Source organism: Telopea speciosissima, chromosome 9, assembly GCF_018873765.1.
Source record: "Telopea speciosissima isolate NSW1024214 ecotype Mountain lineage chromosome 9, Tspe_v1, whole genome shotgun sequence".
NCBI lineage: Eukaryota > Viridiplantae > Streptophyta > Magnoliopsida > Proteales > Proteaceae > Telopea > Telopea speciosissima.
In genome coordinates, this window is record NC_057924.1 from 59,837,650 (window position 1) to 59,981,828 (window position 144,179).

General features: G+C 37.2%; 5 protein-coding genes across 11 annotated transcripts; 3 read left to right on the plus strand and 2 right to left on the minus strand.

The window, feature by feature from the left end:
* Window positions 1-5,729: 5,729 nt before the first annotated feature.
* LOC122640739 (glutathionyl-hydroquinone reductase YqjG-like) lies at window positions 5,730-8,267 on the plus strand. The gene is made up of 6 exons (XM_043833983.1): window positions 5,730-5,832; window positions 6,569-6,793; window positions 6,884-7,060; window positions 7,163-7,387; window positions 7,492-7,620; window positions 7,857-8,267. The coding sequence occupies exons 1-6, from the start codon at window positions 5,758-5,760 to the stop codon at window positions 8,088-8,090; spliced, it is 1,065 nt and encodes a 354-aa protein (XP_043689918.1). The 5' UTR covers window positions 5,730-5,757; the 3' UTR covers window positions 8,091-8,267.
* Window positions 8,268-44,893: 36,626 nt separating this feature from the next.
* Window positions 44,894-65,982, plus strand: LOC122639899 (protein NARROW LEAF 1-like). Of its 2 annotated transcripts, none has more exons than XM_043832933.1 (6): window positions 44,894-45,456; window positions 48,619-49,122; window positions 49,519-49,662; window positions 62,925-63,165; window positions 64,584-65,084; window positions 65,191-65,982. In XM_043832933.1, exons 2-6 carry the CDS (start codon window positions 48,631-48,633, stop codon window positions 65,631-65,633), a joined length of 1,821 nt encoding a protein of 606 aa, XP_043688868.1. In that variant the 5' UTR covers window positions 44,894-45,456; window positions 48,619-48,630; the 3' UTR covers window positions 65,634-65,982. The 2 variants fall into 2 exon arrangements, with proteins under 2 accessions (XP_043688868.1, XP_043688866.1); XM_043832931.1 differs by having other exon boundaries at window positions 44,894-45,425.
* An 11,725-nt stretch (window positions 65,983-77,707) lies between these two features.
* LOC122640046 (60S ribosomal protein L10a) lies at window positions 77,708-85,316 on the minus strand. 3 transcript variants are annotated; one of them, XM_043833147.1, is made up of 6 exons: window positions 85,277-85,316; window positions 84,856-84,886; window positions 83,417-83,636; window positions 79,501-79,666; window positions 78,860-79,065; window positions 77,708-77,940 (listed from the first exon to the last, which is right to left on the minus strand). In XM_043833147.1, the coding sequence occupies exons 2-6, from the start codon at window positions 84,858-84,860 to the stop codon at window positions 77,887-77,889; spliced, it is 651 nt and encodes a 216-aa protein (XP_043689082.1). In that variant the 5' UTR covers window positions 84,861-84,886; window positions 85,277-85,316; the 3' UTR covers window positions 77,708-77,886. The 3 variants fall into 3 exon arrangements, with proteins under 3 accessions (XP_043689082.1, XP_043689083.1, XP_043689084.1); XM_043833148.1 differs by lacking the exon at window positions 85,277-85,316 and adding an exon at window positions 85,234-85,270; XM_043833149.1 differs by lacking the exon at window positions 85,277-85,316 and adding an exon at window positions 85,148-85,157.
* Window positions 84,082-95,681, minus strand: LOC122640045 (disease resistance protein RFL1-like). Of its 4 annotated transcripts, XR_006329618.1 has the most exons (3): window positions 93,573-94,218; window positions 93,043-93,196; window positions 84,082-84,092 (listed from the first exon to the last, which is right to left on the minus strand). XR_006329618.1 is itself a non-coding variant. In XM_043833145.1 (2 exons), the coding sequence occupies exon 2, from the start codon at window positions 94,125-94,127 to the stop codon at window positions 93,189-93,191; it is 939 nt and encodes a 312-aa protein (XP_043689080.1). In that variant the 5' UTR covers window positions 94,128-94,135; window positions 95,609-95,681; the 3' UTR covers window positions 92,117-93,188. The 4 variants fall into 4 exon arrangements, 2 of the variants coding, with proteins under 2 accessions (XP_043689080.1, XP_043689081.1); XR_006329617.1 differs by having other exon boundaries at window positions 93,043-94,218; XM_043833145.1 differs by lacking the exon at window positions 84,082-84,092 and adding an exon at window positions 95,609-95,681 and having other exon boundaries at window positions 92,117-94,135.
* A 3,060-nt stretch (window positions 95,682-98,741) lies between these two features.
* Window positions 98,742-99,245, plus strand: LOC122639210 (protein ANTAGONIST OF LIKE HETEROCHROMATIN PROTEIN 1-like). The gene has a single exon (XM_043832030.1). The coding sequence runs from the start codon at window positions 98,742-98,744 to the stop codon at window positions 99,243-99,245; it is 504 nt and encodes a 167-aa protein (XP_043687965.1).
* Window positions 99,246-144,179: the final 44,934 nt, after the last annotated feature.

Sequence of the window (144,179 nt, forward strand, 5' to 3'; positions counted from 1 at the left end):
CTCTTGTTTGTTGGGAAACAGCTTCTCCGCAAAGCGGGGGTTAAGGCTACATACATTATTACCCTCCCTAGACCCCACAAGGGCAGAAACCACATGCACTGTGTGGTATAATTCTTGTTGGTCCTAATATAGATTTTTTTTCCCTACTCCACACGATCGAAACAGATTCTCTACTTACAATATAATGTATTTCTTTTTGTAATTCTTTGCGTGCGAAAGGTTTTTTTTTTATTTTTTTGTTACTTATTATTAAAGACAGTAAGAAGAGGTCTTGACACGCCAAAACTGTAATAAACCTTACCTTTGCTCATTTTTTTTTGGTTACTACCTTTGCTCTCTCATTGGTGGGCAGTGGTGATTTCATTTTTAAAAGTTGATGGTTTGGTAGTACCACACTACCACCCAGACTGTTGTACACCTCTTAAAGGAGCACTGATAATTTCTACTTATGAAGGGCTTAGGTGCATTGTTTAAGATGCTGTTGGCCCCTCCTACATTTTCCTATCATAATGGTTAAACTATAATCAATGGATTGGAATTAGCTGAATCAGCCAATATGAGTGAGAATCCTAAGCTTTCCAAACTTGTGGTATGAGAGAATGCTTCTTTCAGCTAACCACTTGAGCCTTGATGTGTTTGAGAGGGTAGAACAACTATGAGAGAAAAGCTTCCTTCAGGATATCACAATAATTATTGCTTGATTGCTTACAGATGCTAGAATATTTCAGATTTCAATTCGTCAACATTTGTCATGCTTATTGTCATATGAATCAAGTTGCTGATCACTTTCTTACATTACATGGAGTTCATAATATGCGATGAGCCAATATCTATCATGATGTTACTTCTTGACCTCGAAGTTGAAGGATGTGAAAGTACCAGCTTATAGAAGAGATCCTATTCAAGTAAGGTCCTCTCATGTTTTTATGGGGGTAAAAGTGGGTCTGGTGCTACTTCTTGATGAATAATATATTATGTTTCACACCATAGTTCCATTCCTGAAAATAGGTTACTTTTGGATCATGACAGTATCGATCATCAGTGATGGATTTAATTGGCTATAATTGGTATCTGTATGTGATAGAGAAGACCTCACATTCCATTGGTCAAGTTTTAACTTAAACAAGCAATGAGAAATATGAACTTGCCTTGACAGTGAATCTGAAGTGAACAAAATTACTAGTAAAATGGAATTATTTTATAATATTATGAAGGTAAAACTTTATACACATTTCTATGCAATTTTCTATGCTTGTTTCAGTCTGAGATTTGATCAGTAAGATGTATATGAGGCCTTCCATCACTTGGACCAATGCATTGTGACACGATCTAAAGTTAGGGGCATATTTGGCTAAGCATAACAGGTTTTTGCTAAGTAATGTGGGAGAAAGAACGCTACCTGGTCGTGTGCAGTGCGTGGCCCCTCCGACCAAATACAGGTCGTGTGAAATGACCGATGTGCTCCCATGGAAAGGCAGAAGTCCTTGGGGATGCGATGGTCTTTTTGTGTGGCCCTATGTCTGGGTGCAGGGGCTGTGCATCGCACGCAATTAGTTATCGTTCTTTACCTTATTATGTTTATAGGCTTTTAGAAGCCAACTTTTGAGAGGTAATAAAGCTTCACCAATGAGAAATAATAGTCCGAGCCTGACCAAACCCATCCTGAGCCTGGCTAGAGCTGGGCTGGGGATAAACAAGGGTTGTGCTGGGTTTGATATTTGCATGGCTCTGGCTAGGCCTGAGTTGAGGCCTTGAGCTGAGCCCGACCCAAAAGAAGGAAAAGCGGGAAGGCTCTACAACTTATTAGGTCGCTTCGATTGTGATAGCCTTTGATTGTTCATGTGCGAGAAGGAAATCGATTGAATCAGAGATTCATCGTTGCTAAGTCGGGGGATTACTTTGTTTTTCAATTGACACATGTTTGCTACTTTTCATCTCAGGCCACGTCTTCTATTGAGGATAAAAAACTAAAAATATATTAAGAAACAAGCGTTTTTACAATATTCCTAGTTCCGTTATGTATAGCCTGGGAGGCAATACCTTCTAAATATGTGGATATATTATCATCAGGACAAAAAATAAACTTTTTTTTTTTTTGGGGGTAAGAAGAAGACTATTTATTAATAAAACGTGTCCAACACATGGCATCCAAGTTACAAACATCAGACAACCACGGAATGGAAATGGGCCAAGATGTCTTACACGTCAAGGACACAGCCCTCCTAGCCAGGGAGTCAACCACGTTGTTATTCTCCCTGGGAATGTGGTGGAAAGAACATGAGAGGAAGAAGGTAGTGAGGTGTAGTATATCTTTCACAATATTAACCAAAGATATGTGCTCTACCGCGTGGGCGTTGCGAAAGATAGTCTATCACTCCATTACTATCAGACTCCACCATTAAATAGTCAATTACCTCCTCAATGGCTTGCAGCATTCCTGAGCGGATGGAAATGGCCTCACCTTGGAGCACCGAGATAAAGTGTTGTGGCTCAGAAACTGCTGCAATTGGCATGCCTTGTGAATTTCTAATGACGAAACCAATTCCTCCTTTTCCTTTGATCTGAGACACGTCAGAATTGAGCTTGAACCACTACTGAGGCGGGGGGGACCAAGGAGGGCTATTGTCCAAGTCAGCTCTGCTCCTAGATTCAACATGGGGTTGATGAGATGGGGAGTGTGTCGTGGCACTGATAAACTCTCTGAAGTTAGATTCAGCCCTCTGAATGACTTGTATAGGCGTCCAGATAGCTCCCCCAAAAACCATTTCGTTTCGCCCCAGCCATATGTTCTAGCAAATAAAAGAAGCCTGGCTAGAAACCTCCTTCCCGATAGGTTTAGCAGACTTAATCAACTGATCCCAGGAATCTATCATTTGAGGTAAAAGCGAGACTGAAGATGGAGGAGTATAGGACAGGTTTGATCCAAACCACACGGCCTTTGCAAAGGAGCATTCCGATAGATTCCACTTGCTCTCCACATCTTGGACAGAGGGGATCCATCTGAATTTGCCTCCGTATGAGCCCTTCTGCTGTTGCAAGTCCTCCCGCACAGGCATGCCAAAGGAAGTTTTTTTTCTTGGGGAGGGTCTGACAATTCCATATAGTGTTCCACACCTTACAGGGGATGCTTCTATTGCTGCTATTGGAGGAGGAGGCCGCTCTGGTAGTTACCTTCTTAGCTTCTTCGAGATTTAACAGATGATGGTACCCCGTTTTAACAGAGTATACTCCATTTCTAGCTGCTCCCCATGTCTGGAAATCCGGCCTATCAAACAAGCTCAAATGGATGCTCTTAATCGCCCTGTTGTCTTTGTCAATGAGTTCCTCCACACATACTCCAGAGTTCACTGAGAAGTGAGGATATTGTAGTTTAAAGTTACAGGTTGAAGGTAGCCATTGATCTTCTCATATCCTGACTGTAGTACCTGATCCAATTATCCAAAGCAAGCCTGATTTAAGCACTTTTAGTCCCTCACAAATACTTCTCCAGGCCCATGAAGGATTGGAACCGACTCTTGCTTGAAGAAAATCTGAGTGAGAGAAGTAGAGTTGCTTGAACAGAGTAGCCCAATGAGACTGTGGATCAGTCCAAAGCTTCCAAGCTAGTTTACCGAGAAGCGCTGAGTTGTGGCGCTTGGGATCCCGAAAGCCCAAACCCCCATTCTGTTTGGACTTGCACATCCTCTCCCATGATATCCAGTTGATGTGAATCCCCTCGTTGTTTCCTCCCCAGTAGAATTGGCTAGCTGCTTTTCTGATTATATCATGGTGTTTGGTGGGTAACTTAAAATGGGATCCCGCATAGTTATATTCATGGAGAGGGCCACCGATTTGAGAAGATTTTCCTTGCCAGCTGGGGAAAGAAGTCTCTGTTTCCACCCCTGCATTTTCTTGGTTGTGCAGTCATTAATCTCCCTAAAGAGATCCAATTTAGCTGCTCCAAACTGGGAAGGCAATCCAAGGTATTTCTTGGGAGCTGGCCCATAAGGGATGTTCAAATTTTGCGAGAACCAAGAAGACCATTCCATGGAATATTACTATTGTCTGGATTAATTAAACTAAAGTGAGTTTCTTTAAGGTGCATCACACTTCTACTGAATTGTGTCCTACTCTTTGGGTTGTTTTTCATCCCTTCAAAAGACCAAAAAGCTCCACCTCTATTCTATCTGAGGTAGGGTAGCATCCTGCATCTGTTAACACATTTTGTATATCTATGAAAAAGCAAAAAGCCCATCCTGATCTACTTAAATTTGGGTTAGAAATGCCTGCACATGCTAAGACATGGCAATATATATGATAGATAAATTCTGAATATACTACAAGGAAACATTAGGCTGTAAGTTATCAGAAATAGAATTGATAGTGGGGGGATAAATATTCAAATCACATAACCATTTTGATACAGATCGCATAACTAAGTTAGGATCAGCCCTGGAAGATCCATGGATTACATTGTTCTGAACAATCCATATAAAATAACAAGTGATTATAAAAACAGAACAGAACCATTGAGAAGATTGTTTGTCCAACTCCTGGGATAGGAAGAGGGAAGTGCAAAGGTGTGAAGAGAGATCTCATTGACTCGTGCGATGATTAGATCCATAAACTCTGCTTCCCAGCTTTATGGTTCACGGAGGACGTGCTTTTGTTATCGTTCATCTTTAGAATTCCAGAACGTCTCGCCAGTGTCGGTCTCTGTTCTGCATGTTCTAAAGGGTTTTAGGCTTGCCCTTCATCTACATATTTTTAGATCGAACGGGAAGGAGATCTTTTTTTTTTCTACTAAATAGGGCCAATCAGGATCAATCAGGGTCGGGTTGGGCTTGGAAATACCTTGGTTGGGTTGAGGGTAAGGATGTAAATGGATAACCGAAATCCGAATCCAAATCCTCATCCGTATTCGTTTAGAGATATCCGGAAAAAATCCAAGTACTCCGATAAAAGTCCGTCCGAAAAAAAATCCGAATACTTAATAATAAAAAATTAAGTAAATAATGATTTTGAGGGTTTTTTTAAGATTCAACATGTTCTAGAATATGATGAAAAGAGAACCATGATCTAAGAGATATGAATTGAGAGTAAATTGTATTCGCTAGGGGGAGGAAGGTCCGGGTTACACAAGGCAGAGATGTAAACAGATGGACGAAAATCTGAATTCGATCTGCATCCGCCTCCGCATTCATTTATAGGTATTCGTATTTGACCAGGGAATATCCAAATCCGATCCATTTACATCCTTAGTTGAGGGTATGCTTGACCTTGATCGGACTGGGCTTGGGTTTAAGTTGAGGCTCTAGGATTGGGATAGGTTTTAAGGCAACCCGTCCCAAGCCGGCACGTTGACTACCCTAAGCCTTGCTAGTAAATGCTGGTGCTGATGCAAAATTGACCTCACTCATGCCTCACCCGAAACGGAATTTAGCTATTTCACAAAAGAAAACGTAACGTACAATAGGTCAGAGGGTGAGTGCCTGGCAACTCCAGCGCACGTGGGTTGCTCATACAGTCCATCTCTATCCCCGAAAGCATTGAAAATAATTTGTTTGTTTTTTGGTAAGGATTTGAAAAGAAATGAAAATGGAGAATTTTCTGAAGAAACAGAATAAGAAGTGAGAATCGACGTGGAAATTGAACCCAATGAGGTCATGTTTCAATATTTAAACCCAGTCCATTAATTAGGACAATAATGATTTAGAATGCCACAATTATTTATGATTTAGAATTGCTATAATTGGCCCAATATGCCTCTCCTCTTTTATGATCTCTGCCATCAAAACTCCCATAGCTTTTGGTCTGGAGAAGAGAAGTTCTTCGGTCAGATCTTTTTCCCAGGTAAACTGGTTCTTTCTCTCTCTGAACTTTGGGTATTGTTTGACTTTAGTTAATCGATGTAGTAAAGGTTTTCACCTCACCACCTCTGTTGCTGTTGTTGCTCTGTTCGACATATTATAGTGAAGTAGTTTTAGCGAAGAAGCATGTAATTTTGGGCATGGATCAAAATTGAATACAACTAACTCTGTTGCATTTAATTAGTTTTCGTTTTCTATCTGGTTTTGATTTGTTGTTTTTTTGCATTAATGTCGAGATAAATAAACCCTTTCATTGGGTTTCTCATTCTCTTCTTTAATGATTTTTCTCCCCTCTTTAGTGAAATGGGTTTGATTGAGCACATAATCAATTTCGTATTGGGTTTTGGGGAAGAAGAGAAATAGATGTGACACGATCATTAAGTTTGAGTCTTAGGATTAATTCTGAAAGATGCAATACAATTGTCAAATAGGCACGTTTTAAGAGTTTGAGCTTGAGACTTTGATTTGCCAAATAGTGTTCTGTTCTGGTTTCTTTTGATCTTTATGCTATTTTAATATTATGACGGACTCAAACTCAATGCTTTAATGGGTAGTTTGTTCCGAATCAGAAGCATGAATAAGTTGTTGCAATCACAAGTATGTAGGTAGTAACATATATTATTGATCTTTGTATTTCATTCTGAAGCTTTTCTTTTCTAGTTATTTTAGAAGTTGTTCCCTCAATCTGTTAGTACTGAATGTTAGTATTTATTGTTTAGAGTACTCTTCAAATGGCTCGTTCATCACTAGATGAGGTAACAGACACCGGTGCTTTCAACCGTAGTCCATCAACATTCCGCAATTTTATCTCGAAGGATTCATCCTCCCAATTTCCTGCTGAATCTGGGAGATACCATCTGTACATTTCATACGCTTGTCCCTGGGCATCAAGATGCTTTGCTTATGTAAATATTAAGGGACTTCAGAAAGCCATCAGTGTCACAGTAAGCCATAACTCAAATTATCTTCGCAAGTGTTGGAATCTTACTGTCGCTTACTGTCATACATTTGATATGCATCCATGTTTTGTATAGTCAGTCAAACCCAAATGGGCAAGAACAAAGGATACCGATGATCATATGGGATGGGTCTTTCCTTCTTCAAACACAGAAGAACAAGCCGCTGAACCTGACCTATTGAATGGGACAAGAAGTATCAGAGAACTTTATGAGCTTGCTAGTACAAACTATTCTGGAAAATACACTGTTCCTGTATGTATACAGTATACCCTTTGTTATTTTCTTTCCATGGTTTAGTTTCTGTACTTCTGTTGCAGTTGGTCAATTATTTTATTTGATTTTCCTGTCTAACAGGTTTTATGGGATAAGAAATTGAAAACAATTGTGAGCAATGAGAGTTCTGAGATACTCCGTATGCTGAATACTGAGTTCAATGATATAGCAGAGAATGCCAGTTTGGACCTCTATCCTCCTCACTTACAATCCCAAATTGATGAGATTAATGAATGGGTATATGATGGGATAAACAATGGTGTCTATAAGTGTGGGTTTGCTGTCAAGCAAGGTGCCTATGATGAGGTAACTCTTACTATAAAAAAGTATCTCAATATATTTTTCACTCAAAAGTCTTTAGTATATGTTGTCTTACTAACATCATGCATGTCTTTCTTCTAATTATGAAGGCTGTGGGAAAATTATACGAAGCTTTGGACAAATGTGAGGAGATACTCAGCAAGCAGCGTTATTTATGTGGGAATACACTTACTGAAGCTGACATTCGTTTGTTTGTCACTCTTATTAGATTTGATGAGGTACGAAGATTTGTTACCCAAGTTATACTCAAATGTTTGATTTGTGTAGCTATGTTTACCAGGTACACATACAGTGTATTAATTATTTAGGGGTCCAAGTGAACTTGCTTGATCAACCAAATCTTTTATTGATAGTATTGATGTTATTATGCTTGATTATGGTAAAAATTGCACTTTCGTGAATCATTCAGTAAGGCTGTTTTTGTATCTCACCATTCAAATTTTCTGTACAACAGGTTTACGTTGTTCACTTCAAATGCAACAAAAAGCAGCTACATGAATACCCAAATCTGTTCAATTACACCAAAGAGATTTTTCAAATTCCTGGCATGAGTGCCACTGTGAACATGGAGCACATCAAGCGACACTACTATGGAAGTCATCCTAGTATTAACCGATATGGTATAATTCCTGTTGGTCCTAATATAGATTATTCTACTCCAAATGATCGAGACAGATTCTCTACTTAAGTATATGTATTTTTTTGTTAATTATTTGAGTATGAACGGTTTGTTTTCTTTGTTATTTGCTAATAAAGACAGTAAGAAGGTTGGCTTGACACGCCAAATTGTAATAGATCTTATCTTTGCTCCCTTATGGTGAGCTGCAACCTTCTATTTACCACTACTCTGAGATTGTTTATTTCATTTGTAAGTGTTGATGGGTTGGTTGTGACATCCATAACTGTTATCCACCTCTTAAGGAGAACCCTGAACTGCTCCCAATTTATCTTGGTTTTTCTCTTTCGTTGCTTCATGGAGAATTTCCTTTTAATCTTTTTTTTTTTTTTAAGTACATCCCTCAGTGTTACTATCGCAAACTTCATTGTTTTTCACTTTACTGATGGGAAGGAACCTTTATATTTATCATTACACAGAGATTGTTGATTTCATTTTAACAGTTGATGGTTTAGGTTGTACCACCTTGAACTGCTGTCCACCCTTAAAGGAACACTGTGAACTGCTACTCATAATTAGGAGAATTTCTATTCTCTTTGATCTTTTTTCAGTACAGCACTAAGAGTTGTACTTTCACTAAGTTAATTTGTTTTCACGTTATTGACTTTTAATAAATACATTTATAGCAAGAATTTTCATGGTGAAAGAAATTTAATTATAGTTTGCAAACCTTGCAATTCATTACAAACAGGCAAACACTTCCCAGAGTCCAGTAATTCTAGCTTCCTAGCCACATTGACTGAATTATGTAAGTGTATTTTACTTGTGTAAGACTACCTTCAAAGGCATCTTTTATTTCAAGTACAATAGAGTTCCTCTCCCCATAATCCTAGCAGTTAGAAGAATGTAAGCATCGAATTGAAGATGGTTTTTTCAACTAGTCAGTGTACCTCTATTATGAATAGCCTGAATATTACAATTGTTCCCTCACTTGACACCTAATGGTGGGTCAAATTTTCACTCAGGAAATCAAGAGAACTCCTAATGCTTTGGCTGATAAAATGACAGTTCTATCTCTGTCTAAATTCCCATCCCCTGATCTACAACCATTAGAGCAGCTCTAATGCAAGCTCGTGACTTAGGGATCACTAATCTCCTTATTGAATCAGATAATAAAGACATTATTAGTTTCATTGAAGATCCAAAAAGTGTCCACCTCTTGATGTTGCAGCTGTCGTTGATGATGTTCTCGAGTTATGTTCTCTTTTTCTGTCTCTTTTTGTTCCACGGGCTATGAATTCAATTGCAGATGTTCTGGCAAAGAAGGCCCTAATTATCATGTATATGATAGATTGGCCGATCACCACTCCGTGGCTCAATGATCTTTGATTGTCTAAAGCCGCTGGCTGTACACATGTTTATCATCAGTAAATCTTCTTTGTACCAAAAAATAATAATAATAATCTACAACTATGATTGTAAAATAATCAATAGTCTAACTATTATAATGAGGGAGATTGACATGGATAGATAATGAAAAATATGTTTCAGAGGGCTTTCACCAATTTCTGTGACATAAATTGCCAAATCCTTGTATGACTGTAAATAGGAGGCAAATTATCAGGAAAACCTTTTATTGGCTTTCTGGATTCATAAGATCTATTGGTTTGATAAACTAAAAAAAAAAAAAACAATAAAATTGAATGAAAGGCAAAGAAGAAGTGTTTTTCCCTTCTTTTTTTTTCTTTTTTTTTTCCCCCCTTTTTGGCCTAACCTTTAGTGGAAAAACTTTATCAAAAAAGTAAGAAAGTATACTATTGATGAAAATAATTGTCTTCTTGTACAAAGTGTCACTAATTTTATTTATAATAAAGCTATTAAGTTTGTCAGGAGTTCAGGACCCGCATGTACAAGATGCTAACGTACAAGTAGTGAAGAAGTCTATATTAGTGTGCTTAAAAGGTCTTTCATTAGTGGATATGTACAGAACCAAAAGAGGGCTAGCAAGCACTACGATAAGCTAATTGAAAGTTCCAATTTGAATAAAATCAAAGAATTCCACTACAGCCACCTAATAAATCTTTGGTTCTGCTCAAGCATTAGTAAACAAGGAATTAATATTCCATGCTATCCAATAAATGGCTTACAAAATGGATTAAAGAATGTAAAGAGGAGGTTGAAGGCTTGGAACAAGTTAGCTTTTAGAAATATTTCCAGTATGAAACTTGTGGATTAAGAGACCAGCCAGGTCGACCAGGGAATGGTGGAGATGGAAGAAGAGGAAATGAGACAAGAGGGAAGAGTTGTTCGAAGCTTTTATTTTGCAGGCGCCGAGCACCTCTTCAGCTTCCGGTCGCAGATCAGGCTTGAGAGCCTCCTAATTGTGCCCGACGGACATAATTTTTTATTTTATTTATTTTAACTTAAGAAATTTATTTTCACTTTTACTTTGATTTTTAGTAAAGAAGTAGAATTGAGCGAGCAGTTAAGATCACAAGCGTAGAGACCTCATTCGATTGGTTTATTCATAAGAGAAAGAGGTTGTTAGTATTTTTCTTAGATCAATACATGCATGCAATGAAATGAGATCTTAAAGGGTATTTTAAAAAAATACTAGAACAATAAATAAATAAATAAAAAGTTAATGTGTCCATCAAGGCAGATACTAGAAGCTTCTTATGACGGCCCATAAGGTGTAGATTTCCTCTTGAATTTATCTTCTAGAGAATTTTTTTTCTTCCTAATGTCTGTAGATTTTTTTTTATAGGTAGTATCAAAATTTATTGAAAGGATGAAAATTACCATCACTAATAAATATAATGGTCAAAGTCATTTTTTACAAGATTACAAAGATAAACAGAAATTCTGACTTGTATACAATAAATTTTTACAAGATTATAAAGATAAACAGGCTATGAAGTCATCTGGTTTATTCATCTAACGCTGCAAGCACCAGTATAAGGTGACACTCAGTGTAGTTGAAAGAAAATCTTTGGGTCTTGCTTAAAAGATCAATCTATTTGGAGTTCTGACCCGCATGTTCAGTTTTGTTTTTCTCTTATATATAAGGCAAAACCCAGTGCACGAGGCTCTTGCTACTGCAAGGTCTGAGAAGGGCAAATGTATGCAATCTTATCCCCCGCTTTACAGGAGAGGCTTTTTTTCAAATTTTAAACCTGCAACCAATGGGCTGTTTTTTTTTTCTTTCTCATATATACGTTATAAAATATGAAATTACTGATTATTTTATTGATTTATTTTGTTTTTTAACCGTTTTGTGTATTTGATTCGGTTTTCTGTTTTGGTTGGTCTGGTTCAGTTTCAATTCCTATCAATTTCATAAAACCCCAAATTAAAACTAAAATGACAAAACCTCAAGGGGTTAGAACAGTTGGCTTGGAGGGGACATGAGACTCCGTCTCAGGAAGCGAGGTCTCGTGATCAAACCTTTGCCGCTGCATAATTTCTTGGGGCCACCCGCCTGAGGCTCACTAGGGCCCAGAAGCTCCCGGTTCCTACGTGGTGCGGGGGTCATGTACGAGCCCAGGGGGGATTTAGTCGGCCTAAAGTCGGATACCCCTCCTGTCTCCAAAAAAATAAACTAAAATGACAAGCATTTCAGTTCGTTTCGGGCTGAACTAACCAATTTTAACTAACCAATTTTGATCGATCCGACCAATTTGGGCTGGAAATCGACACCTCTGCTACCAATACGGATCAAAACCGTGGTATGAAATTTATGAACCACTTCTACACGAAGGGTTTCAAAATTAATTTATTATTTTTCACATTTTCCAAACCACAAGTGCATGGTGGTAGTGTGAAATTCAAAAGAAGGATTCCATTTGTAGTACTAATAGGAAGGGAAGCAAAAAAAGAGGAAAAGAAGGTCCGATTAACCGAATAGTCGAACAAGACACCAAGGCATAACTAGTAAAACAGAAGAGAAGAGGAATAAATAAGGTCACAAAATCAGGTACGGGCATACAAATAACACTAATTGTTGACCATCTGGATCATGGTTTGAAGTATCGGTATCGTATCATCTGTATCAGATGATATGTATTGGTTTTGCAAGTGATCGATCTTGATATTGTGCCGATACTACTGTATCCGTGACATAGTACGGACAAGGAGTAAATGATCCAAAAACCCATTGTTACAGAAAATTTGTCAGATACGGCCAATTCATACCGAAATTTATTTTCACTTTTACTTTGGTTTCTAGTAAAGAAGTAGAATTGAGCAAGCAGTTCAGGTCACAGACGTAGAGACCTCATTCGATCAGTTTATTCTTAAGAGAAAGACTGAAAGAGGTTGCTAGTATTTCTTAACATGCATACAATGGATGTTACAGGCAAGTTGAAGTAGGTTGTAGGTTGTCTCACCTACTTTACAAGCCTAAATATGTTTGACCGCACAAAGATGGGCAGCGCTAGTCTTTTCACACTGGGCTGTGTCTAGGCGCAAGTATACGCCCAGGCACAGCACTAGTTAGCGTTCTTTTCTTATAAATAAAAAATAAATAAATGGTTATTGAGCTTAATTATGATAAAATGTACAATGAATGAAAAACAAAATTCGTTGTTAACCAGTGAATCAGAATTCATTTTGGTTGAAATTGTGTGCACAAACAATTTATTGAGGTATAGGGCCAAGTTAAAGAGCTCACATCATTTTATTAAATCAGGCTTACTGATTGAGCTGAGAATTAGAACCCTAATCAGGGTTACAGTTACCGGAAATTTTTTTTTTCCCCCATACAATAGAAGAGGAGATGGAGGACTTCTCAATATTGCATAATATATCTACTTCAGGATTTCCCCAAAATAATATAAATCGATTAGGGGAATAATCTTCCAAATAGGTAACTTCTCCTTCATGGCCAATCCCAAGTTTCCAATTAATATAGGGTACTGCTAAGATGGCCGATACGAACTTCCAACAATTGAAGATGCAAGGCTGGCATGCATCACAACAATTATGTGTTTACTCCTCTAAGAGAATTCTTAGTCTCAAGGCCGTGGGACAGGGAAGTTAACTTGGTAGTGATTTGAGGCTCCCGTTTAAGGGAAAAAAAATATGGAAATTAAATTAGTAGTGATTTGAGGCTGCCCCGTTTTAAGGATAAAAATATGGAAGTTAAATTAGTAGTGACTTGAGGCTGCCCTTTCCAATTTTAGCTCAAGATCTCTCCAAAATTTATCTTTTTTGCAATTTTCTTAAATTGGGTATTGTCAATGCTTCCTAAGATTCCTATATAAACCAACCATCTCCCAAGCAGAGGAGACTCATCTATCAGATCTTCCCTTGAAGTTCTTCTTGAAACAATGGAATCCTCAAGTCACCTTGTATCAAAGATGTTAATAACTATTCTGATCGTTGTGTTACTGCATTCAAGCCATGCTCTTGTTGCTGAAGCAAGACCAGAACACATGGATTTAAAGAGCAAAACTCTCTCAGGTCAACACCCACAAGGAGGTGTTCGTATCCAACATGATGTTCCAGGTGGTCCGAGTCCAATTCATAATGGATTTGTGTTAGAGGACAATGAAGTCGAAGGACGTATCCTACATGATGTTCCAGCTGGTCCGAGTCCACTCTCAGGTACCCACAAGGAGGTGTTCGTATCCAACATGATGTTCCAGGTGGTCCGAGTCCAATTCATAATGGATTTGTGTTAGAGGACAATGAAGTCCAAGGACGTATCCTACATGATGTTCCAGCTGGTCCGAGTCCAATTCATAATAGATTTGTCCAAGGAGGTGTTCGTATCCAACATGATGTTCCAACTGGTCCGAGTCCAATTCATAATGGATTTGTCCAAGGAGGTGGTCGTATCCAACATGATGTTCCAACTGGTCCGAGTCCAATTCATAATGGATTTGTCCAAGGAGGTGGTCGTATCCAACATGATGTTCCAGCGGGTCCGAGTCCAATTCATAATGGATTTGTCCAAGGAGGTGTTCGTATCCAACATGATGTTCCAACTGGTCCGAGTCTAATTCATAATGGATTTGTCCAAGGAGGTGTTCGTGGTGTTCGTATCCAACATGATGTTCCAACTGGTCCGAGTCTAATTCATAATGGATTTGTCCAAGGAGGTGTTCGTGGTGTTCGTATCCAACATGATGTTCCAACTGGTCCGAGTCCAATTCATAATGGATTTGTCCAAGGAGGTGCTCGTCCGAGTCCAATTCATAATGGATTTGTCCAAGGAGGTGCTCGTATCCAACATGATGTTCCAGCTGGTCCGAGTCCAATTCATAATGGATTTGTCCAAGGAGGTGTTCGTATCCAACATGATGTTCCTGTTGGTCTGAGTCCAATTCATAAGGAAGTGTTTGGTTCGGTTGTTTTGAAGAATTAGATTCTAGTTCTGGATCAGGTTCTCTAAAATCAGGTTCTGTGGATTCGTAATTTTGAAATTTAATTGTTTGGTTATCCTGATTCTGTAACATGATTCTTCACAAATAACTGTTTGATTACCCTAATTCTTTGTCTTGATTCTTTCTGAAAGACTGTTTGGTTACCCTAAGTCTGTCAGGTGGATTCTTTTGAATCTATATGAATAACCGTTTGGTTACCTTAAGTCTGTGACTTGGATTTATCCTGAATCTATCTAAATAACTGTTTGGTTACCCTGTGTCTTGTAGTTAGATTCATCCTAAATCTACCATGTGTATAGTTGATCATGTGAAAAGGATATTGGTCACATCATTAATTCTCAAGTAATAAAAAAAAGAGACAAATTTCCATCTCCTGGTGGTGTCAGTTACTGATGGCCAGATGCTAAAATTCAAATCTCTCTGTTGCTCACTTTCTAGCTAATAGAGCTTCAAAGTTGAAACATAAAAAAAAATATGATCCTGTAGATCACTACAAACGCCCCAAATGTCCTATTTAACTAATTGGTTTCAATTTCTCAGTCAATAGCATTCACATGACAATTAAATTCAATTACATAATAAAATTCATTGCATGAAATTTTGTTTAACAGTTCCAAGGCATTCAAGGGTAGACATATTGATGCCCTTATCATCTTCTTTTCCCACTTCCCACACTTCTTTGCTTGTTCAGGACCTTTGCTTGTTCGGGAAATACAGTAAACCTAGAGACTGTAGAAGCAGGGAAGAACACATATTCTGGACTAGTGTTCTATATCGGGGGTGTCTTATGATCTCTTCTATCATTTCTATTTTGCTCTATACGTAACTCTAATTAAATTAGAGGTGGAGCATAACAGTACGTTAATAGCCTCTGCTTCTACAGTTCTATTTCCGGGATAACTTAATTAGAGTTCTATATCGGGGGTGTCTTATGATCTCTCAATTAAAGAGTCGAGAGTCGAGACTTGTTCCTGGCCGATCCCGTATCAGTGGATCTGAATCTACAGGGAAGAACACATATTCTGGACTGGATAACAGATCATACATTCAGTGCCCTCTCATCCACCACAAACTCCATATTCTACTTCTAAAATATCTATCATGGCATCTGTTACCTGTCACCTATGAATTGTGAGTACTAAGTTTCTAAAAGATACAGTTTGGAAATGCTCCTTGGAAGTGTTTTTTCGCCTCCCTGTGTTCCTAGTACCAACACTTGCCACTGCTGGAAATGCTCGGAAACGTTCAGAATCCTCCCACAATATTTGCTAACAGATATATGTTATCTAATGAATATATTGCGTGACTCCACTGTTCTTCAATATGGGATTAACAAGAGCAGTCATTGCACATCAGTTCAGAGAAGCTAATAACATTATCAGGAGGGTTATGGGCGGAGAGATTTATCTAATAATGTCATGATAAGTTTCAGATGCTTCAGTGTATTATTAGGTACTGAAATATCCTTTGGAGGGGTTACAAAAAAATTCAGAGGTATAAACTGGTAATTGTTGTTGAAAGAAGTCGAAAAAATAGATCCTTCATTTTTAAGGCATGGACGGTTTCACAACACTTATAAACCTCTGGCCTTATTTTTCCTCTGAACTCAGTTTCGATCAAATAGTACAAGAGATTAGTATCCAGTTCTTATATTACACTTTTCAACAATAACCAATCAAATAAAATACAAAGTGATGGGAGATGCATTGCTATCTTCACAATTCAACAAATGTTAGTGCTGGAAAAATTAAAAGACTCAGAACAGAGATGTAGGCCATAATTACATGAGATTCTCTAGCAAGGGAGGAATGGCTAATAGTCACTGTTTTGTTCCTCCCAAAGTAACAAAAATAAAACCGGGGTCATCAATTGCGTTCCATGACATGGTCGGGACAGTCAACTCTTGGGTCCCATCTCTGAGTGTGGGTTCTGACAGAACCCAAGTGTATGTGCATTGAAGACTATCCTGCAGAATACGGATGGAGAACAACCAATTAGGAGATTGTTAGGACATCAAAACAAGACAATGGATGGACTTCATATTTAGGCTTAATACAAAGAAATTAAAAATACAAGGTTCATCATACATCACCTCACACCATCTCTTATGCTGCAATAGTGAACTTCAAATATTGAATAAAGATGGGCAGGGGAAGTGTACTTTAGATATTGAATAAGCTCCTGAAAATGACAAGAAATGGCCTGAGTACAGAATGCACAACCTAAGTTCATAACAGACATTATTCAACAAAATATTAACAAGGAATAAACCAAGCAAAAGCAATGGCAATGACAATGCTCAATTTGTACTGCATGCATAAAAGAGAGAACCTTAGATCCTGCAATATAACCAACACATGACCCAAATGATTTTGTAAAAGTTCCCATCATGATATCCACATCTGCAGTATCCACTCTTAAGAGCTCACAAACACCTCGTCCTGTTTTCCCAACTGCTCCAATGCTATGGGCCTCATCCAAGTAGGTGATGGCCTGTGCAAAATAAAAGGAAAAAATAAGAATTGCAAACAAATAGATAGTAAGTGAAGATATGGAAGGAAGACAAGCATGAGCATGAAAAGCTTTCCCTTGTTACTATAAAGAATCACCAAGTCTGACAAAGGAGAATAGTCCTGCACACGAATGTACATATTTCACAACAAGGGATTAAAAATGACAATTGATATACAAAGCCAGTAAACTGATCAGAATGGAGCAGTAAACCTAGAGACTGTAGAAGCAGAGGTGGTGGAGCCTACTGAGGCTGGTGGACAGAAATGAGCCAAAACGTGATATGCTCCATTTTATTTTTTTCACCTCTCTCCTTTCATTATATTTGTGAAGTAAAGAGCAAGCCAGTAGAGTTATACTTTTAGGTATAAAGCCCCCTGAGGTATCAGTAGAGTTATACTTTTAGGTAAAATGGTGATGACTGTCTCACAAGAAGAACCACACTGGATAATTGTTTGCTCAATTAGGGGATAATCCAACTGTGAAAGACTTTCTGTTTTGCATTGCCCCCTTTTTAATCCGATCTCTCTCTTTACCTTGATTCTTCTTCTATCATTTTTTTTATTATCTGCTCTTTTTGATTGGTTTGTATTTAGTAAAGGTGTTAGTTGCAACTTGCAACTACTTGAGACTCACCCATCCATCCCCAACTACCCCCATCTGTTCTTCCCTTTTTTTTCGATCCTTTAATCTCCATAGATCTGTGTTGTTCTTCCTTAAAAATACAGAGATATGAGCCTTTGTATCTGTATCTAGATCTCTCATCTGTTTCAGATTTTCATGCTTCAAAAACCTGTTACAGATCTGATCCTTTCTTCCTTTCATTGCAGGATTGCATCTAACAGTACCCATTCTTTAATTTTCTTCTTTTTCTCTCCTTAGATATTCTTTATTTACCAAGAATTGTAGTAATAGAAACTGGTGGATTGATCACTGATGTTCTTTCTCATAGGCTTTAAGATCACAAGTGTTGGAAATTTTCTAATTTATGAAACAAAAGGAAGATACAGAGAGAGAGAGAAGAGAATAAGAAACTCACCTTACCAAATGCCCTAGTAGCAGGAAGATGTCTTAACCAAATGCCTTGCTCTTCACTGGCCACCTTAATCCACCTGGAAGAAAAACACAACAAAATTTATAATCAATAACTAGAAAACCTAAATCGGACAAAGAAACATAAATTTTTGAAAAAAAATATATACATCGGTGGTCTTAGCTAAGAGAAGAGAGAGAGAGAGAGAGTGAGACACAGCAGATAAGGACAGCAGAGAGCACGAGAGAACGAGAGAGAGCAGAGAGAACGAGAGAGAGAGAGAGAGAGAGAGATTGAGAAATAGCAGAGAGCAAGAGAGAGAGAGAGATAGCAGAGAGAAGATAGCAGAGAGCAGCGAGTAGAGAGTAGAGAGTAGAGAGCAGAGAGCATACCTCCTTCAGTCGTACGGTTCCTCTTCTCTCTCCTTCTTCCTCGACAGTTTCTGGTTTCTAGAGGTTGAAGGCGATCATTGGCTGAAAGTTGAAGATGATGGCGATCGAGTTTCTAGAGGTTGAATGCGACGGCGTGCTGGAGGTTGAAGGCTATGGTGATCGACTGAGTCTGCTTTCGCCTTGGAGGATCGCGATTTTAGAATTAGGGTATTGAAATTTGAGAAATAGGGTGCGAATCACCCAAAATTCCGATATATATATTGGGTACCTCAAAAGTCGATTTCTTTTTGGAATTCACCTCTTGAGGTGAATTCTTGTGGGACTCATTTTCACGTTGAAATGTAATTCTCGTGATTTCCGAAAATCCATCTCAAAAAACAACCAAACAGTCTTTGAGAGTAAGAATCTAGATTTTGTAGGCTCTATTTCTTGTGAATAACCGAACCAAACACTTCCTACTGGATTTGTGTTAGAGGACAATGAAGTCCAAGGAGGTGTCCGTATCCAACATGATGTTCCAGGAGGTCCGAATCCAATTAATAATTAATGAATTTGGGCCTTCGATTCCATCATCAGCTCCAAGCCCAATTCGTAATAAAAGGACTGGCCCTATTCAAACAGACCCAAATCCCCTGATGTAATGACCATCTTAATTACCAATTAGAAGAGCTGTATATCAAAAACTTAATGAATTAATACATTAATGACAAAAAAATATTTGCTATTTTGAATAAATAAAGCTATCACGTGTCTTATTTTCTTATTTTCTATTTAAACTTTACTAATCTTTTTTTTTTTTTACCTATTTATTTGTTTTTTGGTTACAAAATTTTCAAACTTTTGTCTTTAATTAGAAGATGTATTTTACTGATCATGAATCTGGTGATCAGAATTGATGGATATCTAAAGAAAAAACTCCATCAGCTTCAGATTTAGAGCACAATGGCTTGACTCCACCTCTCTGAGATATCAACAGGTTCAGATCTAGTACATAATGGTATAGGTCCACCTATTTTGAACAAGGTCTTGGATTGATTCTTTGAATAAGTCTTGGGCAAGGTTTGGTTTCTGAGTATCGTTTTTGTAATTTGTTTTAGCTGGGGTTGCTTTAGTATAAGCTTTTTGGATATTTGATGTAGAGGAGATTTTGAATGAGTTCTTGAGCCGGTTGGACCAGCAGAAGTCTACCCAGACACGAATTATATATCAAACGATTATCTCGTCGAGCTCTTTAGGGTCAACGCCTTTGGCGCTGTTGTATGCGTTTTTTGCCATTTTTGTGCGTTTCAAAGGCAAAATTGTCTGCCGAAGTTTTAAATTTTTAATTTTGAATTTGAATTGAATTTGGAACTTTTGTTTTCCTTGACATAGGATATAAAAGTTACATGATGTTTTATCATTAAATTCCATTAACCAAACAAATTGATTTAAGAAAGATGAGTAAGAATGTCATGAATCCAACTTATATGATTATGAATTAAAGTATGATTTGTATTCCTTTATATTACTTTGTTTCTCTCACTGGGCTAGCTGAGCTCATCCCCATTATTCATGATTTTTTTCAGAGCATACCCAAGTTAAGTGCCAATGCGCAGTGTACGTTTAGAGGCAAAGGCCTCTAAGTAAAAGTTGTGGAGGAGAGACGTGACAGTGAATGAACATGTACCTATTTACGAAAAGAAAAAGAAAAAAGAATGAACATGTACCTTTCTGTACATAGAAAAATAGCATGTAATAACTTTAATATCGTTCCTGTAAATTGTATTTTTGTTAAATACCACCAACATCTTATTTAATTATTTTAGATCTGCTAAAGTATGTATGTGATAGGCAAGACATCAACCGTGTATCAAATGGCGGTCTGTGAGGGCCAACCCCATACCTATTACCCTGGGCGTGACATTAATATAAGGATCCCAAAGAATCTCCACTGTAAAAGGATATTTCTCAATATTCAATCCTTTGGTATACAGTCTTATTTAAGGATGATTCCCCTTGGTTATTTACAGTAATAAGTGATGGCTCTCTTGAGAGTAGGGGTGCAAGTTTGGCCCTGTTGACCCAAACCCACCCTGGCCCGCCCTGAGCCCGAACAGGGCTTGGGCTAAGATATTTGGCCCTGAGTTAGGGTCGGATCGGGTTAGGGTTGAGGCCTCGGGCTAAGCTTGGCCCGACCTTGATTTAAGTTATACAATAAAATATATATTGATATAATATATGCATTATAAACTTTAAATGTCACTCACATTTTTTATATAACATATTATATATGAAGACAATAAGTGATATAATAATTTTTTATTATACTGTTATTTTATGTAAAATTAATAATGTTCTCCCTGGCCCTGTCCAGCCCAAGCATTTCTTTCCCCTTCCCCATGATCAGGGCAAATCAGGGTCAGCCCGGCCCGGCCCGACCTTGAGGGCAGGTCAGGGTCAGATTTTTCTGGTCCTGGGTCAGGGTCGGGTCGGGCCTGGGCCCAGCTAAGGGGACTTAGGATTGGACTAGGGTTCTATAAAGCCCGGCCCAACCCAACCCTGTTACAACTCTACTTGAGAGTTTCTCAAAATAATTTATTCCATTTGCTGTAGCTTTACTGGAATAAGCATTGCCAGCATATTCTTGTATAGAGCAATCTTCGATTGTAGGAAAGTTATCTTGGCAGTCCAGAACCCAGCCTCGATTGCGTGTCATTGCCTTATCATTGGTGGAGATCTTCTTGAGAAGGATCCCAAATAATCGATCTCTATTTGTTATTGAATCTTTATGATTGATCAATATATGATCTTCCGAATCCTCATTAAATTACTATAGTCAAAACGATTTCTTAATCAATCAGAAGATTTGTCCTTTCGATTGGACAGCTAGAATCCCTTATTAATTTGTGGGAATTTTCCTAAAGTGGGTATTCTCTATTGATTCCTAAAATTCTTATATAAACCAACCACCTGTCAAGCATAGGGGACTCATCGATCCAATCTTGTCTTGCAATTCTTCTTGAAGCAATGGAAGCCTCAAATAACCTTTTACCAGTGATGCTATTGTTTTTTATCGTTGTGTTACAGCATTCAAGCCATGCTCTTGTTGCTGAAGCAAGACCAGAACACATGGATTTAAGGAGCAAAACCCCCTCAGCTCAAGCCTCACAAGGAGGTGTTCATGTCCAACATGAAGTTCCAGCTGGTCCGAGTCCAATTAATAATGAATTTGTGTCAGAGGGCCATGTCAACCCAATTCATAATGAATTTGGGTCACAGAACCATGTCAACCGTTTGGTTCCACCATCAGCTCCAAGCCCAATAATCCACAATGGAAGGACTGGCCCTATTCAAACGGACAATGAAGTCTTAGGTGATCAAGACCAACAAGAAGGTGTTCGTATCCAACATGATGTTCCAGCTGGTCCAAGTCCAATTAATAATTAATGAATTTGGGTCACAGGACCATGTCAACCCTTTGGTTCGATCATCAGCTCCAAGCCCAATTCATAATGGAAGGACTGGCCCTATTCAACCAGACCCAAATTCCCTGATGTAATGACAAAAAATATTTGCTACTTTGAATAAATAAAACTATCAAATGTCTTATTTTCTTATTTTCTATTTAAACGTCACATATTTTTTTATCTATTTATTTGTTTTTTGGTTACAAAATTTTCAAACTTTTGTCTTTAATTTGAAGATGTATTTTACTGATCATGAATCTGGTGATCAGGATTCATGGATATCTAATGAAACTCCATCAGGTTCAGATTGAGAGCACAATGGCTTGACTCTAGCCACCTCCCTGAGATATCAACAGGTTCAGATCGAGTACATAATGGTATAGGTCCACCTATTTTTAATAAGGTCTTGGATTGATTCTTTAAACAAGTCTTGGGCAAGGTTTGGTTTCTGAGTATTGTTTTTGTAATTTGATTTAATTGGGTCTGCTTTAGTATAAGCTTTTTGGATATTTGATGTAGAGGAGATTTCGGATGAGTTCTTGTGCCGATTGGATCAACAGAAGTCTACCCAGACACGAATTATATATCAAACGAATATCTCGTCGAGCTCTTTAGGCTCAGCACCTTTGGTGCTGTTGTATACGTTTTTTGCCATTTTTGTTCGTTTCGAAGGTGAAATTGTCTGCCGAAGTTTTAAAATTTTAATTTTGAATTTGGAATTTTTGTTTTCTTCTTCTATAAGCAAGCCTCTCACGATAAGGGCTATGAATTCTTCATTGTATCCAATTACATTCTAAATAAAAGAAGTTTTCCGTTTTTCTCTACCTGTGAATTCAAGGTTCAAATGTGCTAGAATGATATCTAGCCCACCTATCTTCTATTGCGTCAATATTTGATTGGTGGTAGATGGTACAAATTTTTACATTTCTACTTTGATTTTAATAGGTATTTTTGGTAAGTTAGTAGGTAAGGAAAAAGAAGCTTGTAAGCTCTTTATATCATACAATTCATAGGAGATTTTCCACATCATCATCCTTCAATCTCATAAATAACAAGTTTTAACCTAGCCTAACTTTCTCACATGGAGATATAGAACATCGAGAAGAGTCTTTGAAAATTTGTATTTATTATTTGGTGAAAGATTCCTTTCACTGTGTGGGAAGGTTTCAACCATTATCCAAGGATCCTAAAACATCCCCTATTAGACATAGTTGATAATACCCTCCCCTGCTGCGCGATACCCTCTCCCGCATGCTCATCCAAAAGAGTTGGTCAAGGGATTCCATTTCACCGTCTCTTTGGGAAAACTCCGTCCTTATTATTTTGGTAAATGATTTAGAATGCACATTTGGTACCCATGAGTTCTACTCTTAATAATTCAATGGAAAAAGTTCATTACAAAGCAAGTCATGTGGTTAATATAGTATCTAATCAATAAGTTCACAATCCATCAAATGGTCAATGTGTCCATCAAGGCACATACTAGAAGCTTCTTAGGAAGGCCCATAAGATGTAGGTTTCCTCTTGAATTTATCTTCTAGAGAATTTTTTTTCTTCTTAATGTCTGTAGATTATTTTTTTTTTTTTTTTGATATGTAGTATCAAAATTTATTGAAAAGATGAAATCCAGTAATATATATAATGGTCAGAGTCATTTTTTACAAGATTACATAGATCGGAAATTCTGACTTGTATGCAATAAATTTTTACAAGATTATAAAGATAAACAGTTTGAATAAAATCAAAGAATGCCACTACAGCCACCTAGCCGGCCATTTAGTAAAAGGACCTTTCAGGTCACGATAGGGTGTGAGGTGCCCATCTTGCCATTCCCTTGTGTCAAAAGCAGTGTCCTTTAGAGAGACGCTCTATGTGGGAAAACTGCTGCTGAGTTTAATGAACAATTTCAGGTATGGTAGCTGTGTAATTCAGTTAGATTTAATTAATCTTTGGTTCTGCTCAAGCAATAGGTGACACTTAGTGCAGTAGAAAGGAACTCTTTGGGTCTTGCTTAAAAGATCTGTCTATTTTGAGTTTTGACCCGCATGTTCAGTTTTGTTTTCCTCTCACACGCTCAGTGCACGAGGCTCTTGCTACTACAAGGTCTGAGAAGGGCAAATGTATGCAGCCTTACCCCTGCTTACGAGAGGCCTAATTTTTCCAAGTTTTAAACCTTAAACCAACAGGCTATTTTTTTTTATTCTTATATAAACATTATAAAATATGAAAATACTGACTTTATTATTGATTTATTTTCCTTTTTGAGAAAAGGTTCTCTACTTGGTGGTGTTTCCTACGCCCTCTCACAGGGCACCGTGAGATGATGCCTTTGTCCTTGGGTAGATACCTAAAAATGCTCACCCATTGGCCCAGACGCTTGAATAGAGACCATGCGACCAAGTAAAGTTCTCTTGCCCTTTGTTTTTTTTACCGTTTTGTGTGTTTGATCTGGTTTTCAGTTTTGGTTGGTCTGGTTTGATTTCAGTTCCTATCAATTTCATAAAATCCTAAATTGAAACTAAAATGACAAGCGTTTCAGTTCGTTATTTTGATCAATCCAACCAATTTGGGCTGGAAATTGACACCTCTGTTACCAATTCGGATCAAACCCGTGGTATGAAATTTATGAACCATTTCTACACGAAGGGTTTCAAAATTAATTCTTTTTTTTTTCACATTTTCCGAACCACAAGTGTATGATGGTCGTGCGAAACTCATAAGAAGGATTCCATTTGTAGTGCTAATAGGAAAAAGGGAAGCAAAAAGAGAGGAAAAGAAGGTCCGATTAACCGAATAGTCAAACAAGATACCAAGGCATAACTAGTAAAACAGAAGAGGAGGAACAAATAAGGTCACAAAATCAGGTACTGGGCATACAATTAACACTAATTGTGTGGACCATCTGGTCATCTGGCTCATGGTTTGAGGTATTGGTATCGTACCACCTGTATCAAGTGATATGTACCGGTTTTGCAAGTGATCGATCTTGATATTATGCTGATATTGTATTAGTAATACAGTACTGACAAGGGGTAAATGGTAAAAAAAACCTATTTTTAGAGAATTAGGGGTAAATTTGTCTGATACGGCCGATTCATACTGAAATTTATTTTCACTTTTACTTTGGTTTCTAGTAAAGAAGTAGAATTGAGTGAGCAAGTCAGGTCACAGATGTAGGGACCTCATTCGATCGGTTTATTCTTAAGAGAAAGACTGAAAGAGGTTGCTAGTATTTCTTAACATGCATACAATGGATGTTACAGGCAAGTTGAAGTAGGTTGTCTCACCTACTTTACAAGCATAAATACATTTGATCATACAAAGACAGGCAGCGCCGGTCTTTTCATGCTGGGCTGTGTCTAGGCACAGGTACACGCCTAGGCACAGCAGTGGTTAGCGTTCTTTTTCTTATAAAATAAATAAATAAATGGTTAATGAGCTTAAATATGATAAAATGTACATTGAATGGAAAACAAAATTCGTTGTTAACCAGTGAATCAGAATTCATTTTGGTTGAAATTGTGTTCACAAGCAATTTATTGAGGTACAGGGCTAAGTTAGAGAGGTCACACCATTTTATTAATCAGACTGATGTCATCCCGTTTATTAGTTTTAATCAGGCTTGGTTTGGATTGCTAGGTGGTTTGGGCTGAGAATTAGCACCCTAATCAGGGTTAAAATTATCGGTCACCACCGATATCGATGTCGCTAGAATATGGTTTGGGCCGTATCTGCACCTATTGCGTTTGTATCGGAGACATAAATTCAAAAATGAACCGTTTTTTGGTCGATACTCCCAATCCATAGATATTGTATTGTTGGGTCTAGTACACTTGACCCATATGAAAGGTGTCCATTGCTATTCCTTCCCTAATAAGAATTAGGAACTTTAATTGTTGGGGTGTTGTTCTCTGTGCCGCAGCGGAAGCTGCCCCCAGGCACATGGGGTGGGTGCAAAGTCAACCTTGCCCCCCTGAGTGGTAGGCTCATGTGCCTGGGCGCAGCCTGTGTTACGGCACAGAGAACATTCTCCCTTAATTATTATACCCCATACCTAGAAAATGATTAATTTAAGATTTTATATTGTTAATGGCTATTTAATGGTTATTCCGCTAGGTTCTGGCTTTTATTAGTCCATTGAGAGGTGTTGATCTCTAAAGGTAAGAATGCTCTATGATGTATTACATTGGAAATATGTGAATTTAATAAGGACATATCCAGTGCACGAGGCTCCCATCATTGCAGGGTTTAAGGAGGGTCATAATGTATGCAGTCTTACCCATGTTTTCCCAAAGAGACTGTTTTCATACTTGAACCTGTAACCACTTGATCACAATGAAGCAACCTTATCGTTGCACCAAGGCCTGCCCCCTGGAATATGTGAATTTAATATGAATATTTAATGTTATCTGACTTAGAGGACCCAACATGATTACTAAAGATTCAAAATGACTTTAATTGAATCTAGGACTAGCTTGGATCCTAGTGATAGGTCACACTTCAATAATGAATTGATAGATATACAGTTTTGGGTGAAGCAACAGCTTCAATTTTTATATAAATTATAGTTAGAATTCGGGGAAGCCCATAACATAGAAAATTAAGGTTATTGACTTAGCTTTCCAACGAAAAAAGAATCAGGTTAAGCGAAGTTCGAATGAGGGAGAAACGATCATTTGAATAGGCCGAGGTCAGGAAACAAAATCCTGATTGAAAACAGAATCTTGCCCACCGGTTAGTGGTGGGGGTCAACCGGATGCCAACAGACAAAACTCCTCGAGAGCAACTGGATTTGGCTGGATAATCTATTGGTCGATCGGATCATTCAATCGAACGAATTACTATCACCTGGTATGCACCTGGATGATCCAGCTTGCAGTCAGTTCAACAACTGGTCAATTAGATCATTGTGGCAGTCGACCAGATGAACTTGAATTAGACTTTTAAGTGGTTTTGGCTCATTTTTTCATTTATTCCAAAAATAGAGAGAATGTGAGTGTGAGAGAGAGAGAGACGAAGGGGAGATTCTATCCTAGAGAGTTGAAGACTTGGAACATTAATCAAGGGGCAAGGATTCTTGGATCAAAGAGATTGAAAGGCAAGCCTGGAAGGAGTATTTTTGGATTCTAGATGTAATAAGATTTTGTTGTTTGTAGGAAGCTCTATAATGAGATAATGATATAGTGTAAATGTGATTTAGAGTGGAAGGAGAGGAAATCCCATGGAAATCCTAGGAGAAATACCATGGAACAGCTCTCATGAGCAGGTTTCTCCCAAGAACCGGTTGACTGTGTACCCAGATGATAATAGGGGTCGACCAGATACTTCGTCCGGATGGCCCAAAAAAGGGGATTTTTGAGGGCTGATTAATGGGAATTGTGTTTGCTGAGAACAGTTGAGACACATGTGAGTGGAATTCTATCATATCGTCATTGTTTTCATGGTACATAATGTTTTAGAACATTTATGCATGTCTTAAGAATTGATATCATCATCTCATGTTTACTGTTTTTATTATGTTTTATATGTCTATGAGCATGGTTTCATGAACAATTGTAATAAAGGAATATGAGAGACATGGATTCAAAGATTGATAAAAATGAAAAGAAAAGAACCCTATAGATTCAAAGAACATAATTAAAGAGATGAAAATGAGACTCTGTGACTGTCATCCCTTTCTAGTAGGGGATTAAGTATTGGATAAGGTATACAGAGTCTAGGGCTTGATCCTTCTCAATGCTTCCGTGACTAGGATCTGGAGTAGATCACGTGCCTACAGAGATAGAGGTCCCCCCCCCCAGTGCTTCAGTGACTAGAATCAAAGGTAAACATTTTATTCAGGGAAACCCTCCCTAGTGCTACGGTGACTGGAATCAAGAGTAGGTTACGTATTTTGAGACAATCATCCCCAAAATGATAGAATTAAAAAAAAAAATTCTAATATAATATTAGTATTAGAATATTAATAATAATAATAGAATTCTAAATAGAATAGAAATTTAAATGTAATAAAATGAAAAATAAATTAAAAAGAACTTTTTTGAATTATTTTATTATTATTTAATTAATTAATAATAATTAAATATGCTTAAAAAAAAAGTCAATATTTCTATTTATTAGTATTTTAATGAGGATTTTTATTTTAATGCTTCGGGTACAGAGGGATCCTCTTTAATGCTTCAATGACTGGAATAAGGAGTAGATCCCATGTGCGTGTTTTCAGCTTTTATGTCGTGCATTTTGGTAGATCACTATGATGTCTTGACATGGGATATAAAAGTTACATGATGTTTAATCATTAAATTCCATTAGCTAGACAATTTGATTTAAGAAAGATGAGTAAGAATGTCATGAATCCAATTTATATGATTATGAATTAGTATGATTTGTTCATGTATGTATGAATTGGATTCCTTTATATGACTTTGTTTCTCTCATTGGGCTAGTTGAGCTCACCCCCATTATTCATGATTTTTTTCAAAGCATGCCCATGTTAAGTGACAATGTGCGCAATGTATGTTTAGAGGCAAAGGCTTCTAAGTAAAAGTTGTGGAGGAGAGACATGATAGTGAATGAATATGGACCTATTTACCAAAAGAAAAAGAAAAAAGAATGAACATGTACCTTTGTGTACATAGGAAAATAGGATGCATGTAATAACTTTAATATCGTTCCTGTAAATTGTATTTTTGTTAAATGCCACCAACATCTTATTTAATTATTTTAGATCTGCTATAGTATGTATGTGATAGGCAAGACATCAACCGTGTATCACATGGTGGTCTGTGAGGGCCAACCCCATACCTATAACCCGGGTTCAGGGCGTGACATTAATATAAAGATCCCAAAGAATCTCCAATGTAAAAGGATATTTCTCAATATTCAATCCTTTGGTATACAGTCCTATTTAAGGATAATTCCCCTTGGTTATTTACAGTAATAAGTGGTGGCTCTCTTGAGAGTTTCTCAAAATAATTTATTCCATTTGTTGTAGTTTTACTGGAATAAGCATTAAAGAGCATATTCTTGTGTGGAGCAATCTTCTATCGTAGGAAAGTTATCTTGACAGTCTAGAACCCAGCCTCGATTGTGTGTCATTGCCTTATCATCGGTGGAGATCCTCTTGAGAAGGATCCCAAAGAATCGATCTCTCTTTGTTAGTGAATCTCTTTATGATTGATCAATATATGATCTTCCAAATCCTCACTAAATTACTATAATCAAAGGACCTATTTGGGAAAAGAAAAAAGAATGAACATGTACCTTTGTGTACATTGGAAAACAGAATGCATGTAATAACTTTAATATCATTCCTGTAAATTGTATTTTTGTTAACTGCCACCAACATCTTATTTAATTATTTTAGATCTGTTATAGTATGTATGTGATAGGCAAGACATCAACCGTGTATCACATGGCGGTCTGTAAGGGCCAACCCCATACCTATTACCCGGGTTCAGGGCGTGACATTAATATAAGGATCCCAAAGAATCTTCATTGTAAAAGGATATTCTCAATATTCAATCCTTTGGTATACAGTCCTATTTAAGGACAATTCTCCTTGGTTATTTACAGTAATAAGTGGTGGCTCTCTTGAGAGTTTCTCAAAATAATTTATTCCATTTGCTGTAGCTTTACTGGAATAAGTAATGCCAGCATATTCTTGTGTGGAGCAATCTTCTATTGTAGGAAAGTTATCTTGACAGTCTAGAACCCAACCTCGATTGTGTGTCATTGCCTTATCATCGGTGGAGATCCTCTTGAGAAGGATCCCAAAGAATCGATCTTTCTTTGTTATTGAATCTCTTTATGATTGATCAATATATGATCTTCCGAATCCTCATTAAATTACTATAATCAAAACGATATCTTTATTGATCAGAAGATTGGTCCTTTCAATTGGATAGCTAGAATCCCTTATTAATTTGTGGGAATTTTCCTAAAGTGGGTATTCTCTATTGATTCCTAAAATTCTTATATAAACCAACCATTTGCCAAGCATAGGGGACTCATCGATCCGATCTTGTCTTGCAATTCTTCTTGAAGCAATGGAAGCCTCAAATAACTTTTTACCAGTGATGCTATTGTTTTTTATCGTTGTGTTACTGCATTCAAACCATGCTCCTGTTGCTGAAGCAAGATCAGAACACATGGATTTAAGGAGCAAAACCCCCTCAGCTCAAGCCCCACAAGGAGGTGTTCATGTCCAACATGAAGTTCCAGCTGGTCCAAGTCCAATTAATAATGAATTTGTGTCAGAGGGCCATGTCAACCCAATTCATAATGAATTTGGATCACAGAACCATGTCGACCGTTTGGTTCCACCGTCAGCTCCAAGCCCAATAATCCACAATGGAAGGACTGGCCCTATTCAAACAGGCAATGAAGTCTTAGGTGATCAAGACCAACAAGGAGGTGTTCGTATCCAACATGATGTTCCAGCTGGTCCGAGTCCAATTAATAATTAATGAATTTAGGTCACTGGACCATGTCAACCCTTTGGTTCCATCATCAGCTCCAAGCCCAATTCATAATGGAAGGACTGGCCCTATACAAACAGACTCTAATTCCCTGATGTAATGACAAAAAATATTTGCTACATTGAGTAAATAAAGTTATCATGTGTCTTATTTTCTTATTTTCTATTTAAACTTGACATTTTTTATTATCTATTTATATGTTTTTTAGTTACAAAATTTTCAAACTTTTGTCTTTAATTTGAAGATGTATTTTACTGATCATGAATCTGGTGATCAGGATTCATGGATATCTAAAGAAAAATAGTCATCAGGTCCTGATCATTGAGAGCACAATGGCTCGACTCCACCTCTCTGAGATATCAACAGGAAATCTCCAACAGGTTCAGATCCAGTACATAATGTTATAGGTCCACCTATTTTGAACAAGGTCTTTGAAATATTCTTGGCAAAGTTTAGTTTTTGAATATTGTTTTTGTAATTTGTTCTAGTTGGGTTTCCTTTAGTATAAGCTTATTGGGTATTTGATCGGTGATAGATGGTACAAGTTTTGACATTTCTAGTTTGGGCTTATTGGGTATTTGATCGGTGATAGATGGTACAAGTTTTGACATTTCTAGTTTGGATTTATTACGCATTTTTTGTAAAGGGAGAGAGATGGGTATACTAGCTATACCGTTACTAGCACCTTATGTGTCTCTCTCTCTCTTCCCCCTTTGAAATGACACCCTCACCCTCAAAGGGAGGAAGAGAGAGATAGACACAGGGTGCAAGCTTATGGTACACCGCTAGCTTACTCAGCCTATTCCCGTAAGTTAGTAGTTAAGGAAAAAGACGCTTGTAAGCTTTTTATTTCATACAATTCATATGAGATTTTCCATAATCATCATCCAAAAATTTCATAAATAATAATTTTAACCTAGCCCAATTTTCTTACATGGAGATATAGAACTCCAAGAAGTGTTTGAAAACTAGTATTTATTATTTGGAGAAAGTTTTCCTTCACTACACGGGAAGGGTTCAGCCACCAACTTAGGGTCCTAAAACGTCCCCTATTAGATAAAGTCGATAATACCCTCCCCTATATCGTGATACCCTCACCCGCATTCTCATCCAAAAGCTGCGGTCAAAGGATCCTTTTTCACCGTGGCTTAAGGAAAACTCGATCCTTTATTTTGGTAAATGATTAAGAATGCACCTTTGGTACCTGTGGTTCTATTCTTTATAATACAATGGAAAAATCCATTACAAAGTGAGTCATGCGGTTAATATAGTATCTGAGATTTGACATGTATCTAATTCATAGAGTACACAACCCAACAAATGGCCAATTTGCCCATCAAGAGGCATACTAGAAGCTTCTTATGACGGTCCATAAGGTGAAGATTTTCCCTTGAATATTATCTTCTAGAGAATTTTTTCTTCCTCATGTCTGTAGATTTTTTTTTTTTTTTTTTGATAGTAGTAACAAAATATATCGAAAAGATGAAAATTACAATCAGTAATAAATATAAGAGTAAATTACATGCACCCCCTATAGTTTGAAACAATATCTAAACACCCACTCTAGTTTCACTTTTACACAAAAAACCCCTAATGGTTCACGGTGTTAGTAAACTGTTAGTTTTGTAAGTACAAAGACTATTTTATCCTTTTAGTTCAGTAACCTACATTAAGTACCATTTTACATTTTTACCCTTCATGACTTTCTTCTCCCCCAAAACGAAAATCCCCTTTTAGGGTTTTCCCTTCACACCATCTTCGGCGAAGGTTAGTTTCTCCATCTCCCCTCTTTCTTTATATGTTATTGTGAAGTTCAAACACCTTAACCATTTTCAACCTCACGCCAAAACGAAAAATTCAAGGGTTTTTGTTGTTTTTCCACCGCCGATTGAGGCTCTATTCGACGCCCTACGGCACCACGAACCCCAACAACAACATCACCGCATCCTCATCGGATAGCAATTCCACCACCAGTAACTTTCGATTCAACAAAGTCGTGGCTCTCCCATTCGAGTTCTCCAGCATGAATCGAACCACTGTCACGAAACCTTCTTCTTCTTCTTCCTCCACACAGTCCTCCTCCTGGTCCTTGTCCTGGACTTGGATGTGCTTTCTCTCTGACTCAAATCTCTTTGACTCTCGATACTGCATCTTCCTAGCATTTAGCAACTCACCTGCATTTCATTCATTCAAAATTTCCAACACAATAGAATGAAGAATTAAACGAAATTAATTTCTTTTTTCAATTTTCCTCCTCGAAGAATTAATGAAAGAATTTGTATTCTACCTTTTCGGATGGCTCAAGGGAGTTATTATTTTCAAGGTGGAAGGAAAGAGCCAAAAGGGGTGATGTAGATTCCCAATGTATCGTTTACTCGTCTCCCGTAGAGAGATGCTAGGAAGCTTTCTTGGCTCTCGTTTCTTCTTCTTCTTCTACTGGCGTTGCAGTTCCTATCACTTTCTCTGTTTGTGTGAACGCCAGAGCTGAGTTAACACCGAGAAAGATGCACTAGGCCATTAAAGTGCGTTATGGTATTAAAAGAAACAAACCTGGATCGGTGCCGATGGAACCGGCGACGTACTTCCAAGAACCTTCACGTATCTCTATAATCCTGTCTTGCCATCTCACCGCCGCCGACAATTCTCCTCGTCTCCTCCAAAACCCGCTTCCCCTGCTTCTTGTTGTATATGAAGTCTTGTACTAGATTAGTTTGCACACACAAGGCAGATTCATATATTACAAACAAGGATACATTTATGGATTTCTAAGGGCAACACAATAGCAACAATGACACATTAGGTTCCAATTAACATACCCCATAGAAATGTGAAGCATAGACAGAGATGGAGATGCTGACATCAAGACCAGGAACCTGCAATCTGCAACCCATCCAATCCAACCTTGTTTGAGGGTTTATTTGACACCAGATATCCCATTTGCTCCATTAAGTCGTCCACATTTCCACCCCAATTGACTGGTTGGACAACCAATTCCTCAACTTCCACATCAATTTCGGATGGATTATTCCCTAAATCTATTTCTTCTTCTCCTTCTCTTGCAATCAGATCCTCTCTTGAATTTTTATTTTTATTTTTTTGAAAAGTTTAACTACAACTAACGTTTTACACTTGACGGTAGAAGCTTATTTGTAAGCCATCCACAAATTCAGGGGGTGCATGTAAATAGTAAAACTAGGATGGGTGTTTTGATATTGTTTCAAACTAGGAGGGGGTGCATGCAAGCTCTAAATATAATGGTCAGAGTCATTTTTTTTTACAAAATTACAAAGATCAACAGGAAATCCTAGCATGTATACAATAAATTTTTACAATATTACAAAGATCAATAGGCAAGTCATCTGCTTGATTCATCTCACACCGCACTCCATGACAATCTTTCTACTAGATACAATATGACAATCTTCAAATCTTGTAGTGCCCATGGCTCATGCACTCTTCTCTCCAGCATGTCATCAATAACTAATTTTAGAATGTTCTTTTCTATGCACAAGATCAAACCTCTATAAATGGCAAGTAACTCCATGTACACAGCTGAGCTTTCAGTTATGATACCAACATAAGCAAATACAATTGTACCTATATGAGGCAAAATCCAAGAACAAAACCTTGACAAAACATTTTTCCAACATTACATGCACAATGATATTTATAAATATAATTTGGTATTTTGCATTTATAAGACTCCTTCCAATGAAGGATATACACAAGGAGAACTATCGAAAAATATGTTTGTAACCATGGTGGTTATAACTTAAATCTTAATCGTTCTTCTTTACCCTTTCTCATCATCCAACACAATATTATTTGGGGGTAGAAGATAGTAATTTCACACTGATGATATGGGATTGCTCAAAATTTCAAACTTCTAACATTTAGGGTTATACAAGGGCATTTAGGTAATTTAAATTAAACAGCTATAGTTTGCGTTCCAATTCCTACTTAGGATTCTAAAAAAACTAAGACAACTGCCAATATTCTATCTAGATTAACCAAATCAATACTAAAACCCCTCCGTGGTTTCTCCCTCCTCCAATTCTCTCCATCATTAGTTCCATATTGTTCCATAACTTGGGGTCCCAATTGCCTATTCCAATCGTTCATAGTTACAAGTTACAATCAATTAGGACAATTATCCAATCTTTAGCAGCTATAGTGTTTCTCTCAACGACAATGGCAAGTGGTGTAGTTCTCTTAATTCAAAGAGCGAGAGGAGAGAAAGTTGCCAAGGGATCTTCAAAGACAAGCTACTTAAGGATAAGTGTAAGGTGGATTTTTGAATCTACCTTCGAATTGAGATATAAAAGTGTTATGAGGCAGGACTAGAGCTTATTTCGAATTACATCTCTAGGCACTGTATTCAAGCAACACATCATTCTATTTGTTCATAACCTTCTTGGTTATAAACAGAGAAAGTTTTTAATTATGTTGTAAACAAGTACTTGGTTTGAGAAAATAAGACTGAGATGTTGTTGATAGCCACGAACTCGTTGTTGTTGATAGTCACAAATCAATCACAAACTAACAACTGTGGTTGAGTTGCATCAATGAAGACACTCTCCTTAAGGTCTGAAACACCCCCTGTGCTAGTGCAGCCAGGGTTCCTTGCATTTTACCTCCAAGATAAATCAACCACCAAACCTTAATCTTATGCACAAAGACTTCGGTTATATGGTAAAGCAAGGCTAGGCTCAATAGATGGTTTGGAAAATGATTTTAATGCAATCGAAAAACCATAGTTTCCACACAAAAAATCTTAGAGAAATAGACAACACCCCCTCTCTATATATAGGAGAGGAAGAGACACCACTAATGGGAATCTCCAAGAGACATGCCCTAACATCATGTCTTTTCCCAAAATACTTGTTTGTTGACCATTCAAACAAGTTGTCCAATAGTCACATCTATTGGTCATTTAAGTGCATATTGCTGCCTATTAAGAAACGACATAATCCATTCTCTAAATATTTTGAATCTTTAATTATAAAGACAAATAAAAAATCCAACAAATTATGTTGATTTTATTTTAATTTTGATGTTGTTTAGGATTATTTTTTTTCTGCTTTCACTTCTTGTTTATCCACAACTAAGTTACATATATACCATAAATGTTGTTTCATATATATATATATATATATATATATATATATATATATATATATATATATATATATATATATATATATATATATATATATATGATTCTTTTTAATCATGCATTATGTATAGTAGGTATATATATATATATATATATATATATATATATATATATATATATATATATATATATATATATATATATGATTCTTTTTGATCATGCATTACTGTACTGCATAGATCCCTACTAGTACTGTTTAAAAATGTTAAGGACATGATAATCATTAATGACAATTTTACCATTGAACAAACAATAATTTTTTCATAAATAATAATGTTAATAAATAAATAAAATGAGAAAGAAAGCCAAATGTTTCTTGGTCTTTATTTTTTATTTTTGGATGAAGGGCATATACCTGTTCAAATATAAGGTGTGCTTAAATTACCCAGTTTATTTTTAAAAAAAAAAAATTAAATGCACGGAGATTTTATTCCATAGTCACTTTCTTAAAGCACACTTAACCACTAATGAATATGAAGCATTCCAATCACTAATGTTTGATCAACCTATGTAATTTCACTACATAAAGAGGTATTTTATTTTTACATCAAAAAAAAAAAAGGAGGTATTTTATTTTGTTAAAGTAAAATCACTAAAAATAAGTTGTGTTTCTATCTAGTATGAAGGATAGCAAATGTGTCCTAAACAACTATAAGAATTTTTAGGAGACATAGGGCTAAAGAGATTTTAGAAACAGAGGAAAGGTATGCATTTAACTATGAGTAAATTACTCCCCCCTCCCCTCGATTATGGTCTAATGACAAACCCCTCCCCTGGGTTTTGAGAAATGACTCTCCCCTCCCCTGCATTCCCAAGATTCTATCAACCGTACCCTTGCCGTTAAAAAGGGTTGTTAAGTGATGACATCACCCTAATTATATTCGTTTAAACCCCAAACTGCCCTTATATTTATAATATTCCAATAATACCCCCTCCTAATAACAAGAGAAAACAAATAGAGAGAAAAGAGAGAGAAAACGTATCTCTTCTTCTTTTTGTTCGAACACATCCGTTATCTTCTTTCTCCGGCGGAAGCAGAGAACATCATCGTACAAGTTAGCGGTTAGCTCCGGCCATATTCTTTTAAATGCTATCCGGCTAAACTGAAGGTAAGCCCAATCGATAAACCCTAATTTTTATCTCTAATCCCATCGATAAACAAATTGACAAACCCTAATATTTGGGGACAACCCATTTTGCAGAAATTCAGAAGGGGTGGTGCTACATCAAATGTGATAAAAGCTCATTCAAAAGATTGATCCTACACACGGTTAGGTAAGATTTGCACCTATAGTAGTGCAATTGATCTCTGTCTCAATAGACTCTTTCAGAGCTTGTATCTCCATTTCAGCCTCATCCACGGGGTAGATTCTTTTGAGTAAGGCTTTGGCTTCATCTTCCCTTCCCTGTATAACATTATAAATACACAAGAAGCAAAAAATTGGTTTTCTTAATCATCTGCAGATAATTGGAGCTCAAGTTTCAACTTATCTAGATATATAACAGTATAAAAATTGTTTGAAAATGTCTCATTTGAAGAACTCAAAAATAACTGGGAATAAAAATAAGTGTGAACCTTTCTATAAAGCCAGCGTGGTGACTCTGGAAGAAACCACATTAGTGCAAATTGAAACATAGCTGGTAACCCTCCAACTCCAAGCATCCACCTCCATGTCCCAGGAGCCTGAAACATCAAATCTGATGGGTTAGTTAAAGTTGTCTTTTCTATTAACACTAAACCAAAAGAAACAAGACCAGATCATTACTACTACTTTCTGATGATTATGGCTTAATTACCTTGGTGAATGCTAAGTTGATCGGTAAGAGAACCGGCCTCTGTTATAAGGAAACCATTGGTACTAACCAAGGCACCTCGGACTTTAGCAGGAGAAGCTTCTGAGATGTATAATGGAGATGTCATCGATGCCATACCAACACCGAGACCCACAAAAATAAGACCAACGATCAGTAGAGCTGGGTTGGGAGCAGAGGCCATGACAATAGCTCCTTTGAAGAAGAGAGAGTCTGCAACCAGGATTGAGATCCTGCGGCCATATCGATCGTTCATCCATCCACCAATTGCGCACCAATTATCGCACAAGCAATCGCCATACGACAATGCTTTCCTATAGAAATGTATATAATATCACCATGCATGGTCAATAGATGTCTAGCTAGGAATACTTGTGGTCTATAAATTGTACATGTTCCATCTTGCTTTTTCTCTTCTTCTTTTTTTTCCCCATAAATTGTAAGAATCTGATTTCATTTGTTTTCTTATTATTTTCCATGCGTTAAAACATTACAGGGTTATTTAATTTCTGAAGCAATGGAGATTAGGGCAACTATCTGTTATCATTATGACATGAACACCTCGACACCTATCCTGGTAGACCCAGACCAGTATGGCTATCTGGACATGGTATGTGACATATACAATACAGTCATCAAGCATGTTTCGGTAGGTCATACTGTGACATTCAAAGTCAAGTGTATACTCCCTACCAACCAGGATTTGGAAGTGGTTGATGATGCTTGTGCATATCAGTTGTTTACATTGAATGAAAAATTGGATGTCATTAATTTGTATGTTTATGATCTTAATGTTGATGATCAATCGACCTACACTTATACAATCAATGGCTTCCCTGGTGCACTGATCATTCGGGAAAATCAACCAAATATGGAAAGGGAACAACAAGGTGACATTCAGCAAAGTCAGTGTGGGGTTGGTGGTGACATCCAGCAAAGTCAATGTGGGGTTGGTAGTGGGATTCAACAAAATCAATATGGATTTGGTAGTGGCATTCAACAAAATCAGTATGGTTTTGGTAGTGGCATCCGGCAAAATCAGTGTGGATTTGGTAGTAGGGTAAAGTACCGAATCAGAAGGGGTGGTGCTACTTTCAAGGCATCTAGTAATGATGTGACTAACAAAGATTGTGATATGAGTGTTAAAGGGACCAGGCATCTAGCAGTAAAGCCACCAATAGAGATTGTGACATGAGTGATCCAAGGACCCAGGTAGCTAGTAGTTATGCCATTAACACAAGGGGTGGTAAGACTGATACAGAGACCAGGGCAACTAATAAGAATCATGTTGTGGTTCATGAGTCAAGTGACAGTGATATGGATGATGAATGGAAATGCTCAACTGATGGTGAGAATAGTTTGGAAGAGAGTGATACGGATGTGGATCTTGATGAGGAAGACATGTCATGTGATGACCTTGGGGGTGATGAGGGAATGGAGAAGTCTGAGGAGGAAAACATTGAGAAATGTGATGATAATGATGTATTATCTGGTTATGAGTCTGATGACTATTATGGGCATTTCTTTGATAATGATAAATTTCATGATGGAAAAATAAGTTTAGAGACTGGGATGCTTTTTGATAATGTTGATCATTTCAGGCATGTACTTCACAGTTATGTTATTCAACAAGGTTTTGAGAGACTGTTTGTGAAGAATGAAAAGGCAAGAGTTACTGTTGTGTGTAAGGCACCGGAGTGTACATGGAGAGTGCATGCTTCACCTAGTAGTGATGGAGTCACATACATGATTAAGTCATATTGTAATGAGCATAGTTGTGCCAGAAAGTACACAAATAAGTCTATTACATCTGGTTGGATTGCTGAAGAACTTGCCTATCAGTTGAAGATGGATCCTGAAATGAAGACCAAGGCAATGGCTGCTTATATTATGGAAAAGTATAATGTAACAGTCCCTTATGTTTCATTGTACAGAGCAAAAAAGAAAGCCCGTATAGCCAATGAAGGTAGTCATGCAGAGTCATTTGGCAAACTAAATCATTATGGTGAAGTGATGAGAGATAGAAATCCAGGTAGTCTTTTTAGACTCAATTTTCATCAAAGGCAGGTATTCACAGAGCCTCCAATTTTTAAGAGAGTGTTTCTTTGTTTCAAAGCTTGCATAAATGGTTTTGTGAGGGGTTGTAGACCATTTATAGGTCTTGATGGTTGCCATCTCAAGGGTGTGTATGGAGGAGTTCTACTGGCTGCTATAGCTGTTGATGGAAACAAAGGATTGTTTCCCATTGCATATGGTGTGGTTGAAAGTGAAGGTAGAGAAAGTTGGAGCATCTGAAGAGGTTACCAGGAAGACCACATATCAATAGGAGGAAGGAACCTGATGAAGGAGCATCTGGAGAGTTTAGAAAAAGATTTGGAAGTGTCAGATGTAGCAACTGCAAGGAGGTAGGCCACAACTCAAGGAAATGCGAAAGAGCTCCAATTAAAGGGAAGGAAGTAAAGGTATAATCATAAGATTTTATCCTAAGTACTCATACTTATTTTATGTTATCGTGATGATTACAAGGATTCTAATATTGAATTCATGCTTGTATAGGGAAAGAAGGGAAGTGGGAGCAAATGTGATGTCAATACCTCTCAAAGATTGACCAGATCTCAAGCTTCTTCTACCATCACTTATGACAATATGCAGGCCAAGATTGAAGCACAAAGGAAAGCCAAGGAAGATAAAAGGAAAGCAAGAGAAATGAAGAAGAAATAAGTTCAAAGAGGGGAGGGGAGGCAGTGAAGAAATTAGAATCATAGGCTGTAATTTGATGATTTTTATGTTTATTTGGATATGATATTAAGTTGGATGTGGATGATTGTAAACTTTTTTTTTTTTTTTTGGATATGTTGGATTTTGTGGTAGACTTTTATTTTGGACATGATGTTAAGTTGGATGTGGATGATCCAAACAAATTTTTTTTTTAGATATGTTGGATGTTGAAGTATGGTAGACAAATACTTTTGGAAGCATAGACTTTTTTTTTGGATAATTTAGGAATGCTGTCCAAATTTTCAGGTTTAAGATAGCCTATTTAAAGGGGAAATGCTGTCCAAATTTTCAGATTTTTAAAAGCCTATTTACAAGGGAATTGCTGTCCAAATATCCAGATGTTGTGGTACAGTAGACTAATACAAGGGAATGCTGTCCAAAGCTTGCATAAATGGTTTTGTAAGGGGCGGTGAGGTGGTGGAGTTGAGTTGTGAATACACCGTGTGATGGTTTCAGCAATTCATCTAAAATTGTATGTGATAGTGGTTCTGCTGCTTGGCTCTGTTTAATGATGAGAAAGAAGTTCAATATAAAGTCCTATAATGATCACTTGAGGAAAAAGCCAATTAGAAGATCTTGTTGATTAAATATGATTGTAGAATCATTTGCTAATGATGTTGTACAATTTTTCATTACTAATGCTGGGATTTAAGTACATCAGTTTCACTTTCACCAAAAAAAAAAAAAAAAAAAAGTACATCAGTTTCACATTTATTTGCCAATCATAACTGATACAATTACACCAACAAAGAAAACTAGAACAAAATAAACTCCAAGCTTCATTGATGCAACAAACTTCTCCGTTTCATCCATTCTAATTGTTCCACTTCGCACCGCCTGTTGTAACCCCCGTAACACCTCTCGCAAAACCCGTATCTCCTCTCGTAGCACCCGCACCTCCTCCTGCAACTCTTGTAAATCGGGGTGGGATTCGGCACAAGCTCGGTTGTTGGTGCAACAATGGGATCACACCAAACAAAAAAATTACAACCATTAATCTGTGGGCAACTGTAAAAAAGCCTATTTGGATTATTATCAGTCTCTGATATTCTAATCACAGCTTTCCGATTGTACTTGAGTGTATTAGGATTGCTGCAATTAACACTTGAGCTAGACATTTGATACATTTACCTGTAAAAGATGCACAACAAAAACAACAAAAAAAACAAATCAATGTTGTAGAGTGATCTAAAGAATACAAAACCGTAACCTATATAATAGAAATCAGAGAGATATGGGAGTGAGAAAATAACTCCAATCTAAACAATAAAAATTAGAGAGAGATGGGAGTTGGTTGCCGATCCAAGCCGTGAGATGGGAGTTGGTTGCCTATTTTATCTAGTTTAATCACATAGGTATTGAATATAGGTTATATACACTCCCATAATGAAACGGAATAGCATATAATCATCTAATCAAGCCAAAAGAAACGTTTTTATAATACAACAGTAGAATTGGGGAAAAAGAAAAAAAAAGAACCAGCAGAAATCAATTGCACTACTATAGGTGCAAATCTTACCTAACCGTGTGTAGGATCAATCTTTTGAATGAACTTTTATCACATTTGATGTAGCACCACCCCTTCTGAATTTCTGCAAAATGGGTTGTCCCCAAATATTAGGGTTTATCAATTTGTTTATCGATGGGATTAGAGATAAAAATTAGGGTTTATCGATTGGGCTTACCTTGAGTTTAGCCGGATAGCATTTAAAAGAATATGGCCGACTAACCGCTAACTTGTACGATGATGTTCTCGATTCCCGGAGAAAGAAGATAACAGATGTGTTCGAACAAGAAGAAGAAGAGATACATTTTCTCTTTCTCTTTTCTCTCTATTTGTTTTCTCTTCTTATTAGGCGGGGGTATTATTGGAATATTACAAATATAAGGGCAGTTTGGGGTTTAAACGAATATAATTAGGGTGATGTCATCACTTAACAACCCTTTTTAACGGCAAGGGTACGGTTGATAGAATCTTGGGAATGCAGGGGAGGGGAGAGTCATTTCTCAAAACCCAGGGGAGGGGTTTGTCATTAGACCATAATCGAGGGGAGGGGGGAGTAATTTGCTCTTTAACTATTTAAGGAACTATGAGGAGTCTACAAATAGAGCGCTTTAAGGGATATATTTAGTAGGTAGAGAAGAGAGGAGAGAAAACTACAAAACATTTTACTATTTTAGTAGCTAGAGAAGAGAGAGAAAGTCCAAAAAGAGTATCTGGAGAAATTGAATGCAATCTGATGCGTGCACGCTCGCGCACACACACACACACACGTGTGTGTGGGTGAGTGCACATTAAGTTCGGTTAATTAGGAAGTGCTAATTTTTTGTTTTAATTGGTAAATACATTTTTATTTTAGAAAAAAATGATTTGTATTGTTTTTTAACATTATTTTACTTTTTCATTTAATTTATATATGTACTTTTATTGAGTTTCTCTATATTGTCTTATCTCCGTACAACTTTTGCCTCATTTTACATAGATTGGACTTAAATTAGCTATAACTCATTCTATTGACATACTATTATATGTTATCTCATTTGATAGTTACTAATCTTTTATGAGTGGTGGACCAATTTCCATCATTAACAAAACTGTTCAAACACAACCATTTTGCTTGTGCTTTAGGAGAAACACTTAATCTCTATATGTATGTATGTGAAATTTTTTTTGGGATGATTATGCATATGAAAGTTGGAAAATATAATACTCTATCATTTGACAAAAACATGTTACCAATGAAGATAATATAAATGATAATGAATATTAGATGATACCGTAAAGAATTAAAAGATGATACTACTAATCATTATTCAATTCACTTTATAAATAAGAGAGACAAAGAGAGAGAGGCTTCTATAAACAATTCAATTATTTTCTTGAAGGGTCATGCATTCTACTATTGAGATAAACTTTGCAAAGAAAAATAATAAGTATATAAGGTTCAAAATGGGCTTCTAGAAATAATTCACTTTATAAATATCAGAAAAGTTGTCTCTTTTGATTGTCGTTAGGATAAATTTTATTTTGACGGTCCAATTTATTAAGCCACGTTTATTGCTAGTCTTAGAAAACTGACTTTTAATTATGAGTTGTACACCCTATGGAATAGCCATGTGTCAAATTTAGGATCTTAGCCTCACCATAGGACCTACCATGTATTGAACTTTTATCGTTATATTTTTATGGTAAAAGAAATTGATAAAGTCATATTTTCGACTAGTTGTCAAAGCCTTATATCTCAACATGGAAAGTTTTAGATAAGTTGAAATTTATTTTATAAGATGAAAATGTTAATAACATCTCCTTCAAATTTTAAGGCCAAAGGAAATGCCATATGATAGATACTTGAGTCATTAGGAGAAGCTTCTTTCGCGCCGTTCATGGTATCTGTGCTGTTCATGATAACTTCGCTTATATTAAAAGGTCATACTTTTTACTAATATTTTGTAAAAAAAAATAATTTTGTGTTACATTTATAGAGAACAATAATGATTATGTACTAAGATTTTGTGAAAGGGAAATTTTTAAGCATACAGACTGAAATGAGAATATAGAAATAATTCATTATATAAGAAGGTCATTCATTCCACTATTTAGATAAACTTTGTATAAGGCAATATTAGTTATGTGTTTAATTTCGTAGAATTATTTAATAATAATGACCAAAACCTTTAATAAATATCTCTGTAGTAGTAACCTAGTAGTTGTATAATGCTATTACCAAAAAAAGAAAAGAAAAGCAAAAAAAAAACTTAGTAGTTGTACCATTATTTGCTACATTGAAGATCAACTGATCTCCAATTTTAATTACAGGTGGACCCAATTTTCCTTCGCTCGCATGCCAAGTTTGAATTCAAATTGATTTTGCCAAATAACAGAATAAGTAAATAATGCAAGAAAAATATTTAATCTAATTTGATTTTGCCACACATTAAAATAAATGAAAAATGCAAGAATGATGGTTGACAACCACTAATTATTGAACAAGTTTGAATTATTGAAAACGTATTAGAATGAAAAAACGCAATATATTGGCGGTAAATATAAATGAATAAGGTGAGTACCAAAAAAAATTAAAAAATTTAAATTAACATATAATCAATAAAGGGTGTCATTTTCCATTCAAATATTCATATTGCCTATTTTGTCATGTGGCAAATACTTTGTCTAGAGCTATCTTTTCTATCTCTACAAATAGAGTTGTTTCCTCTTCTACCATACAAGAGGAAAAATAAACATGACAAGGGCAGGTGCCACTTCATCTTCGAAACAATCCATGCTCTCTTATCAAGTTATACATTGATAAAGGATCTTACACTTATCTAACAAGTCGAATTCTAGTTCATATAAGCATTAATTTGTTGGAAATGATATACAATGATTTTAAAATTGGCATAAAATTATAAAAACATGTCATTTTTTATTTTACTATTGTAAAACTAATATTAATTTCTATAATTAATATTATTTATTTAAAATCACTTTTTGAGGTACTACCACAATTCTATTAACCATTTGAGTTAAACTTTAATAATCAAATGAGTGAGGTGTCATTTATTATTTTACTATTGTAAAACTAATATTAATTTCTATAATTAATATTATTTATTTAAAATCACTTTTGGAGGTAATACCACAGTTCTATTAACCATTTGAGTTAAACTTTAATAATCAAATGAGTGAGGTAAATAAAAGAAAAATACAATAACAATTGATACATTTGGGAGTTTGTTTAAATCAGTTTATTCTCACAATCCTCAAAGAAGGCTCATATGAGAGAGAGAGAGAGAGAGAGAGAGAGAGAGAATCCTAGTGATGAATAGGAAGGCAATCCTCCTATCCATCCTCCACACTTGAGGATTGAATTATTTGCCAAAAACTGTGCAGCTTTTGGAGAGCAAATGTCAATGGGTCCCACATAGCTTCCAAGAAAGTCTATTTTCTTCCATTCATTGGCCCCTCTCCAGTCTTTACACCATTAAAATCTTCTCAGCCCTGCACCCTTCACTAGCACACAAAACAAAAGTATGATGACCCCCTCCACAACAAAAGAAAAAAGAAAAAGGAAAAAAAAAAAAAGGAAATTGTTAGGAAAAAAAGAAAAATCTAATTTCTACCAACAAAGCTGGATATTTATGTTGTTTCTTTCTTCTTATATGACTCTGCTCTGTATTTTCCAGAGGTCTTCATGTTCCTTTTAATTTCATGGGTCTCTCTAATAAACTTTCAGCAATTGATGCAAGCTGGCAATCTCTCTTGGTGCTGAAGAGATTCCCGCTCCGATCTGACAGATGGCCGAGGTGGGGGAAGCTCCACTAGGGTATGAAAATCTTCGAAAAGGGCGTAATTTCAAGTCCTTCTCAAGAAGCTCTGCCATTGCTGATCGGTGAGTTGAGTTCTTCGAATTCACTTTCAAGGTTAGATTTTCCTTTCAGTTCGCAGCTGGGTTTTTTGGTTTCATGCATGTAGTGACACCTTTCTGCTTTCTGATTTGATTTGATTTTCTCGATTGTTCCTTTTTTTTTTTGAGCTGTTTTGCTTCATCCATGCAAATATCCATTTCTGGCTTTTTGTTTCATTTCTATGATGCTGGTTTTTACTTCATGCATGCAGTGAAGTGGACAAGGTTTTGCCTTTTGAGTGGGTTTTCGATTCTCATGATTATTGTGTTTATGACCTGTATAGTTTGGCCCTTCAGATACTAGTTTCAGAACTCAGAAGCTTGTATTGTTTTGCTTTATTTATTTTGATTTAGAAGCTGGTTATTTTGCTCTGTACATTTAACGATTCGGTTAATTATTTTTTTTTATCAGGGTTCCTCCCCCCCTCCACCCCCTCTCCCCAAAAAAAAAAAAACATAGTTTTGAGTTATTTTTTTAATATCTTTTTCGAGAATTTCCCCTTTGTCTTTAGCATGGAAGGAGGTCTCTGTTTCATGTTTGGAGAATTGTAGGGCCAATTTTGCTACATGGGTTTGTTTTTTTTACTTTATTGTTTTGCTTGGTTTTGGAAGTTTTGATTCGTTTATTGATAACAGCCATTTCAAGATTGTATACATGTATTTGTACCCTTTTAACATTGTGGCCAGTTTTTTCCATTTAACCTTTGCTTATGAATAGATACAGGTCTACCTTTTGGATTTGTTTTGTTTGTCTTTAACTCTCTGCTTCATTGCTTCAGATACCCCCATTGAGGCGTTTTTTCTAATGTTTTTAAGTCAGATTGTTTACCCTGTCTGTTTTGCCCTTTTCTGTAAATTTATTTCCAATTCTTTTTTTTTTCCCAGATGTATGCTTTTTTCTTTATGTGGGTCTTTTTTTTTTTGGGGGGGGTTTATCTTTAATTTTTTCTCTCCTCTTATCATTTGTTTAATCTATGTTCATTGCATTGGTGGTTTCTGTTGTTCTGCTTGTGTTATTGCCTTCTTTTTGGTTTGGTGGGGGGTGGAAAGGGGGGGGGGGGTTAAGTAATGGAAAGAGCCTTATTTCAAGCTGTTTTTGGTTTTTCTTCTGTTTTCTGAAGAGTGGATCGTTGTTATTTTATCATGCACAATGAAGTTGTTACCATCGATGTTTTTGCGGAAAAACAGGCAAAGATGACTTTTATGTTCTGCATTTCTTTTGGCCTTTTCTTCCCCCTACTTTGGTAGGAGATCATTATATTAATTTTGGCTTTTATGTCATCATTCTGTTTGATTTTAGTGCAGGTGTATGTGGTCTGTGTGTATGAAGACAATTAGAAGGCTTTTTTGTGAGATTGCATTTCACTTAATTGTTTCTCTATAGTTGCTTTCCTTCCATGTTTTGATCGATCTGCCCATTAAGAACCCCATTTTGAAGTGGTAACTTGGTTTCTCTTTGACCCATTTGAAGATTATAGTGGTACTAGCCTACGAAATTCTGTTATTCAGTAAACATGAGAAAGTGGTTGCAGTATGCCTTTTTTCTTGCCTTTCTGTTTTGTGGAAATCATTCTCCTGGTTTAGTGAGTGTTGTGCCATTTGATTGTACTGCATTTCATTTATTTATTTATGTCTTGATTTTTTATTCTTTGGCAGAATGTTGCTCTCTTTTATTTTATCTATTTACCAATGTATGAGGGGCATTATTTTCTCCTACCCACCCCATTGTGGTTTGCTTTCTTTCCCTGTTGATTGATTTCACAGTTTTTCCCATTTGTTCAAGTCCCCACCATTTGTTTGAGGCAGTTTTTTGTTATATGTATAAAGCCACTGTGGTTCTCTATTTGATTCTCCTTAATTTTGGGTACTTTATTCTCTTTCAATACCCATTAAAATGTATTATGTCTTCCTTCATTACTTCTTTATTAATTCTCTCTCTCTCTCTCTCTCATGTTCCACTCTGAGATTAACTTCGGGTGTGTTTGGGAGGACCCCAGAAAACAATTGTATTAATTTGAATGTTCACTGACAATGTATCGGAATTTCTGCGTTCGTCCCCCTTTCATCCCTCTCTCCAAACAGTTTGGTCAACATTCAACCTGCAGAGTTCTTATCACTGCTTTTAATGAACAGTTGATGGGCATCCTGGACACTGATTTTGATGGTCTGCATGTGGACATTTAGGCCGACTTTCTTCCATTTTGTTTATTGTTTCGGCCAGAAGGCTGTTTAATTTGCCCGGTCATTCAAACATCAACAACACGTTGCTGCAGAACAAAATCACCCCTCATCTCTCTCCTCCTCTGTTTGTGTGGGTGTCTGTGTGTGGCCCAGTGTTATGAAAATCAGAATCAGGGATCAAATTGGTCAGTGCCAATTCCAACTGTTTTGGTTGGAATCGGGCGGAATCTGATTGGTCACCGCCGATTCTGATCTGAATCAGCCAATTCGATTGATCTGATTCCGATTTTTGAAGCAGTGGTGTAACCCCTGCAAAAGTTGTAGCAAAATTAGGTATACTAAATTGGGGCTCTGCCAAAGCCCAATTTTAATCTTCTTTCTTTCCTCCATCTCCAATCTCCTTCTTTCTAAGCTTAGAGCTGAGAGACAAAAAAGAAGAGGGCACAGAAAATTGAAAAGTTGAAATACAAACATGGTTGTGTATACAGTAGGACTGCAGAATTGGAGAAGAACTGTCTAGCAATCTCCTCATCGAACTTGTAAACAGTAGGGTTCAGGCCCATTCCACAGGACCTCTTACTACTGTGGCACTTGCAAAAAGTACTGATATTTGAGACATTGTTTATGATGTCACTATCCCTAAAATGGTTGGGACGGTTTTCAGGATGTTGGGACATCAAAAGGTCTCTCTAGTTAAATCCATTGATAGTTCATTCTTTCCTAATTGTACTTCTTTTATTCATTTTTTTCCTACTGTTGATATCCCACCACTGATTTTTTCCGAGTTTCTTTACCATCCGATAAGCCTTCCCCCCAGATAATAGAAAAGGCTTATCATCATCACTATTGGTTTGATGAGTGAATTACTGTTTATCATGGTTTCTTTGTGGTCTAAATATGTTCCTAGATGCCTTTCCCCCCCCTCCTCCTGTTTTCATTCCATTTATAATGATTAAACATTTAATCTAGATTTTCTAAGAGATGGTTACTCTTGTAGGCCAATTGAAGGATGGACGGGATCAGATTGGATTTAAGGGGTCATTTCTCTGGATCAACACAATCAGAAGAGTCCGCTCTAGACCTGGAGAGGAACTATTGTAGTCATCCTAATCTGACTTCAACTCCATCAACACTTCAAGCCTTTGCATCAAGTGGTCAGCATTCTGAGAGCAATGCTGCCTACTTCTCATGGCCTACTTCTAGTCGACAGAATGGTGCTGCTGAAGATCGAGCAAACTATTTTGTTAATCTTCAGAAGGGAGTGCTGCCTGAAACTCTTGATCAGTTGCCAACGGGTCAGCAAGCAACCACCTTGCTTGAGCTAATGACCATAAGGGCTTTCCACAGCAAGATATTGCGTCGTTATAGTCTTGGCACAGCAATTGGGTTTCGAATAAGACGGGGTACATTAACAGACATACCTGCTATTCTTGTCTTTGTTGCTCGAAAAGTTCACAGACAATGGCTCAACCACATCCAGTGCCTGCCTGCTGCCCTTGAGGTGAGCAATACAGGATTTGGCTGGTAGTGTAACTACTATATTTACTCTGAAATTTTGATAAAATATGCAAAATGTATACATGGATGGCAGAAAGTTGGATTAAGAATAAGAAAAATCTTGCCAAGCAAATACATTATTTAACTTTAGTGAACTCATTTTATATTATAGCTTAACCGACCTGACCTGGTTTTAGGTCCAACGAGCTATTTTTTGTTCAAACCTGAATTTTGAACACATATTCTTGTCTTGAGCCTAGTTGTAACTGGGTTGGACAAATTTGGTCTGGCAGGTTGATCAAACTCTTGCCAACCGTAATACATGAATACGTTATTTTCATTTTCTATTCGCTTCATTTTTGTACTGGAAATTGAGTTGATTTTTGAATTCCATGAGTAGGGACCAGGAGGTATCTGGTGTGATGTGGATGTTGTGGAATTCTCTTACTATGGTGCACCTGCACCAACTCCCAAAGAACAGTTATACACTGAGCTTGTGGATGGCTTACGTGGAAGTGATCCTTGCATTGGCTCAGGCTCTCAGGTATCTTGTACTTGTCTCAGCCAAGCATACTATGATGGATAATTGATGGATTAAGTTCTGCTTGTCTGTAAATGTGATGTTTATTATTACTGATAAGAAGGAAAAAAAATATTTTCCCTCTTTTTTAAGTAATGCAAACATATGTTATCCTTTGATACTGGGCAGAAAGTTGGTATTGAAGCTTTATGGTATGTGTTTTTACTTTATTTAATAAGTTGTGATATTCTTGTTTAAAACTAAATGAAAACCAATATTTGATTATTCATGCAGTTCTTCTTCCAGACTTTCTGTAGAAATCTTAGCCTAACAGAAATGTGGATCTTTATGATGAGCTGTACAGAGCTGAATTGTGAAGCTCTATAAATACTCATTGTATGTCTTATTCTGAAATAAGTGAAAGATTGAGGTTCTTCAGCAATTCCTTGTGCTCCTTAGGTCTTGGTGGCTCCACCCCTCTCCTTAAAAGTCTTCGCTCCCCTTGTTCCCTCATACCTTATTCAGCTAGTTTTTTTTTTTTTTTTGGTAGAATACCTTATTCAGCTAGTTAATAATCAGTTTTTTCTTTTCTCCCACCTTCAGAAGAATGAAGTATAAACACCCACCACCCTATCGTTAGAATTTTCTGAAAGGTAACGATCTCGGTTTCATACTAATATTCATATAATATAGAATCTTTGAAAAAGACTTTCCTCCCTAAGAAAGAATGACTTCTCTTGTGATGATATTGAGATCTTGTTTCTCTCTCGTAAAGATTGGCCAAACTCTAACAAAGATGTAGGGCTATGTGGTGCAACTCTTCTCATTTTATCCTACTCATTTTTTAAGCTGTTCCTTCTTCTTCTCCTCCAGTATTTGGATTGACAGTGTTAAACTCTTCATTATTTGGCTACTATGGTTGCAGTTCAAAAATTTCTCTGGATGAAGCTTGGCTGTCCTACTGTGGACCTTGCAGGCCATGTTCCACTTTGATCACGTATTACTTGCCAACTGCAAATACTCCTGACCAGGATTTCACTTTGACCATGATTTTCCCGTCTTTCAAAAAAAAGAAGAAAAAAGGCAGGGAATGATTACCAATCCTCAAATCATGTGATGCTTGATTTGATGGTTGTCCCCTATCTTTCCCATGGTTAGTTTGTCTAGTGGATATCATAATCAATATGGATAGTAGTCTTCAAAATGATGTTCTCTTAAAAATAGTTGGCCTTGCCATTTGTGTTCTCTATTGCACTCAGCAAATTTATGCAGTGTTACCCTAGTGTTTTTCATGTTTACTGTTGGAGCCTGTGATGCAGTTGTGATGCTGATTCAAGGCTCAAGGCATACCCACTCAGGAGGAGAAACAAACCCTTTACGGTTCTGGTTTTGGGTCAATTTTCTGATTTAAAAACTGAGCCTCAGCTTCAGTATTGGTTCTCCAATCGTGTGCTAGTGTTAGATTTTTATTGTATGCAAGTAGTTAGGCTGGGTTAAGATAAATAAACCTAGATCTGTTTCTTTCCTTCTTTTTAGCAATTTATTTGGGATAGGACACTCCAAATAGCTTGTGACTAAGAGGAGTTAGATTCAGTTTCAGTTTCTTTATGTTAGTAGCATATTTGTCAAGGCATTGTCTAGGTGTCTAGGCTCTTTCTTGGGTCCAAGGTCACAGCACACCTTTTGAGAGATTAGAATTAGGAGCAGAACCCAGAACTGATTGCAGCAGAACGACTCTGAGCTCCTGTTGAGAGATTTTAGGAGTGAATGCTTAGATGGTCTAAGGTAGACCCCAAGTCATATATTTATAATAAGGAATCAAAATTACATGGAAAGAATTGTCCCTATCATAGCCGACATGGCTGTACATGAAATAAAACAGTAAAAAGTCCAGAATACCCCCCACGGTATTCTGGCCCATATAATCCAACACTCCCCCTCAAGTTGGAGCATATTTGTCGTGCATGCCCAACTTGACTAAGATAGGAAGAAACACTTTGCCACTTAGCCCATTGTTGAACACATCGGCTAACTAATCAACAGACTTCACAAAGGGAACATAGATGAGTCCGGCTTCGAGCTTTTCCTTGATGAAATGTCGGTCAACCTCAACATGCTTAGTACGATCATGCTGGACAGGGTTATGAGTAATGCTAATGGCTGCTTTATTATCACAATAAAGCATCATGGGAAGATGAACAGCAACACCAATATCCTGCAACAATCCTCTAAGCCACAAAAGTTCACAGATTCCTTGTGCCATTGCACGGAACTCTGCTTCAGCACTGGACCTTGCCACAACATTTTGCTTCTTGCTACGCCACGTGACAAGGTTTCCACCCACAAAGGAACAATAGTTAGAAATTGATTTTCTGTCAGTAGAGCCAGCCCAATCGGCATCAGTATAAGCTTCAACCTTCAGATGACCATTGGGAGAGAGAAGAATTCCTTTTCCTGGAGCAGACTTCAAATATCGCAAAGTACGAAGGACTGCCTCCATGAGAGAGGAATAAGGATCATGCATAAACTAGCTCACCAAACTTATAGCAATGGCTATGTCAGGTCGTGTGTGAGAGAGATAGATTAGTTTGCCTACTAATCGTTGATAACGGCCTTTGTCGATAGGTTCACCCTCTTTCTCCCTAAGTCTTGTAGAAGCTTCAATAGGAGTATCTGAAGGATGACAACCTAGCAACCCAGTCTCAAACAATAGATCTAGGATATATTTCCTTTGAGAAAGAAAGATGCCCTTTGAAGATCGAGCAACTTCTATCCCTAGAAAATATTTTAGAGTTCCCAGATCCTTTACTTCAAACTCACGGCCAAGGAAGTGCTTCAATTTCTTGATAGCATCACCATCATTATTAGTGGCCACAATATCATCCACATAGACTATGAGAATAGTTACTTTGTCACCAACTCGTCTGATGAACAAAGTGTGATCAGCATTGCTTTGCTTATATCCTACTTGAAATCATAGCTTTGTGAAACTTGCCAAACCAGGCTTTAGGTGACTGCTTCAAACCATAAAGAGCACGCTTCAATTTACAGACCTTGCCCCTGGTCCTGTCATCAGAGAAACTTGGTGGTACATCCATATATACCTCTTCCTCAAGCTCCCCATGGAGGAAGGCATTCTTTACATCCAACTGCTAAAGATCCCACCCAAGATTTGCAGCACAAGATAATAACACCCTTACAGTGTTGAGTTTCGCCACTGGTGCAAAGGTCTCCTGATAGTCAATTCCATAAGTTTGAGTGAACCCCTTTGCAACCAATCGTGCCTGATAACGATCCACTGTCCCATTTGCCTTCTGTTTGACCACAAAGACCCATTTACATCCAACTGGTTTTTTCCCTGGAGGAAGAGCCACAAGATCCCACGTATTATTTTTGTGTAGTGGTCTCATTTCTTCCAATAATGTTGCCTTCCACTTTCCATCTATAGATGCTTCTGGCCAATTTTTAGGAATGGAAACAGAAGAAAGAGAAGATATAAATGCATGAAAAGAAGGAGAAAGAGAACTATAAGAAACAAAACAATATATGGGATGCAGGGTGCAAGTCCTAGTACCTTTGCGATGAGCAATAGGTAGGTCGGAGGAAGTGGGCTTACAAGGAGAGGAAGGATCTGGATCTTGAGCCGGCAACTGGATGGATATCGGTGCTACAGTGGATTGAAGCTGCCCCCTTTTGGTGCTTCCCTTTTAATAGGCGATCATATTGGAGTTGTCAATTTTCTTCTGAAACTCACCAATAGTTCTCTGGACAGGAGTCAGCTCCCCCTGAATCGGAACATCAACAACACTCTTTCCCATGGTCTCCCCCTGTAAAGGACTCCTTTGGATGAGGGGGAACAGCCAGAGGGGGCTGGGCAGTAGCCAAGGGAGATTGGGCAGCAGTCAAAGGAGGCTGGGCAGCACCCGTAGGAGGCTGGACAATAGCCGTAGGGGTTAGAAAAGGAGGAACCTCAAGAGGAGGAACCTGAAAAGACAACACATCTTCACTAGAACTCTCCTCCTGAAGAGGTGGTGAAGAATAATAGGAAACGGTCTCATGAAAAATAACATCCATACTGACCAAAGTACGGCAGGAAGGGGGGTGGTAGCACTTGTAACCCTTCTGGGTTGGAGAATAACCCAAGAAAATATAACGTAACCCCCTAGGTTCAAGTTTGCCTGGAGATTTTGTATCTCTAGCAAAACACACACAACCAAACACCTTGGGAGTAGCAACAAAGGAGGAATTTCCCAGTAAAACTTCAGCTGGACTACGGGAGTCAAGATCTCGGGAAGATAGCCTATTGATGAGATAGGCAGCAGTGAGGACAGCATCTCCCCAATACTGAGATGGGACATGTCTAGCAAACATCAAAGCCCTGGCCACCTCTAACAAGTGGTGGTTTTTCCTTTCTGTCACACCATTCTGGGTAGGGGTATCAACACAACTGGTCAGGTGAACAATACCATGGTCAGCTAGATAGTTTTGAAATTGAGATTCTTTATACTCGGTTCCATTATCACTTCTCAATATTTTGAGAGTAGCTTGGAACTGAGTTTGGACCATTTTATGAAAATGCCGAAAACACTCAAAACTTTGATTTTTTGTGTGTAAAAGATACACCCATATGTGCCTAGAGTGACTGTCAATAAAAGAAACAAACCATCGGTAACCAGAAAGAGATGTTTTACGACTAGGACTCCACTCATCAGAATCACCAATTGAAAACAAGAAGAACTCCTTTTATTTGATAAAGAATAAGTTGATCGTGTCTGTTTGGCCAAAACACAAACCTCACAAAAAAAGTCATCCTTAGTACATGGGGTGACCAAACTAGGACATAAATGTGCTAAAATTCCTAATGGAGGGTTACCTAATCTAGAGTGCCATTGGTAAAGTTCAGAAGAGACCAAGGAGTTCTGAGGTAGCGGAGAAGTTAATGGTAGTGGAGAGGGACGACCATCTTCAAGCAGGTACAATCCACCATGTACTTTACCCAATCCATTTGTCTTCCCAGAGTCCAGATCCTGAAAAACACAATGGGAAGGAAAAAATTACTTTGCAATTAAGATCACGAGTAATACTACTAATAGAAAGAAGGTTAGTAGTAAAATTAGGAATATGTAAAACAGAGGACAAAGGAAGCGAAGAAGTATAGTTGATGATTCCTTTTCCAGATATAGATGAAAGGGAACCATCAGCTATTTTGACCTTGTCTTTCCCAGAAGTGGGAGAATAACGATGGAACAGGTTAGAGGAATCGGTCATGTGATTTGTAGCTTTAGAATCTATGATCCAAGGATGGGAAGCTACATAAGCACAGTGACCACCAAATGGAATACCTGACCGGGTTAAGTGTGAACCTGAAGGAGCAGCGGAGGTGGCAGTATCAGCAGATGTAGTAGAGGCAGCAACAGCGGAAGTCTTTAGCACACGTAGGAATGCTTGTAGATCATCCTGGGATAGACCAATGTCAGTAGCAGGGGCTGTAGTAACAGTCTCAGTGTGATGAGCCTTGTTCTTTGGCTTTGTCTTTGTCTTGGTAGCCATTTTTTGCTTCAAAGTCAGCTGGTTTCCCATGAAGTTTCCATCACTTCTCTTTGGTATGGTAGGGTTTGTGACAGTGCTCATAAACAACAGTCCTTGTAGTGGAATCACCAAGAGAAGCAATGCCAACAGGTGCAAGAGTAGCCGGGGCAGCAGCCTTGAGGGCTGATCTGTCAGTAATAGGTGGGTGCAACATAGCAGCCCTACGGTTTTCCTCAGAGGACACCAAGGCATAGGATTGTTCGAGTGTGGGAAAAGGCTTATGGCGACTTGAATACGAATCTGGTGATACTCCACATTTCAACTAGCCAAAAAATCATACACCCTACAACCTGATCTTGTCCACATGCTTCTTATATGAAGCAATGTCAGCAACTGTAGTAGGGTGGAAATCAGAGAAGTGGTCCAATTGTTGCCACAGACTGCGTAGAGTAGCATAGTATTTGGAAACTAAAAATTCTCCCTGAGTAGTGTGGAGGACTTTCTTCCCGAGTTCATATACTTGGGCATCATTGCCAAGCTGCCCGTAAGTTTCCTTGCAAGCAGCCTAAATCTGAGAGGCTGTATCAAGGAGAAGAAAATTATGTTGCAGATCTGAAGTCATAGAACCAATCAAGTAGGACATGAGAACACCATTGCTGGCAAGCCATCTTTCTTGAACATGACCAGTCTCAGCTAGCAAAACAGTGGTGCCATTAATGTGACCAGTAAGGCCACGACCAACAATGGCAAAGGAAGCAGACCGAGACGAAAGCAAGTAATTAGAACCATCCAATTTGATTGGATTAGTAGGAAAGGTATGAAATTCTGATTTGCCTTGGCCATCACCAACAGAAGTTGCAGTCGAATTAACTGAGTCACCCATGATCACAGAGAAGGTGGTGTGATTAGAAACCCAAGAATCCCTTCAAGGTATGGGCTGAAATTTGATGGAGAATCCTCTTTTAATATAGGGAGAGATGTCTCAAAAAACCAGCAGCATCTAATAGAGAAATCCTTGAGACAGACTTTTTTCAGGGTTTTAAAAAAAACCCTGATTTTGGTGAAATCAATGAAGGGCTGATTGCTGACAAAAAAACACCAGATAGAGCTGAAACTTGGATCGAGTATGCTTCTAATACGACTGAAGTACTCCAGAAACCAGCCCTAATGGAAACTTGAAACTCCTAGATCGATATTTGTCAGGGTTTTGGAGAAAACCCTGATTTGATGAAAAGAAATTGATCTAGTTCTTCAATCTTGTTGGAGATAGGAGCTGATCCAAAGAAATAAATACTGCCGCAGTTCTTGAGTCTTCAATGAGGTAGATTGGTTCCTTGGCAAGAAGTGGAAGCATCCAAAAAAAACTGAAGAAGCAAATATCGCAGGCAGCAAGAACTTGTCCCTATCGATAAAAAAACTGTATCATAGGATGAGGTAAAGGGGGGCAGCAACTGGATCTGTCGATCACCTCATCAGTGCTGCCCTAGTGGGAGAATGATGGAGAGAGAATATCAAAACAGAAGAGGGGGTTGGGAAGAAGAGATCGAGAGTGAAAGGGAGGAGGGGGGGAAATCGAGAATGGAAGGAAATTCCCTAACTCAAACTTGCTCTGATGCCATGTTGAGAGATTAGAATTAGGAGTGAATGCTTAGATGGTCTAAGGTAGACCCCAAGTCATACATTTATAATAAGGAATCAAAATTACATGGAAAGAATTGTCCCTATCATAGCCGACATGGCTGTACATGGAATAAAGCAGTAAAAAGTCCAGAATACCCCCCACAGTATTCTGGCCCATATAATATAACATCTCCCTTTCAAGAATCAATTGGATTTCAAGTGGACATCTCATTGATCAGATCGCAAATCTCTCCCAAATACGTTTAGGTCGCAGAACCATATCAATCCCTGTTTTTGATTTCACATATCAAGGGAACATATCATGAAACCAAGCAAGAGCTCGTCGATGAAGCCCTCTACTATGGCATGAGTCCCACCTCAGGTATGCCATGACTCCCCTTCCCTTCCTCGGCATTGACGCCTCCCTCGTCTCCATCATAAATCCAGCGACTTGAAGAAAGGTTAGGGTTTCTGTTGGTGAATTGAACAAAGGTATGAACCAGATTTTGGGGGTTAAAATGGACATTTCAACTTTTATGCTAACCGTGCTTAACGTCAGGGGGAAGGTTGATATATTTCAACTTTTTAACGTTTGGGGTGTCTGTCATTAGGCCAAAATGCAAAGGGAAATTTTCCCCAAAAAGATGATAATAAAGCTCTTGTTTTGGCTTTTATACACTCCAAGCTGGGTTTTGAAGAAGATGAGCTTCCAATTCCCACTTTTGTCAGAGGTTTCGCTCATTGAGAAACCAATCCCAACCTTAATCCTTCCCCAAATTAATCCAGCTCCAGTGCTGGTGGTGAAGAAGAGGAGGAATCCTCTGCTGCTTTTTAGCTTTGGATTCCTCATTTCTCTCTCCCGCTTTTTAGCTACTTCAGTTACAATGATCTACTCAAAATCTCTCTCTGATAAATTACTGCAAACCCACTGCTTTTGTTTCTGGAATTCGTGTTATATACCCCTCAAAACTAGATGCCAAGACCCTCGTCATCGAGGTCTACGAAGAATTAGGGTTCTTCAAGGTGATCAACCATGGCGGCCCAATGGAGTTCTTCTCTGAATTAGAATCTGAAGGTGTGAAGTTCTTCTTATCACTGCTTGTGGAAGAGAGAGCTGAACCTGCTAATTCATCTGTATATGGAAGCAGGAAAAATGGTAAAACGGAGGTATTGGGTGAACTGCACTGCGGAGGAAGCCGGTGGAAGGGGAGAGTTGCAGCGGGGAGGTTGCACGGACAGATATTGAGAATGAGATTTGGGATAAAAATGGTAACAGATAGTCTCGGTTAATTGAGATAAAAATATTGAACAATTGAGATTTAATCGACTATATCAGCAGTTGAATTTAATCAGTGTATTGCATAGTTGTCACGTCGTCACGGCGATCCAAGTCGGTGGAGGGGTGTCAAGTCGATATATCGACATGTCACCCGCCATGGCGTTGCTATGGCGATCATATCGATTATGTTTTATTTTTTATTTTTTCTATTTTTAATGTCATTTAGTATGCTATAATATATACCCTATAACATAAAAAATTAACATGAAAGTGTACTACTAATCTACTATGGTTTAATTCATGAAAGTGTAATATCCATTAGTGTATATGAAATCATGGATTATCAAATAATTGATAGCAATAGTCTTGCTAATAATAAAGTTGAAAAATCATGAGAGTTGAGATATGACTCATATGAAAGTGACTACAAAAGTAACAAAACAAAAAAACAATTACAAGAACGTAATTTATATTGAGTGAATAAAGCTAATAAACAACCCATCTAAATAAATAAAAAAAATTGCTGATGTGAATATGTGATTGTGTATTAGTCAATAGTGTATTAGTATTTTGTGTTTGATTTTTAAAATTTTTTTTTATGTTAAGGAAAAAGCATTAAAATAAAAAATGGTTAAAAAAAAATTATTGTTAAGAAATTAAGTTTTATAATTTGAAACAACCATGTCGCCTGATATGGCCATATGTCATGGTATGGCGTCCATGGCGGCGCCATGGCGATGGCATGGAGGTCATATCGGTTGATATTCTTACATCATTCATATCGGTGGTCGATATGCCCACTTCTCCAGCGATCTAACGCCATGGCGCCAACTATGGCGTATTGCAAACTTATTTTTACCCACGTACTGCAACCTTTTATTTTTTATGAATAATGCAAAGAAATCAAAAAGTAGGAACATAGCAGCATGGGGTTTCAAGTTCCAGGATTGAAGTGCAAGGATGAACTAAAGGTGTGGGTTTAAAAAAAATAGAAAAACGTAAGGCAAGACCAAGAAACATGGTGCTGTCATGGGTCTGAAGAGTACCCTTGAACAGTTCTCGACCAGAATAGACAGCAACTTTTTGGAAATCAAACCCCAAATCTATATGATACCTACAAACAGTCCATGATTATGCTGAGGACTGAAAAGCCTTACCAGAATTGGAGATTTACCCAAACAGCCAGAAAATATTGTTGATTAATAGAAAATCAAGATGATTACAAAGAAACAAACAATTCATGAAGAAAATAGATTGAAGCAAACTCTAAATGCAACCAGAAAAACATTTTCCTAACTTGTAGCTCGGCACTCTTGACCACAGCAAAGAGGTAAAAAGGCCTTATCCAACCCTTGGAAGAAAACATTTATACGTCTCTTTCAAATCTCAAATCCAACTACTTTTTTTATTCTGTACGTCCAGCTCTTTATAGGGCTTTAAAAACTTGCAATGACTAAGAAGACTCTCTTTGGTAATAGATTGAATTCTAAAATTGCAGAGGGCAAGGGTCAATCTTCATCTTGTGTCAGTATTCAGAATATGAGATAAAACATAATGCGACTGATGATGTAGGTGTCATCTACTGGCAACTCTCTTGGTTGGATTGGTATTGGGTCAGTGGTTAGTGGTTAGATAAAGATGGGTTTTGAGCCTGGGTCCAGGATACAGACCTCCCTGGACTTCTACAGCTTTACAAGCTGGCATCTGTGCATACTTTATTTTCGTGCATAAATATTTTCTTGTATATATACCTATATTTCCAGATTAGCATTTATGATATACATGTATGCGTATGATATAATATTGCATAATATGGTGTATTAGCATGTATAAACTTCACTTGTTAGTGGAAGAAAAAAATGCATTTCTGTTGAGTGTGCTTTGCCCTTCAAGACTTCTATAGGGGACATTTTGTTCGAGATTTGAATATTTGATGACCATCCCAACAAAAGACCAATTCTACTGACCAAATTTGGAGAAAGATTGTAACACATCATTGAATACTGTCATAGTCGATGCAATTAGGAAAGGAGTAATGTGAACGCCTTACTGCCACTGGTGCTTGAAGCATCTTGGAAGTCATTGTTATGGATCTTGTATTATGATTGTCAAGAGCTCAGGGAGGTTGTAATTCCATTTTTGTGGTGTTGGGACTAGGGAGAGGTTCTTAAAGATGGCATGGTACAGGTAATCCCACACCAGAGGACATCCATTTTATCCCATTTAACCACCAAATTCCTTGGGAAATTACTATACGCACACATGATGAAGATCAAGATATAAGTTACTTAATGAAGAGCCTGTTGGTGAAAACAGGTATGGAATTGAGTTATTCTGGCTTACTCCACCTCCATACTTGAACAAAAACTGGCCAAATACTGACTGGGAGTCCTGGTAACATCCTCTGGTGTACTCCTGAGATGTTTAGTGAACGACCAGACCTTTTACGTGGATTTAATTGTCTAGGTAGAATTTGCCTGATACATCTTTGACTGACTCTCCTTTTGAAATTTTTATGTTTCCTGAGCATTGACAAGCCATATGGCTCCAAACTCCCCATGCATGGATCTTGGTCCATACATCAGTACAGTGAACTTGGAAGTCATAAATAAGGATAAAGAATGGTAGGACACCAGTGCTGATTATCAAGTTCAAAAGAGGATAAGTTGGTGATTGTTCATTTATTGCCCAAAAAGTATTCTGGATGAGCTTCGAAAAGTTCTAGTTACAAACTGTGATTTCTTAAAATGTTTTATAGATAATTTCCATAAAAAAGATTAAAAAATATTGAAAGTGGCTACAAATGTCGCATTTGGAACTAAATTGAAACATGAATTTATTCGTATTTCAGTGTCAGGACTTAAATTGCTTACTTGGTTCCTTTGGAATCAGATTCTGAAGAACTGTCCCCTCAAGGCCTCCATATCTTTTGTGGTAGGGGGGACCAGAGAGTAGTCGTCTTGGATGATTAGTGATTTATACTTGGGGGAGGATAGCCACAGTTTTGAACTGGAAGTGAAGCTCACTTTTGGATTATTCTTGGATCTCATTCAGAGACTTTGAATGACTCAGACCAAATCATTTGTATTTTTGATGTTCTTTGAAATGATTTTGCCTGCAAGCCAACTTTTTCTAGCTGTACACTAATCAAAGAAATACCCACCTTTGGGCTACTCAGTTGTAGGGTTTTGGAGGTCAAACTGATTTGGTCAAATGGTCGTAAATCTCATTTAGGACCAAAAGATAAAGGCCTTTAGGTTTAGATCTTGCTTATTAGGAAAGTGGGTTCTTATGAAGGAATCACAATTAGAGCAAAGCTCTCTTATCAAACTTTTATATTACAAGGTCAATACTTTTGGCATGCTCTGATGGAGACAGAGATGTTGGTTTTTCTCCATCTTGTTTGTCGAATATGCTTATTGGATGGACTATCTGTAAAATGCTGTTTTCTCCATTTTCTGTATGCAAGGGATGATTGGTTTCATTTCTTTGGCCTGTTCAGATAGGTACCACTTCTTATCTCTTTTTGTCTTCTTTGCCATTTCCTTCTTTACTGTTAGAATCTTGACCATGAGATCAGGAAGTCCAGTAAAATTTCTGCCTGTCTTTTTTTTTTTGAAGAGGGGGGGGGGGAATTGGGAAGGTAACAGCCAGGAGACTCGAACTCGAGACCTCCTGGTGAGCATGGGCATGAAGCGCACCACAGCTCACCAACTGCGCTAGGCAGCTGTTGTTATTTATCCCAACAACAAATTTTTTTGGGATAAATTTCTGCCTGTCCTTATTTATCCCAAAAAAATGAAAATCTACTCCTCACATCAACCTGTTCCTTGTAAAAAGCCATTGCATCAAGGATTGTAGACCCACAAAACCTTTGAGGGAAACAGACTGGGTTTGGTTTCCTGTCTGGCTGATAGGTACCTTATATACCGCTCATTCCAATTGACATTTTACCTGTTTTATGTGTGATTTCAAGATTTAGGTAAAAGGTTGTCTGGGTGGTCCACCCACCTAAGCTATATGCTAGGTGGCTCATCTAATAGGGCCACATGGAAGGATGATGCGGTCATGCGGTGATTCTGAGTTTCTGACTGTTTTATATCTTGGGAATATATTTTTGATTGATCACGGGTCAAATTTCAGCCTCAAATTCAATTGTTTACCTTCCCATATATGTCGATGCACCCCCCTCAGTGGTCCACATCTGTTTGGTAGTCCCAGATTTTTCAGTGCTTTGTTTTGCCACTTGGCAAATTCCACTTGGGCTGAAACTTGACATGTCAGCAGTGGGCCTTGGGCTCTACTTGTTCACCAAGTTTCAGCCCTACCTGCCACATAGCAGAAATAGATGAGCCAACCAATTTATGATATTTTTCTTAGATTCTTGTTGATCAATATGAGGATGGTTCTCTAGTTATTTTGTCAACCAGTCCTGATATTTCTTTTGATGTCTTTGTGGAGGAGAAAAACAATAACATGCATATACGAAGTAAAAACAAGTTGAGAAACTCTAAGAGGTTGGGGCTCCTATTAAGACTGTAGCTTATCAGTGCATGTATTGGTTTGCCAGTTTTAGATGTTCACTGGTTCCCAAGTTCCTTTAACTTTAGTTTTTTATTTATTATTCTTGTTATTGTTTTTCCCTTCTAGAGGAAAGACATTAATTATTCATAAGAAAATGACTCCTCTTTGTCATAGTTTTCTGAAGGCTGAAAATTTCAATTTGGACATGGGATAAATTTAGCTTTAGTAGCTCCGGGGAAAACAGAACAGCTTCTGGGGATATCAGCCATTTATTTTATTGTTCTCTCAGAATTTCTGCTCTATAATGACCTAATACCCTTCCGTTTGTGCTCAGGTTGCAAGCCAAGAAACCTATGGAACTTTGGGTGCCATAGTGAGGAGCCGAACAGGCAACCGACAAGTTGGTTTCCTCACAAATCGGCATGTTGCAGTTGATTTGGACTACCCAAGCCAAAAGATGTTTCATCCTTTGCCACCCAACCTAGGCCCTGGGGTGTATCTGGGAGCAGTGGAGAGGGCAACATCATTCATCACAGATGATCTTTGGTATGGCATCTTTGCCGGAACTAACCCAGGTAATGTGGTTCCAGATTATGGGTCTCCCTATGATCCCTTAACAAACTATTGACACTGCTCTTGAATAAGAGACTTTTGGATAGCACCAATATTCAGGAACATGGACTTGATTCAAGATACAGAATATCTGTATTCTAAGGTGTAGCTCAATTCGAGTGAGTTAAGGAAAATCTTGCTCGTATCAAAAAAAATATTAATGGTGAAGCTGGTTTTAAGATTTCCTGATAGAGATATTTGTGCATGAGGACATCCAAACTTGAAGAGCTCAGCTACAAATGCAGTGCAGCTATGCATATTAATATTGCTGGTCTATTTAGTTTCTATTTTGTGGAGGGCTTTGGTTTGGTGTGGGGTTTCTGTTGGTGCGAGGCTTTTGGTTTGGGGCTTATGGCGCTTTCTATGTCTTTTTTATTTTCTCTTATTGCTAACTTGCGTCTCTCATTTGATATTAATGTATATTTCATCCTGTTGTTGCCCCATATCAAAGGGAATCAGTACAGCAATACTCAGAAATGATACAAAAGCTATAGCTGCATGTCTTTGACAACACTATCTGGATACATCATTAGAATCTTAAAAATCAAGACCCACATTTTCTAGTTCAAGACAGGAGATCTCCCTGCCAGAGTTTGAACCAACCTGGAGGCTCTATCTATCTTGTAAATTGCATTATTTTGGGTACTGTAGCCAAATAGACCATTTCAATTTACCTTGCCTTTGGTTTTGTAAAATCTCCTAAGGAATGTTTTTGTACTGGTGATTCTGTTGGCCTTCCCGAAGGTCGTGCTTGGCACGTTGGTCAAGTGTTCACTTGCTGAACGCTTGGTCACTGGTTCAAGTCCTGGAAACAGCCTCTCTGGAAACAGGGGTAAGGCTGCGTACATTTGACCCTCTCCAGACCCTGCTAAACGCGGGAGCCTTGTGCACTGCGTACATTAGACTCGTTGATTGATGGTTGAGATCCTGTTGAATGGTTTACCATTCATATTACAAGTCAAATCTATTGTCCAAGTTTTCTTTTCTTTGCTGAATTAGTTCTGTGTGGATTTGGAGCGGTAGCATGGTGAATGGGAGTAAACTTAAAGGTGGTCGTTGATTGTACAGAATTGCTTCATATTAACAAAATCGGAACAATTTCTTGCCTGAGACAAATGTTAAGCGTGTGAACCAAATATGGTATGGGTTTATTTAGCAAACCAATGTTGTGGTAAAAAAAGCCCATACAGTATAAGGCCCATATGGCTCATTTCTCTTGAAAGAACCCTATGTAATGCTGAATGACAGTTACCTCAGTTATGTTTTATATAATGTATTTTTTGTTTATACCAAAAATATAATTTTTCCACTGACTGATAATTCAATTGCATCCTGACCCCCCCCCCCCCCACATGCCCATTATCATTTGGTACACCTGCAGAGACATTTGTACGAGCTGATGGGGCTTTCATACCTTTTGCGGATGATTTTAATGTCTCCAATGTAACTACATTGGTAAAAGGTGTCGGTGTGATTGGTGATGTGAAGATCATAGACTTGCAGTCCCCAATCAAAAGTCTGATCGGGAAGCAAGTGGTGAAGGTAGGAAGAAGCTCGGGCTTAACTACGGGGAATGTAATGGCCTATGCCCTTGAATATAATGATGAGAAAGGGATCTGCTTCTTCACTGATTTTCTTGTTGTGGGAGAAAACCAGCAGACCTTTGACCTTGAAGGTGACAGTGGGAGTCTCATCCTTTTAACAGGTCAGAATGGTGAGAAACCTCGGCCTATTGGGATAATATGGGGTGGGACAGCCAATCGGGGACGGTTGAAGCTGAAAGTTGGTCAACCTCCTGAGAATTGGACCAGTGGGGTTGATCTTGGACGTCTTCTTGATCTTCTGGAACTTGATATCATCACGACAAATGAAGGACTCGAAGGTGTGTACTTCACCAACTAAATCTAGTCTGACTTATCTTTTCTCCTGGAGAAAAAGAAATAAATAGTTTTAATGTTTGACCGTTGATTTTTTCATTCTTAATATAGCGGCCTTGCAAGAACAAAAAAACGCTTCAGCAGGTGGAGTGGATTCTACAGTTGGTGAGTCGTCCCCTGCAGAGGGAACACAGCCACAACCACAACCACAACCGAAGGACAAAACAAAAGAGATCTTTGAGCCTCTGGGTTTTAACATTCAGCATATTCCTGTGGACAACGGACCTTGTGCAGAAGCAAATCCACATGTTGCTCCCTCTGAGTTTCATATAGAAGATGGTATCCGGGCATTGCCGAATTTAGAGCATCAATTCATTCCCAACTTAATTGTACATTCGCCAATTCATCAAAATGACCAACAGGACCGTCAAGAATCAAAGAATCTCTCTGCATTGAGGAATGGCTCTGGTGATGATCTCTCACTGCAGTTGGGAGATCGGGAGCCCAAGAGAAGGCGCTCCGAGTGTAAAATTGATCTTGAAGAACCGAAATGAATTTTCAAACAGCCTCATTTGCTTTGCAGCCATCCTTAAAAGGGTGGATTCGTAAGAGGGTCCAGACATGCTGGTCTGGTCAAGGAGATGACAAATGCTGACTGTAATTTGCTCGAAGACAGGAATAGGTTCTTCGGGGCCCCTATTTTGATGACCAATGTATGTGGAAGTTGCAATCGGCTCTCAGCTTTTGAGGTTCAAGTCTCTTGCCAGATCATTTTGCCTTCCAGTACCTAGCATGTTTCTAGGAAAGATTATAGCTATAGGTAGATATATTAACTATATACCATTTTAGTTGAAAATGTTTACAGTGTATCTCTTGTTAAAGAAAATTTCCTTTGTAGAACCATGATGGCTTTACTGGTTGGTAGCTGTCAATGGGAAAGGGGAGGAAACTAGCAGTAAGATTGGCTTAGTATTGAAATTGACTTGAGGACTCAGCTGTCATCCTCTGTTTATCACTGAGTTCACACACCTTGCTTTTTGGTTGGTTGGACTTGTGTGCTTGGTTCTGACTTCTGCTTTGTTCTTGGTGGTTCAATTGTTGACCAAGATGATCAGTTGATCTGGATCTTACCAGTAAACCATCTGAAGCATTAATCTGTTATATTTAGATAATTAGATCATTAGATAGTACTTGTTGCTATTATGAATTGTGTCCTATTCTCACAATTTTCTCTCTTCATGGCTAAGATAGGTTTCTCATTTCAGCACTTTTACCCAACGCTGGCTTATCTAGCCGCTGTAAGATCAACCTAAAAAAGTGAAGTTTCCCTACCTCTGTAGTTTCTCCAACTGAGAAGCGATTCTAAATGATATCTACTCATTGGACCTGTGTTTTTATCCCCTATAATCGCTAAAATATATCTTGAGAAGCCCAAAAGCCGATGTCCAGAAAGCCAAACATGCACTGGGAGCCCCCACCATGCTCTACTTTGGTGCTTGCTTGATTTAGCTCAAGAGTGAAGAAAATGGAATAAAATCTTCAACAATTTTCCATCTAACTCATCAAATTAGATGCTTCAATAAAATCTGGATTTCCAGCTCGATCCGCGCCGTCCAAATGGGAATTCATCCATGTGGTGAGCTCCGGTGTTGTGTCACAAGATCTGTAGCGCACCAGGCACTACAGAGGAGCCCAATTCATTCATCAAAGCTTTGGACAAGGATTGATACCTATCTTTAACTAACCTTAAACACGCAAACAGTTACTAGCTCGGCTGGTTGGAGGCATTGCAAGTTGAGTGCATGCCCCCCCCAGGAGGTCAAGGGATCGCCTCTCTTGGATTGTATATTGTGCCAAAAAGGCACCCCTCTCTCCTCTCCCCTCCCCTCCCCTCCCCCCCTAGTTGTAGATTGTGGGCTTGTGTTAGCCTTCCCCCTTAGCTTGTAGTTGGCCTGTGGGCCCTTGAGTAGGATAGATAAAAAATAAAAAAAAAACCTTAAACACAGCCCATGAGTTTCAGCGATTTGTAACCAAAGGGATTGATTGAAAAAAATATCATCTAGAACTGGTGAAGGAAAAAAGAGTCTAATCACATAACAAAATGGAGATTAATTGTTTAGGCTATGTTTCCCTTTCCAGTAAGTGTACTATTTCTTGCCATTGAGAACGACGGTTCACCCGCCATCCTAGGGTTCACAAACCCCTCCTGATACCCTTTCTTGCGCCGCGGTGAATGAGATGGAGGAAAACTCGGTCCTATTTTTTTTTATGAAAGTATGTATTAAGGATTAAGTTTTCCTTCGCCCATGGTGATTTGACTTTATGAATGAAATCTAGAAGAGTGAATGCCATCATTAACTCCTGCTTCCTATTATCAAATGTCTGAAATATCCTCTCTCAGCCCAATCGAAAGGTCAAAACTTGTGGATGAAGAGATTCTCTTGTCATGCGTGCATCTTAAAAGAAAAGAATTCATACTTACAGATAAACAAACATTTTGTTTAAATTTATGAGGGTGTATAGTCATCAAAATTTTCAGAAAATTAAAAAATTTCAAGCAGAGAAGCAAACAGATCCCAGTGACACTCCTCAAATTCCTTCCTTTTCAGCAGTATCACCAACTGAGCACAGTCCATCCCAATCCTCTCTCTTTCACAAACTTAAAGGCTTCAATTGCTGAGTTGCAGTACCCTGAACCTGTTCTTGCAAACCATTGTTCTACATTGGCACATGTTAGAATTGCACACCAGCAAGCCTTCTATGTATACTTATCAGAGCTACCATCAGTAATTATCAAAAAATATGTATTTATCAAACATTTGAGGTTAAAATATTACCCAATTCAGAAAACCATAAGTTTCATTTTTGTAGAATTTGAGATGGGGTTATCACTTTCTTTGAAAAAAGAGAGGAGTTCCTGGCATTCCATAAGGCAAAGGCTAATTAAGAAGATTCCTTTTGAGATTAGGTAGTGCTTTATTGCTTTGTCAAGGATTCTGGCTAGATTTCAACTAACAGACTAACAAGTTGCAAATGGAATAAGAAGTGATAAGTTCTATTATAATCCCTAAAATATAAGTCACATTCAACCCCAAAGTCTTTTAGAAAAGTCATAGCTTAGGAGAATTTGCCAAATGGATTTATTTTCCTTGTTTCATGCACCAATGGCATAAAATTTCAACCATTTTATTATTTTTGCAAGTTTAGTTTTAGTGAATTACTATCCTTCAAACATTTCCATTCAAAGATTTGAAATTTTGGTATCAAGGTAACCCTAAGTCTCAATTCCAAGAACTAGTGAATGGCTTGGTCTTGTACATGTTTCCATAATCAAACCTGAACAGGAATAAGAATGTAACCCAAACCAAGAAAGAAAAGAGAATAAGAAAAAAATAGAGGCGAAACGGGTCATCCACTTGACCCGCACCATTTCTTTGTCAAGTTAGGATCCAGGACTAAGGATCAGACCCAAGAAATAGAGGTTTCTGGTCAAGCCACTGGGGGGGGTCTCCATATGGTTGGTGGAGACTGACTCATTCATAGTTGACCCTTCACAACCAAGCACATATGAATGAATTAGTTGTTAATGATACCTTCTTGATGTGATCATTAACTTAAATTATCTCACTAATCTATGGCTATCTGCCCAAAAGTGATTGGCTGAGTCACAACTTTCTTGTCTTCCACGTGTACCAAGTGGAATTAGGTAAAACTTCACCATCAGTTGATCAAAGTTTATGTCCAAGTATCCAATGTCCAATTCTTAGGTAACCTACATATTAGAAACATCCATCAAAATTTTCCCAAACTCCAATCAAAAAATTAGTTATTCACTTCCATATTATATGTTCAACTTTTGAGTAATAAAAAACAATACAATTCAAGAAATTAAAATAAATTTTCAATGTTATTGTTTGATTCATAATGTTTGGCTAATAAAAAATAATACAATTTAAGGTAATTAGTTTTTATTTTTTTGAGTTACACTACATATAAGTAGTTGGGTTAGTTGAACAAGAACTTTTTCTTTCCATGAAATTTTGTCAAGTTTGGGAAGTTTCAATTAATAAGGCCCCATTTGAATAGATGTGACATAAAATAAAATTTCTATTAGCAAAGTGAAGTAAAGTAAACAGAAAAAATTAAGGGGGAGGTTCTATGGTTGGTAAAGCAAAAAAGCTTGTCCATCGGAGTCTTGGGCAAGGAAAATTATCCTCTCCAATTCCTTTATGCTCGGCAGTGCGGTAGTGGTAGGTGGAGATGCCGACATGTGGCAGTTCGGATACATGGCAGTGCTTGGATGTCCGAGCTGCCATGTGTCGGCATCTCCACCTAGCACTGCCGCACTGCGGAGCTTTAGTAATTGGACAGGATAATAATCCGACAGGGCTGGGGCATTTCGGGCACTACAAACAATAAGGGAGATTTATGACCTTGGTTATTCTCAACCATCTGATCTACTATGCCGAGTAAAAAACTTTTGCCCAAAATAAATTATGAAAGCACATTTCAATGAGGTGTTTGATTAGAAGTAAAAGTAGTAGAAGAAACATGTGGAGATCACAACATATAGAAAGTAGAAATGAGGAGCTAGGGTTCAGTTATCTTTTCACAAAACAAATGAAAAATAATCATTTAAGTAAAATATTGCCCAACAAGAATAAGACTCTGCCCACAAATATTTTCATTAAAGCAAAGCAAGTGAAAATGGGTTTTCAATTTAAATTGTGTTGGTTTTGTTCTTTTTTTTTTATGAAGTGCTTTTATTATTTATTTATAAAATTATTCACTAATTTTCATTCATTTAAATTGTGTTGGTTTTGTACCCAGTGCACGAGGCTCCTGTCACTGCAAGGTCTGGGGAGGATCATAATGTACACAGCCTTACCCCTGCTTTCACACAGAGGCTGTTTCCATACTCGAACCCGTGACCTCTTGATCACAATGGAGCAACCTTAACTGTTGCACCAAGGGCCGCAAGGTTGATTAACTATTTTTATGACTTAACTCATCACAATAATTTGTCTAGATCTATCATTATATTCAATCAAACTTGATTCACCCAAATTATGAATCAATTCAAGATGATCAAGAATCAGTTCAAGTGAATCAATTCATCATTTTCATTGGTAGGTTTGCTAAATTTAGCAACTACTACTGTCAACACTCTAGCTGCTCATTTACCCTAGTTAACCTACTTCATTCTATTTCTAAATCCCTTACCACCCAACAAAAAAACCTTTTATCAATCCAATGAATAGTCTGCATTTTCTTTCTTCAACATCTTTTGCTTTTGGATTGAAGGGAATAAGGTATCAAACTATACTATTGAATATTAGGCATTACTAATTGTTGTATTAACTTAGTAACAAGAAGATTGGTATTAAATTTTTTATATTCTTTTGTGCATTTAGGTCTTTAATTTTGTTTGGACTGCATTGTGGTAAATAACTATAGATTGTGTCCTTAATTCTAGGAGTTATTGGAAGTTGTTTGCAATAAATAGGAAGAACAGAAATAATTGTAATCACATAAGGGGATTAGGATTAATTTGTATCTTGATCTAGCCCTATAAATTATCAATGATTTCTCCCCTTTAAGGATTTCCACCTTCAGAAGTAGGAAATAAATGAATTAAAGTTCCATAATTTGAGGACCTTCACAGTAATCAGTATATATTAATGGGAAAATTGTTATGATTGTATAAATTAAACCCTTTTCCTCACCATTTGTTTTCATTCCATCTCTAAAGTCATGGATTGATGTCATGGTGATTCTTAATGATTCATATGAAATCAGAAGTCCCCAGAACCTAAAGTAGTCAAACTTAATAAAATAAGTTTGTAACTCCAAATGTAACAATTGAAATAGCATCTACCAACTATTTGATTTTTCTTTTTCAGTCATTGATACCATCTAATTGGACTAACTAGCCATGGACAACCACCAAAATATGTGCAAGCAACATAACCAAGCATCCTAATACTTTGGGAGTATGGTTAATTATTTCAATTTTTTCCCCTTTTCTTTTCATTTTTCAATTGATTGAGTGCAATACAAATTGGTAATTTATGATTTGTCCTATATCCCCTCCCTTCATATAAAACCAGATTTAATTCATCCTTCAATTTTTTTTTCCAAGTAAATTTCCTAGAGGTAAAATAAAGTAAGGTAATAAATAATATTTCCTCTACTTAATTTTATGGTCTATGGTGCACTTTGGGTTATTAGGAGTTTAATTTACAAGAGATCAATTAATGGAAGAGGTAGAAATATTTGGTGATGTTAATAAATATGAAGAAGGCCATGGAAAGATCTTAAGGTTTCATCACAATCTTTGGGATGCTAAGATTTTAGAAAGTTAAACTGAAATGGGCAGAGTGGTCCATGATTGAAGAACTCTCAATAATCTAAATGACATAGTTTGGGAAACTCACTCATTGAGAAAATGTTTCTTTCTATTCTACACCTAGGTCTTCAATAAGAGAGAGAGAGAGCTAAATTAATTCAATATTTTATACTTTATAAAAAGTAAATTCAAATGCTGATTGACACTTCATAGCAAAAGAACAAAAGATTTAGTTACAAACAGAATTTTCTCTGCAAAAAAACAGGAATTGAAAGAAGACAGTCAATTTTAACTGCACTCCCTTTCCAGATATTTTGTAGTCTAAATTTCTCCCATTTTTTTCTACATAAATTCCCTGAAAAGATTTTTTTTTCCAATCAATTATACTAAGTTTATGAGAAGCATTCACCCAAAAAAAAAAAAAGTTTATGAGAAGCAAATCAAACAGGCTTGCAAAAGCACAAATGTATGGGGATGCATGCCTGTTATGTTTACACTTTACATACATGTCTACAGCAAAGAAAAGCTGAGAATAGAACCAAGAGAAATGAATAGAGAGAGAGAGTTGCAACATTTAAAATTACTGAAAATGATGATAACCCATGAAAGAGGAAAGAAAATAAAGTGAAGTGCAAAATGGAGAGAATTGCAACATTTGAAATTACTGAAAATGATGATAACCCAGAAAGAGGAAAGAAAATAAAGTGATGTGGAAAATGGTTATGGAATGATGAGAAATAAGTACCTGTTTTGTTGAGATCATGAGGCCTGATGCAGAGAGAATCAAGCAAATCAAAATTGGGAAACCTCCATTAATAGAAAAGTAAGAATCCTTTGTTGGTGGTGAGTGATTGAAGCTGCAGGATGACCTAATTGAGCCATGCCTAAGAAGCTCAATTGATGATCAGCTAAGTTCAACTACAGTATCTGAATTATACTTGGGGTCAACCTCATTTCTTGCATCTTAACAATCTTATTAATGATTGTATGATATATAGTAAAAGAAACATGTATGAAGATGAAGAAATAAAGATCATAAACTACATAATCATGCCGTATCGGGCACGCAGTTTAAAAGCGAACTTCGCCGGGGTTTCGAGTCTTTCAGACTCTTGATATCCATTGAAAGAAGACAGATAACTAGAATACAAAAACCATGGAAGAGCTCATCATCTACAGAAAAAAGCCAATATTCCTATCATCCATCCATCATTAATCCATGGACCACATAACAGTTGTGACATCTATGGATTTATAAGAACACAACTAATATACCCAAAAACATCAATAATATGCAATAGGGCTGAAGAGTACTAACAAGATATGAATCTAATAGATTTCTAGGTCTTCTGTGTGGTGGTGTAACTGCTATAGATAAGATATTGATGAGTAAAATCAGAAAACCTAACCATCATCTAACCAGATCATGCTGGCAGCTTCAACCTCTCAAACCAACACACCGGAAAAAGATCGATTCGAACCCAATATTTCAGTGAGTTAGGACTTTCTTGGAGACCCCTTTTCAGAAGCTTCAAGCTTTCACTCATAACCTTAAATAAGGTGAGCCTGCAGCACAAGGCATGCATGTTATTGCAAGGAAACACTCGTGGCCCTCTTCCTGATCTATATAAATGCACTTCCATACATAATGTTTCCAATTCTCTCTTACAGCTATTGAAAGTGACCTTTACCTCTCTCTCTCTCTCTCTGTGCTGGGAATGGGTTTTCTTCTTGCATTAAAGTTTTTCAGTTTTTTTTCTGTATATGAAATGTATGTATTAGACAAGTTGGTGGAATCGGTTGAGGGCATCCTTTTGTCTTTAGCTTTGGCCTTTGGGTGGTTCTAATGTCGTGGGTGTCACGGTTGACAAACAATGACATATAGACAATAAGCCCCAACATAGGAAGGACCACACCTTTTTTTTACTTGATTATTTATAGATCACATGGTTGGCTTTGTAATCTAGCTCAAAGAGTTGAACCCTTATTTGATTAATGTAGTTGTGGTGTTGGGAGTATGATTAAAGTTTTTTTTTAAATTAGGGTTTTACTTTATACATTGTTTGGTCCCATTTGTGTTAAATTGTTCAGTTATGCTCCTTCCCCTTTATTGGTTGACTATAGAAAAACAATGCAGAATGTCGATTTTGCAGAAGAAATCAAAGGGAAAGAAAAATCAAGCACACACAAGACAATAGATTTTACGTGGTTCACCCCCAAGAAGGTAGGCTACATCCACAGTAGAGCAATAGTCCAGATCCACTATTCTATGAAGTAAAATACAAAAGCTGTCTCACCACCCTCTCATCTCTCAAAGAGATAACCACTATATAAAGTTACAATATAGAGAAACCCAACCCACGAAAGTACAAGATTGCCTCCCAGAAGCCCACCTGGTCTGGTGCGATACTGAACCAACATATGGTGAAATACATATCAAATCAAAGGTCTTGACTAGCTCTTTAGGAGTCAGTGCCTACAACGATGATGTATGCATTTTTTAGCCCTTTTGGCTCGTCGAAGCCGAAACAGCCTGCTGAAGATTCAACAGTACGTACTTTCTGGATTAGAACTGAGGAGATTAGTCTTCACCAATAATATAGATATCTGCCTATGTCATGTTGGCATTGTATTTAGATTGGTTGGGTGTAGATTCATTTGGTCAATTTCATTTTATATCCCTATCCAAGTAATGTGATAGCAGTTTACCAAACATTAGCTCAATATGAAATACTAATAATTAAGATGTATTTTATTCAATATTAGTGTAATCATACGTGTCTGTCTTATCATTATATTTGTTTAACATTGGGGGATAAAGTTAATCCTAGTTGAAAATCAAAATTTGTATATTTTTTTTACGAATTTTATCTTCCTTTTCGAGGGATAAACAGAAAAAAATTGAAAATCTCGCACTAATAAGCTTATTAATGAAACAATTAGGATAAAACCATTCAATGGACCAGGGGATCTACCTAAAATTTTTGATTCTAGGTTAAAGAACTTGACCAGTTTCAATCAATGAATGGATAAGCAATGTTTTTATATATTTTTGTCATGTAATCTGACAAATATATGACCTAAGGTCCCTTTCCCTATCTAACTTATCCTTGTTCTAAAAAACATATATGAGAGAGAGCCCTATCTAACTTATATTTGAGAGAGAGAGAGAGAGAGAGAGACTAATGAATGACCTCTTGTTTATGTGTGATGCTTATTGCTCAGCTAATCAAGTTGACCCATTGAATAGTCAAGCTCTCTTCTATTATAAGAAAGATGAGAGAAAAATTCAAGTAAATTATTCAGTAATTTGATGGGGCATCTTAAACATGGATTCCTTAAAATATGTACTTTATCTTAGCCATTAAAAGTGGTTAAGGGAATTCAATCGGATTTTGATAATTATGGATAATGTGAGAAGACGCGTTCTTTTAATCATTTTATTTTTTTATTAGTGGGGAAATAGAAAGTTAAATGTAATCAAGAAATCAAAAGTCATAATTTTTTTATACTTCAAATTTCTTTCTCAAGGTGAGGTAAACAATCATCACACATTAACCTTAATTAATTATTGGACTTATTACCTAAACTTTATCAATCTTTCACTTGCCCTGTATTAAATCTTGATCCGAAGTTTAATAGACTCCTTTTTGTTGAGATCACGAGGCCTGGTGGAGAGAGTATCAAGCAATTCAAAATTGGGAAACCTCTATTAATAAACAGCACTCCCATGCGTCTATCTCTCTCCTCCTCAAAATAAGGGGACATAGGTATCTTTTCATATTAGGAGGAGAGAAGTAGACTCATGGGAGTGTTGGCATAGGCCATACTCCCGGACAGAGTTCTGTTTCCCAAATCTTATTTAGGGTCTCTGATGCTTAGCTAAGTCCATAGCTTGAATAGTCAGAATCTTTTCTATAATAAGCAAGTTGAGAAAATAACTCAAGCAAAACCATTGAGTGAAGCTTTGGGGATTCTCTCTGTTCAATAGGATTTTTTTTTCCCAAGTTAAACTCATTTCTTTAGTAGTATAAAGATATAAACTTGAATAATAGCTACAAAGGGAAGTCAAATGAATGAATGAAGGTGATTAATTCTTATAATACTACAGTTTTTATTTGGTATTTCTTGCAAATACCATGTAATGTTTTAGATATGAGGTCTTCATACATATGAATGCTTTTAAATTATGTTTTCACATTAACTTGGCTAAGAGAAGGTGTTTAAAGGAATTTCCATGGGCTTTTGATTATTAGGTTTGATGTGATTAGGCCCATGGACAAGCTTGTTACTCCATCTTGTGACACTGTCTATATGTCCCCTAAACTGATTGTGACATAAAGTGAAATTAAGTAACTCTTGATTACTCTTGATGGTGGGTAAGTAGGTATATTTCCATTAAGGATGTGATTAGATCAAATGCATGTATGAGATTAATATTAGGGAGGAGATAATCATGCCGACAACATTGTCGCTTAACACATGTTCGCGATGCCGTTTTGAATTGGGAAAGACATTGAACCAGCTTCACTTATGTTCAATCTTCTTTTCTAAAGCAAACCACAACCCGAAAGTAGGTGCAAACGCCCTGGAAAGGCATCAAAATGCTGGAAACATTTTGACAGCTTATAATCCCTTTCCCTCTATACCTGAAAAGCTAAGCTGCCTTCTATAGTTGCATGGTTGTCTTTTGAGTAGCTGGCTTCTGGAAGCCCAGAAGCAAAACTGCTACAAGCTTCACCCAAATAAGCCTTTCTACATGCAATGCATGTACAATTTTAATTTGGTCAGCCTTATACTTTGCTAAAACAATCACCAGAGATGGAAACTGCCCAGGTTAACCATAGGTTGTTGGCTATGTGAAGCTCAAACCCGAAATTATTTCCTCTCCCCCTAATTAGGCAGGGAAAGGGTCCAGCAAGCCTAATCCTATCCAATATTTGGATTGTTTAGGCCCATACATATTTTGGTCCCATGATTCATTACACTGAGTCTGGGCTTTATAACAACCCAAACTCACTTTAGTCGTATTCACTTTAAAATTTCAGGACTACAAGACAGCCTTTCTCTTGCTTGCGGAGCAACCAGACGAAAGAGAATCAAATTTCAGGAGGTTAGCCCAACAAGAGTCCTTGGACCAAGTTTCTCTTCACGTGGGTGAAAAAGGATTCCTTTATCATGGCCATCGGTACTGTCGGATTACATTAGGGAGGGATAATTTAGGCTTAATAGATTGACAATAGCGTGTAACGATGCCATAAGATTCCGATAATGTGATCACATCGAAAATGGAGAAGGAATTAATCAAATTTCTTAATGGGAGAAAGGAAAGAAACCAAGCGATTTCATCCATTCTCTTACTTCCATTTCCAGTAGGAAGTCAACCTGCAACAGAAGCCTTCAGCAACGCTTTTCAAGTGTAAACGTCTTCTTCAATAAATAGAAGGAAAAACTTTATCTGGCAATACCTCCCCGAGGCAAAAGTAAAGATTGATTGGTAATTGCCGCGACTAAAAACACTAGTTCCACTTGGCTTTTTTCAGCCAGGCTTGTCCAGCTGCAATTCTAACATCCATTAGGCCAACAGTCCATCTACCCTAGCTAGTGACACTGGAATCTGGTAAAATTTCTTCTGTTTGATGATAAGACAACTATTTAATCTTCACTGGTAGCTATTATACAAGTCTAAGCCATATTTCAAGCATTTTTCCTGCACCAAGGGGTCTGAGAGGTTCCAAGATGCCATATTACCAGCTGTTAATATTCCAGAACTCCTTTTGGATTCTGTTAGATCAAAACTGTGTTTGGTATGCATTCTCAGAATAGATTCTGCGAACACATTCTGTAAGCAAGAAAAATAGAGAAGAATCGGATTTCAGACCCAGAATCTATTCCGAGAATGCAAACTAAACAAAGCCCAAGTATTGTTCAGTTTGGATACCCACAGCATTAAAATCTCAGGCATTACCTTGCAGGATTGGATAGAAAGATCAACTGATTTAGGACCAAAATGACACGTGGGCTAATTACCTGGTTCAAGTCATTTGGTGCCCTATCATATAGGGAACCAACTACTGTAGTGACAGTCATCAAGTGCTGCTTTCCATTGAGTAGCGGGTAACTCCACTGTTTCCTCATGATATTACTGAAACCACTGTTCAATAAGGAATTGATGTTTCAAGGGTATAGGTGCTGGCTACCAGGTTAATCAGGTTTGGCAGCATGTAACATGAATACAAGGGCTTAAAAGCAAAACACAAATATTTACCTTGGCTAATATCTCTCACCATCCACGGGCTAAAACAAACAATCAAGATTGCTAGCAGTATTCTAAAAAGACCAAAATGGAATAGGTAACCAAAAAAAAAGCTATATCGTCGTTTCCAGAAATATTCAAGTCCCAACTCAAAACTACCTCTCACTACACAGCTCTCAGAAAAAAATGTAGAAGGAACCCCTTAGAAGACACGGCTTGGCTTCCCCATGGTACTCTTCAAGTACAAGCACCTCACCTGATTTCCATTAACAGCAAAAACCACCAAATCAATCATCAATACAAGTGAACATGGTAATACGGTGCTTATTTAAGTCTCTGTGGTACCATGGCAAAAGAAGGGTAAACAGAAGAATACTCATTATTAAAAAAAAAAACCAAAAGAAGCTAGACATTGGAGGGTTCCAACTGAAGAAGCTTTTGGGGCATATGGCAGCATGCTAAATTTAATGAACATATTGTCCATGAAGTCATCTGATCTCAGGTCTGTTTTCAAACCAATCTCACTTCTACATAGGTGGCATTTAATACTTCAAAATAGCTGCTTTTTATTTGGTACCAGCTACAGTAGTCCCGTACGCATTGAAAAAATAAGACTATAAGAGCATATGGTGCAGATATGACTCAAATCTTATATGGCCTATCCTCGCCATTCCCATCAATCCAATGGTTTGAATAACCAAATGAGTAGTCTACATGGTAAAACCAGTCTCTTCAGCTGGAATGCCTGCCAACCGAGCTTCAGTAGGCTACATTTTCCACAAACATGTATTACAGTTTCAACATTGATACAGTGGCAAATTAATGAACAATCTGATCATTACAACCTGAAGTAGGGTTTTGTTTCTATAGATTTCCATGGCAACAAAAAGAAAGCCATCAGATGATAGTATTATCATCAGGAAGGGTGAATTGCCACAATAGAAATTCTGGAAGGAGGCAAATCATTGAATAGTGATTCTTGGTACAACATATTAAAAGAACATTTAACTAACCATCTTTTGTCTCAACTAACGAATTACTAAATTAAGAGAGCTTTCGAAACAGAAGAAAATGAGAATCACCAGAATCAGAAAACCCTACATATGCAGTACAGAACTCATGCACTACTTTCATAGTTTAGTTTTGTAGGAGAGGTGTGATTGAATGGGACTCACATTTTGCCAGTTCTTTTTCAACAGAGATACAAGGAAGTTGACACTGAGTTGCACATTTTGGAAAATCTGTTTCTCTTCCATCCCGCAGTTACCTACAGCAACTCCCATGCAAAGAACCTTCTTCAGTTGGAACTTCACCATCGCCTTGGTTTCATTAACCTTGGATTCTAAGCTTTCCTGATGAGTTACCAGCGTTGGGAATTTTCCTGCATTTCCAAGAAATGGTACAAGTCACAATACATATACAATAAGATAGCTGGGTGCCATAATATTTAGCCAAAATCAACCCAATCAGATGATACTAACAGCACATAAGTGATGCTAACTGTATATCAAACTGCACACAAGGCGAGAAAACCTAGCAGTCCAATATTCAGTGTTTCTCAACATGGCACTGTTAAGCACATGCTACGTTACACACATTAACTTGTAAGTCCTGTGTTCATGCCCTCAAACATCATACACTGCTCTTCCATATTGAAACCAAAAGAAATCTACATTACTGATGATATTGACATTGTTGTTGTTGTTGGTGGTGGTGGTGGTGGTGGTGATGATGAGGATGACAACAACACTATCCCACAACATAAATGACATTAATGACATTAACAACAAAAAAGCTGTGACCAGGAGAAACTTGCCTGCCTTGTTGAGACCAGGGCCAAGAAGACGAGGGATCTGCTTTATGACTGCTTCAGATGCTAGAAAAGCATGGTATTTCTTAGCAAGCTTTTTTACCAATTTCTTGTTTTTGTTGAGCTTTTTCAGCCCTTCAACATCCATGTAGTCCAATCCTATCTTCTCTGCCTGCAGTAATAACAAGGAAAGATCATTTAAAAGCCAAAAGAATTTTATCCCTAAAAGTCAACATTTCAATAAAATTGAACCTATACTTCAATGACTTGTTTTGAATGTAATAAAAAACTACAATACTTCTATTTGCAAATATATCATTTCCGACTGGAACATATGCACAATAAACAAACTCAACTACACATTCTGCCAACAACCTTGAGTTCTACAAATAAACATTATCTCAACTCTTGATCCCCATTCCATTCTATAAAGCATAATCTCTCTCTCTGTACATCGATCTTGTTCCAATATTCGACTCTATGTAGGGCCACATCTTCTATAAAGGCTACAAAGTATCTTTGTCTTCCCCTTATCCTTTAAATGCCAACAACTACACCATCTTACTCCTTAGTTCTAAACAGTTCAGCAATTGGTCTTTCTTGCACATTACTGAACCATCTCAGTTAGCCTTGAATCACCTTATCACTCATAGTTTATGCTCATCCTAAGATACTGCAAACACAATCATTGCTAACTTGTTACTTAATAGTCTTGCCTCTCATCCACCCTAATTATGTATGTGTTTGTCCCTTGGTTTCTGTTCATTATACTCCATATCGTATATATGGTCCTGTGGCTGTCTTAAAGAGTATCCTCTACAATATTAACCATTCCATGGTTCTAAGGACAGCATGATGGATCAGAGAGGGATTGAGAGGGGATTTGATGCTGATCCATACATTGATCGACAATATCGGCAGTCCTACTCCATTGGTTTTTGGATTGGACAGGACCCACCAAAGGTAGAACCATGAATCACAGAACACTCCATTACCCATTTAATCCACTCTTCTCTAAACCTCTAATTCTATGCACTATATCTCTTATATAGATAAAACAAAAACCCTAAGGGGGGGAGGAGAAGGTAGAAAACAGAAAACCCAACCCCCCACCCCCCCCAACAAAAAAAATAAATATATATATATAGGACTTATGTAAAACACTAATCATGCACAACAAGAACACACATCAAATCACTCACATCCATAACTAATAAAAATATAGCAATCCCTTCCATAAGAAAGGGCCTTAACATCATAAAAGACAAAGAAGGCAAAACATCTTTCAAAATAACTGATATTGACTCAGTGGCTGATACCAGAATGACAAATACGACCATGGTTTCAACGATTGGAAAATCATCAACTAAATATCAGGCCAGGACTGGGATATGCTTGGGAGGGCTCGAATTCCATGCCGTAGATTAGCCAATCCAGTGACAGGATCGGGTTGATCCATTGTTATTAATCCAACTAGTGAGTGAATCAGGGAGTCGATCCTCACCCAGATTGGTTGGGACTGATAACGTCCTGGTCCTCATATCCACAAGAACACTATTTTGTCTTTGCAGTGGGAAGCTGACACAAGAAGGCCATGGGTGGTGAATTAAAAAGATGTACTATGCTATATAAAATTTCATTATAGGCATCAATGAATGGAAAGAAAATAAAGTACTCACATAAACAAGACAGAACACTTATGTTGCAAAAAAATAAAGATGCCACCAATTGAACAAATAAAAAAGATTAGATTAGTCTACTGATTACATGACAGGAGGAAAAAGCCTGCTATTAGTCTTAACGTCTGTACACAGCAGAAAGTGGACACAGTGAGCACACCCATAACAAGTAAGAACAGTACGAAGCAATTGAAAATCAAAACAAGCTCATTGTGGTTATAGGAATTTATTGGAAAAATTAAAAGATTACACAAAAATGGGTTTCACATAAAAAAATTATCTATCCAATCTTTACTTTAACTAATTTACTTAAAACAAAGATAGAATTAATTAGCATTACAAAATTACCCAAAACAGAACCCTCCAAAACGCTGTTACTTTGTCTACCTATGGCCTCACCACTCTCGCCTACATCTTTGCCTTCTTGCTCTTCTCCCCCGCCTTTATCTTCCACTTCTGCCTCAAAACCTGAAACTCCCTCTCCATCCTCCTCTTGCATTGCAGGTCCTCGTCGTCTTCTTCACATCTCCTCCAAGCAGACCGGTCTCCCGAGGCCTCAGTCGCAGCTTTGTCCTCGTCGCCGACGGTGTTGGTGACAAGACCATCATCAGTGCCTACCCTCTTTACCGTTCCCTTACTTCGGCGCGTTGGGGGTTGGGTACACACTCCTTCATAATCAGTCAATGTTGAGGATTCACATCTCCATGCTCTATAAACCAACCGATCTGGTATTCCAGGAGCTTGAACTGCTCATCTTCCTTCGCGTGTGATCTTGTGCCATGGGCGTGTGGGCATCCTCTTCATCAGGCCCATTGACAATGCCTCACTGTCATGGGTGAGGATTGCCATTGGAACAGACACAACGTCAAACGTTTACACACTTCAGTAGTGGAAGAGAATCATGTAGAGCAGCAATGGAAAAACAGGGGATGAGACATTTCCCTTGTTGCAGAAACTACCACCAATTAGAGAGAGCGAATGTGGAGATCATCAAGAGGAAGATCTAGGATGGAGGGTTTGGATTGAAACAAAAAACTATGGCACATCACACACCCCATAATCTTTAGCCGTGTCTTGTTCTCCATGAATGTCATCACCCAAGCCTTCATTGGCCTCCCCAATGATCTCAATGGAAATGACGTCATTGTTCACTACTCCCATTTTGAGTTGGATGGGGCAACCGGAGGACGTGGTGGAGCAGTCGGGTCTTGTGGCATCATCCCTCACCACTTCAACTTTGCGTTCCAATTCCCTCTGCAGGGGTCTTGCAATGCCAGCTTAAGACCTCAGTAATCACTTGGGTTTCATCTCTTCGTGAGTTGGCTGGCTCTGCGTATCGGTTCAAGCTGGGCTTGGTGAGAACTGCTATTATCCTCAACTTGTCATGGAGGACTTCTGGTTTAAGGTTGTTGGCTTACATGGTTTGTGGTCCTAGGAATACGAGGGAAATGTGCATGGGGCCCTTTTCGGGTAATTTTGTAATACCCATCATCGTTTTAGATATATTAGTTAAAGTAGAAATTGAATGGTTAGTTTTGTAAGGTGAAACCCATTTGGCAATCATATTTTTCCCAAATTTATTTGACATTAAGATGGCATTTAGATCTTTAAATCCCAAGCTTAATTAAGGCAGGAAACAATGCCCAAATCTGTGTTTAAAGAGACAGACAATTCCCTCATTTACCACAGACATGCCTATGGTGTAGTCATCTGTGCACTGGTTGTGTTGGGACATTAGTGGCCCTTCAACCACATGTGCCTCTTAAATAACACTAGCAAAGGAAAATGGTATACACAATCAGACAATTATGAACTAATAATAGTCCTCGACAGGAAACAAAGATCTACACAAGGTGTACATATCTTAAATAACAATAGTAAAGGAATATGGAATATAACACAATCAGACAATTATGAGCTAGCGGTCCACCCACAGGGACCAAAGATCTACACAAGTTGTACACATCCAACCAAGAGCACATCAATAATTGGCAAGAACATGTAAAACAGTTCTGAAGCAAGACAAAATCAATTTGATCATATAGTTTCAATAATCTGATAAAGTTGGTCACCAACCCAGAACATCATGCTAGGAGATTACTAGTTACAAGCAAAGTTAATCTAACCAAGAAAAAAAGGGTAGAATCAAGAAAAAAAGACCATATACTTCTTCCAAAATGTGTTTAACCACCTTCTCTTGAAGGAATGGGTAGTGAGGTTGACAAAGTGGATAGAATAGTTACCTCCTCAACATGCTGAGCATCTCCAAGCATGCAGACTTTCATTTTAGGGCGAGGAATATGTGGCAGTTTAACAGAACCACTGAAACGTTTGTCCTTCTGAGGATCATAGTTCTTCAACCCAATCTGGAGCTCAATCGTCTCAGTGAAATTCCGCTTCTTTTCCCTGACATCATTCATAATCTGGGAGATAGCTTCTCTCAACACATCACTTTGAAGCTTACTGCAAAACAGAAAACAAAATGCAACACAATTAAAAAGGCCATCAAATTGTGACTATATGTGAGCTTAGGATATATCCAGATTGGAAATTCCCACGCAAAACAGCCAAAAACACCAATTCACGGTATTAAGTATACCAAACCATGCCCCTGAAAAGCAGGTTGGAACTTGGCCTGGTGAGCAAATGCTCAACTGAACACCTAAAAAGCTGAATTACATTAACCAAATAGAAATGACATTTTGGACTAGCATTTGATCTCACAGAAGTATCAAACCTCTAGTTGATAAGATCAGCTATGATTCTATTAGACCTATGTGCAAACTTTGACTAAATTGCAACTTATATTCTAATTTTATAAAAACTATTAAGTAAAATGAGCTTATTGGAAGTTGTGGTAGGCAAGTTGACACAAAATTGAATCTGGCAACTTCTACTTGCAATTTGACATGTATGTTGCTGATAACAAATGAAGGACACAGAAACTTATCCTCTTCAACAAATTGATCTAAACTAGTCTATGGCATTCATGATGAAACATATTACACATAAAGCAATCAAAAACTCAAAATTCTCCACTTAGAAAACCTTAAAGAAAATACATTCTCACTATTTTTGACACCATATTACCCAGATGATATTTGGTGATGATTCAACTTTTAACTTATTTCTAACAATTATTAAATTTTTACCATTCAGCATATCATCAAACTCTGAAAACAGACACCTTATTAATGCCCATGCTGCTGCCCATATATGGGTACAAATGCCCGATTCAAACACTAGCAAGTAAAAAGCTCAGCTAAACTCCAAAAAATTGTGTTCAAGGATTTTGTAAATAGAAGTGTAACAACATAGAAGTAATGCTAGAGAACCATTTTATAAATAAAGGGTCATGGAATTATGTAAACATAGGGATGTATTGACCCATGGCAACTGGTCTTGAGTTTCTGTCTAACATCCCGTCAGAAATTTTAAGGGAAAAAAGCAGACGAACAGAACAATGAGAACAGAAGTCTAGAACACCAATAACAGTCACAAACAAAGGGGGAAAATGAATAAATTCATGCAGCTAACGATCACATATCAACCATCTAAACAAACAAAAATTCCATATCTGCGATAGATAAGCCTCAATAGAGAGGTGACATAACTTCTAACAACTAATCACAACAAACAAATTAATAAATCTATAAAAATAAGAGCTCGAAACTACAATTACCTCATCTTTACTGCTTCCCTCTGGCAGAACCCTATCCCCGAAAATCAAATAAATAAAAGATTAGTAAAACACTAATAGATGCAATTTAACATGTACGATTATACATATGGACATAACAATAAAAGAATTAAAATAACATTAAAACAGTCTTAATTGTAATCCAAATGCAAAGGATAAAAGAAAAAACTCGTTCAACTTTTGATCCAGGTGAAAAATTTTTGAGCTTCTGAAGCAGGAAGAAAAGTCATTACAAACTCTTGAACTCAGAAATAGGTACAAATCTGGGAGAAACCTTTCAAATATATTCTATTTATTTGCCCAACGTACAAAAAGAGAGAGAAAGCACAATAACACGATATCACAGACAGAGAGCTTTACTTGGTAAGTTGCAGAAAGGAATAGGAAGAAAACGCAAACTCACCCGCAGAAGATACGAGAAACCCTAAAATGAAGATCAGAAGAGAAAGACTTTAGTTTCTCACACTGGAGATTATAAACCCTCAACTTGTGGTAGGGCTGCAATTTCTCTACCCTTGTGGTGAATAAATGGGCCGGTTTGGACCCGAAAATTTAATCCAAGATTATTACCGATCCATATCCATCAAACCGACCCGAAATTTCCCACTTCATGCGTTCCCTTCCTTTCCTCGATACCGGAAGTTACGGATTTACCCTTATTCCCTCATCTTTACTCAATTTTCAGCTGCTAAAACCTCCAATTCTTCACTGGCTTCTCAAATCTTCAGGGCACGGTTATTTGCTAGATTTCCCACCGATGTTCTTCAGAGACTGGTCTTTAATCGAAGGTAACTTCAATTCTATTTTCTTGGATTGTTATATACGTAGTAGATTCACAGTTACAAATTCTGATTGGTACATTCATGCATTGTTTGTCTCACTACTTGTGATAATGTTGTGGGTTTTGATCTATTGGGTTCTTCTTGGATTCTGGGTTCGATGTTAATATTCTTCTGGAGAACAGTTTCAGGACGAAACTCCGAGTATCTATGGCTTTGTTTGGTTGCAAGGGAAATTAAATTCCACTTTACTTTGCATCCATTTGAATTTTCTTCAAGACTGAGTGGGAAGTAGTAGCTCTAAGTTATTGATTGAAGGAAGCCTATGTGCCTGGATGTTGGGTTTGTAGATAGATTTTGGTTTTACTCACTATTGCTTTTCTTTTTTCTGTGGACTTGTTTTCTAGTAATTTGGGTTGAATCTTTTGAATTTTTTTTTTTTTTGGTAAATCTTCTGAAATTTAATTTCTTTAACAGATGGAAGTGAAAACTTTTCCCTGATAAGTTGGGGTGGGGGTGGGGGTGGGGGTGGGTGGGAGGGGCATAGGCCATGCCCAGACCAGAGTTAATAAGTTTGGGTATGACAATAATACGGGAATGGATATGTATGACAATTAATCGGCCATATGACAATAATACATTTTCAAAATCCGGCACAATAAAACGCATATGGCAATGTTAGGGTATGTGTTTTAATACGGTTGCTCTATAAAAGTCCAAGAGCAAAAATATGGGTTTATCCTAGTAAAAATCAAGGAGCAAACTGAATTTTTTGCAACTAAATTCTAATCTCCCATGCCTTCATGAACACTTAAAACCAATATGATTTTCCAATTTGAAATCATTTTTCATTCTTGTGGATCAAGAGGAGGAGCTTTAGATTTATAGAACTCCTGCAGTAGTGGGAACCTAGTGCATTGGGTATGCTTTTTTTGTTTTTGTTTGGATTGGAGATCAACTGGTATTTGATAGGGTAAGCAGGGGATTTTAGAGATCTATAACCCCTACTAGAGCTAAATAGGTTGCATTCATTTCTGCATGTCAAGAACAAATCCACTTCTTATTGACTATATTACATAACCAAACAATTGACTACAAACTGATGCAACTTGGAAGAGGCTAAGGTAGGTATTGGTGCCAGCGAGTAAATATCCACCATTATAATGGATCAAGCACTAGGTTTAGAATCCAGAGGGGTTTTTTTGTGTGTGTGTGTAAAAGAATCCAGAAAGTTATAGCTAGCACTTGAACAACCTAACAACCTATGCTCGATCTCTCTCACGGTGAGTCCAGGTTTGGTTTCAAAATTCTAATCGGACCGCAATAGAACCCGAGATCAAGAGGATTGAATTATTTGTTATGTGATGGTGGAAATCCAAACCTTGTTGGACTCTCGGTATTCTCTAGTACGGATTTGGAACAAGCTCTTACAGTTCCTTAGGATGCTACACTCTCAGGGAATACCAGATCGAGAAGGAAATGAAGGAGTTTGATTAAATTAGGAAGCTGGGATTCCATGGTTGTGCATAACCCTCCAATAAGAAATGATAAAACCATGAATCGAAAACATCTAACACAAATTAAAAAAAAAAAAAAAAAAACCCTAGTTCATGAAGAATTGCATATCTATATAAATCTTATCAACACAAATACATACACAGAGAGAGATGAAAGATACCTGGATTTGATGGATATGGACTAGACCTAGAGTCTTCGAGGTTGATCAGAGAACCAGAGTGCTTTCCCTGACTGTGAGAGTATATGACCGGTTTGCTAGAACTAGAGTCTTTGGGTTTCAGGTTTGGGGGCTTTCTCACCAGTGTTTGGGCATTTTGGTATTAGTTTTTTATTTTTTTAATTAAAACTCATAAATCTGTATTAATACGAGATTAATACGATAATTTATATGCATATTGTACGGTGTTTCTTCAAAGTTGCGTATAAAATTAGACTACTTGATAAAATACAGTAACAATCGGTTTATTGATTCATACGATCAGATACATGTATTAATATAATAATTAATACACGAACTTACTAAATATGGCCCAAACACATTGGGGGTAGCGAAATAACCATCTCGAACCCCATGAAAGGCGAAACTTCACCCCTTAGATGTTTGTGGCCCCTGTGCTCCACCCTTTCTTTAATTAATGTTGGCTGGGTATTCTTAGCCCTTTCACTGTTGAATTTTAATTTGACCAAGAAATTTGTTGTTTTGTGTAGTCCAGGCCCCTTTTTCATTTTTTTATTCCTGCTTTACTCATGATCTGGAGTTATAGTTTTCTCTTGACTTTTCTTAAAGTTGAATTAAGAAGCAAAATTGATGTTTCTCTCGTTTATCTGCAATTGCATGATACTGAATTAATTTAAGCTTTTTATGAGCAGAATTTTTTTCATGGATACCTTCAATATCCAGTGCTGAGCTTAACTTCTTTAGTTGGATAATGACATCTTCCCACAAGATTAGGACGTTAATTACCTCACAGCTCCCTACCAATTGTAATAATTATTGCATGCCTTCTACATGGTCTCCCATGACTTTTTTGAATAGACACAATACATTTCATTCTAATGAAACTTAACTTTTCTTTCATTAATATTGGATTGGCATTTCATTTAGTTGTACACTGATAGACTTTTTGTTATGAACAATATTTTGAAGGTGCCATAGCCATGAGGAATGCCTACCTCTGTCAAGCTAAATTACTTCCATGTATCATCTAAGATCATAAGGGTTTGCTTTTCTTCTTGTTTCAATGAGTTCAATCTCTCAAATAAGCGTCTCGCTCACACAGATTCATTGTTGTGGCGTCAAAAAAAAGCAAAGAATGGTCACCTGAGAAAATACTAACCTCAGATGAATGCATGTCACAAGGCTGGGGTTAGGTTGAAATTAGCCTCCCTTGTTTCCATAAAGCTTGTATTTGCTTTGTTAGACAAATCAATATTTCCTCTTTAGTTGTATTTCATTGATTGCAATACCTTCTTTGGTGTATCTTGATAAAGAACACTTTTAAGCTTTATTTGGATATTCAGATGCCGAATTGTTTTTCAGATTTCTAGAGTTTGAAGAACTGCTCTGGTTTCTTTTCCTCTGTTTTTCCACCATTGATGACTCAAAAATTGGATAGAGTTAAAAAAAATTTGCTCTGCCTCTTCTTGACTGAAAGAAAATCTCACGAGGGTAGATGGCATAGAGAGAAAAGTTTATAAGCATATATGTAAAATCGATTTTCGACGAAATAAGAATAAACATATATAATAGAATCATGACTGCAGAATACGAGCCCTAATCCAAATGATTCAGTAATATTATTAACATATATATAATTGAAGCACAAAATACATCAACTATGTCCATATACGTACTATCCTTCTTATCCATTGATAATAACCTAATTACTTAGCCATTTCAGATATCATTCAAATCAATTAAATGATAAGTTTGAGCGACTACATAATAAGAAACACGTACATGCGACATCACGCAACATATATAGTAATTACAATCAATCAAACAAACCAAAACCCCCTAACTCTCAACTTCTGAAATATGTATCAAACGCCATTAATTTCTTGAACTCCAATTTGCTAGTAAAGTTTGTTGCACTCCAAATGCTGCAAGAAGGAAAATACCTCATTAGCATTTCTTGCAACAACAACAATACGTACAGCCTAGTTAAAACCCACTATCAATTAGGGATGTAAATGAATAGCCGAAATCTATTTCCGAATTCGTGCCCGTATCTGTTTACCACTATCCGAATCCGTTCGAAAACTAAATGGATACGAATACGGATAGGCTATAGCTATCCGACAAACTATATTTACATGTAAACGGAAAAAATATCCGATCTGTATCCGTGTCCTTATCCGTTTGGCACTACCCGAATCTGTCCGAAAGCTAATCGGATGCGGATGCGGATATAACACTATCCGAGCCGAATCCGATCCATTTACATCCCTACTATCAATATTGATTTTTATACATGAAGCTCCGTAAGAGATATATAAGATCTTGATTAAACAAACAATCCAAAATAAGAACTATCGATAATGCCAAATTTTGGACCATTATACCCTCTTGTAGTATTGATACTACTTACCATATCAATCATATCGGTATCCACTGATAATGAATTATTGATACGACCATTATGATAACGATAACTAAATCCATGAAGTTGACTGCTTTTGCTGCTGCAAAGTAGGGGTGTCAAAATCTAGATTGAACCGATAAAATCGATCGAAAAAATACTACTGCAATCGAAATTTCTTCATGGTTTGGTTTTGGCCTCACTTATTTCCAAACCAAAATCAATTAAGCCTGATTGAAAACCGGGTTGAACCAACTGTTTGACACCCCTACTACAAAGTGAGACCTTTGCTTCACCTAAAACCATGGTTCTAAGTATCGGTATCGTATCTTCCATATATGTATCGGATTTGTTAGTCATCGATATTGATACCGTATCGATACTATATTGGTAGCATGGTACAGTCAATGGGGTAAAATGATCAAAAAACTCATTTTTTAAATAAATTCAAGAGTAATTTAGGTAGTGAAACTTACCAGAATTATAAAGAGAGAGAGCCACGGACTACCCTACTAGTTGCCTTGCCTTGTTGCAATATTGTTGCTTTTAGTTACCAGTATAAATACGAAGTCGGCTCTTCAAAACTCACCTGTTGGATGGTTCCAGTGATCAGAAAAGTATGAATGGCTTTGTTGTGTAAAGATAATTTAAAAATAAAATAATAATAAAATTAAGAATTGAAAATTGAATTGAAGGTACGTAGTGTAGGTACCTGGACACCTCTTTCTTGTAGGTGTTGCAACTTGTGATCATCATCATCGACATCCAACTCCAACGCCGCATTGATGAACCATTCTTCTTCTACCCAAATTTCCTTCAGTGTTGTTGCGGTTGACTGTTGACTCAGAGGGAGCCTTTTCAAATTGGGACATTTCCAGACTATCAATCTTTCCATTGAAGGCCAATAATTATAATTATAATCATGATCATGGCTGCTGTTGCTGCTTTGTAACACTCCTTTGCTCACCATCATCGAGAGATTTGGCAGATTTATTAAATGTAGGTTCCTTAGTTGAGGAAACAACACCGTTGATGTCTTCTTATTGAACATGACGATTTTCATGGCATCGTCGTCGTCGTCGTCGTCCTCCTCCTTATTTTCAATAATGTCATGATCATGATCATGATGATAATGATCCTTGTTCACAATTATCATTTCCTCCAGTTCACAGCAATTCTCAATAATCAATTCTTCAAGTTGTAGGAGACCTCCTATTTGGGCCAAACTCATTGGTAGGATGTGCTTCAACCTATCACAAGACCTGATGTATAGGTACCTTAAATTAGGTAGTGAAACAACACCACCCTCCCATATGGTCCTTAGAGAGGGGAGAGTATGTAGCCACAATCGTTTCAGTTTCGGCAATATTATTGATTTAGCCTCCTACTGCTGCTGCCCTTCTTCATCGTCATTGTCAGCTGGTAGTAGAAGTAGCCCCTTGGAGTTGAATACCTCAGTTGCCCCATCACAATCAAATACCCGAAGATGTTCTAAATTTGGTAGATTTGCCAGCAGATCAGAGGGTATGATAGTAATTAGAGCCTGACAGCTTTGCACATATAAGTATGTTAGGTTGTTGAAGAAGAAGAAGAAGCATCTTCCTCCTCCTCCTCCTCCACTTGGAACTGGAAGAGACCCATTTCCATTTTGGTAGATTGCCTTCAATTTTGGTAAGGACTTCAAACGTAGCTGTTTCAAACTGTCAAATGCTTCGATTTGCTGTGGAACAACAACCTCTTCTTCTTCTTCTTCTTCTTGTTGATGATGATGATCATCTTTTACAACCTCATCAACAACAACATTAGGAGTAGTACTCATCATCAAAAGATATTCCAAATCATAACATTTCTTAACATTGAGAATCTGCAAATTTTTATTCAAAGAGACCCTTCTTCCTCCTACACCAATTAGGATGCTTAGACCGTATTTAAGACCACCACAATGAGTGAGTTGCAGCCCTTCCGTTCGTTCCAACAAAAACCTGATCCAATCCGAAAATGGATTATGAGGGATGGATAATCCACAAATGAATACCCCCCTGGCGAAGTCCCTGAAAAAAGGGGCAACAGAATCACGATCCATCTTTCCCAAATTAACAGAGAAGCGTGTCAGGTTTTCCCAGCGAAATATTGGGATATTATTATTTTTATTTGCACACAAATATTTGATATTCGATACCCTTATCCCTAGTTTAGTCAAAGCAGACAATGTTGCAACCTCAGATAAGAAACACGCCTTCTTCTTACTTAGTATTATTCCATCATCATCTTCTTCTTCTTCTTCTGTTGCTGCTGATCCTTCATCCATCTCCCACTCATGAAAGCTTCCTTTAAGATTGAGTTCTTCCAGGAGAGTCGAGGTTCCTTCATCCATCTCCCATTCATGAAAGCTTTCCTCAAGATTGAGTTCTTCTAGGAGAGTCAACCTTGATAGAGTATTTGGGGCAATAGTCAAGTTCTCATTCTCGGACAAATCCAACGACTTCAGATTTGTAAGTGCTCCTATTTCTTCTGGCAACAATTTCAATACATTGCAATTAGATAGGTGAAGTATTTCAAGTTTCTTCAACTTCGCAACCAATGAGATATCGAAATTCTGACTTCCACTAATGCGCAGCACTCGAAGGTCCGTTAAGCAAGACAATGAAGATGGTACCGAAGAGATACATGTGTCAGTCAGATCTAGAGTCTTCAATGATGTCATCCCTTGAAAAAATCCATCAGAGATTTCCGTCAAATCATCATTGTCTCTCAAGGATAGGGTCATAAGCTGAGAGCAATCTAGCTGATTGGGGGGGAGCTTGGTAATTTGACTTCGCATGGCCGAAAGTCGCTTGCATTTCCTTACGGTCTCCCCATTTGGCCAATTTATGAATGGTCTACCAGATTTTACAACAAAATCAAGACCTTTTTCCGATGCAATCCATATAGCAACATCCCGAATAATATCATGCATCCTTACGAATCCCTCCTCCCCTTCACTATCACCTAATAACAAGCACGATCGCTTAAGTCTTTCAATCTGCGTGTGCAACCTATTCCTTGCTTGTGTAAGGGTGTGAATATTTTCAAACAACCCCTCCCCCACCACGTAAGGAAGCAAATCCGTCTCAACATAAATTCTATCGTCTTCAGGAAACATACAACACAGCAAGAAGCATAATTTGGTGTCATCATTATCAAGAAAGTCATAACTCCATTTTATGGGGCAGAAAATTTTTTTATGCACACCTTCAATATCCGGTGGTGATGAGCCTGATTTTTGCAATTCGCTAGCCGCATCTTCCCACGTACTTAGGCTCTTATCTCGCAGTGTACTTCCAATTACAACGATGGCAAGGGGCAAACCCCCACATTCTCTAACAACTTGATTTGCCACCGGATGAAGCATATTGTCGTCCTCTATACGATCCCCAGCAGCCCATTTGAATAGAACTCAGGCATCTCCTGATGATAAAATTTTTACTTCAACATTGGATTGGGTCTTCATTTGATTGCACACTTCGAGCCGTCTTGTTGTGAGAACTACTTTGCAGTTTTTCCCATATGGAATTCCTACCTCCTCTAGTGACTTTAGTGGCTCCCACAAATCATCTAAGACTAGGAGGATTCGTTTCTCCTTCTTCAATCTTTCCAATAGAAGTCCAGCTCTCACAGATTGGGACTCTTGTTCAAGCTTTAGGCCCAACTTCTCTGCGATTTCACCTTGGATAGTTATCAAGACCGGGTTTTGAGATATAGTGACCATCATAACTTGATCAAACATCCTGTTTTTTTTCGAAATTTTGACCACTTCTTTCATCAAGGCTGTCTTTCCAACCCCTCCTATCCCATATACACCAACCATGTTGATATGCTCATCCTTCAAAGCATTCATGATTTCGTCCATAGCTAATTTGGTGGAACCATAAACTTGAAAATCTAGTGTTTGCAGGGTTTCTAGGCTGGGAGGAAGCGGAGAAGGATCCGACACGACAGTAAATGTTTCACCTTTATTTAGGAGCTTCTTGACTTCATCAATCATGCATTTTGCATCTTTCCCTACTTGATAATGCGTTGAGCAACCCCCTTGGAGGCATCCCTTGCTGATCTCTTCCAATGCATTCTGCAATTCCGTCTCCTTAGACTGCACTTGATGCACGTCTTTTAACCAACCTTCCACCACCACTCTTATCACTTCTCCTCTCATGTGAGCTGCACTCACTAAGCGTTGGACATCCTCTTTCTTTTCTCCGAGGTTTTTCATTTGGGCGCCAAGGTCATTAGCGTTTCTCTTGTGATGAACAAGATAACTGATGTGACGCGTGAAGGGAGAAACCATATACTTAACCAATTCGGTGATGGCTCCAACGGCAACTCCAACAATAATGTCCATTGTAGTAGCTTCAAATAAACAGAGAGGTGATGAGACCTGAAAATAAGCTGTTGATAGTTAGAATAGGCAACATTTGGAGATGTCACTTTTATTAATTGCAAATTTGAAATTATTGAGACTTCCAACTAGTAATAACAAAAATCTATAGAGTCCCACAAGTTTGAACACGCTTTGTTACTTCAAATTATATATTTTGGTTTGGAACAATATGCTTCATTCAGAGTTATAGATTGCCGAAGACTACTTTTGCATGATTTGGGCATTCCTTGTACACTTTTTATTTAAGGGGCAACCATATACCTCTTCCTACATTAGTTGGCACTTATGACACATGTTTTATGGGGTGCAAAAAATAGGTAAAATATGAAAACTATTTTCTTCAAAGAAAAATTACAAGCAAACAATCATATTATATATTAGATATGCTCGCAAATTAGCATTAAAGTGTTTCCCTACAAAAATACAAAATCCATTGAAACAATTATCTTACATTTTCCCCCAATGTATATACGAAATGATGAATTATAAAGTAACTAAAGACAATAAAAAACAAAAAGTCTTGAAGAAAGACTAAAAAGGTGTCTGGGTCCATCTAACTTGGTTCTTCTCTCTTTGAGTTCCTCTACCAAGAATGTAGACTATCAGTGTAAACTCTTTTAGCAAGCACTAAAGTGATGCCATTTTTCCATTGTTCCATTTTGGAATGGAGTTTCAAATTGGTTGATCTCTCAAATCCTATTATTGATTTTAAGAATAAATTTTTTTTAACAAGGAATTGTTGATATTTCCTACCAATGAGAAATGCCTAGACGGTCCCACAAATTTAAACTTGATTTGTTAGTATTTCTTTATCTTTGGGCATGCACAATTTAGATTCTTGTGGACTTGTTTTAATTAAATGTCAAACTATCCTTCTTCCTTTAAATGGATGATTTGGGAATTTTTAATACCTTCTTGATAGGTAGCTGTCATGGTTCTCATTCTCATTAATACAAAGGTTTTAATTTTAAACTATAAGTTAATATAAAATGAGGTGAGGTTGAATTAAATTGTTGGTTTAAAAAAAAAAAAAAAGAATTTAAAGAACTTAAAAAAAAAATAACTGCTTGGATTTTCGAAAGTGAGTTTTTCTAGAGACTGCTTGGTTTGATTCTAGTACTGGCTAAGGGGGTTCCGTATTATTTTTTTAAAACTATGAATTAATACACATGTTTTATGGAATGGGTAAAATAAAAAAAATAATTATTTTTTCAAGAGATAAAACTATACATTTATTGAACTGATCACTATTGTATATCAAATACATTGGACTAAATTAAAATTCAAATAAATTCTAACCTAACTTAAAGAGAAAATAAATTTTATATATCCCATTAATCGTACTTCTTCATCTTCACAACTCATCAACTAGAGAGAAGAGTATCGTACCACCCAAAAAAAAAAAAAAAAAAAACACTAGAGAGAAGAGAAGACATTCATACCTCAAGCTTTCACAATTGCAAAAGACTCTAGCTTCTTTACACACTCTCCTTGTGTTGAAGAAGACAGTCAAAATCAATCTAAAAGGAGAAAAGAAGAAGTGAAGCATAAGTGATATCATAATTAGATGATCTATCGAATATATAATTAAAAATAACCACATTATTCCATATTAGCCCCTCCTCTAATCTAAGATTCTTTATAGACCAATGGTATTGGACTTTTATCACATTTTATCCTAACATACAAATTGTGTCTCTATCTCATTAAAACAGTCATATAATTTAAAATATATATATATATATTTAAGTACCAATTACTTCAATAAAATATTTAACCAACCATTTACTTTTTTCAACAATTCAATGACAAGATTTACTTTAGTGTATAGAGATGCAGGTTAAATATTTACCAATTAAATTGGTTTAAGATAATCAATGTTGGGAAATGTTTAGTTTTCCAACTAAATATTGTAAAATCCAACATACTCATATATAGCACCCAATTGTTCAATACTGGTGGTTGATAATATCAAAATAAGATAGTATATAGTTGAAATTATGTATTCCCTCAAAGTAAATGGTTTTTTTTTTTTTTTTGGGGTTTAACAAAACATTTCCTAAAATTATAGAGTCTCATATTGTTACGTAGCGTATCAATCAATGTATTTCGGTATTGCCAAAGTTAATTACCGATATATTACTATTAAATCAATTGTATCGACCAAAAAATGGTATACATCTTTAATTTACACTCTATCAGCTTAATCTGTATCGTATCGATATTGGTATTGGCCAAGACCGATACGAACACCGATACCTATAACCTTGCTTATATATATGCTTAAAGATGACATCAAGCTAAGCAAAATTTCATAATACTCTCCCATTAATTTATCATGTAATATTGGTCTTTCCCTGAACCTTAAGTACTTGTGATGTTACTCGATCATGGAATGAATGTGGCAGTAATGTTTGTACCTAGCTATAGAAGAATAATTTTTTGTACTCATTCTTGATGCTTTAAAATAAGGCAGCAATACTCTAATCTAAGTAGCTTATGTTTATGTGGGTTTGCTAAAATATCTCTAGAACTCATTCATTGGCTATTTTTCTATAAGACACTGACAAACCTTAATTATTGCTGATTCATCCTACCATGTTTTATGTCCTTTTGCTTTTCTATTGGCATTACCAAGGTTTTGTGATCTTTTTGGGCCAAATATTTTGTCTTATGATGCTGAAGATTTTAACTTCATATTTAATGCTACATGGAGAGCTTGTTGGGTTTGTGTGTGTCTTATTTTTTGCAGGTCCATGTAATTGTAATTGGGATGAGTTTGGGGTTAATTACATGTATGGGGGTAAAATTATAATTGTGGGGGGATTAGGATTATAGGTTTCTCTATATATTGTCTATATGTGGAAAACCCTGGTCACAAGCAAAGGGGAACAATTTGTGAGGTGGAGAGTGGTGTAGAGAGTTTTTCTAGAAATAGTGAAAAATCTCTGGTTCTTTCAGGTGGATGTAAGCGATCTTGCTAAAGTACGGTAAATTCTTTGCATTGTATGTGACTGTTTGCTTGGGTTATTCCTCATGGTTATGCATTTATCCCCAACAGAGCTGAGATTACCAACATGACCATCCAGATCACATGGGACCCATTGAATTAACCACATTGTGATTCTCTTGTCCAACTCAAATTAGGTTGATGGCATTTTTTTGCCTACAAATATAATGTTCAAAGGTTCTTGAGTTGTAAGTCTATATACATAACCCTTAAACAATCTTCCTCCTCCCCTTTTTTTATAATAAAAACAATCTTTACTTCTATAAAGAAGCATAGCTTTAAGACTGGACCAAATTAGTTGTACCAAACTAAGCAAGACCAATCCCTTGCACAATTGCACTACTCTCCTATATATCCCCCCTAAAAAACTTGATTGTTTTTTTTATTTTTAATGGATGATGATGCAATCACCCTCAAGGGATTTCTTAAACTCGGATAGGGAGAGAGATGAGTGTCGCACTCAATTAGGTCAATGAATCCGAGTAGAAAGCAGATTTGCACAATCTTGGTATAATAGACATAACGTTTGACACACAACTCAATTTAAGGTGATTCAAGTTGGAGATTCAAGATAACAGAGAGATCCACAACTTTGGTTCTTAAATTTTTCACAGATTCTTAATGGAAGAAGATGATAATGGCTTGTGAAGTATAGGTTGTATCATAGGACGAATTTGGAATGAAGATAAAATAATAAAAATTGAAGAAATAAAGAGATTGAGAGAGAGAAGAATGATAACAACTCCAATACTTCTACATTGATTGCTGCAACTCTTCAAGGCTGCAAGGAAAGCTTCAATTCAACTTGAGTGAATTGAAACTCATATTGGTTTCATGTAGAACTCATCATGGTTTCATGGAGAACTCATCATGGTTCAAGACTTTAAGTATGCACTAAATGGAGCAACAATGATTTTCATTTTTCAAAATTCAACTTTACTATCCATTACATGAGAATTGACCACTATTTATAGGCTTTACAAAGCATTGAAAAGACAATCATGCCCTTACAATCCAAATGTTGAAGTCATAAGTTTGCCAGGAGTGTAGGGAGGAGAGAGAGACTCATGGGAGTGTTGGCATAGGCCACACACTCTTGGATAGAGAACTCTCTCTCTCTCTCTCTCACACACACACACACAGTTGTGATGAGTTCTTTTGTGGTAACAATACTCAATCCTTGGTTCCCTAGGTACAATATCTTAAGATTTTGACCATTAAGGCATACAAAGGTATTGATCCCCAAAGTTAGTACTCATGCCACCCAATAATAAATAAAGGGTTAAATATGCAACCCAATATTCCTCATGCACCCCTAAAGTTCTGACAACTCCATACCCCTTACTTTTCAACTTAAAGCCATTTAAGTCCAAACCGTTACTTTCAGACGTACACTCCCTGAACCCTAGTTGGACATTTGGAGCTCAACGGCGCCCCCCTTCATCTTCTCCGATCATTCAACTCGTTGGAGGCTTGAAGCTCAACGGCGCCAACGATTTGTGTTGGGCTTATCTAGTTGCCATAAACTGGTTCTTGAGGTTTGTTCTGCCATTAAAACCGTCTTGATGCCCAAATTTCTACAATGGTCCGACGAGGAGACTGTGAAGAAGACAAAGGAGGATTTTGAATCTATTTCTGGAATACCAAACGTGATTGACTCCATGTACACTACCCATATCCCAATTATTGCTCCCAAGATTAGTGTGTCTGTGTATTTCAATAAGAGACACACAGAGCGTAACCAGAAGACTTCTTATTCGATTACAGTTCAGGGGGTTGTTGATCAAAAAGGGGTTTTTACAGGTGTTTGCATTGGGTGGCCTGGTTCATTGCCTGATGATAAAGTTCTTGAGAAATCTGCTCTATACCAAAGGACTAGTGGAGGGCTCTTGAAGGGAGCTTGGATTGCTGGGAGTTCTGATTATCCTCTAATGGATGGGGTCTTGGTGCCTTATACTCACCAGCATCTCACCTGGATCCAACACACCTTCAATGAGAAAATTGGGGAAATTCAACGCATCACTAAAGATTCTTTCTCGAGATTGAAGGGAAGATGGAGCTGCTTATAGAAGAGAACCGAAGTGAAACATTTTTGGCAAGTAGATATGCCCAACCCAAATCACCGCTGCTGTTGAATTCCAAGCCTCTAACGGGAAAGGGAGAAAGGGAAGGTTGTTTTGGGTATTTTACTTTTTCAATTTTTATCGTTTTTGTTTTTTAACTTAAGGGCATTTTCATAATTATACCCTTTGTACTTTACCTTCTCCAAAATCTGATACGATAGCATTTAACTTCGAAAGATTAAAATTAACAGCGTGGACTTAAATGGCTTTAAGTTGAAAAATAGGGAGTATATGTGGAATTTTCAAGGAGTTACATGTGAAATTGTTAAAACCTTAAGGATGCATGAAAAATATTAGGTTCATTTTAAATGGGGTATGCGTATTTAACCCTAAAATAAAAGCAAACTTCCCAAATTCTTTAGTAATGACTGTCGAAATTACTGAAATTTTTACCATTTTTAATAATGATGCAATTTTTTATATAATTTTAATTCTACTTTTCAAATCATTCCAAGGGATTTAGATACAAAATAAAATAAAATTTAATAATTAAACATGAAATGATTTTTTTTTTTTTTTTTTTTGACGAGAGAATAAAAAGATTTAATGAAAAATTACTAGATTAGCTAACATTGGGTTTGGGTTTACAAAATTAGTCACCCAATGTTTAGGTTAACGGAAATAGTCAGTTCGAGTTTGTGTATTACAAAAATAGCCAAAAGAGTACCTCACCGGCTCACCTCACCCCTTCCTTGTCCGGTTGCCGTGGACGATTCCAAGGATCGACGACAATGAAGTTTTCATAACCGTATTCTCCACAAAATCTTTTGAGCTTCTCACTGTGGATACCAATCTCCACAAAATCCTTTGTCCCCAACTTCATCCCCGTTCTCTTTCTCTCTAATCTCTATCCATCCCAGCAGAGCTTCTCCTGCCCCCACCGACAATGGCTGGCTCTGGTTCAAGTGTCGATGCATGGAGAGATTTTGGTGATGAATAGATTCAGATGAAGGAATCTCAAGCACAACTTATTTGTGAGGATCGGCAGTGGGAGGCAGGGTAGTAGTGGGCGTGGTGGCGATAAATCCCCATGTTTCTCTTTCTTAAAAGGTGAGGATATTGTTGGGCAGTGGCGGCATTTGAAGCATGTCGCACCCAAAAGCGCAATGCAGGTTGATTTGTTTCTCAGAAAACCGAGCTGGGGAAGGACATCCGGAACTCTCAAATAATTTCACTCTCCATCTCCATTTTTTCTTAAAACTTGGGTTGGCCTTCTGGGTTTTTTTTGTCCGCGTAAGTAGCCGATTTTGACTCCAAAACCTGCTAATTTGCTTCCCAAATATGTGGATCTCGGTTTTCTATCGAGTTACGTTTCTAGTTTCTCTGTTTCTCACATTGGATTCTCTTTCCATCTCCCCACTGCTCATATACCTGGTTTTTGGTTCTCATGAATGGAACTCAGGAAAACAATTTACTTTTATATCTCAGGTTTCTGATTATTTTCTGAATCCTCTGCATCTAGGTTCTTCATTTTCATTTTAAAATCTATCTATCCTATTGCTAGTGACGTTTGGGTAACCAAATTTGAATCTCCCAAGTTCTTGAGACTAGCTCTGGTTTGGTCTCACACCACAGGCATGAAGGGTTCCTTCTAGATTTTAATGGAGAAAGAAATTTTGTAGGAACAGATAAACGGCATTGAGTTGACCGTAAAAGAGAGGCAAGCGAAAGCAAAGAGAGGGTTGGACTCACAACGACGAAGACTGGAATTAGTCTTCAGCGAGAAGAAGATAAGGGAGGGTGGGGCACTCTTTTGGCTATTTTTGTAATACACAAACTCGAACGGACTATTTTCATTAACCTAAACATTGGGTGGCTAATTTTGTAAACCCAAACCCAATGTTAGCTAATCTAGTAATTTTCTTAAGATTTAAAACGTTATTCTATGCACGCATTCTTGGCCAAGTTCTGCGCTAAGCCTATACTAAAAGTATTAGGACACAACCTAAAATATACATTTTGAGTCAAGTCTGAAATTTCAAGGATTGATTTGAAGTTAGTGATAGAACCATATAGGATAATGATTACAAAACTTTTTTTTCTAGGTTTTAAAATATTATTTCCTTTTCTTTTGATTTCCCTTGCAACCAAATGGAGTCTTAGTTTCTTATTTGAAGTAAAGTGGGTATATATGAATGGGAAACAGTTTTCTATACTGGAGTGTAGCCTACGCCAATACTCCCATGAGTCTATCTCTCTCCTCCTTAAAACAAGGTGGCAGATGTGTCTTTTCACATTAGAAGGAGAGAGATAGACTCATGGGAGTGCTGGCGTAGGCCACACTCCCGGACATAGATCTTTTTTCCTATATGAATTCTACCATTTTGAATTTTGAGAAAATTACTTGGACACCCCCTATACTATAGCCATTATGCTTACGATTACCAACATTTGAAACAATTACTTAATTCCTCCCGAAACTTGATGGTATTAGTCTACTGTTAGTGTTTAATTTGAAATATCCATTTTACCCTTATCACCTATTCAAAAGAAAACAGTGAAGTTGACAGATTTACCCCCTTCTTCTTCTTCTTCTTCCTCCTCTAGGAATCCCTCCGCCCCTACTCCTACTGATTTCAAACCCTAATTGATTTCAAACTCTAATCGATTTCAAAAAAATTCTCTTTTTTTAAACAAATTTCAAATTAAAATAACCCAAAACCCTTAATAGATTTTCAAATTAAGGGTTTTAATCTGAAAATCGATTAAGGGTTTGAATCTGAAGAATGGTGGATACTGCCGTTGACGGCGGTGGAGGAGGAGCGGTAGCCGCATATGGTCTCTCGGAGATAAGGGCCGAACAATGAAGGAAGCAATTGGGGGTTTCTCTCTCGTCAGGTTCGATTCTTCTCCACTGCTTAATTACTGAGAAGGATGGATGAAACCTTCTAAATCCTTACCATTATAGTCAAATTTTCCCTTGTGAAATCCAGGTCCTATCCGACAAAGCCTGCCTCTATAACACACCAACCTTCTGATTTCTGAATCGGTAAGAGAGAGATAGAAGAAGAAGAAGAAGCATCCCATGTCCTTTCCAATCCTTAATTGGGAAATCAAAGGATCTGCTCTAAGTTTTAACATCTTACTTTGATTTTTTCTTTTTTTTTGTTCTTCCTTTCTTTAATTTTCTCAACAGATTTTAATTTTTTCAGAAGAGAGGAGGAGAAATTAAAGCATCATAGACGGAGAAAAGCGAGAGCAGAGATGGGAAAGTATGTGGAGATATTGGATGCAGGGGTGAGGATCGTTGCTTGCTTCCGCTCTCACTGTCCTCAGACGGTGAGGATGTACTACCACCCTCCTTCTAACTCTGACGTCAACCACCACCGCAACTCCTCCCTGAGAGCGATGGCGCCACCGACACTGATGCGGCCTCCAACGTCTCTACTCTGTTGAGCAATTGAATGTAATTTCCAGTTTTTCTTGTTCAGATCTTATGGGCAGACTTTGATTGAATTTAATTCGTTTTTGGATTTCTGGGTTATGGGGAGCAGGCTTCGGGAGGTGACATGAGAGTTCACACACACCCATGGCTACCGGTTTCTTTTTGGTTGCAGGAAGAAGAAAGAAGAAAAAGAAAAGGGTAAATTTGTCACTTCAGTATCCTTTTAGGGTAGTATAGGCATTACAAAAAATTTAACAGATGACATCATCATTAAACTAACGGACTTGACCTCCTTGAAACAAATGATAAACTGTAGGGGGTATTCAAAATAATTGTTTCAAATGTTGGAGAAACTAAGTAATTAGGCCATAGTACAAGAGGTATCCAAGTAATTTTCTCTTGAAATTTTTTTATTTTTCTTTCCCATGATATCATTTTAACTTTTGGGAAAGAGTTCTCTTAACATGAGGTGCAGGCAACGCTTCCTCACATAGATATTTTTTATTCATTTTTCGGAGGGAGAGAAAATAATAAATATCTTAAGTGAGGAGGCATTGTCAATACCTCAATTTTAGAGAGCCTTTTCCCTTGACTTCGTTTTTTTGTTTTTTTCCTTCCCTCGGCTGGAAGACTAGACAAAAAAGGGTGAAAATATGTTCATTATTGTGGTTGTCATTGCTTTTCATTTCATATATATATATATATATATATATATATATATGGGAAAAAGTTATCTGTCTGGGAGTGTGGCTTATATCTGCACTCCCAAGAGTCTATTTCACTCATCTCCATGTGAGAAGATACCTCTACCCCCTTGTTTTAAAGAGGAGAGAGATAGACACATGGAGTGCTGGCGTAGGCCACACTCCCGTACATAAAACTATTTTCTTATATATATATATATATATATTTGGGAGAAAGTTTTCTGTCTGGGAGTGTGGCCTACACCAGCACTCCCATGAGTCTATCTCTTTTCTTCCCATATGAAAAGACACCTCTGTCCCATTGTTTTGAGAAGGAGAGAGATAGATACATGAGAGTGTTGGCGTAGGCCACACTCCCGGACAGAAAACTATTTCCCTATATATATATATATATATATATATATCTTATGGATTTAGGTCCATCCAATTCGTATCGGTGAGATATTCGAATTGACCGATATAGTTGATCCAATACAAATTTCTAAAACCATCCTTCTTCAAGACTTTCATATGGTTTTTTTTTTTTTGGCTAAAGAATCAGATTGTAATAAAGAAAACCCAAAAAACGAGAATACCAAGGTTAACTGACTCGACATTACCAATCAAATACAAACACAAGATAGTTTAAGAGACCCAACCTGTGGCAATGCCATCAAGAGGGAACTCCAAACTTAATTAAAGAAACCTATCCTACCAAAAAAATAACATAAAAAATTAAAGAAATCTTGACACCCTATATCTAGGTCTTACCTGAGCATCAATCATGAGGAGGAAAAACAATCAAATTTGAGAACGTCCTTTAGCTACTTCCTTAGCAAGGAAATCTGCTATGGGGTTAACTTCCGTATATGCAATTCTTATGTTTTTTCCGTCTGATAAAAAAATAAATAGGATTGGAGAATTCCATTTAAGAAAAAAAAAAAAAAAGGATTGGAGAAAAGTCCAATATTGCAACACAAACCAAGGAATCATTCCAGCTTGAACTGAGACAACCACCATCTCCGAATCTGACTCAATCCATAATTTCTGCACACCAGATCCTTTGCTATAAGAATCTTAGTTGGAAAATTGGGTTTTAATTGGGCTGTCATCCGAGTTGAGTCAAAATTTTGAGAAATCGAGTCAAGAGTTGTGTTGGCTAAGTCAGGATAGAAAATGATGATTTGCTAGAAGAATCCTAGTTAGAAAATTGGGTTTTGACTGGGCTATCACCCGAGTCGAGTCAAATTTTGGAAAACTAAGTCAAGAGTTGTGTCGACTAGGTCAGGATAGAAAATGACGAGACTCGATCATAAATCGTCCGTTTAAATAAGACTTAATATTTTTACCCTAGTCATGATAGTCTTGGTGAGTTTAGTCATTTTCCAAAAAACTATAAAACAGATTCAGTTAGAAACTGAGTTGAATAAAATAATAAATCCGAATTCTAAAATAGTAAGAAACCCTCAACTCTTTGTCTCCCTTCTCTTGTTCATGGTATAAACTCAAGATGCATTGATATGTGATTCCTTGATTTTTTTTTTCTTCTGGTTTTCCCATATTTTTCTGATTTTATACTAATTTATACATATTTATTGCATTAAAAAATAAGAAAAAATGTGACTCACCTTGACCGGATTTGACAAGGCCGAGTCACCAGGTTTTTCTGAAAGATGAGTCGAGTAAAAAAACCAGGTTTTCCAACTATTATAAGAATACCACTAATAAGACCTGTATATTTCGCTTCAAAATTTGTTTTCTACCGCAAAAATTTATTGAATGTGAATACTACTTTTCCTTTGTGATCTCACAGAATACCTTCTGCACCCGACCTTCTTGGATTCCCCAAAGAGAAGCCATCAATATTAAACTTCATTCATTTGGTTTCTGGTTTGCACCAGAAAATTTCAAAAATGATAGGAAGGTCGAGGCCTTCTAAAGCATACGAAGTCGGCAACTTTCGCATGGGTATTAACCAACCGCAGTTATTGTTGATTCTTTGCACCATGTTTTATGTCCCTTTGCCTTTCTATTGAAATGATCTAGTTTTGGGGCTCTTTTTAGGCCAAATATTTTGTCTTATGATGCTGCAGCTTTTAGAAGGGTTATGTGTTATAGGTGAAGCCTGATCTCAGTCCAAAAAGTACTAAGGTAAATCTTTGGAGGGCTGTTTCGGCCTCGAAACGCGTCTGGATGGCTTAAAAAGTGCATACATCAATGCCAAAGGTAGTGAGTCTTGTAGAGCTCCTTGAGGCCTTCGACATGATATGTATATCGACATATGTTAGATTTGAGGGTTTGTAATATTTTTCAGAGAAATAGTGAAATCATATTCTATTGCTGGCCGTGGATGTAGCCTACCTTCTTGGGGGTGAACCACGTAAAATCCTTGATGTTATGTGTTTGTGCTTCTCCTTATATTCGTATTCTTTTGCAAATCCCATTTCTGGGTATTGTTTTTAACATTATGATGTTATGTGTTAACAGATAGAGGAGGGGGGGGGGGGCGGGTTTGGGATATCACAAATCCATTTCTTTAAGATTACAAATTAATACACATGTTTTTATGGAATAGGAAAAATGGAAATAAGAGATAAGAGTATACATTTGATCAAGCACTGTAATAAAATTCTAACAGAAAGATAACCATATTTTTCATATCTTATGAATTAATTGGCAGTCCAAAAACCATAAAATAGAGAGAATAATAGATGCACATACCTCAAGCTTTCACAGTTGCAGAAGCCTCTGACTTTTTAACCGAGCCTCCTTGTGTTAAAGAAGGACAATTACAAACCCTACGGTTTTAGAGAACCAAACCAAAAACAGAAAATAAAAAGTGAGCCATATATATTAGATAACCTATCTAATATCTTATGTAGTTACAAATAATTAAACTCTTACTTTTTTATAAATAATTCCTCCAAGGCATTTTACCCTTAGCCTACAAGGTTTTAGGAATCGGGACCAGGTTTTTTAAGGCATTTTTTATTTTTTGCTGATGCTACCTTTTTTGGCCGATTCAACCCAATTCATGCTTATTCAATTAGAATTGGCAACAACCGATTCAAGTGTTGATTCCGTTTACTCGAACCATGTAGCCTATAGTCAAATGATTTTTAAAAATATTTTAAAAAGAAAAACACTTAATTACTAGACAAGAGGGATGTGAATCGTTGTACTGATTTTCTCCTTTCCTTTCAAGGAATTTAACATGTGTTATTTATGGAGAATTATCTCCTCAGGTTCTCTGTTCGGTATAGTTCCCTAGTGCCTCTAATTAGAGGGGGGTGGACCCCACCCAGGCAGTGTGTTCGTGTAGGGGTAAGGTGGTCATTTTCGTCCCCCTATGATAGGAAATGGACGAACTGTACCAGACAAGGAATTTAAGAGGATAAAGATCTGTTATTTATCCGTCCTTAATTATATCTGTTTCGTACAATGACTTTTTATGTTCTTTGCCTTATTATGGAAAGGGAGAAAGAAAGCTGCTTGGGTGTGTGCGGTTGCATGGTTTGAGGTATCGGTATTGTATTAGTTTTACAAGTGATGATCTTGATACCGTGTTGATACTATATCAGTGACATGGTACGACCAAGAGGTTAAATGGTCAAAAAAACTCCATTTTTAACGGAGAATCAAGGGCAAATTTATCCGATATGACCGAAACTTGTCGCTACCTATTGGATATCACAACAGTTTTCGGGTTGACCGATACCATACACTAAATCCATTTTTATTGAAATTATCGAGTTCTAGAGTTAGAGCACTTTTTAAACCAAACACATCAAGACCAGTCCTTTCTCGAATTGTCGTCACCCATGGAAAAGTATCACCTCCAGTTCCCTGCCCAGCCAGTTCCCCAATTCCTCTAATAGGGGGTGGTGGACCCCACCCGGGCAGAGTGTTCGGGCAGGAGTAGGGTGGTCTTTTCAGCCCCTCCTTGTTAGAGGATCTGGGGAATTAGGCCGGGTAGGGAACTGGGCTTGACAAGTAATTGGAGGTGATAAAGATCCCGTCACCCACTCCCCAAAGACCCCAACCCCAAAAAGAAAAGCTGACAGTGTTTGTCAGTCTAACATTGTCGTCTTGTTTTTCTTTTCCCCCCAAAAAGAAAAGCTCAGAGTGCTTTCCAATCAAATTTTGCTTGGGTAAATTTTTTTTGGAAAAAACTGTTCGGGCATGTGGCCTATGCCAGCACTCCCATGAGTCTATCTCTCTCATTTTCATATGAAATGACATCTCTACCCCCTTGTTTTGAGGAGGAGAGAGATAGACACATGGGAGTGCTGGCGTTGGCCACACTCCCGAACAGAGAACTACTTCTCATTTTTTCCCCCCTTTTTCCATAGATATCCCATGAAATAAGTTCTTTAATATTCAACAACCTACCAACTAGAAAGAATAATAGATGTACATACCTCAAGCATTCACAATTGCAAAAATCTTGCCTTGTTCAGATAACCCTCCTTGTGTTAAAGAAGACCATTACAAACCCTCAGGTTTTGGAAGATCTAACCAAAAGCAGAAAAGAAGAAGTGAGTTATAAGTGCTCTTAACTAAAGCCCTATAGCCCAATATAGGGTTCTTTTTATCTTTACTAAACAAAGAACCAATTAGGAACAAAAAAAATACAAACCTTTCTTCACTGTTCTTTCTTTGTAATCTTAATACTCTCCGACTCTCTCCCAAAGCCACAGTTCTTTCTTTGTAATCTTGATACTCTCTGAATTGAGTTTTGAGGCTTCTTTTATAAGAAGATGTGAAAAAGAAAGAAAGAAAGAAATTGTATTTCTTGAATAAATTACACGTCACCCCCTGATTGTCAAACGAAACTCAGATCACCCCCTGGTTTTGGAAAAAACTCAAATCACCCCCTAGTTTAACCTGCAATATGATAAATTAGTCCCTATCGTTAGTTTTATGCTGTTAAGTGATGATATCAACCAGTTAAATAAATTTAAATCTTTAAACTACCCTTGACCAATGTTGAAGATGAAGGAATGGTAGTATTGTAAATTTAATTCTAATATTTTAGTACAAGGGTAAAATAATCTTTTCACACTAATAACTAACAGCAGACTAACACCGTTACTATAGAAGGGATGATTTGAGTTTTTTCCAAAATCAAGGAGTGATTTGAGTTTTGTTTGAAAATCAGGGGGTGATACGTAATTTATCCTTATTTTTTCTTCCTCATAGTACACGATGACTTGACTACAGAGAGCAATGTCTGTGTCACATTAAGGCAATGTTTGTCTCTTCCTTTTATTTCCTTTTCTTGCTTTATGAAAAGATGACTAGTCTCCAAAGGGGTGTGAATTATTGTACTCATTTTTTCCTTTATCGTTTCAGGACTTCACATGGGTGGGGCATTGGAGATGAAAATCGATCGAATACAACTCAGATGTGATTCATCTTGATATTTCATGTTTGAATATGGATATCTCTCAACGGATACGGATGCAAATCGAATTCAGATTTTTTGATTATTCGTTTATATCCCTGACCTGTGTAACTTAGATCTTCATCCCTCGACAAAAACAATTCACTCTCAATCTGTTTCTTAGCCTAATGATTCTCATTTCCTCATTCCCTAGAACTTTTTGAACCTTCAAAAGCCCTCAAGATCTAGCTATTTAAATTTTTTGGCAAGAGATATCTACTTGGTCACATGGTCTATACACAAGCATCTAGGCCAATGGGGGATCAGGCCTGGGTATCTACCTAGGAGGCAAATACGACATCTCAGGATGCCCTATGAGAGGGCATAGGAAACACCACCAAGTAGAGATCTTTTTTCTAATTTTTTATTATTGGTTGGATATCCATTCGGATCTGATAATTTTTTTTCCGAATATCTTTAAATGGATACGGATGTCCCTAAATGAATACTGATGTGAATCGAATTTGGATTTCTAATATTCATTTACATCCCTAGTAGGTATACACGACCTTAATTATTTCTCCTTCTCTTTTTTAAGGATAGACCGGGTTTGTATGAACCAAACTGAACAAGAACACAGTCCCTTATCCCCCCCCCCAACTGCATTAGTACAGGACATATGTTTGTTGATTCGATCTACAGTTATTTTTTTAAATGAACCAAGTCGATTCAGATTAGAATTGAATCAGAATCAACGGCAACCAACTCCGGTGTTAATTCCGATAACTTGAATCCTTAGCCTAGAATAGTTAATTAAAAATATTTTAGACACTAAAATATTTAATTAATAATTACTTCAATAAAATATCCAACCAATTAAATTGGCATAAAAATTCATATTGGGAATTACTTTCTTTCAGCGGGTATGTTCCTTCTTGTATTCTGTTTTATTGATTGTTTGATTTTTAATAAAAAGTTCTTGATCTGTCCAAGCTGCAGAGAATATTCGGGCTAAATTTTTTTTTGTTGTTTTGTTTTCTGTGGGTTTATTTTTCTAGGTTGTATATTCGATCATCCTTTTTATTAATACACAGGATCTATTAGTCCAAAAAAAAAAAAAAAAAAAATTCCTTCGATATCAGGTGAGCTTCAAATTGATTTTCTTCAAAAACTTAAAAATTTTTAAACACATGAGGAGTAGAGTGGAGGACTAACATGCTTCGTTCCATGATTTAAAAAATCGGGAATCAAATCATTGAATCGATTGATTTGTATCAAAATATTTCGTGATCAATCCTAATTTCAACTGATTTGATATGATCGATTCACATCCGCAGTTTCAACTTTTAATGTTTTTTTTCTTTCTTTTCTTTTCCATGGTAGATGACGATGATTTGACTAAAGAAGGCAATGTCTGCCACAAAAAACAAAACAAAAAAAGATGACGATGACCTATCCAAAAATTTGGATGACGATGATATGAGTAAAAGAGATCATTCTTATAGACACATCCTTGGTTTCTCCTCTAAAGTCTAACCCATTGGATTAACCACAGGTGATTCTCTTATCTCATGCAAGTGCTATGTTTAAAAAGCTAAGAACAATTATAATCTTGGTTTTAGTGCATGGTATCGGATAGGGTATTGATTACTTTCAAAACTGATACGATATCAATATAGATCAGTTGTATTAGGCAAGTTTATCTCTGATTTTCTTAGATTCAGATCCGAAATACATTGTCTGTATACTATTTCATGATACGGTATCAATCACCTTCAAAACTATGCAGTATCAGATGATTCGATACTAATACCTCAAACCATGGTCAAATCCAATATGGATCCAGCTCCGACTTAGAATCCACAAGATCATTATATTATTGGATAGCATTACAAACCAAAATTGGACGCATTTTAAGCCCTAGTTCTGCCATTAAGAACTTGGATAAGATTCAGATTTGTATGGTCTAATGAATCCATTATGCTTCATAATCTAATACATTCTTGTATAACACATCTTTTCTAAGATTGATGATATCCAAAATTTTATTATGAACTGGGCTATAGTGTATTGAGAAGCTTAATGTCAATAGCCCGTGCCTTTGAGTTTAAATTTTGGTTTAATTTTAATTGGAATAATATAAGGAACTGCGCTCATGAAAGTAGTTTCAATATGCTACTGGTTGGTCAATTTGGAATAAGAGGGACAGACAGTTAGGTAAACTTTTTTTTTTTAATTTTTTTATTACGAGGGGTATTTGAACACATTGGCCTGACAAATCCCCCAGGCAACAGGGCAGCCATTGCACCTACTGTCGACCACAAACCTCCGTCACAATGGCCAATTGGCTTGAGACTGAGTGATGGCTGGCCCAAGGTGAGGGTAGTGGGTTTCGAACTTAGGACGTTTGGGTTTATGGTTTGCCCCAGCTCGCCACTGCGCCAAGACCCTTGGGTTGATAGTTAGGTGAACTCATGAAGAATATTTTAAGGATAGTTGAGGGGATGGATTTGAAATTTTAGTGGAACTGGTAAGAAACCTTATCGTTTGCAGTGTTCTTATGAAGAAATTAAGGTTCTTGTTCCCTTAGCTTAGAAAGAATTGTGATATCTAAAGCTGTGTTTGATATGCATTCTTGAAATACATTCTAGGTCAATAATTCTTTCTGAAGTGATAAAAATAGTGAAATTTATTAGGGGAAAGGTTTCATACACGATCGTGTAAACCGTGTATGTGAGAGGATGGGAGTTTCAAGGCATTAATTAATGGGTGAGTATGTATGACTTTTCCAACTTTTTGTGAGAGACCCTCTCATGTACACAGTTTACACGATCGTGTACAAAATCTTTCCCCAATTTATTATTTCAGAAAGCATTATCGACCTAGAATGCGTACTAAACTCGTACAGTCCTAATTATCAATAATATTTTTCCAAAGAAGAGAGACTGGATCAAAGATGCAGAGAAACAAAATTGCACAAAACATACAAAATACAATTAGAAATATAACTTACAAAAACCCTATACTAAACATTAATGCAACTTAAGGAAGATGTTGTATGCGTGCACCTACAAAGACTGTAATAGGTTCAACAGATGATGACATTGGATTAGAAACTAATAATCCTTACCATACAACTCTTACCATTTCCTCTGTTTCCTCAATGTTCCATCTTCTTTTCCAGAACATAAACCCAAGAGAAACGAGGCTCAACACATGAGATGTTGACTGCCATCATGAATAGGTTCAACAGATGAATAGTTCATTTATAATGGTTTAATTGTTATGTAGATTCACACATACACATCTTATAATGAATAATGAATGTAAAGTGATCATAACATATTAGCCCTATAAAGGGCAACGTCTCTTCGTCTTTGGGATTAACCGCTTGCCATACATGAAGAAATAAAATTGCATCTCTACTACCACCAATTGGTTATAGTATATCGATAAACGTTTGATCTGAAAGACAAACATAACATAATTCGAGTAAACTAAAACATTCCGTGTATGTTTAGGTTGCAATGATTTTTTGTTTACTTTCTTCTCTTAATGAAGGATGGCTAGACAAAGACGACAATATGAGTCGCTTCAAACTTTGTCTTCTTTTTTTTTCCTCTCGCATTAACGATGACTAGATTAAAGTGGGCAATAAATGCCATTATAACAACGGTATGTGAATGCTGACTTAACCAAACAATGTTGTGCATATCACTTTAAGTCAATGTCTATCACTTTCAAAAAAAAGGAAAAAAAAATTCTATCCGAGAGTGTGGCCTATGCTAGTATACTCCCATGAGTCTAGCTCTTTTGTCCTCATACGAAAAGACACATCTCTATCCCCTCGTTTTGAGGAGGAGAGAGATAGACACATGGGAGTTTTGACGTAGACCACACTCTCAGACAAAAAATGACTTCCTTAAAAATATATATTTTTAGTTTTTTGTTCTTCCCTTTTATGAACAATGACTAGAATAAAGAGATGTTGATTATTGTAGTCATCGTTTCTCTATGAAATTGTCCTTTCAAGTAGAACCGTTTAGGAACCTTTCTCTTTTTAGCACTTTCACATGGATATCTAACAAACCTTAATTCATATGTAGTTTTAAGTATTGGTGTCCATGAGATCCATTGTTCTAGGGAGAGTTATCTGACCACGGATAATTGGACATGTCTTAGATTCTCAAGGGTCTAATAATATAAAATTGGGTTGCCACTGTAAGTTTAAAAATTTCACTACTCATTTCAAAAGAAAAGACACTCTTAAAGAAGTTGTGAAAAATGGAAAAAAATTGACTCTGATAAACTCAAACCGAGTATAGTAGAGAGAGAGACCATTTTTCACTAGATCTGGGCGAGTTTCATTTGACTAGGTAAAAACATAGAGTCACTAGATAAACTCAGAGAGAGAGAGAGAGAGAGAGAGATTCATTTGACTCAGTAAAAACACTGAGTCACCTGTGACTCAACCAAATTCGGATTGAATCTAGTCAATTTTTATATTGAACGAGTTTACATGACTCTTGTCCAAGTTTTTCTGTTTTTTAACTCACTTGAGTTGAAACATGATTTTCCAACTATGTCTTATGTTTAACTGGGATTAGATTATTATATTATTTGATTAGGTTTGTTTTATAACATCTTCATAATCCCTCTTTATCTCTATCAAGTCAAACTGTTCTGTATTTTTTTTTCTTCTAACAAATATAAAGACTTGCATTTCATATGCTATTAGATCTAAGACCACCAAACTTGAATATGACTTGCAATGAGAGAACTGGTCTTTCTGCACTCCAATAAGATTAACTCAGTTTTATTCACTAGGTGTGAGCCCCTGAGTCTCTGTTTTTTTTATTGTAATGACCTGCATTTCATACGCTAAATTGAATGTGTTTTAGGAAATTTTGGCATGAAAAAGGGGAATTCTTGTGATATGCTTCAACCTAGGTGGAAAAGGCTGGTCTTCCTCATAGCAAAAAGATTAATTTGCTTGAACAATGATGAGTTTCTTGGCTTTCCCAACATTTCAAGCTTCATCCATCACTTAGCCAGTTTTTTGTGCAGTTTTGCATCAGGGCAAGGCTTTATTCTATGCAGGCCACTTTGTGGACTATCCAGGAAGAGAATTAAGGATAGAGAATTCAGTTTTTTGTAAAAAATCTTGCTTTTCATCTAAAGTAAAAAAGAAGCTTTTTTTATTTTTAAATTTTTTTAAAAGCTCTATGGTCCAGCGCAATATATGTTACCCAAAGGTTAAATTTTTTTGGCTAATGGTCAGCAAAGTATGTATTAATGATGAAACTTATACAAAATTACAATGAATCACAGCAGTAAGCTGCAATACAAATCAGTCCAAGCAATAGACTTAGCAGAATCTGTAAAGTGGCCTACCCAGAGCTTCCCAGTTTACCACATTAATTATGAAGCTCGGGGCTGCATTCCAGACTTGAGTAGACTTTGTTCTTGCAGCATGATTTGCGAGTGAATCCGTTGGGGCATTAGCTTCTCTAAAGCAATGGGTGATGCGCCATTGGATGGAATCTAGGAATTTCTGAGCCATCCACCATTCCTGAATAAACCTCCATGGAAGCTTAATTTGCTGAAAGAATAGTAGCTCTCCACCCAAAGATTGTTTGCATTTAGCACTTGGGCTTCCTTGATGCCTATAAAAAAGGCCGCCAATTCAGCATTGTGGTTGGTTCCAACTCCTTGATAAGGAGTAAATGTCATGATCACCACCCCTAGATGGTTACGAATAAGTCCCCCGGCCCCTGAATACCCTAGGTCCCCAGCAATGAACCATCGACATTGAGCTTCCACCACCCTAACGGAGGCTGCCTCCATTTTACTTCCACCACTCGTTTGATTGGTGACCTGGCAATATTTACTCGTAGTGATCTTGCCAATACCAGCTCCTGAATTGATTTAACGTGGACAACAGGTAATTTTGCACACTCTGTTATTGTTCTGAGACATTTCATTACTACTTGCTTTGGATTACTTTCTTGATTTTCAAATCTTCGTTGGTTACGCTCCAACCAGATTTGTTGACAGGTAATTGTTAAAAGTAACTTCCAAATGCAAGGTAGCGGCACCACATTGGACTTCCTCCGCCACCAAGAGAATAGGAGCTCCATTGAGGGGAACCCACTCCAATTTTCATTAAATAGAGAGAGGATTTCTGTCCAAATAATGCAAGAGAAGCTGCATCATGTGCTGCCCAGATTCGTTCTCTGAGCGACATAATTCGCATCGAGAGGCTAAGGGGATAGATCGGCAGCAAACTTTATCATCTGTGGGTAAGGCATTGTGCATCATCCGCCAGCCAAAGAGAGAGTTGCGAGGGTGTAAACCTTGCAGCCAAATTGCCCAAAGCCACGATGGAGGGGTTACTTTAACTCTCAACTCATCCCAAGCAGATTTTATTGTGAATGCCCCGGTGCTGGTGTAAGCCCACATTCGTGCATCAAAATTCGAGAAGTAAAATATCTTCCTCACTTTATTTTACTTCCAAATTAACATTTTATGTTGAAATAAATGGAGCATTTGTGTTAAAACAAAATTCCATCAAAATTCGAGAAGCTTATAAGGATAAATAGAAAAAACATATGAAAAATACTAAATCTTAACAAAATTAAGCTCATTTGGATCAACCAACTTACTTGGGTTACAAGAAAAGAGAATGTGAAAAATAAATAAAAAAGAAGCGATAGATTAGGGAAATTGCATAGTTGATGTATTTAATTTTTTCTTCAATTTATTGAATACCTATGTATTTGTTTTCTAAGAAGAACTTAAGGACTCAAGAGAAAAATAACTTTTTGGTGAAGAGGATAAAACTAATAGAATAGGGGGTTTGGGATTAATTAGCATTATTTTAAATTATCATTTTTTTTAAATTTAAGATTTAGTTTTTGATGATTACAACCATGAACCTTTAATTTTTTCTAGCTATTTCTACTATCTATTCATTGGTTCTCTCGAGATGTCAAATACTCTAAATACCCACTCCCGAGTCCCTACCCAATAAGGAAGCAAAATATTCACAAAAATCGTGTCGTCATAACTCAATTTAATGGAGGAGATTTTTCTTTATGGATACCTTCAATATCCAGTGGTGAGCTGAACTTCTTTAGTTGGATAATGACATCTTCCCACAAGATTAGGACCTTAATTATCTCACAGCTCCCTACCAATTGTAATAATTATTGCATGCCCTCCATATGGTCTCCCATGACTTTTTTTGAATAGACACCATACATTTCATTCTAATGAATCTTTAACTTTTCTTTCAATATTGGATTGGCATTTCATTTAGTTGTACACTGATAGACTTTTTGTTATGAACAATATTTTGAAGGTGCCATAGCCATGAGGAATGCCTACCTCTGTCAAGCTAAATTGCTTCCATGTATCATCTAAGATCATAAGGGTTTGCTTCCCTTGTTGATTCAATGAGTTCGATCAATCTCTCAAATAAGCGTCTCGCTCACACAGATTCATTGTTGTGGCATAAAAAAAAACAAGCAAAGAATGGTCACCTGAGAAAATACTAACCTCAGATGAATGCATGTCACAAGGCTTATCAACTACTAGAAAAAATAGGGCTTGGTTGAAATTAGCTTCCCTGGTTTCCACAAAGCTTGTATTTGCTTTGTTAGACAAATTAATATTCCTCTTTAGTTGTATTTCATTGATTGCAACAGCTTCTTTGGAGCATCTTGATAAAGAACACTTTTAATTAAGCTTTATTTGGACATTCAGATGCCCAATTGTTATCCAGATTCCTAGAATTTGAAGAACTGTCCTGATTTCTTTTCCTCTGTTTTTCCACCATTGATGATCCACACATTATTGGGTAGAGTTACAAAAAAAAAAAAAAAAAAAAAAAAATTTGCTCTGCCTCTTCTTTACTGAAAGAATATCTCACGAGGGCAGATGGCTTAGAGGGAAAAGTTTATAAGCATATATGTAAAATCGATTTTCGATGAAATAAGAATAAGCATATAATAGAATCATGACTACAAAATATGAGCCCTAATCCAAATGATTTAGTAATATTATTAACATATATATAATTGAAGCACAAAATACATCAACTATGTCCATGCATATAGGTACTATATATCCTTCTTATCCATTGCTAATAACCTAAGTACTTAGCCATTCCAGATATCATTCAAATCAATTAAATGAAAGGTTTGAGCAACTACGTACATTATAAGAAACACTTGACATCACGATCACGCAACATATATAGTAATTACGATCAATCAAACAAACCAAAACCCCCCTGCTTAACTCCCAACTTCTGAAATATGTATCAAACGCCATTTCTTGAACTTCAACTTGCTAGTAAAGTGGTTTGCACTCTAAATGTCCGGGAGTGTGGCCTACGTCAGCACTCCCATGAGTCTATTTCTCTCTTCTTCCTTTTTTAGCTAAAGGTCAGCAAAGTATGTATTGATAAAATTGGAGTATGGTTACATTATGGCATAGTTATAAATATATACCCAAAACAGAGAGCTACAAGAACCTGCAATGTGGGCGCCCCATTGCTTCCTAGGAGACAGAATGCGAAATGAACATTGGGGTTTAGTTCCAGGTCCAAGATGATTTGGTGGTTGCTGCGTGATTTGCTAGCTTGTCAGCTGGCTCATTTCCTTCCCTGAAACAATGGATCAGTCTCCATTGTATGGTATGTAGAAAATCAGTTGCAACCCACCAAGCCTGAAGGAAGTTCCATGGAAGCTAGGACGTCAGGATAGCTGAAACCACAGAAACCGAATCACTTTCCCCATAATTTATCAATCTTAAGTTTCTTAACCTCTTTGACGCCAATAAAGAATGCTTCCATTTCAGCATTGAAGTTTGTTCCAATTCCTTGATAAGTCGCAAAACACTTGATCATGCTCCAATATGATTTCGGAAAATTCCTCCGGACACTGATGATCCTAGGTTTCCTAGGGATGATCCATCAATATTTAATTTACTCCAACCCATTGGCGGTTCTCTCCGGATCATTTCAATTATTTTTTTGGCCGTGGGATGGCGATTGCAAATGCATTGAGCGAGCGATATCAGTCCCCTGCTTGTCTTTATGTGAATTCCTTTATTTCTCGTGCCTTAGAAATTTCTCTTAAGCATTTCATTACAAGATGCTTAGGAGGGGTTATTAAGTCGTCATACCTTCTTTTATTTCTCTCCAACCGATTTGTCGACATGTTATTATTAACATGGCCCTCCGGATCATCGGAATCGGAACTATCTTTGATTTCCTTCTCCACCATGAGAAAAACAATTCCATAGAAGGGAAGCCACCCCAACCCTCTTTAAAAAGAGCCAAGATCTCACTCCAAACTTGTTGTGAAAACCCGCAATTTATAAAAATATGTTGCCCTGACGATGCAGCGTAACATAACTCACATCTAGATACTAGAGGGACCGTCGACACACTTTGTCATCGAGTGGGGAGAGCATTATGCATCAATCTCCACCCAAATATATTTGTGCGAGGAAGCAAGCGCTGCTGCCATACATCCTTTGCCCACCCGGCGGAGTAGCTTTGATTCTTAACTCATCCCATGCCGATTTCACGATACTGTGACGACATTTATTGAGTATGTCGAGAACCGAACATCACTTCTATTTGTTTTGGTGAATCCTTCACCTACTACCTATCGTTTCGCAATTTGTATTTCTCTCTTCCTCAAAACAAGAGGCTAGATGTGTCTTTTCATATGGGGAGGAGAGAGATAGACTCATGGAAGTGCTGGCTTAGGCCACACTCTGGACAGAGAACTTTTTCCCAAACAAAAAACACATAAGCAACAAAAAGCTCTGACTGACTTGATGGTCAAATTTTTACGGAATGTTGTTTATATATATATATCAGAAATTTGCCAGAAGGATTGCGCCACCACCCTTGTTGCCTTGTTGCTTACTCATCATAAACCCACGATTGCTCTTTAAAACTCACCTGTTGGATGGTTCCAGTTAAAGAAGAGTATATGAATTCTTTGTTGTGTAAATTAAAAATAGTTAAAAATAATAATAAAATTGAATTGAATTGAAGGTAGTGTTAGGTACCTGGACTCCTCTTTCTTGTAGGTGCTGCAACTTATTGTGATCATCGTCGACATCCAACTCCAACGTCACAGCATTAATATTGATGAACCATTCTTCTTCTACCCAAATTTTCTTTAGTGTTGTCGCGGTTGTTGACTGTTGACTCAGAGGGAGTCTTTTCAAATTGGGACATTTCCAGACTGTCAATCTTTCCAATGAAGGCCAATAATTATAATTATAATCATCATCATGGCTGCTGCTGCTTCGTAACACTCCTTTGTTCACCACCATCGAGAGATTTGGCAGATTTTTTAAATGTAGTTTCTTTAGTTGAGGAAACAATACCGTTGACGTCTTCTTATTGCACATGACGATTTTCATGGCATCGTCCTCCTCCTCCTCCTCCTTATTTTCAATAATGCCATGATCATGATCATGATGATAATGATCCTTATTTACAATTATTATCTCCTCCCGATCACAGCAATTCTCAATAATCAATTCTTTAAGTTGTAGGAGACCTCCTATTGGGGGCCAAACTCATTGGTAGGATGTGCTTCAACCTATCACAAGACTTGATGTGTAGGTACCTTAAATTAGGTAGTGAAACAACACCACCCTCCCATATGGTCCTTAGAGAGGGGAGGTTTTTTAGACGCAATTCTTGTAGTTTAGGCAATATTATTGATTTAGCCTCCTGCTGCTGCTGCTGCTTCTGATGCCCTTCTTCATCGTCATTGTCAAGTATTAGATGTAGCCCCTTGGAGTTGAATACCTCAGTCGCCCCATCACAATCAAATACCCGAAGATCTTCTAAATTTGGAGCAGATCAGAGGGTATGACAGTAATTAGAGCCTGACAGCTTTGCACATATAAGTATGTTAGGTTGTTGAAGAAGAAGAAGAAGCATCTTCCTCCTCCTCCTCCTCCACTTGGAACTGGAAGAGACCCATTTCCATTTTGGTAGATTGCCTTCAATTTCGGTAGGGACATCAAACGTAGCTCCTTCAAACTGTCAAATGCTTCGATTTACTGTTGTGGAACAACAACCTCTTCTTCTTCTTGTTCTTGTTCTTGTTCTTGATGATGATGATGATGATCTTCTACGGCCTCATCAACAACAACATTAGTAGTAGTAGTACTCATCATCAAAAGATATTCCAAATCATCACATTCCAAAACATCGAGAATCTGCAAATTTTTATTCAAAGAGACGACCCTTCTTCCTCCTACACCAATTAGGCTGCTTAGACCGTATTTAAGACCACGGCACCGAGTGAGTGGTAACCCTTCTGTTCCTTCCAACAAAAACCTGATCCAATCCGAAAATGGATTATGAGGGATGGATAATCCACAGTGGGGCAGTACCTGATTTTAGAGAAAAAAAAGAGACCTTTATTCATTCCCAAATTAACAGAGAAGCGTGTCAGGTTTTCCCAGCGAAATATTGGGATATTATTATTATTATTATTTGCACACAAATATTTGATATTCGATACCCTTATCCGTAGTTTAGTCAAAGCAGACAATGATGCAACCTCAGATAAGAAACACGCCTTCTTCTTACTTATTATTGTTATTCCATCATCTTCTTCTTCTTCTTCTGTTGCTGCTGATCCTTCATCCATCTCCCACTCATGAAAGCTTTTCTTAAGATTGAGTTCTTCCAAGAGAGTCAACCTCGATAGAGTATTTGGGGCAATAGTCAATTTCTCATTCTTGGACAAATCCAATGACTTCAGATTTGTAAGCCCTCCTATATCTTCTAGCAATAATTTCAATACATTGCAATTAGATAGGTGAAGTATTTCAAGTTTCTTCAACTTCGCAACCAATGAGATATCGAAATTCTGACTTCCAATAATGCGCAGCGCTCGAAGGTCCGTTAAGCAAGACAATGAAGATGGTATCGAAGAGATACATGTGTCAGTCAGATCTAGAGTCTTCAATGATATCATCCCTTAAAAAAATCCATCAGGGATTTCGCTCAAATCCTTATTGTCTCTTAAAGATAAGGTCATAAGCCGAGAGCAATCAAGTTGATTGGGGGGGGGGGGGGGAGCTTGGTAATTTGACTCTTCATAAGCGAAAGTCGCTTACATTTCTTTAGGCTCTCCCAGCTACTAGGCCAATTTATGAATGGTCTACCAGATTTTACTACAAAATCAAGACCTTTTTCCGATGCAATCCATATAGCAACATCCCGAATAACATCATGCATCCTTACACGTACACCCCTTCATCCTTCTAAGGACTATCATCTAATAATAAGCATGATCACTTAAGTCTTTCCATCTGCGTGTGCAACCTTCTCCTTGTTTTTGTAAGGGAGTGAATATTTTCAAACAATCCATCCCCAACCACGTAAGCAAGCAAATCCTCCTCAGAAATTTGTATAATCTTCAGGGAACATACAACAAAGCAAGAAGCAAAATTTGGTTTCCCACTTATCAAGAAAGTCATAACTCCATTTTATGCGGCTGAAATTTTTTTTTTGCACACCTTCAATATCCGGTGCTGAAGAGCCTGATTTTTGCAATTCGCTAGCTGCATCTTCCCACGTACTTAGGTCCTTATCTCGCAGTGCACTTCCCATTACAACGATGGCAAGGGGCAAACCCCCACATTCTCTAACAACTTGATTTGCCACCGGACGAAGCATATTGTTGTCCTCTATACGATTCCCAGCAACCCATTTGAATAGAACCCAGGCATCTCCTTCTGATAAAATTTTTACTTCAACATTGGATTGGGTTTTCATTTGATTGCACACTTCGAGCCGTCTTGTTGTGAGAACTACTTTGCAGTTTTTCCCATATGGAATTCCTACCTCCTCTAGTGACTTTAGTGGCTCCCACAAATCATCTAGCACTAGGAGGATTCGTTTCTCCTTCTTCAATCTTTCCAATAGAAGTCCAGCTCTCACTGATTGGGACTCTTGTTCAAGCTTTAGGCCCAACTTCTCTGCGATTTCACCTTGGATCTTTGTCAAGACCGGGTTTTGAGATATAGTGACCATCATAACTTGATCAAAAATCCCAGTCTTTTTTCAAAATTCTAACCAACCGTCCACCCCCACTCTTATCACTTCTCCTCTCATGAGAACTGCACTCACCAAGCGTTGGACATCCTCTTTCTTTTCTTCCAGTTTTTTTATTTGGGTGCTAAGGTCATTAGCGTTTCTCTTGTGATGAACAAAATAACTGACGTGACGCCTGAAGGGCGAAACCATATACTAAACCAATTCGGTGATGGCTCCAACGGCAACTCCAACAGTAATGTCCATTGTTGTAGCTTCAAATAAGCAGAGCTAGAGGTGATAAGACCTGAAAATAAGCTGTTGATATATAGTTAGAATTGGCAACGTACAGTTGGCCGGAGATGTCACTTTTATTAATTGAAATTTGAAACAGTATGTATGTTTCATTCATATATAGTTATGTATGCTCGATAGTTCCTTTTTAGAATGGAGTTTCAAATTGGTTCATCTCTCAAATCCAATTACTGATTTTAAGATAAAAAATTTCTACTTATTCGTGATGTTTTCAAATTTATACGCAATATTTCTCTCTTTTCACTCCTCTCAAATAATGAAACTAATTAGGCAGCAAGATTTTATCTAAGTAGCTAGCTTATGTTTATGTTAATTGGTTTGTTAAAGTACCTCTAGACCTCATTAGCCACTTTTCTATTGGAGAAAGTGATGACCCTGAAAATATAAATCACGGTTTTTTGAAACTCGGACCTGAAAATAGTTGGAATGCCATGTAATGTAATTCTAACAAGGAATTGTACTTTGATATTTCCTACCAATGAGAAATGCCTAGACGTCCCACAAATTAAATTTGTCTAGAAGAAGCAATGTTGGGAAATGTTTAGTTTTTCGACTAAACATTGTAAATTCATATATAGCACTCAATTGTTCAATACTGGTTGATAATATCAAAATAAGATAGTATATAGTTGAAATTATATATTCCCTCAAAGAAATTTTTTTTTTTTTTTTTTGGTAACACAACACTCTTAAAATTATAGAGTCTCATATTGTTACATGGCGTATCGACCAATGTATTTCGGTATTGCCAAAGATAAATACCGATATATTACCATTATGAATAAATTGTATCAACCAAAAAATTGTATATATCTTTAATTTACACTCTATCAGCTTAATCTGTATCGTATCAGTATTGGAATTGGGCAAGACCGATACGAACACCGATACCTATAACCTTGCTTTATATATGTTTAAGGATGTCCTCAAGCTAAGCAAAATTTTAGAATACTCTCCCATTCATTTATCATGTAATATTGGTCTTTCCCTGAACCTTAACTTGTGATGTTACTCATGGAATGAATGTGGCAGTAATGTTTGTACCTGTAGAAGAATAATTTTCTGTGCTCATCCATGATGCTTTAAAATAAGGCAGCAATATTCTAATCTAAGCAGCTTAGGTTTACGTGGGTTTCTTAAAATACCTCTAGAATTCACTCATTGGCTATTTCTTTATCAGACAAACTGACAAACCTAAATCATTGCTGATTCATCCCACCATGTTTGCCCCTTTGCTTTTCTATTGGCATTATCAAGGCTTTGAGATCTTTTTGATCAGGTGAGGTGCATCAAGAGTACTGATGGAAGAGTGTTGGTGAGAGACAAGGACATTGTGAAGAGATGGGATGAGTATATTTGTGACCTATTAAATGGAGATAGGTCGAGTAGAAATCACCTGGATGACTATATTTTTCAGTCAGACGCCACACGTCGCAGTTACGTAAAAAAGATTAGTGTGGCGGAAACTAAAGAAGCCTTAAGAAAGATGAAAGAAGGCAAGACCCAGGCACAGATGAGATTCCAATAGAAATGTGGAAAACCCTTGGAGGCTGTGGGATTTATTGGTTAACCAATTTGCTTAACAGGATTTTGAATGCAAGGAAGACGTTAGATGAGTGGCGGAGAAGCATTGTAGTCTCGATCTACAAAAATAAAGGTGATATCCAAAGTTGATACAACTATAGAAGCATTAAGCTTATGAGTCACACAATGAAACTTTGGGAGAAGGTTATTGCAACCCGTTTAAGAAAAGAGATTCATATCTCGGTGAATCAATTTGGCTTTATCGCAGATAGATCCACGACTGAAGCTATCTACTTATTGAGGAGGCTCATGGAAAGATATAGAGAAAGTAAGAAGGATCTTCATATGGTCTTTATTGATTTAGAAAAAGCTTATGACCGAATCCCTAGAGATTTAAAATCCAATGCTTCCTAGTAATGAGAGGAGTTTCTAGCAAATATGTGGATGTTATTAAAGATACGTATGATGGCGTGGTAACTAGTGTGAGATCTATGGGAGGTCAAGGAAGGGAACTCCCAATTACCATTGGGTTACACCAGGGATCAGCCTTAAGCCCATATTTTACGCTTATCATGGACAATTTAACGAAGAACATTCAAGATGAGATCCCGTGGTGTCTGCTCTTCATTGATGATATCGTTATGGTGGATGAGACAAAAGAAGGGATTAACTGTAAGTTAGAGCTTTGGAGGTCAACCTTGGAAACAAGAGGATTTAAGATTAGTAGAACAAAGACGGAGTATATGTTGTGTAATTTTAGTCACACAATGATGGATACTGATATGGTGCGAATTAAGGATAGATAGATACCACAAAGTGTCTATTTTAGATATTTGAGGTCAATCATAAGTAAAGAAGGTTGCATAGACGATGATGTCTCACAAAGAATTAAAGTGGGATGGATGAAGTAGAGAGGCGCTTTGGGAGTATTGTGTGAGCGACGTATTACTTTAAAGTTTAAAGGAAAATTCTATAGGATTGTTGTACGACCGGCTATATATGATGTATGGGGCAGAATGCTGGGTAGTGAAGAAGTGTCATATTGATAAGCTTTGTGTAGCAGAGATGAGGATGTTAAGATGGATGTGCGAAAAAACAAGGAAGGATAAAGTACGAAATGAATGTATTAGAGCGGACGTGGGAGTTGCTCGATCAGTGACAAGCTTCGAGAGAGTCGTTTAAGGTGGCATGGTCATATTCAACGGAGACCTAGGGACGCCCCAGTAAGGAGGAGTGATATGATCCCAATTGATGGAGCTAAAAGAGCTAGGGGCAGGCCTAAAATGACCATAGGAGAAGTGGTGAGGAAGGACATGCATAGCCTAGGTCTTATTCCAAGTATGACTTCGGATAGGGCTTATTGGAGGGCAAGGATCTATGTTGCAGACCCCATTTAGCTCTTTCGTCTTACTATCTTTTGTCTAGCATATTGCATCTTTCATTTGGCATTCCCCATTTTACATTTCTCCTTTTTTTTTTTTTTTTTCTTTTCTTTTCTTTTTGCTAGAACTCAGTTTTCCTTGTTGTGTTTGGATCCATGTAGCCGATCCCCTAAAGTTGGGATAAGGCTAAATTTGTTGTTTGTTGTTGTTGCTTTTCTATTGGCATTATTAAGGGTTTGAGATCTTTTTGGGCCAAATATTTTGTCTTAGGATGCTGAAGATTTTAACTTCATATTTAATGCCACATGGAGAGCTTGCTGGGTTTGTGTGTGTCTTGTATTCCGTGGGCTTACGTAATTGTAATTGGTTTGTATTTGTAATTGGGACAGGTTTTGTGTCAATTACATGTACGGGGGCAGAATTGTAATTGTATGGAGATTAGGTTTTTGGGTTTTCCTATACATTGTCTCTGTGTAGAAAATCTTGGTCACAAGCAAAGGGGAACACTTTGTGAAGTGGAGAGTGTTGTAGAGTTTTCTAGAAATAGTAAAAAATCTCTGATTCTCTCGGGTGGATGTAAGCAATTTTGCTGAACCACGGCAAATTCGTTGCGTTGTATGTGATTGTTTACTTGGATTCTTCCTCGTGGTTGAGCATTCATCCTCAACAGGGCTGAGATTACCAACATGACCATCTAGATCACATGGGACCCATTGAATTAACCACATTGTGATTCTCTTGTCCAACTCAAACTAGGTTGATTGCATTTTTTGCTTACAAATATAATGTTCAAACATTCTTGACTTTTAAGTCTATATGCATAACCCTTAGACAATTTTCCCCCTCCCCTTTTTTCATAAGAAAACCAATCTTAATTTTACTTCTACAAAGAAGCATAGCTTTAAAGACTGTACCAAATTAGTTGAACCAAACTGAGGAAGACCAATCCCTTGCACAGTTGCACTAATCTCCTAGCCCCCTAAAAAAAATTATGATTTTTTTTTTTCTTTTTAAGGGATGATTTGGAAATTCTTTATACCCTTCTTGAAGGAGGGGGAAACCAAGTCTCTCGTATTACCTTAGGCAACTGCCTTGGTTTCCAATCTCATTAATACATAGTTTTTAGTTATAAACTGCAAGTTAATATGATAGAGGCTATGTTTCAATTTTCACCAATTAGTGGTGTTTAAAAAAAGAAATAAAATCAATTGAAAAAAAAAAAAAAACTGCTTGAGTTTTCTAAAACTGATGACATCACCGATTTTGGTAAATGACAATATTTGTAGAGACTGCTTTGTTTTATATTAGTTCTTACTAAAGCAAGCAGGCTTTGTGTTAAGACCTAATTAGAAAAGAATAGATGTACATACCTCAAACTTTCGCAATTGCAGAAGTGTGGCCCCTAGCTTGTTCACACACCCTCCTTGTGTTAAAGAAAAACAATTACAAACCCTCAGGTATTGAAGAACCAACCTACAGCAGAAAAGAGGAAGGAAGGCATTCAGTGATCTTAATGAGATAACCTATCTAATATTTTAATATTCCTCATAAGGGATTGGAAAATAGAAGGCCACCCCTATACTCTGACACAGACATGCAAAATGACCGCTGCACGTACCCTTGGTCATTTCCGTCTTTCAACGGGGGCATGATGAAAATCATTACACCCCTGTGTCTAGTCGCGACCATTGGCGTTCTTTATATGAGATTTTCTCATTTATAATTATAGGGAAGCAGTTTTCTGTCCGGGAGTGTGGCCTACGCCAGCACTCCCCTGTGTCTATCTCTATCCTCCTTAAAACAAGGGGGCAGAGATGTCTTTTCACATGAGGAAGAGAAAGATAGATGCATGGGAGTGCTGGCGTAGGCCACACTCTCGGACAGAGATATTTTTTCCCTTTAAAAAATTAGGAAAAATATGACTCATTGGGTTTTACAATGTTTAGTTGAAAGAAGAAATAATTCCCAACATAAACAAATGATTATGAAAATATTTCTGTACTAATTAATAATTTAATAAAACATTCAACCAATTATTCTACATTCTAGACAAAGCATTATCTAGAATGAATGTAGAATCACACATAATGCATTTCATAAAGAATTTCTAATGTGAAGTGATCATAACATCAAATTTGAGTAAGATAAAACATAAATCATATCATGGTGCATTTTAAAATGGTTTTTAAGATAGGCCTGAACAATAACAGTTCCTGAAGGCTTAGGTTTTGGACCGTTTGAAGATAATCATAAATTTTCCATATCCCATGGATTGAGTTTTTCATATCCATAAATCATCAATTCGAGAGAATATATAATAGGTGTACATACCTCAATCTTTCAAAAGTGCAAAATATCTCCAGCTTTTTTTGCACAAAACCTCCTTGTGTTGAAGCAGACAATTACAAACCCTAGGGTTTTAAGAAGAAAACCAAAACCAGAAATAGAAGTGAGGCATAAGTGATCTTAATAAGATAAAAAATCTAATAATTAATTTATGTAATTACAAATAATCACCTATTATTTTACCTAAAAGAGTTCTACGATTTGGGATCGAATGGGTCGAATTGGACGCAGTCTATCCCGATTCCGGCCAATCCAGAATGCCAGAATGAGTTTGTAAGAATTTTTTCTTTGTTTTCTTTTTTTTCCTTTTGATCCTACTTTTTATTTTTTCCTAGAGGGCGGGGGGAGGAGATGATTCAAGCCCATTCGAATTAGAAATTGGATGAGAGTCATGAGACTAGGCGGCAACCGATTCCTGTCCTAATTCCTATTACTCTAATCCTTTAATTAGCCTACAAGTGTGTCTCTAACTCATTAAAATGGTCAAATGATTTTTTAAAATATTTTAGAAAAAAATAAAATATTTAATTAATAATTGTAGAAAAAGACCTCTAGAAATGCGAAATGATTGCCTTGACATATAATAGGCACACGAAATGATCGCCGCACCCCCTGAAACCATGGAAATGACCAAGGATGCGGCGGTTATTTTGCACGCTCCTGTGTCAGGGCATAGGCGCGACCTGATGGCATTCTTTCTCCCTTAATAAATATTTCAACAAAAAATTCATCCAATCATATTTAAAAAAAAAAAAAATACATTATTGGTATTTACTTTAATGTATAAAAACATATATTAAATATTCATCAATTGAATTAGTCTAAAAGAATTCATGTTGGGAATTATTTCTTCTTTCAACTAAACATTGTAAAACCCAATGAGTCACATTTTTCCTAATTTTTTAAAATACATACCTATCTTCAATGAGCTGCACTTTGGTTTACAGTCAATTCTTCTCTCAAGTGTTCTTCACCTTCGAAGATGTATCTCATGTTAGGAATCAGTGTACGATCTAGTGGAAGCAATAACAAGATCAAAGATATCGATGGGAGATGTCATACAAAACAGAATAATAGAGAAATCGATCGTTACCTAGAGCCTCACAGATGCAAGACCTACAGTCAATGAAAGCACTTTCACAATCGTTCCACGCACCTTGTGTTGTTAGCTCCTTATCTCTTCTATATCAGGTAATCAGGAAAGCTTCAAATCAATTTTCTCCCAAAGCAACCCCAACACGAATGAGTTTCTTGCTTGATAAAGGAAAAAAGCAAACCAAAAGAGGCTTAACAGTTTTTGAGTAGAAGAAGAGAACTACAAGAGTAACAGTAATTAGCTAGCTTCGTTCTTTGTTTGTACTCTGGCTTCTTAATTGAGTTTTGGCCATTATAATAATTAAGGTCTTAAAAAAACCAAATGATGCCTGACGTGGTTCATGACATTATTATTTCGAGAATATTTTTCTTTCCCTAAGTGGAAGACGAGTATGTAAAGAGGAGAATATGGAGGCTATCACTTTAACTTTTTGCATATTTTATTGTCTTTGGCCATCAACTTTAATTAACTTTTTATTCTTTTATTTTTTTTTGGCATAAACTTTAATTAACTTTTTCATTCCAAAGTGAAACATGAGTAGATAAAGAGGAGAATGAGGATGGTGTCACTTTAACTTTTTCATCTTATATTTTCTTCTGCATAAATTTTAGGGAAATTTATGAAACACCCCCTGAAAATGGGTCAAAACTTGGATCATCCCCTGAAATTTGAAAATACGCAGATCACCCCCTGAAATAGAGCCCAATACTCAGATTCAACCCTACCGTTAGTCAACTAATGAAGTCAGCTAGTTAAAATTTTTGAAAACCCTAAACTACCCGTAGAAGAGTATAATTTTTATTTTACCCTTAGCTCTAAAAACCCAATATGTACTTTTTTTTTTTTCTTAATTAAAATAAGGAATCGGAGAGGGAATATCCCCTCTCCTTCCCCAAATGACCTGCAACTTATAGGGTTTCAAAATTGCAGGTAGAAACCTATAAATGGCGGTTAACCGGAGTGGCCACTTGCTCTACAACTCCCGACGACGGGATAAACTCATATGGCGACCAATATGCCGGCGAAGGTTATCGGAAAAAAACCCTTGCGATTTAGCGGAATGGCCACCTACTCTCCATCTCCATCTCTCTCAGAGACCACAGCGGCGGTGGCGGTGTTTCAAGTCTTATTAATCGCAGCACCTATGCTGCCTCTATTTGGTTTACAAATCCATCAACAAATAGAACCCTAAAATCAAAACATGGGTAAAAAAACAAAATCAGTTAAATAATGATGAATTGATAATCCACAGTTCTAAATCTTGATACGTGGCCCTTCACTTGCTTTTAGAGCTCCAAAACATAATTAATAAAACAAAATCAAACGATTTTTAACAATCCAAGCACATCCAGATCAAAGCTTTGACATAATAACCTGCGCACAAGCTTGGTGAAAGAAACCTTTGGTTTACAATCCATCTGAAAAAATTGGGGAAAGAAACATTTGGTTTACAAATCCATCTGAAATTTTTGGGAAAGAAACCTTCGGTTTACAAATCCATTTGAAAAATTAGGGAAAGAAACATCCGGTTTACAAATCCATCTAAAGATTTCAGAAATGAGAATCGAAGAATGGTCGTGACTTCGCCTGAGAAACCCACCTCTGGGAGTTACAAGAGAGACATGGAGAGGGTAGAACATAACCATTGAAGATGTAGGTTGGTAGGAGATGGAGAAGGAGAAGATATGGCTCCGGTGCCGGTGCCGGAGAAGGTGAAACGCTTTAGTCCTTCATCCAACTTGATTTTGGGGTTAAAATTGTCTTTTCAATATACAAGGGTAAAATAGTCCTTTTACACCAATAACTAACAGCAGACTAACACCGTTAGTGTAGAGGGGGTGATCTGAGTATTTTCAAATTTCAGGGGGTGATCCGAGTTTCGACCCATTTTCAAGGGGTGTTTCGTAAATTTCCCTAAATTTTAATTAATTTTTTCATTAAAAAAAATTTTTGAAATAAATTTTAAGGGATAGAGAATCTTAGTTATCCCTCCAGGGTTTGCACATGCATGATGGCCAATGAAAGAATACAAGAAGGTATCATAAGGACGGGATTTCCACCTTTCCATGGGTGAGCTAGGGGCATTCATTTGGCACCCAAACCCATGAGTCTTGGTATAGGTGCTACTGAGATGTTTAGCTTTTTGTAAGTACCGTGGTCCTCGACCTCTCGGACGAGGTTTCCGCAGCCTTCTTTGCTTGTTACCATTGGCATTGATATGGATAATGTTGTCAATGTTCACTATTGATAAATGGGGGTTGGGATCATGCATTAAAATATGCTAACAGAGCGTGAAGTCGCCACCTAGGGTTAGGGCTCATGACCCATTAAGTGTAGCCCGCACTTGTCGAGGGAAAATGCAGGCTATATGACTCCATGCAGCCTAACCAGAGATGTCGGGTAAGGGGTCAGGTTACAAGTGTGGGAAGGTGTTAGGCACCCACCTCGCCCAGTCGAAGCCGGTCTTTCTTGTAATAGATGCTAAATAATGATAGGTATTCTCTCTCTTATTACAGGAATGGGAGATATTATGAACTACATGGCAGTGTCATAGACTACATTATATCTATGAAACATACGACAAAAAAAAAAAAAAAAACAATAAATAAAGAAGATGTAGTGATTATACCTGGGTAGAGGAATTCCCTTGGCTCAGGGGAGATGGACGAACGGACTGACACCGATTCCTTTTGGGCAGAGCAACGGCTCTTTCAAGTGATTTGATGTGGGAGTAAACAGACAGAATGACGTCTGCACTAAAGGAGGTTAGGCTTGTTATCAGTATGCTGACATGATAACGACCATGAAGGATGGAATCTCTATATGTTCTGACGGGTAACCGAAGGATCTACCCGCGAAGAACGTTCATTTTCCTCACACTCTTATCGAACAAGGAAGGGAGAAAAAGGGAGAAAAGATGGCAGAAACTGCTTGGGGAGGGTCTCTCCACCCAACAATTCTTGGGAAATGGGGGAGGGGGACCCTCCTATTTATAGGGAGGGGTCCCCTCTCTCTCCTGGTCGGATAAGTTTGGGGGACTTTTCCACGGCGCCGTGGGTGACGTCAGCAAGCTGATGTCCCACCCCCTCATGGCGCCGTGGAAATTTGGTACATGTCTCCACGGCGCCGTGGAAAGGACCCCCACGACGCCGTGGGAGCGCAGTACCCATTTTTTCTAGTTTTTGGGCCTAGAACGGACCATTTTGTGTTCAGAATGGTTCATGGGTTTATGGGTCAAGTATCTTAGGTCCAGAAAGTGCGTCGCCCATCGTCCATGTCCCGTTGTCATCATCGCCAAGAGTGGTGACAAAATCCAGTGTCTACACTTTCATTTCCCCAAATTTTAATTAACTTTATCTTCTGTTATTTTCTTTGGCATAAACTTTAATTAACTTTTTATTCTTTACTTTTCTTCCCATGCAGATGATGGGACTCGGATCCTGTCAATCCGGGCAGCGTGCAGCCGTGTGTAGCACCTGGGTGAGGCGCTGCGCATTGACCACCTTACCCCTGCTCGGGCAAGGCGTTGGGTAAGGGTAAGGCGGTCCATGCGTATCGCCCCATCCCAGGTGCTGCACAAGGCTGCACAGCTGCCCGGATTGACAGGATCTTTTTCCCAGATGATGACTTGATTAAAGAGAACAATGTCTGCCACTTTAACTTTATTTCAACTTTATTTCTTGATAATTACTTTTCCTTATTCCCACAATGATCTGAATAAAGAGGATTTTGATCCTCTGTGGTCATCGTGTTGCGTTCAATTCACAGGCCACCATGTGGACTCAATTAAAAATTTAAAATTTTCGCTCAAAATATAAAAAAATCAGTTCACCGTCTACCAACCATTGGATTTGCCTCAATCCACGTGATGACCTGTGGATGACCGCTCAACCCCAGGCCGCAGAAGATCAAAATCCAATTAAAGAGGGCAGTATTGGGAACAATCTTAATTATTACTCATTCTTATGACCATTTTTGTATTCTTTGCTTTTCGATTGAAATTATCAAAGTTTTGGAGCTCTTTTTAGGTCAAGTATTTGGTGATGAAAATTTTAACTGGGCATTTAATGTGATATGGAGAGGTGAGATTACCAACCGAACCATCCAGATAATATGGGGTTCACTGGATTAACCATATGGTGATTTCTTTTATGTAACTAAAATCACGTCAAATACATTTATTTGCCTACAAAAATAGCCTTCAAACATTCCCGACTTAATAGATAAAATCTTAGTTTTACTTGACCGAAAGAAGTATAGCTTTAATACTGGGCCAGATGACTTGGGATACATATGATCGTCTATTATTGGCCCAGGTAAGAGGCTAAATGTCAATATGCCCCTGCCTTGAGTTATTAGTTTTTGGTCTAGTTTTGGCTTGTATTTAGGGATGTAAATGAATACTTGTATTAGGGCTGCAACATGGTCGGGTTGGGTCAGGCCTTTTAAAATCCTAGCCCAACCCTGAGTCCCCTTACCTGGGCCTAGGCCCAGCCCGATCCTGATTTAGGGCCTGGAAAATTAACTTTGACCCACGCTCAGGGTGGGATCTGGCTGACCTGATTGGGGGAAGGGAGAGATGCATTGATTGGACTGAGTTGGGCTAGGTCAGAGAGAAAATTATCAATTTTACATAAAATAAAACTATAATAAAATATATTATCACTTATTATCTTCATATATAATACTAGTAAAGTTGCGCGTGTTTGCTTTTTTTCATGTATGAATCACCGAAATGAACACCTAACATTTTAGATGTTTTACTTAAATAATAAAACTGTTTATATAAACAAACATTATCTTTTATTTCTAATTTATAATTTTTAATTAATAATTAATAATAATTATCTCTTATTGAATTTATCTAAAAAAACATGAGAAAGCTGAGTAGGGAAACGATTGGCCCTTAATTTTTATAAAAGAATAAGTAATGTAACATTGAGGGGGGGGTTTATTAATGGAGGAATAATTTAATTTAGTTGAAAATTGTAACAATTAATAATTAATTAATTAAGGTTAGTTTCAAAATTATAATAATTAATTGAGGAGGGTATTTATTGATTGTTCAAGGAATAATGGATAATATTGTAATTTTATTTTTTGGTAAGAAAAGATGGGATTATTTTATACATTGGAAAGTGGGGTTTTATACATTGTTCAACGAAATGGGATTATTTTACTCTCTCTTTATAATTTTTAATTTTTAATTAATAATTTATAATAATTATCTGTTATTGAATTTATCTGAAAAAACGTGAGAAAACTGAGTAGGGAAACGATATTGAGGGTGGGGGGTTATTAATGTAACATTGATAATAATATTTACTATATTATAAAAAATAATTAATGTAACATTGAGGGTGGGGGGTTATTAATGGAGGAAGAATTTAATTTAGGTGAAATTATAATAATTCATAATTAAGGAAGGGTATTTTTTGGGCTTATTGATATTGTTTAAGGGTATTTTTGATATGAAAATATTTGCCATGACTTTTGAGTTTCTACATTTATAATATAGTATGATAACAAAATATGAGTGACATTTAAAATTTATGATATATATAGTATATCAATAGATATTTTACAATATAACTTAAAATAGGGTCGTATTGGTTCAGGCCAGAAATTTCCAGTCCTAAACTACTCTCATCTTCGTCCCCTCTTGTTCCCTGCCCATCCCAGTTCCTCCTGTGCTTGTAATAACGGGGAGGGCACAATTACCACCCTACCCAGCTCGAGAAAAGAGAGAAAAAAAAAATAAGTCAATAAACCATTGGATGTCTGAGCTGCCAAGTGTCGACCTCTCCACCCAAACTGATGCACTACACCTTTTAGACCACGATGGGGAAAATAAGAATGAGGCATAAGGGTTTTTTCCAATGAGAGAGGAGAGAAAATGACACATGCTCACACACCGCCAAGGCACCCAGCCTATTCGAAAAAACAGAAAAAAAGAAAAAAAAATAGAAAAAAAAAAAAAGGAAAATTCCATCTCCATTCCTTCTATATAATGGTTACAATCTAATTAATTTCTCATCTCTCTCTCTCTCTCTCTCTCTCTCTCTCTCTCTCTCACACACACACATACACACAAACAAGGGACAAAGTGGGATCTTCAAGTGCTGCACTCTGTTGTCAGCCACGCATTCCTACACCATAGCGAGTGTTGGGAAAGATGAGAACCAAACCACTACAAGCAATACTCACAAATAGAGGCAAAGTCTTCATCACTTCAACTATTACATCTTCATCTTCAGGCAACAAACATTCCCTTACACGCTTATCAGATAATGCAAACACTGCAAATACAAAAACAGACATAATTGCATGAACCACATCTTTAACCTGAAGAGTATACTCTTCTCCCTTTATCATTTCTGATGAATTGAATAATCTCAACCCTTTTGTAGTCACAATCCCAGCATTAATTTTCTCTCCATCATGATAACTATCTACTAATTGGAAAAAGAAACAAGAGGAAACACAGAGAACTATTAGAATCACCATCATTATATAGCTCACTGGATCACACTTTCCATTTTCATTTTCAGATATTGGTGATATAAGCATGTCAAAGATCATTAGGGTTCCAGTTGGTAAGAAATTAATAAGCATTGATGCCCTTGAAGGTGTTTTCTTCATTGATGTACCAGATTGAAATAATCCTCCTCCACTTAAATGCTTTTCTGTAATCTCATAGATATCCACCTCATGATGACCTTTAAGATCAAATTTCATTAATGTAAAGCATCTCAATTAAATCATAAAATTTCTTGGAATCATCTTGTCTGTAAAGCATCATTGCAGTAGTAATTTTTTCATAACCATGATCATGTGGTAATCCATGAAGGGTATACTTAACAAGATCAGCTTCTGGAATTGGGTTTTCAAGAATTTCAAGTTTAGTGGCTATAGCTTTCACTCTATGAATATAATCTGCAATTGTGGATTTTCCCTTTTCAATATTCTGAATTTTATTATTCAGATATTTGGTATGGGCTTTTGATTGTGACTCAAAAATACAATTTAAACCATACCATAATTCATGTGATGTCTTCCGATTCAATACTAATTCCACCATTGTTGCAGAGATTGTTGTCAAAAGCCAACTGAGGAGAAGCTGGTTTGTTCGATCCCATTCAAGATTTAAATCAGAATTGGATTTGGTGTCCACTTCCAGATTCTGGTTGTTTGGTTGATCAGGAGAGGTACCATCAATGAACTTCAACAAGTCCTGTGATTTCAATAATGGATGTATTTGAAAACGCCAGATGAGATAATTATTTCTATCTAATTTATGTGTCACAAGACTGGTCATCAAATGAAAATCTGGCATCTTCATTGGCGATGTTGATGAAGACATGTTAATTAGAGTCTGCAACAAGAGAAAAGGGATCACAAAAGTTAATAAATTAAGGGTTTTGATCATATTTGTGATTAAGGCTCCGTTTGGTTGTAAGGAAAATTAAAAAGAAGGGAAGTAAAATTTTTAAACCTAAAAAAGAAATTTTTGTAGTCGTTACCTCATGTGACTATATCACTAACTCCAAATCATTCCATATGTGGTTATTATATGTCACTTTATTTTGCATCTAATTCCCTTTGGTTTAAAAAGTAAAATAAATTTTATCATTACTAAATATCATAAGAAATTTAAGTAGTTTATACAATCACATGGGGTAATCATTACAAAAGTTTTTTATTAGGTTTGCAAAATTTCATTTCACTTCCCTTTAATTTTCTTTGCAACCAAACGTAGCCTAAGGTTAGTTCATGTGCATATGAACTGTTTGGTTAGTCTTTTAATAATCAATCACTTTTTTATAGGTAGGCCCCAAGGAGAAGGACTTGGCTCTTCTCGCGCTGTGGCGGGAGCTGGAGGATCCAGCCAACAAAAACAGGGGAGGGGGGGGGTTTGGTCATAAAACCAAAATCGAGTTGATTAGTAGATGGTTTATGATTCCGAATTAGACTAAGTCCTGTGATTTCAATAGTGGATGTATTTGAAAACGCCAGATCAGATAATTATTTCTATCTAATTTATGTGTCACAAGGCTGGTCATCAAATGAAAATCTGGCATCTTCTTTAGCGATGGTGATGAAGACATGTTAATTAGAGTCTGCAACAAGGAAAAAGGGAGCACAAAAGTTAATCAATTAAGGGGTTTGATCATATTTGTCATTACGGTTAGTTCATGTGCATATCACCTGATTGGTTAGTCTAATACATGGTTTTAGTGCAAGCTATCGGAATGGGTATCGGCAACACGCAAAATCAATACGGACAAAATTATCCCTGAAATTATTTTAAAAATGAGTTTTTTTGACCATTTTAACCCTTGTCTGTACCGTGCTACTGATACAGTATCAATGACTACCGTATCACCCGTATACCGATACTTAGAACCATAGTGTAATAATAACCAATCACTTTTTTATAGGTAGGTCCCAAGGAGAGGGACTTGGCTCTCCTGCCGTGGCGATAGCTGGAAGATCCAGCTAGGAAAAATAGGGGTGGTTTTGGTCACAAAACCAAAATTGAGTTGATTAGCAGATGTTTTATCGGTTCCAATTTAGACAAGATTGATTTTCATAATCCCAACTTGACATTAATTCCAGCTTCTATCTAATCCACCAAATTAAACAATATACACAACAAAAACCATTAAGCAAAGGAACCACCAAAAAACAATATAAATAGTTCTTAAGAACTTTGGGGTAATTAGTAAAACAAGGACCTCCATTATAGTGCTGGTTCTCTCTAAAGGGGAATTGAGTTTTCGAGTTAGTAAAACTAGGAGCAGCAATTGGAAAATTATTCTCTCAGGTTTTCAGTTCGGTACAGTTTTCTAGTGCCTCTAATAAGAGGGGGGGATCGACCCCACCCGGACAATGTATTCAACAGGAGGTAAGGTGGTCATTTCCGCCTCGTATGAGAGCAATCGGATGAACTGTACCGAACAAGAAACCTGAGAGGATAAAGATCCCAAACAATTATTGTGTAAATGCAATAATCACCGGTTCTCTTCTTTAAATGTTGGGTATGGCATTCTGGGTTGATTTCACATTCTTAAATAATAAAAAAAAGTTGTTTTTATTGTCCCAAAATGCAAAAATTATCTAGAATACATACCAAACACAGCCTAGTAAGGGCAAGATTTAGAACTTGATGAGGCGGCTATTTTCAGTAAAAAATTGTCAAAAGTTAAGACCAATTCTTGTCCAGACCTTGGCAAAAGCAAAACTTATACTGGTGGCAATATAAGTTTGTTTTCTTCTTGGTATAATATAATCAGAAAACAAATAAAACTTTACTTAGTTTAACAATCGTAATAATTATTAAAGAGAAGCGAAAGATAAACAAACCTGAACTCTTTTAGAAAGGAGAAAAGTGGACGACTCACTTCACTGATCGATCTGAACTCTTCAGTACAACACTGTCTTCCCTGCCTGCCTCAACACAATTAAGTGTGGGCACACATTCCTCTTCTTTATTATTAATAAATAAATATCTTGAATGACCGGGACACTTCTCCTTTTTTGAAACTGAATGACCCACAAACACAGTAATTTCTCTTTCCATTCTTTATATGATGCTTCCGAACCCGATTCCACCAATCATCTAATAATTTTTAGGCTTTCTGTCGGATTCCCCGAATCCGATTTCAATTCGGACCGCCGTCAGGCTGTGTTCTGATACTCGGTCAGCAAATGGATTTGAACTTTGAACGGTTCAAAATTCCTCTCCATCGGACACACAGGAATATGGTATCAGTTTAGTGCAGGGGTAAGGCGATAAATGCGTGCCACCCACCTTTAGGGCTGCACAATGCTGCATGCTGCCGGGATTCACAAGAGCTTTTCACAATTTAGTGACCAACTTAAACGGCGTAATGCAGATTGGTTGTAGATCAGGCTGATTGTAAATCATCGCTATCATGATTTACTAATAAAGACGCATAATCATGCAAATCCCTTGTTTGGTTACTCTATAATAAGAGTAAAGGGACCTTTAGCTAGGAGTAGGATTGTTCCTTGGTTACACTAAAGGGGCAAGAATCAATTCCTCCAATGTCCCATTGCTCTCCTCCTCAAAGAATCAGTGATTGGATGGACCAGTTGCCTGTAATTTGCTTTAATTGTATTATCTTTTCTTAGAGCTTTTTAACTTGAAAGATATTATTCAATCCAATGTATTCCAAATTTGATGAAATCTCATTAAATTTGCCAGAGCTTTTTTAAGTTGAAAGGTATTAGCAAAATCCACTTTGAATGATACCATAGTTTTCTGCAATGGCAAGAAATCGACGACTGAAGAGAAAATTATGGATGTTATTCAGTGGGACCTCCGGCCCTTTCGGTACAGAAATAAAACCATTAAAAAAAAGCATTTTTTTTCATCTCAGACAAAACCGCACTTAACCGAACTTCTACAGTAAGTCCTGTACAGGTTTTCAAAGAGCTCACGTGCCTTTCCACACGCCATTGGTGCATGATGGAGCTGTGGTCGATGGATTTAGAAGATTTGGTACATTGCTTTTCCTTTCTTCTTTTTACCTGAATTTACGTTTTTTGAATTGATTTATCCATTTTGAAAGAATTCCGAAATTTAAACTCTGTACTGGATGATAACCTTTAGGAAGTTTGGATACTTTCCAGGCATAGTTAAGATCGTGATAAGGAATTGCAGATTTCAGGTTTTTTCCCCATTTTCTTCTCTTTCGGTGTCAATAGTCCTCTTTGGTTTTTTTTGTGGTCACACTTGAGATGTTTTCAGAATTGGATCAAGTAGTCTGAAATTTTTGAAATTTGGGTTGCAGGAGTAAAGGATTGATCTAGAGTTATTAGGGCATGTTCTGTACTCCAGAATTGTCCTTAAGTACAAATGCAGGTGGAAGCTTTCAGGTCTTCATGTTTTCTCAAGAAACCAAATTCGGTCACTCGACTTTCTCCCAAGCTTACTCCATGAAACCCTAGCAGCAGAGATCAGCTTATCTTTTCTCCTCAAGAACCTTCTCAAGCCTGGAATTCGAACTTTCCTCTTCTTACCACTCACATTTCTGATCCTGGACCATCTCCTTAGCCTCCAATATCAATCTCTCCTCCAGTACTTTTTCATCCTCCTCTTCATTTTCATGTTCGTCATCAACTGCCCATCTTCATTTCTCAATCTCATATAAGAAAGCTTGGCGGTTGAAGCCATTTCAATGATTGACATGATGGGTGCTTTGTTGGGAAACGAATTGATACACCCAAATGAATTTTTGAAGAATGGAGAGATGGGTTTGCTCTGTTTCTCCTCACGGTATCCGATCTCCTCTTTCTTTTCTTTATTTCTGGAAATCGACTAGGGAAAGTATGAGAAATAGACAAGTTGCAGAACCTATTGAGGGAGGTATTAAATTCAATTAGAGGAGATGTTGTAACCAGTTAGTATTGATGGTAGTTCCTATTTTCCTCTGCAATGGAGAGGAGCCCAATTCATACCTTGGCATGGTATCAAACCAACCTTAATTATTGCTATTTTTACCGTCATTTTTTTATGTATCTTTGTTTTTCTATTGAAATTAACAAGTTTTGAAATTCTTTCTTGGCCAATATTTTAACTAAAAATGCTGCAGATTTTATTTGAACATTTAATATCGTATGGAGAATTGAGATTATTAAATGGACTATTTTGATCACATTGGGTTCATTGGATTTACCACCGGGTGATTCTCTTGTGTAACCCAAACCAGATCAATTGCATTTATTCGCTTACAAGTATTGTTAGAACAAACACGTACCAATCAAAACACGAAAAGAAACAAAAATAGAGTAAGATGACACACAGATTTAACGTGGTTCACACACCAATACGGTGTGCTACATCCACGGGCGAAGGCGAAGCTGTTTCACTGTGTAAATCAGAGAAAGCTACAATGGAGAACTCTCAAAAACACCCAAAACGATGCTGTTGCTCTGTCCCTGAAACCCTAAAATGAAAACCCCCCAAATCTTACTCTTTACAACAAAGCGGGTAAAGAATATAAATACTCCTCCATCAAATCCGGATCGGATTGAACTGTACCATCACAGATCTTAGAAAAAGTTCCATTCAAGTAGCCACTAAAAAATATCGAAGCGGATCATTCTTTGAAACGGGGTCCAAGAATTCGAGACACACATAACAAGTATAACTTCAAACATCCTCTTATTAGTCTCTGAAAATATCCCTTAAACAAACTCTCTTTTTTTCCTCCTTTTAAACCGGGTGATTCTCCTTTTTTTTTCTTCTCAAATTGTGGTGTTGAAAAAAGATCTAAATTAATTAAAATCTTGGTTTTTCTAAAACTAATTAAATCATGGATTTTGCTAAGTGACAGTTTTCCTAAAGGTGTGCTAAGTTTTACTTCCAATTAACCGGTTAAAGTCCTATTGAATTACTAGAGATTCCTGGCAGACTTTATCCTTGTTTCTTCGAACTCTCAAGGACTTGGCTTCTAACTTCAAAAGTCGGGTGTCTTCCATTGCGGATATGTTGTGTGTGAGATATCTGAAGATTTTAGTTTCCTAGGGGATGCCGCAATCCCTCTTAGATGTCTATTAGTGATTGCCTTTGCCAGGATGGTACAAAATTAATATTGATGGTTGTTCACTTGGTAATCCTTAAGAATTTTCAACCATTGAAGATTTGACATGGGGGTTAGTCTCTGAAAATATCCCTTAAACAAACTCTCTTTTTTTCCTCCTTTTAAACCGGGTGATTCTCCTTTTTTTTTCTTCTCAAATTGTGGTGTTGAAAAAAGATCTAAATTAATTAAAATCGTGGTTTTTCTAAAACTAATTAAATCATGGATTTTGCTAAGTGACAGTTTTCCTAAAGGTGTGCTAAGTTTTACTTCCAATTAACCGGTTAAAGTCCTATTGAATTACTAGAGATTCCTGGCAGACTTTATCCTTGTTTCTTCGAACTCTCAAGGACTTGGCTTCTAACTTCAAAAGTCGGGTGTCTTCCATTGCGGATATGTTGTGTGTGAGATATCTGAAGATTTTAGTTTCCTAGGGGATGCCGCAATCCCTCTTAGATGTCTATTAGTGATTGCTTTTGCCAGGATGGTACAAAATTAATATTGATGGTTGTTCGCTTGGTAATCCTTAAGAATTTTCAACCATTGAAGATTTGACATGGGGGTTAGAAACACATGGGAGACTTACTGGGATGAGAGAGAGAGTGGAATATCAGCCCAGTGGTAGTTCAGCCAAACCAACAATCAATCGATTCATCTTCCTCAACAAATTCATTTGGCTGGTCAGAAAAGTAGCTGAAATCTAATTAATTGCTCATGTAATGCTTTATTTGGGCACGCTAACTGAAACAAAGTACAAAATTTTGTAAGCATCCAAATCATACATGAAAATGAATGTAACAAAGGGTTTAGATTATTTATCTGTTTTGTAGATAAACCAAGGTTAATGTCAGCAACTCAAGCACCAAATATAACGTCACGAACTTGAAATTACGTTCAAAAACTTAAGGGACTAAGTGGTGGCAATGGACACTTTCATTAAAGTTGTAGACGCCCCCCCTAGGTGCAAGCTAGGTTTTTGTGAATTAGTCTCCAAGATAAAACAACCATTGATTCCTCCAGTAGTCGTTGCACTCTTTTATTGAGTCTCATCGAGATATATTTGGGTTATGCTCAGTCAATCATAGGAATGGAATGACAAGACCTCTCAAAACAATAAAAACTAAAAAAAAAACTTGAGAGAAATTGAGTACAAGAGAGAATGTATAACAACACTTGTAAATCTATACAAAGTGTCTAAACAAGCCATTTATATATAGAGGAGAAGAATGCCTTGGAGACACCCTTCTCTAAGGATGTCCCTTCAAGTGACACAATGAAAAATGTTGACATCGATCAAAACCGAGATCATCATTGAACATAACCAGAAACACACAAGAGATATTTTGGAACTTCACTTTATAAAATAGAACAATATTTGTTACAAACTCTCTCTCTCTCTCTCTCTCTCTCTCTCTCACACACACACACACACACACACACACACACACACACACACAGTGCTGCATTCTCTAATCAGCCACGCATCCCTACACCGAAGCGAGTGTTGGGAAAGATGAGAACCAAGCCACTACAAACAATACTCACAATTAGAGGCAAAGTCTTCATCACTTCAGCTATTACATCTTCATGTGCAGGCAACAAACAATCCCTTACACGCTTATCAGATAATGCAAACACTGCAAATACAATAACAGACATGACTGCATGGACAACATCTGTGATCTTGAGGGTGTACCTATCTCCATCCTTGTAATATTTATCCTTATTATGATCAGAAGTGAATAATAGCAACCCTTTTTTAGTCACAATTCCATGATATACTTTCTTCCCTTCTTGATAACTATCTACCAATTGAAAGAAAAAGCAGGACAAAACACAAAATGTTAAGAGAATGGTCATCATTATAAAGCTCACTTCACCACACTTTCCATTATCAGATATTGGTGCGATAAACATGTTGAAGATCAAGAGAGTTCCACTGGGTAAGAAATTAACAAGTTCAGATGTCTTTGATGGTGTTTGCTTCATTAATGATCCTTCTCCTGCAGGGTTTGTTTCTTTTGTTCCCTTTTCTTGCTTTTCGATATCCGTGACCGCCACGTGGCCACCCGTGAGAAGAAATTCATTATTGTAAAGCATCTCAACTAACTAATAAAAATCCTTAGGAAGATTGTTCTTACTGAGCTTCATTGAAGTGAATGTTTCATAACCTTGAACATGAGATAGTCCATCAAGGGTGTACTTTATAAGATCAGAATCTTGAACTGGCTTCTTCAACATGTTAAGTTTAATGGCCAGAGATTTCACCTGATGAACATAATCTTCAATTGTGGAGTCACCCTTTTTAATGTTCTGAAGTTGATTTTTCAGATATTGGATATGGACTTCTTCTTGTGACTTAAACATAAGATGTAAAGCTTCCCATAATTCTTTTGATGTCTTTCGATCCAGTACCAATTCCACCATTGGTGTTGAAATCGTCGTGAAAAGCCAGCTGATCTGCGCGATGCCATTCAAGATACAATGGATCTAAATCAGGATTAGATTTTTCGTCCCCCTCTTTGATTTCCCCATTCTGGTTTGGTTGAAGATAGCTGCTGCCATCAACGAACTTATACAAATCCTGTGATTTCAATAGTGGTTGTGTTTGAAAGACCCAGATCAGATAATTATTTTTTTCTAGCTTATGTGTCACTAGACTGGTCATCAAATGAAAATCTGTGCATATTCTTTGGTGATGGTGAAGACATGGCAGAATCTCCAACAAGGGAAAGGTCACATAAAAGTTAATAGATAAAGGGTTTTGATTATAAATTTTACCAATTTTGATGACAATTATATATATGCTCCTATAAGGTTAATAGATATGGTGAAATTTTGCAAATTTCTATGGGAATTGTACGAAATCTATTGCAGAATTTAGGGCTTTGAAAGATGGTCTAAAGCTTTGCAAGGAAATGGAATTTAGAGAGTTACATGTGAGTTCGGATTCGGCTTTTACTGTGCATTGTGTGAACCCAAGGAGATGCGAAGTATGGAAATTATGGTACTGGTTCAATGAGATTATAGGATTGATTGATGCTCTTCAGCCTGGAACTGCA

Excerpts from the sequence above, each read along its gene's own strand:
- LOC122640739 (XM_043833983.1), top strand. The coding sequence starts at position 5,758 with ATGATCTCTGCCATCAAAACTCCCATAGCTTTTGGTCTGGAGAAGAGA. Across the intron at positions 6,794-6,883 it reads AGAAAGCCATCAGTGTCACA|TCAGTCAAACCCAAATGGGC; the intron begins GTAAGCCATAAC and ends TGTTTTGTATAG. Across the intron at positions 7,388-7,491 it reads AGCAAGGTGCCTATGATGAG|GCTGTGGGAAAATTATACGA; the intron begins GTAACTCTTACT and ends CTAATTATGAAG.
- LOC122639899 (XM_043832933.1), top strand. The coding sequence starts at position 48,631 with ATGGACGGGATCAGATTGGATTTAAGGGGTCATTTCTCTGGATCAACA. Across the intron at positions 49,663-62,924 it reads GCATTGGCTCAGGCTCTCAG|GTTGCAAGCCAAGAAACCTA; the intron begins GTATCTTGTACT and ends GTTTGTGCTCAG. Across the intron at positions 65,085-65,190 it reads GACAAATGAAGGACTCGAAG|CGGCCTTGCAAGAACAAAAA; the intron begins GTGTGTACTTCA and ends TTCTTAATATAG.
- LOC122640046 (XM_043833147.1), bottom strand. Across the intron at positions 79,667-83,416 it reads ATGCTCAGCATGTTGAGGAG|GCAGAGAAGATAGGATTGGA; the intron begins GTAACTATTCTA and ends TTATTACTGCAG. Across the intron at positions 79,066-79,500 it reads CCCTGGTCTCAACAAGGCAG|GAAAATTCCCAACGCTGGTA; the intron begins GCAAGTTTCTCC and ends TTGGAAATGCAG.
- LOC122640045 (XM_043833145.1), bottom strand. The coding sequence starts at position 94,127 with ATGGACATTATTGTTGGAGTTGCCGTTGGAGCCATCACCGAATTGGTT.
- LOC122639210 (XM_043832030.1), top strand. The coding sequence starts at position 98,742 with ATGCCCAAATTTCTACAATGGTCCGACGAGGAGACTGTGAAGAAGACA.